Here is a 144179-nt window from a genome sequence, read left to right on the forward strand (position 1 = left end):
TAGTAGTACATGTTATTGTTTCTTTGAATCGCCTTCATTACCACCAGTGCACCGGAGCATATTCTCATTATCCCATTATCTGCAATGATTTTTAACTTCTTTGACTCTAGGGCTCCTACAAAAATGAGATTTTTCTTCAAATCCAATACGTATCGAACATCTATTAATGTTGTGCTCAATCCATCATGATTCCTTAATCGGATTGAACCAATACCATATGCGGTAAGAGGATTATTGTTTGCAGTGTGAGCAACTCCAAATTCTCCTTCTTGTAGATCAATAAACAAGTCCCGATTTGGACACATATGATAGCTACAAGCTGAGTCCATCAACCATACATCAGATGATTTGGATGGCTCCATTGTAATCAGCGAGAAATCAGAGTCATCACAATCAACTATATTTAAATCAATGAAAACCTTCCTATTTTTTGGTTTGGTCTTGCTTTTCACATTTGGACAGTCTTTCTTTCAGTGACCTTTTTCACGACAAAAGACACATTCATTTTTGCTGGATCTAGATCTTGACTTGGATCTTGGTTTCTTCGTTCTCGTCTGATTTTGAGAACGACCTCTCACGAACAGTACTTCAGCTTCTCTAACTTTTTGTTTTTCTCTCTTCCTTTGTTCATAACTATACAAGGTAGAACAAACTTCTTTGAGAGATACTTCATCATTCTCATAACGTAAAGTAATTTGAAGGTGCTCGAACTCATCGAAAAGTGAACTTAACAACATTAAGGCCATATTTTCAGTCAATAAAAGCTACATCCATATTCTGCAAATCTGTCACCAACTTATTAAAATTGGTAATATGATCATTCATTATGCTACTGGGGATATATGTGAAGTGTAACAGTTTCTTTTTCATGTAAAGTTTATTTTGACTGTTTTTCTTCAATAATTTCTCCTCTAGTGCATTCCACAATTTACTTGCAGAAATTTCCTTTGTGTATGGATACTTTTGTTCTCTTGCAAGGTAAGTGGATACTTTTGTTCTCTTGCAAGTTAAGATTGAATGGTACCGCAAACAACACGGTTGATAATCTTCCAATCTTCTTCTCCTACACCATCTGATAATCGCCTTGCCACATTCTAAAATGTCCTAATCCGTCAAAAATTTCAATTGCAAATTTCGCATTTGATACAATTCTTGTCATAAGTGGAATTTGTAGTTTGATACAATTCTTGTCATAAGTGAAGATGCCAACGATGACATATTATTGACATTCGATGTGGACTCATTATTTTTTTATCTTCCATTTTTGCTACAAATACTATTTATTAGCTAACCAATGTAAAAGACCAAAGTAAATCTTTTTCTAATATGGAAGTTCAGACTGTGTTACAACCACAGAGCATACTCATATAAAGCCTTGGCTCTAATACTAATTATTGCGGAAGTCGAATATATAGAGAGTGATAAAATCACAACTGCTATAGCTAAATGCAGCTAATAAATAGTAAATGAGACAATAATAAAAAGAATATCAGGAATTTACGAGGTTCGTTAAAAGTTTGTTTTCTTTTGCTTAATCCTCGGACACAATCAACCAATATTTATTTCACTCCAAAAGAATACAAGTGAAATTCTACAAGAAATAAAGAAGATCAAATGCCTTAAAAAATGAGAAGGCAAGTAAGAAGTGTGTTACAAATGAACCAAGAGCTACCTATTTATAGGAATGAAATCTTCCTCTTGATGTCTTCTATGACATCACTATGGGTTAAAATGTCAAGGTTTATCTTGTGAAACCATTTAGTGGTTTACCAATATTTCAACTACAACCAGCCTATACATCCCCCACATTTGTTTGTTTCTTTACTAACTGCTTATGCAGGTTCTCAGAGTCTCAAACAAAGGGAGACAACAACCTGGTATGCTAGGAACTCATCAACACATCAATAATCCATCCATACCAATTTCCATACTTCAACACCTGCAGCAACACTCTTGCACCCCAGCTACAAATCTAAATTTGAGAAAACATTGCTTCTCAATTCATCAGCTGCCAACATCATCCATCATCTTCCCCACCAATATGCAGCACACAAGGAGCAACTACAAATCAATAATACTAGTTACAGCAGCTTGCAGAATTGTTTGTTTGTGTGTTGCTCTGGGTTTGTTTGTCTGTGCAGGTATCCCAAGGAGATGATCCTCATCACAATGAAGGATCTATTTCTGAGTATAACATGCAACAACAAGCAGCCTACCACTTCAGCAAGAGAGGCCATAAGGAATGGGTTACAGATTTGCAGCAGCCTTTACATATCCTACATTTGTCTGTTTCTTTGGCCTCTTGTAGGTGCAGGTTTACAGAGCTTCAAACGAAGGGAGACTAAAGACTGGCATGCTAAGGCCTCCCCAACACTCTCCAACAATCCATACATGCCAGCTACTATGCTTCATTGTGTGCAGCAGTCCTATGGCAGCCAAGCTACTTGGAATCCTTGGTGGGTTACTTGTTTGAGTGCAGGCTACACTAATGGCTGGAACACTCCAATATGCAAGGCACCATCAGATGAGCTTCCAAGAAGCTGCACACATCAGAGCTGTAACACCTTCAAAATACAGCATGCAACAAGTCAGTGCCAATATTTTATCAACAACAACTCCAAGGCTGCTGGTTGCTACAGCTCAATATATTTCCTCTCCTATCATCCTCCCTAACTGATATATACATGATCTTGATGTGGATGCACCCTTCCATTTGGACTTACTTGGTATGACAAGACTAAAAAGGGCAAAGATGAACAGAACTTCCTCACCCCATGCGAGATAGAAGGTTCATATACTTGTTCTTCTTCAATTTAGCTATGTATGATACGTAGCGTAGTTGAATATGACTAGTGTAGGTTACTTTCTTGTTTTCTCATGGAAGGGAAGAGTCTCCCTCATTTATGCTTTCTTAGTCGACTTATACCGGGAGGAGTCCTCCCATAGGTTTATCGTTTTCCATCTAGTAATGGGGATGAGTAGGCCGACCTGAGTAGGTCGGCTGACTCATGAACCATCCTAAGTTCGGAGGTAAGATTTATGTCCCCCTCCGTGTATTTTTCTTTAATTTTATTTATGATAAGGCTTGGGGGTGCTTCTCAACCCCTGACTGTGCACGAGAGGTGGGAGCCTCGTGTAGGGTCTGTTCCCATAAAAAAAAAATATTTCAACTACAAATTTTCTACCTTGACTTTTTATACCAAAGAAGAATTATCTTTCTACCAAATCTTCACATTAATTCATCTAGAATATTATCAAACTTAACACATAATACGTAAATGTGCCTTTTAATTTGACCTCAACGAACATATGTACTTTCTAACTTTGAATATGCATAAGTAGATACTAAAACTCGCATAAAATTGAACAAGTAGACACAAAGCGTCCTATGTGACATAACACACATAGTATACCATGCTGGATGCATTTGTTCAACTTTATATAAATTTAAGTGTCTATTTGTACAAATCAAAAATTAGATGACAAAAATGTCAGATGAAACCAAATTAAAAGAGATGTTTATATATTATGCCAATTCAAAATATATTCTTGTCCATTTAAGAGTGATATTATAATTATTATAGTAGTGAAAAATACAATTTGGTAATTGAAATTGTAAAAAAAAAAAAAAGTGGTGCCATAAACATCATCCTAGCTACTTCAATTGTCAAGCTCCAATTAATCACCTTATCTTAGTGCCTATCACTTTCTTTTATTAGTTTCATTGTTTATGTTAATTATTTATTGAATATTAATCTGCCTCTTTATTATTAACTCATTACTACAATTCAAGTTGAAAAGTTGTACCGTTAAATTTTATGTTTATTTTGCTTAATTCTAACAACCGTATTATTTGAAAAGAAAAGAAAATAGTAAAATTTCAATAAATACAATAATTGTAACGAAATGTCAGGGCAGTGCTGTCAGTTCAAATAACTATTCTTTATTTTCTCCCATGAAACTATTTGGGTCAATTTATGAGCCAAAAGTGATGAGGAAAAGAAAGAAAACCATTGTCTATTTTAGCAGTCAAGTTTTTTTTTTGTCTTCTTGCACAGACAGATCTTAGTTTCATGATGCCGTATGAATTATAATATAAATCATATAATATATTGACTGAGCAGAGCAAACATCCAGAAAAGAAAACAAAACAAAACAAGAACAGCAGCAAATATTGATCCCCCCATATTTGTCCAAATACAATTTTTTTAAGTGGGGAAAAAGACATAAATGAGAGAATACTTCCGATAGATATCTTTTTTTTTTTACCTGATGTCCGAAACTCGTATTCGTATTGAAGCTCTGATTAATTTTAAATTGTGTTTTACAAGGCCCATTTAAAAATGACGCTTACAACAATTTTTTTTTCATAACTTTCATACCCAAAACCTCTGATTAAAAATAAAACCGTTTCACCACTACAATAGAATCCACTTGTTCCAATAGATTTCTTTGACTTGGTATTAATTAAGGCTATCGAAAGGGACAAGACAGAAGTGGGACGGAACGCTAGTCCCATCTCATTCCACTAAGCTTATGGGACGAAAAGTCTTTAGTGAGATTTTCACAGATTAAAAATCCCTTAAGGTCGGTGAACGAAGAAATAACTTCAAATTTATTATTTTACTTTTAATAACATAAATTATATTTACATAAATATTTATATCTTATTTTAAATGATAAATTTCAATATGTTTTTAATTTTTTAAAAAGTTATATATATAGTTAAATAACCTTATATAAATTAAAACGGAGAGCATAATATATTTGAAAGATTTTGCTATTCTTTGGAGTAGTTTGTGTAATTTGAAGCTTCGATATATACAACATACAAGAACACAATGAATCCATATAAAGGTAAATGTGGAAGTCAAATACAAATGCGGTCAAAGTTATTATTTTTTACACAAATCATATATTTATATTGAAAATAATTGTAGAGTTCTCCTTCCAATTCTCTACGACTCTATAAATATTTTAAATACTTTATGAAATATCTTAAATATTAATTAAGTTGATTATAAATTCTTAACATATGGTATCAGAGTCTGGTGGGATAAGAGCGAAATAACGTACACTTGTTGAATATTTTTGAAGGACACAACTGGTTGCTCACCACTTAAATTTTATTATTATAAAATAAAGACCCAGTTCGATCCTACAATTCTTGTACTCAGTTTTTTTGCACTTACATTCTAGTAACTCTCTCTTATTTCTCACTCACTTGTTGCTTAAGCAACACTCTTTACTTGAGAACTCACTCTAATTTTTTTTTTTTTTTGATAAATAAAGGATATTATATTAACTTAATAATATGCATCATTACAGTGTATCATGGCAGCAGTGCTGCTAGAAGAGTTTGGAGGAGCATTAGTTACAAAAGTAGAAATAGTGGTGGTAGTAGTATGCATACGATGGGGGGTAGGGGATGGCCTTTTGAGCCTTACAAAAGTAGTTTCTATTTTGTCTATAACCACTGCGTGGGTTACAAAGGGGGGTGGGGGGTGGGTGGGGGGACTATCCATTCCGTTCTAGCACCAAAACACCTAGATTGAGCTATTTCCTTAGCTAAAACATCTGCTACCTGATTCCCTTCGCGATAACTATGCTGAATTTAGGGGTTCCCCAGCTGGTACATTAGCTCCCTGCACTCAAGGATTATGTTAGCATAAACAAGATGATCTTTAGAGATTATGTCTATAACTGATTTTGAATCTAGATCGATGATTAAAGGTGTCAGATGTGTTAGGATATACTATTAATCATGCGTTTAGATATAATATTATTTATTGAACAATTGTTTATTTATTTATTCAATTATTCAATTCAATAAAGTGTTACATTAAATAGATCATTTTGTCATATATGTGTCCTCCACTTATATAGTAGATGATTTGGTGTATAGAGTTTGAGCTTATACATAGAAGATTAAATCATCGATTCTTATAAGTTAAAAGTTATAGTTCATAACTCGCAGATGGAAATTTGGACAAACCATCAGAAAGATTGTAGCACGAGATTAAATATAATTTATCTTGATTATGAGAATGATATAGTTCTATCTTCTCGTGCTAGTGCATTTTGTATCTATTGAACGGGACCGAGTAGAGATAGATGTTTTAGACTGACTGATAAAAATATATTCTCTAAACTATTAAATGTACTTATATTCTTAATCTTGATATAACGATTATAATATGTATATATTAATTATCGTTTTGAATTATTAAAATGTGAGATTTTGAGATGAATCAATATGCCTGGTAGATTGGATGATAATAATATATATTGATGAAATAATTAGTTAGTTGATGGAATTCATGTCTCAATATAGAGATTGATGATACACCTTTTTATGAGAAGCTTATAAGTTTTCATGTGCAAACCCGACCGGTAGATTTATGAATCTGGCACATAAAATAAGTTAAGTATTGCTCTAAAGGAAATTAATCATTGAATTAAATTCGTCAGTAATTTAATTTATTGATTAGTATCTGTAATCTTAACATGGGGAATTACATAAGTGTTTAATAGGAAATTTTGAAATATAAATAGAGGAGTGCAATTGCGAATTTTTAATGGAATGATTTATAATTTATTATGGTAAGAATAATTCAAATTAATTTTTGGAATTATTTTCATAAGAAGCCTCAATAATTAATTTTATGGTCCCTACAATATCCATATTTAACTGGAACTCAAATTTATACCTATGTTCAATTGTATGTATAATTCGTGGTTGATTAATTTTTTTTAATCACGAATAGAACAAAACAGGTTAAACTTGAAGTGGTTTGTTTTGTTGGGTGCATACGGAAATAATAACTTATGTGAATTTATGTTTTTTCATGAAGTCATGCACTTTGTCTCTTCTTAATGATGGATTAGATTGAAGAATTTTAATGGCTGCACATGTTGTTATTTGTTCTTTTCCTGTTGCGGCAGCTTTGTGAGAAAAAAAAATAAAAAAAATCAAGTTTTATCTCATATTGTGACTGCTAGCTATTACTTATATTAATATATATAAACCCAAGTCAAAAGTTTCTCAAAAGAATAAAGTTGATGTTGGGTGGAGATACATATTAATATTGGATGGAATCTTTTGTTGATGGCGGTAATGGGCAATTTTCTTATGCACTAGTGATTGATTTTTTTTTAATTTGTTTTGGTTTATACGGTAATGAACCAAAGGTGCATATTTGTTTTGAAATTTTGTTCAAGGCTGTTTATTAATAATATACATGGGCACAAATTTTGTATATAGTGTTATGTTCAAAGATTTTATATGTAATCGTATATATATGTGTGAGATGACACTTTTGAGTAAATAAACGGTGGGTTTTTGTAAATTTTTTAAAAATTGGTACAAAAAAAATCTATATTATATGGTGATTAGGGTTCTTCCCGATAATTACCAAAATTAAATAGTAATGAAGTATTAAGTTATGTGTTGGCTTAGACCTTCCTCCCTATCGGATGAATTTAATACAAGTCATTATTTATTTAATTGCTAGATTGATAATTTGTATTAACCTCCTAAACTGAGTAATATATGATTGGATCAATGTAACTAGGGTCTTGATTTTCACTTGACTTAAACTAACAGTAGACTCTCCATCTGAGTTAGGTCTGTAAGAGTTCATGGAGTGAATAATCAGTCATTATATATGTATATTGTATGAGTAATTCTCCAATCCCATCGATTGGCTATTCAAGATCATGAATGTATATGTATGTGATGAGTTTGAATGTAAATATTCAATATTTATATGACTGTTTAATTGATCTATTGTAACTATTTTTTCAATCTGAGATTCAACATGTCTCCTTTTAATCCCCTTAGCACTATTTTGGGTCAAAATAAACTTGAGGGTCCTAATTATGTTGACTGGAGGAGAAATCTTGACATCGTGTTAACTCCTGAAGAGTACAAATTTGTACTCTATGAAGAATGTCCATCGAAACCAAGTGAACAGTCTAGTGATGAGGATAAGTTAGCTTATCAAAAATGGCAAAAAGCTGATGAGATGGAGCGATGTTACATTCTGGCTTCAATGTCAAATGTGTTGCAATATCAGCATCAAGCTATGTTTTCTACTTTTGAGATTCTGGAGAATCTCAAACAAATATTTGGGGACCAGAGTCGATCAGCTAAGCAGACTGCCATGAGAGATCTCATGAACACTAAGATGGCGGAAGGCACTCCTGTTAAAGACCATGTTTTGAAGATGATAAGCCTTCTGAATGAACTAAAGGTCTTGGGGGCTGAAATTGATAATGACTCCCAAGTTGAAATGATATTGCAGTCCCTGCCAAATAGTTTTCAATAGTTTTGCCTGAACTATAATATGAATAAGATGAGTCTATTTTTGGCACAACTATTGAATGAGCTGCAGGTGGAAGAGATAATTATCAAAAAATAGGCACCACCTATGGCACTATAGTTGAGAAAGGTTCTACTTCTAAATCGAAAGGTGGACAAAAGAAGAAAAAGGCTCACAAAGGCAAGGCAGTTGCACATCCAACTGGAGGCGTGAAAAAGCCTAAGGGCAAGTGTTTTCATTCCAAGATACCAGGTCATTGGAAGGCTCATTTTCTAGTTTTCTTAGCCAAGCAGAAAAAATAACCGAAGTAACTCACTTTCACTTGTTGTTGAAATATTTTTAGCGACTGTTTCTACCACATCATGGTGTGTAGACTCAGGAGCCACTGATTATATCTGCACTTCTTTGCAGGGGTTTCAAGAAACGTGCAAGCTGATTAGAGGTGAAGTTAGTATTTTTCAAATGGATGGTTCAGCAGCTCCAACTTTATCATTAGGAAATATTAGTATTTCGTTTGATAGTGGTAGAGTTTTAATTTTAAAAGACGTTTTATATGCACCTACTGTTAGAAGAAATTTGATTTCAGTTTCTAAAGCTTTGAGAGATGGTTATGATGTTAATTTTTCTGATAACTCGTGCGTTATTAGCTATTATAAATATTTTATCTCTGCTAGTACATTAATTGATGGTCTTTTTATTATTAATGTCTCTCTAGAACTGCAACAACCTATAGAACTAAATAATGTTAACTTTTCAAGTAAAAGAAAGCGTTCTTCTGAATTTAATGAGACTTATTTGTGGCACTTGCGTCTATGTCATATAAATCTAGATAGGATTTCAAGGTTGGTTCGAGATGGACCTTTAGGTTCATTGAAAGTGGAGGCACTACCAACATGTGAATCTTGTTTAGAAGGAAAAATGACTAAGAGACCTTTCCCCTCAAAAGAAAATAGAGCCAATGATAAATTAGAGCTAATTCATTCTGATTTGTGTGGTCCGATGAGCATTCAAACGAGAGGTTGATATGAGTATTTCGTGACTTTCATTGATGACTACTCAAAGTATGTATATATTTATTTGTTGCCTCGTAAGTCTGAATGCTTTAAAAAATTCAAAGAGTTTAAGACAGAAACGGAGAAACGACATGGGAAATTTATCAAGTCACTGCGATCTGATCGTGGTGGAGAATACCTCTCAAATGAGTTCATTAGTTACTTATTAGAACAAGGAATTACATCTCAAATGTCTGCACCTAGAACGCCACAATAAAATGGTGTAGAAAAAAGAATAAACATGACTCTTTTAGAAATAGTTAGGTCTATGATGAGTTACTCTGATTTGCCTTATTCGTTTTGGGGATATGCATTAGAAACTGCAAATTATATTCTGAACTTAGTTCCTTCTAAGTCTGTACCTATGACACCCATTGAATTGTGGACTAGGCACAAACCTAGTTTGAAACACGTTCGAATTTGGGGATGTCCAGCACATGTGCTGAAATTGGGAAGGCAAAAAAATTAGAATCTAGAACAGAAGTATGTGTTTTTATTGGATACCACAAAGGAGCGAAAGGTGGTATGTTTTATAATCCTAAAGAAAAGAAAGTCATTATGAGTACCAATGCCAAATTTCTAAAATATAATTTTTTGACAAACCACATTCTCAGAAGTAAACTAGTTTTACGAGAATTAAGCAAAGAGATAATAAATCAATCTACTGAAAATAATGAAAACCAAATTCAAAATCCAGATGTTAGAATTAACATACCATTACATTATAATAGTGGGAGAGATGTTAATAGACATATAATTTCACATGTACAAGTGCTTGAAAATCTATTGCATCAAAGTAGTGGGAGTAGTAATGAGCAAATTGCATTAGAGGAAGAAGTAGTTATTATCTACTCACCACAAGGTGCTGAGGATAACATGAAGACTCAAGATCCTACAAATGATATGGTTCCACCACAAGATTATAATATTGCAATTCTCTCTGAACCTACCCCTGTGCCTGTAGTGACTCATCGTAGTGGGAGAGTGATAAGAAAACCACTTTGGTATGCACTCTTGGGAGAGTCTTTTGACAGAATTTCTGAAGAGTTGAATACCGAACCTATGAATTACGATGAAGCACTACAAGATAAAGATGTAGAAAAATGGATCATTGCTATAAAATCAGAAATGAAGTCCATGTACTTCAATAAAGTCTGGGATCTTGTAGAACCACCTGTAGACACAGTCAAACCCATTGAATACAAGTGGATCTATAAGAAAAAGAGAGGAGTAGACGGAAAAGTGCAAACTTATAAAGCTAGACTTGTTGCAAAAAGGTTTACTTAGAAAGGAGGGATCGATTATGAGGAAACCTTTTCACCAGTAGTCATGCTTAAGTCTATTAGAATTCTCTTATCTATTGCTGCTCATTATGATTATGAGATTTGGCAAATGGACGTCAAGACAACTTTCCTTAATGGAAGTCTTGATGAGAGCATTTTTATGCGACAATCGGACGGTTTCATAGAAAAGGGCAAAGAACACATATTGTGCAAGCTTAAAAGGTCTATTTATGGATTACAGCAAGCTTTTAGGGCATGAAATACTTGTTTTGACAATGCAGTCAAGCCTTTTGATTTTGAGCAATGTCTTGACAAGTCTTGTGTGTACAAAAAGTGGAATGGGGATAAATTGATGTTTTGGGTATTATATGTAGATAATATTTTGCTCATAGGAAATACTGTGGGCCTAATGAATTCAGTTAAGGAATGGTTGTCCACTAATTTTGATATGAAGGATTTGGAAAAAACTGCCCATATCCTTGGGATCAAGGTTTTGCGTGATCGCAAGAAAAGGATGTTAGGCTTATCTCAAGCTCTTTATATTGATACAATTCTTACCAGGTTCAGCATGCATGATTCGAAGAAAGGATTTCTTTCTTTTAGACATGGAATTTCCCTATCTAAGGATCAATGTCCTAAGACAAATGAGGAGATAGAAAGCATGAAAGCAATTCCTTATGTGATAGCTGTGGGAAGCCTCATGTATGCGATGTTGTGCACTAGACCTGACATCTGCTTTGTCGTGGGCATGATTAGTAGATTTCAATCTAATCCCAGACGAAAAAACTGGACAGCAGTTAAACATATAATCAAGTACCTGAAAAGGACTAGGGATTACATGCTAGTCTATCATTTGAATGAGTTGGTGCCCATAGGGTACACAGACTCAGATTTTCAATTTGACATGGACTCTAAAAAGTCGACCTTAGGAACTGTCTTTACTTTGGGAGGTGGAGACATTATTTTGAGGAGCCTTAAGCAAATATGTGTTGTTGATTCCACCATGAAAGCCGAATATGTAGCAGCCTCTAAGGCGGCTAAGGAGGCAGTATGGCTCAGAAACTTTCTGAAAGACTTGGCAGTTATCCTTGCGATAGAAGCGCCACTCATAATGTATTGTAATAATAGTGGTGCGGTTGCAAAATCAAAAAAACCACAGAGCTATAAAAAGGAAAAATACATTGAACGTAAGTACCATTTAATTCAAGAAATAGTGCAGAGAGGAGTTGTGATGGTTGCAAAGATTGCATCAGAAAACAACCTGGTAGACCCTTTCACAAAAGCTATACCGCAAAAGTCTTGTGATAGGCATGTTGAAGGAATGGTGTTAGAGTTGTAGGTGCATGGTTTTAGTCTAAGTGGGAGATTGTTAGGATATACTATTAATCATGTATTTAGATATAGTATTATTTATTGAACACTTGTTTATTTATTTATTCAATTCAATAAAGTGTTACATTAAATAGATCATTTTGTCATATATGTGTCCTCCACTTATATAATAGATGATTTGGTGTATAGAGTTTGAGCTTATACACAAAAGATTAAATCTTCGGTTCTTATAAGTTAAAAGTTATAGTTCACAACTCGTAGATGGAAATTTGGACAAACCATCAGAAAGATTGTAGCACGAGATTAAATGTAATTTATTTTGATTATGAGAATGATATAGTTCTATCTTCTCGTGCTAGTGCATTTTGTATGTATTGAACGGGACCGAGTAGAGATAGATGTTTTAGACTGACTGATAAAAATATATTCTCTGAACTATTAAATGTACTTATATTCTCAATTTTGATATAACGATTATGATTTGTATATATTAGTTATTGTTTTGATTTATTAAAAGGTGAGATTCTAAGATGGGTCAATATGCCCGGTAGATTGGATGATAATAATATATATTGATGAAATAAGTAGTTAGTTGATGGAATCCATGTCTCAATATAGAGATTGATGATACACCTTTTTATGAGAAGCTTATAAGTTTTCATGTGCAAATTCGACCGGTAGATTTATGAATTTGGCACATGAAATAAGTTAAGTATTGCTCTAAAGGAAATTAATCATTGAATTAAATTCGTCAGTAGTTTAATTTATTGATTAGTATCTATAATCTTAACATGGGAAATTACATAAGTGTTTAATGGGGAATTTTGAAATATAAATAGAGGAATGCAATTACGATTTTTTAGTGGAATGATTTGTAATTTATTATGGTAAGAATAATTCAAATTAATTTTTAAAATTATTTTCATAATAAAAAGGCTGAGTAATTAATTTTGTGGTCCCTACAGTGTCTATATTTAACTAGAACTCAGAATCCTATTTCTAAAGGAAAATGGTTTTCTTCTCCTTTTTGGACTAGGAAGAAATCTCTACAAATAGGGGTTTCTCCTAACCTAGAAAGACAATCAGTTTTCTATACGATACGTGCCCACCTAAGTATTGAGAGAGTTCGATTGTTAATTAATTTGGGATTCCTTGAGTTAATTTTCAGCATACTTTGTATGTGATATGTATTTATAATTATTGTCTATAATTCATGTAAGCAGTATTCTGAAATGCTTCTGCTGTGTGATATCTTCTAACAAGATGTTCTCGCATTGCTATTCTTAACACATGCAGTAAAGCTAGTAGCTCAGCTCTTGTATTTGAAATGAGATAATAGCTACCCATGTAACCCCTTATCCAATTGCCATTTGGATCCCTAAACACCCCTCCTATTCCCCCATATCCCGAGTTTCCCAGTGATGAGCCATTCGTATTTAATTTATAGCTATCTTTCGAGGGGTTCCATTTAATGTAGATGGGAAGGGGGGGGGGGGGTTTCCTTTATCCTAGTTTTCCCACAACGTTAAAAAATCAATTGCTTTGGAGAGTGATAAGGAATGAGAAATAGTGATGTGTAATCTTACAGACAATTATAACGATAATATATTCAGTGTAATCTTTATAAGTGAGGCTTGAAAAAAGTGATGTGTACACAGTCTTATCCCTATCTTATGAGGATATAGATTTAGATTGTTTTTAACTCAATAAAAGTTAAGCATAATAAAATTAGTATAAAAATCAATTTGAAAAAGAAATATAATAATAGAGAAATCATATTGAAAATAATGAAGAAAAGTACCGTACGTACGTAGCAACAACATCTTTGTTATAATTGCAAGAAATTTTTCTTGAAAATAATACGTGATCCTATATACATAAGTTCTTTTTTATTTTTTTGTTAAAATATGAAAAATGAAGAAAGGCACTTACTTGTGAATAGGGAAGAGAGTTAGCTGCAGCCTGCAAATGCTTGGCACGTCGATCGTAAAGAGAATAAGGTTGAGTGGTCATGATGGAGAAGATGGGCACATGAAGAACTAACTCATTTAACACACATGGAACATGTACTAGCTAACATTACTCTCTTTGTCTCAATTTATGTGACACGTTTTAATTCTTTTTTAAATGTCAATCCAGAAAAATGACATATTTTCTTATTTGACAACTATTTAATGACATGATTGTCAACATTTTATCCATGTTGGATCCCACTTATTTGACAAAAAGTCTACGAATGTCTGCTCTTCTTTTTTAAAAAGTAGTTTTGAAACATTGCAAAGTTTTCTCATATTTCTTAAACTTCATATCTAGACTACATCAGATTTTAGGGCGGTACTATGAGTTTAATTTAATTTATTGCTTAATTTTGACTCAAATCATGTATACAAAGAGATGGATGCACCGTACGATTTGATGAGTTCGATATACATGTACAATATTACTTACCAAAATGTCGAAAAACATATATTAAATTTCCAAGTTTATAATGCAACGGATTGGATGGTTATAATTTTTTTTAAAGGTTAAACTCATCAATTTTAATCTTGGATATACTCCTACATATAAATATGTGAAAATTTTAAAATATATAGATTAAACTTCTTCTTAACGTAAATCTGACTAATCTTAGAGACTATAATGCATGAGTTAGTAAAGCACGTACCCTGCTTCTCCATCTTGCTCAAAACTCACCTTCTCATGATGCCACAATTTGAGAGGCTAGCTCTATTATATATTCAAGTCAAGAAAAGGAAATAGTTAATTTGTTTTGATAATATTTTAGAGATGTTATTGTGCTATCACTTAACATCATATTTATAACAAAAGAAGAAAGTTATTGTGAACTTATGTTTGAAACTATTTGTTTGGTATTAGGTGTAAAGGAAGATTAGTTGTAAGTGGGATCCTCGACCTAAAAATTCAAATGCAAGAAATTAAGATGTCGGTATAAATATATATTATATATATGACCACTCACAGGTAGGACTTAACATTTACTCTTCCATAATGACATTGGGTAGTCAGCTATGTTACTATAAATATAAATGCGAATTTAAAATTTAAATTTTTAGGAGTTCGATTATAAAATTATATGACAATTTGTTGACTTTGAGATATGTTATTTAAATGATTTAATGTATTTTTAATACATATAAAAGATCGATCCACATTCACTATTTGAACAGAAGAAAGTGAAATAAAAATTTCTTATGTGTTATTTTGAGAGACCTCTTATGTGCAAAAATGAGATTTATTATAAAAATAAAAAATAAAGAAAAAATAATAGTTTTAGTCCTTATTGTATAATTCCAATTTTAATCTATGTGCTATTTAATTATGCATATTTAACTTTCATTTATTTGAAGTGTGCGATTTTAGTCCTAAAAGTTAACAAAAGTTAACTATTTAACAAAATAATTATTTGATAATATATAAAATAAAATAAAATAAAGAATTGGTGATTTAAATGCTTGAAGAATTATGTATATAAAATTAAAATTATATTTTATTCATTAGCTCCATTTTATTCAAATGTCCTATGTTCTATTTTTTATTCTTTAGCGACTTGTTCTTCCTCTCTTTTTTAATGGTTACTAATCAAGGCCAAATACAATTACATTTGAGGGTTTAATAGGTGGAGAGACTCCTTAAGGCTATCAATGGAGTCCTAACAACTTTCACTCTTTAAAAAAATTAACATTTAATTTTTATTAAATTTAATTTGTTTACCAATATAACTCTTCAAGCATTTAGAATTACCAACCCTTCAATTTATTTTATTTTATATATTTCAAAATAATTATTTTGTTAAATAATTAACTTCTGTTACTCTAAGGACCAAAATCACATTCTTCAAATAATTGAAAGTTAAATGTACATAATTAAATAACACAGAAACTAACACTGAAATTATGTCATAATACAGAGACTAAAACCGTTATTTTCTCAAAAATAAATTTATAAAGTGCTCGCTCTGATGCCAATTAATTAGATAGAAAATGATTTTTCCTTTGTAAGGCGATGTAAATTTCACAACTAATTTTGGTAAAAACACGAGTTTAAGAGAGTAATGAAATTAATTTCGAAGTACATGTAGGCCTACACATGAGTAACATGATAATTGGAATACTTGTTTATGATTATTTGTCGAAAAATTATGAATAAAATACATGGGCACACACCTTTAGGACAATCATATTTTGTTTTTCATCATTAAAAACATGCTCAACAGAAAGTATTATTTATCACAATTTTAATAAATCTTTATACTTAAATTTATTTCTTTTTATTGGAAGAATTAAATTCAGGTGGACCCAATAACGTAACATTGCATCCATCTCTGTCGATCCAACTTTCTTTCATATGAAAGTAATTAATTAATTAATTACTTTTTGGTTCATCGCCTATGTATATATCATCATTCATCTGTTTTAAACGTAACTTCACAATAATATTTCAATAATTAATTTTCGCTAACCACATTAGTATTATGAATAGCGGTTACTATTAAAATATTTAGATAATCGAAATTCGAAAGTTGAAATTTCACATAGCTAGCAAGTTACTTATTGCTCAATATAGTTTTTACTAGTGATTGAGACCTGAATATTCTTTCCAGAATATTGTTCTATTATAAAGAAGAATTCTTATGACAAAATGGATTAAGACAGAATTTAATTACGGAGTAGTTCAATTATTCGGCGGATGTGTTGTAAATTCTTTATCTTATTCTGTATTTTTTTAATGTATTTTTTCGGCTACAAATTAAACAAGTAGAATATAATTGTTTCATATATATATATAGTGGAAGACACCTTTCTTGTTTTCTGCCATTATGTAAATTCTTTATCTTTATTTCAGTTATGTATATTAATTCTTAGCGTACAATTGAGAATATATTATTGTGACCCACGAGGCCGTGAAAAGTACTTTTTTATTTTTAATCAGAAGTTGCGGATTTGAGAATATATCGCCTTTGTTAGGAATCACTTCCCCAATACAAATTCAAATTTAATCAGACTTATATGAATACTGAAAATTAAAAGAAAATAATATAACATTATTGTGCACAGTGGAAGATACCTTTCTTGATCTCTCCATATATCGTCATGGTGGCACTGAGTTTTAGTCACCAAATCTACTGCTTCTTTTTAAGTCTTATAATGTACTGCTATCATCTTTCATCTAAAACACTAAAAAATCATGCAAATCTGGAACTTAGACAAATTACTGATCAAATTCTTTTTTACTTCTTTTCAATTTAGTCATAGGTAAGAATGATACACAATGAACAAGAGAAATTTCTGGTTATTCATGAAACCTAGATATATAGCGATGACGTTCAAATCCGAAACCTTTAGTATATGTTGTGATATCATATAACATAGTGGAAATTACCTAATTCTAAGAATCTTAGAAGAAAAGAATCAAATTCACATGTGAGATAATATATAATTATGTTCCCTTTTTAGGGAATTAACTTCTTCGATAAAACAATGCATATATTTTTTTCTACACAAGAATCATGTACGTCTACCTCAGATGGGTTTTCCCCCATATAATATCACTCCACTTCTTGGTAAATGATTCATTAGCAATTGGCCAAATACATAGACAACCTCTTAAAGTTGGTTTCAATTTTTATTTTAATACTTCAACTAGGGTTAATTCGTATATTGAACACTTCAAAATCATTTGAAATGTGTCTATGAAACACCTCATTCTAACGTGACACAAAAAGTGATTTTTTTGTAGTTATTGAGCACGTGAATCACTTATCTGAGAGAATCATTTGGTTCAAGATAGTAAAAATAGAAGTCGATTATCAATGGAGTGAGAATTAATATGCTACATTTGATTTATTGAAAAATTGATGGGCATATATTATTGGCATAATGCATAAATATGACATTTAAGTTGGTTTCAGTCGGCAATTATGACTTGTAACTTTATTAGTGTAGAAGTAGTACTTTAACAATTCAAAACTTGAACAAATAGACACATTCGTTCTACATGACAATGTTGTGTCCTACATGACATCCTACGTGTAATATGCCATGTATGACAAATATGTCTGCTTATTTAATTTTATACAAATTTAAGTGTCTATTAATGCACACCCAAACACTACTAAAAACTGTCCAAAAAACGATGAAAAAAACAGCGACAGACTGCGTCGCTAAAAAAAACAACGAAATTTGAGACGTTGTCCGTCGCTTTTTTATTTTATTTTTATTTTTTTAATAAAAAGCGACGGACAGAGACTATTTGTCCGTCGCTTTTTTTAGTGGATTTTTGCGCCATATATAAATATATTTAAAAAGTAATTATAAAATAAAATTATCCATTGCTTTTAATTTAAAATAATTAAATAATATTTAATAATTGTGTTTCCGTCCGTCGTTTTTTAATACATTTTATTTTTCAATTTTTTTTTAAATAAGCGACGGACAACGTCTCCAAGTCCGTCGTTTTTTTGGTCAAAATGGCAGTCAACTACTTAAAAAAGCGACGGACAGGGAGATGCTGTCCGTCGCTATTTCTGAAATATTTGAAACCTGCAGCCCACTTTTTCTTATTTTTGTGTTTTCTCTCTCTCTCTCTAAACCCTCACCCTTCTCTCTAAAAATTTCAACCCCCACCCCTTCGCCGTCGTTCGTCGTTGTTGTCGCCGCCACGCCCTCCCTCATCGCCGTTGTTGCTGCCGCCACTCCCCACCATCAGCCTCTCTCTCCCTATTGTTGTTAAGGTTAGTTAGTTTTAGGGTTTTAATTTTGAAAAAAATAATTAATTTGTTGATTTGTTAGTTATTTATTTCATTTCATTTGATTAATGTATGTTATTAACATAGTTAATTTGTATATGTGATTTAGAATTGGTGAATGTTAGAAATTAGATTTTAGGTCTTTTAATTATTTGAGTTGGAGATTTTTTTTTAAAATTAAATTGTGAATTGAATATGTTTTGAAGTTGGAATTAAAGTGTTGTTGATGTTCAAATGTTATGTTAAGTTGGTTAGTTCTTGAAGTTAGATTGTGAATGAAAATTTTAGGGCTTTAGTTTGAATTGTTATTTTTTTAATTAGATTATGAATTGGGTATTGTGTTAGTTGAACTTGAAGTGTTTTTGAAGATAAAATTACGGTTAGAACATGAAGTAATTAGAAATTAGAATTTAGGATTTTTTAAGTTTGGAAGATATTCAAGTTAGAAAAACATTGGGTTGAATGATTTTTGATGTTTGGAAGATATTCAAGTTATGAACTTGGACTTTAGGATTTTTGAACTTAGAATATTTTTTTTGGTTTGAATAAATTGTGAACTTTAGACTTTGAAATTAATTAGAACTTATATACTTGAATTTTGAACTTGAACTTAGAACTTTGAACTTGAAATTTTGTTGATTTTAGAAATCTTGTTGAATGTAGTACTTATGAACTAATTAAGCTAATTAGAGTTGACGATATTTAAAGTCATGAACTTAAACTTTAGGAATTTTGGAAGTGGAACTTTGAAATTTTTAGGTTTGTATATGTTTGAACTCTTTAAACTTTAGAAGTAACTAGAACTTAGAAGTTCATGTGGTTATTAACTTGAACTTTAGATACTTGAATTTTAGGAATTCAGAACTTTATAAATTATTTTAGTTTGGATAAATTTTGAACTTTTAGACTTTAAAACTAATTAATTAGAACTTTATGTTGTCATGAACTTGAACTTTAATTAGATATTTGAATACTCCTATTTTAGAACTTTAATTTGTATATACTTGAAACTTGTAACTTTGTTCTTATTTAACTTAGAACATCTGACTTGAATTAATTAGAACTTGAAAAATTTATAATTTGAACTTAATTATTATATGAATCAATTAATTATAACTTGAATTAATCATAACTTGAAATTTAATTATTATATGAATTAATTAATTATAACTTGAATTAATTAGAATTTCAACTTAATTATAACTTGAACTTAATTATTATATGAATTAAGTAATTATAAATTGAATTAATCATAACTTGAACTTAATTATTATATGAATTAATTAATTATAAATTAAATTAATTAAAATTTATAGTCTCGATGAATTGTAGTCATTATGAACTAATTAATTAAGCTTGAATATATGTAATTTTGTAGATGGATCATCGTTTGTGGATGTATAACATGCATTATGAAGTTGGTGGTGGTTTGAAACCTGAATTTATTGACGGTGTAAGAAGTTTTATCGATCATGCCATGACACTTGATGTTTTTAAGCGAAATGGATTGGTTAGGTGTCCTTGTCGTGAATGTAGGTGCTTGAATTTTTTTTAATCCAGATATAGTTATGGTTCATTTGTATGGTAATGGATTTAAGCCTAGATATTTTGTATGGGTTAATCATGGAGAAATAGATGGATTGAATAATATATTTTATAATCTGCTGCCCGTAGATGAATATAATATGCTTGCACCACATGGTCAAATTAGGTTTGAACATGATAGGGTTCTACATGATAGAGTTCAACATTATGCATTTCAACATGATAGAGTTTATAAAATAGTTAATGATGCGTTCGGGGTTCAAGGTGAGATGGAACCCGAATAATATTTTGATGAAACTCCTAATGAAGAAGCAAGACGCTTCTATCAACATTTAGAAGAGGCTAGTCGTCCACTATGTGAAGGGAGTCCACATTCTGCTTTGTCAGTTGTAGTTAGGTTAATGAATATTAAATCAGATTGGAGTGTTCCTCATGCGGCTATGGACTCAATGGTTGATCTTTTGGGCGAACTGGTTAATCATGAGTTTAACATACCTAAGAACTTCTATCAGGCAAAGAGATTGGTTTCCAAGTTAGGATTGTCGTATGATAGAATTCATTGTTATGTTAATGGTTGCATGTTGTTCTACAAGACTGATAGTGAATTAGAAAATTGTAAGTTTTGTGGACAAACTCGTTATAAGAGGACTCCTGCTGGAAAGATGGTCCAAATTAAGACGATGCATTATTTACTTCTTATTTCCAGATTAAAGAGGTTGTATGCATCGATGAGGTCTGCCCCACGTATGAGATGGCACCGTGAATATAGAAAGTCGTCGGGTGTCTTGTCACATCCATCTGACGGAGAAGCATGGAAACATTTTGATAACATGTATCCTGATTTTGCTAGTGAACCAAGAAATGTACGTTGGGGTTGTGTGCAAATGACTTCACACCATTCTCTAATGTTGCCTCACCTTATTCTTGCTGGCCTGTATTTCTTACCCCGTACAACCTTCCTCTTGAAATGTGCATGACAAGTCCGTACATCTTTTTAAGCTGTGTTATTCCATGTCCTCGCAATCCTAAAAGTTTGATTGATATCTATCTACAACCATTGAAGGTTGATTGGTGGGTTGTTATTAAGACAAAGGTTGTGGGAAGAATTGAAATTGAAAATGTATTATATGTGGCGTACCAAAATGATGTTGCACTTGTTCAACGACAAGTTGATGTTGAGTTGGAAACCACACTAGAACATCCTCAACACATAGTAGAAGAGGTTTCCAATGATGAACTTATAATGTCAAATATTGAGGAAGAAGTAAACGAGGAATATGAATCATTTGAGGAGGAGAAATGGATTGACAATGAATATGAAACAACTGAGGATGAGGAATGAAAAGATGACGAAAATAAAACAAGTGAGGAGGAATAGAGTGGTAGATTATCACTAGTATGTAAGTTATTTATTTCCCTAACCCTAAATTTATTTAATTTATGTTTTTTATATTCTTGATGTTAGCCATTCTGGTAGAAGTAAAAAGAAGTCTAGGAGACCTGTTGATCCTGAGGATATCCCAGGACATATTTTTTCAACGCCGTAGATGCAGCACCGCCGAGCTAGTCCCACACCATGTTGTGCCTTTTGGGACTATGGATCCTTTAGTTTACCATAGTCAATTCCGCCGACCACGCGACACTTCTTCTTCTTCACAGGTCAGATATACTTCATATGATCAGACCTACCAGCTACCCACAGAGGTTATTGCTCGACCCCCGAGAGTATCATCTTCTACTACTCCATCTCACACAATTCCATCTCCCGGATCTCAGTCTCCTCACATATCTACTCTGAGACTTAGAGATTATAGTGTTGAGACTGACACTCCTACAGCATCACCTACACCTTCTTCTACTGCTAGACCAGAGGCAGTACATGATGTGTCTGGGTTAGCTCCTAGGCAGAGGGACAGACTTGGGAGAATCATGATTGAGCTTGATGGATCCTCGTAAGTTTAATATTTTATTTATTTATTTTTGCTACATTAATAACTTATTGATGATATAATTACATATTTATTATGTGTCTTGCAGGTGGCATCCTTCGAAGGAGGCTGCTAGGGCTCTTTAAGAGAGTGTTAGGAGACTATATACTGAGCCCTATCACTCTTGGCGGGAGATTCCAAACAGTATCCGTCAGGCAATGTTTAATGAATTCAAGGTATATATATGTTTAAATTTATTTTTTTAAGTTACGTTTAATATTTTTACTATACTTTACTTAACTAATTATTTAACGTTATTCATTTTTTTCAGACTTTATATACCTGGGAGCTAAGGTACAATATGGTCATTGCGACCACTTTTGAAAGAAAAGCGAGCGCTGGACTGTCTAGCTGGCTAAAGAAAGCTAGGGATGATCGAACACCTTCGAGTTGGATGTTGCCTCATATATTTGAAGAATTATGCCGGTATTGGAATACCGAAGAATTCAAGGCTTTGTCCGATCAAGGAAAAAGAGCAAGAGTCAGCCTAAAGGGTGACTCATTGCACATCGGATGTGCAAAGAGTTTTGGTACGATTCAGAGGGAGATGGTAAGGTTTCTAAATTTTATGTTTAAATTCATTTTCTGAAATAAATTATTTGACAAAATATTATTTCATTAATTGTATTTTTATTTATAGAAAAAAGAATTGGGACGCACTCCCTATCATCATGAAGTTTTTAAAAAGACTCATGTGAAGAAAAAAATTAATGAGTCGGATCTGGATGAGTGGGTGGAGGAAAGGACCGAACGAGCCTATGTAAGTTATTTAAGATATAATATATAATATATTTTGGTTCTAAATTTTATTTTTATTATATATATATATTGATTATAACTTTTATTTTCTAATATGCATTAAGATTATGAGCGGCACATACGTGAGATGGGAGATTCGGTTCAGCTAACGCCTGAACAATCCACTCAAATTTGGACAGAAAAAGTGGTTGGAGGCAGCCACAAGGGTCGAATATATGGAATGAGCTCTAGAAATAGTGTACGACGACTCCAATCAGGTTTAGAAGGTATTGGATCATCGCGTCAAGCCGAGGCCATTGACGGGGTTCAGATAGCTGCAATGTCTCAGCAAATTGCAGAACTTATACGCACATTGGCAGAATCAGAGAAAAGACGGGTCGCGGATCAAAAAAGTATGAATGAACAAGTTGAGCAAATTAAAGAACAAGTGCTCAACCTCGCGCGTCAGCCTCCGCCTCGTTATTCAAGAGGGTCCACTTCGGATGATTCCGACGATAGTGATGAATATATAGCAAATAGTCTTTAGGGTTCCATATGTTAGTTTATGAACATTTTGAAAGTTTTTGTTAACTTTGAAAGACTTTAAATCGTTCTAAATTATGATTTTATTCATTTTAAGTGTTTAATTATGTTTGTTATTATGTATTTTGCGTATTTTGTTTGTTGTTATTTGTGTTTGAATGGGCTGAATTGCATACAAGTGATTTGAATTTTGATTGTAGGTGGACAGCAAAAACTGCATGTTTTTGCTGTCAAAAATGTTGCAGAAAAGAGACGGACTTTTCTGGATTTTATTTTTACATTTTTTCAAAAAAGCGACGGACAAGGTCCTTTAGTCCGTCGCTTTTTAAAAAAAATTTAAGAAGCCAATATAATAAAAGCGACGGACGGAGACTAATAGTCCGTCGCTTTTTATTAAATAATTATTTTAAAAAAAAATAAAAAGACGGAGTCCGTCATATTTTACATATATATTTTTTAATTAAAATAACTCAGGGGAGACGCAGTCCATCGCTTTTTACGACCCTGTCCGTCGCTCCTTTAAAAGCATCGAGCAAAAAAGCGACGGAAGTGACTGCATCGCTTTTCCGTCGAGTTTGAACAAAATAGCAACGCAGTCCGTCGCTTTTTCACGTCGTTTTTTCACCCTTTTTTAGTAGTGAAAGTTAGAGCACATAGATCTAGCTGAAACCCAAGTTAAAGAACATATTTATGTATTATGCTTATATTTTTCTTTTCCCATAAAACTGATGGAGGAGACAATTTCTACATCAACTAAGAAGAAACCTGTTTAACTAATGAGAATGTCTGATCATTTTTTTTTTTTTTTTTTTTTTTTTTTATTAGATGACTATTAAGAAGGTTCACGCTAGTAGTAACATTTCCATAAATGCATAAGCTTTAAAGACAAACTGTTGTACACTGAACCAATTATCTACATAGATATGAACATTAATGACGCTGTCCATCAGCGTGATAGCGACTTATGGTATAATCAACGGAATTAAAACCGTTAGCCTGACAACGGAGGAGAAGGAACGTCTTCACACGCCATGAAAATTCTCCCTAATCATCAAACTAATTGGGCAACAAATTGTTCATCACTACCTAAAAGCTAAGGTTCAACATCAATGGAAGCCAACAGAAAATTTCCCTCTTATTGACCTTGGTTTCGTCTACTATATTGTTAATTTTTCCAAAGGGGAGAACATGATAAATGTACTAAATAAAGGTCCGTGGTTTGTAAACGGCAACTTCTTATCAGTCAAGCGATGGGGACCAAATTTCCTGCTTAATGAAGCAAAACAAACACACTCAGCTCTCTGGGTTAGGCTCCCGCAACTACCAACAGAATTTTATGAGCGGTGTATTACTGAAAAAATTTGGCAGAGCTATTAGCAAACTGCTAAAAATTGATGCATGTACTAGCTCTACACTGAGAGGAAGATATGCTCATTTGTGTATCAAAGTCCCATTGGATGAACCTGTTATAACTCGTATCCGAATTGGTTCCCATACTCAAAAGATTGTCTTTCTATGTAAAAACTGCGGCTGACTAGGTCATATTCAACTAAGATGTCCACATTCAGCCTTTGCTGGAAATGCACAATAGGATAATTCCTTTAGTCAAGAAAATATGCAACAAAAGCATGGCGAGCTTCAATAATGGCTCCCGAAAACGCGAACAAAGCACATCGGCAGAAAGGTGACATGGAGTAAACAACCCAGGTACTATCTTCTCAAAAACTATCCTTTAAGTTGATCAATCCTAATCCCATTAATAAATCTAATAATTCTATATCAACTTTTAGTTCTAATAAACATCAATCCATCCGGATTGCTAATAAGTTGTACGTCTAATAGCTTCTCTACTCTACCCCTTGTCATGGAAGATCTATCGGAACAATCCTTGTGTACTGACAAAACCCAGCAAAATGCTGTGTCCCAAAAACTTTCTTCACAACCTTCTATCCCCTCGTTACAGACGAGGGAGTTCCCTTACAAAAAAAAAAGGGGTCACTATGGTAAATAACCTTCCTCTCTCTGCCAATAACCTTATTAATCCTAAACAATTACCCAATCCCACATGTTACTTGGACATTACCCAACTCTTCTCTTCTAGAAATCAAAAACAAGTGGCATCTGATTTTAGCCAAGTGGCCATGCAGACAGAGGAAGACAATCCACCACAAAATCTTTCAGCCAATTTACCTATCATAAATCCAGCCAATGCCACGCATTATATATCCCACCCCAAAGATTTTCAATCATCACCTTTGCCTTCACACTCCTCTTCTTCTAATACCTCTAACAGTTCCAACAATGTTAAGGTGCCGTTTGGTCCCAAATAGTTTTTGGAAAAAAGTTGGAAAAAATTTAGGAACTAGTGTTTGGCCATATAATTGTCAAGTATTGTCAAACATTCCAAGTTCCCAAGTTCTAATATTTGGAAAGTTTTAAAAATTTAAAAATTACCCAAACTTTTATATTTTGTAAAAATATCCATCATTTATTAATTTCAACTAATTATCTACCAACTTATTCAATTAATGTGGTTAACTAACACCATTAAATAATAATTCTATCTATTAATAAATAACAAGACTATTCCTTTCTATAATTTGTTTTAGTGCGATTAATGTATTGCTCTTGCCCATATTGCTATTAAGGTTTATTTTAATAAAACATGTTCATTATAAAATAATAATACAAACTTATGAATATTTTTAATAATTTTTAGAACTTACGGGTGCAAAATAATATTTTTTGAAACAATGAAATATTCTTAAAAAAATTTGTGGCCAAACGCGTGATAAAACTTCATCAAAACTTCACCAGAAAATAACTTGCCAAAACTATTTGGGAATTTGGAGCCAAACTCTAGCTAAGACCCCTAATCCCTCTTGTTTAGAGGAGTTAGCCTTAACATCACACACATCCTATCAATCCCAGTCGTACAAATATGAACAATTAGTCTCAGATTCCTCAACAAGTTGCTCAACATCCTATGGTGTTTGCAACATAACCAGTTCAACCTCCCCACCAAACGCAATCATGGATAGAGTTTGGACCGAGAGACCAAGTAGTTCTCTTTACAATGGACATCAATGGAGTATACACCATGATCATCATCTAGAATCCCAACTTCCTGGCTCAACTCATTACGAAGGGAATGAAATTAGCCATGAACAACTATATGAATCATCAATGGATGGAAAATGTACCGAACCCATTAGCTCCAGTCGTAGCCCAGTTCTCTTCCACAACGTCCAACCTCACTAGAATCTACCACACCACTTCAATCCACATGTGAACCCATACCCTCCCCACCATCTCCTATACGACACCCCGCAGGAAGCTATAGATGCCAACCCTCTCTTCTTTCCATGAGTCCCAATCCCTTTTCAAAATCATGCTCCTCAGACATCAGACACCAGTGGACATCCCCCTCCACCCACAGGGTTAGGATGTGAATGAGACACTGGATATGATGCCCACAGGCTCGTTCATCGAGATCTCAAGCCTTAGTCATGCGGCCCTAATGATATTCCCAGAGGGGGAGGACAAGAAATATGTTCACATCTGCCCTGTGGCCTTAATGAAATGCTCATTCAATCTACGCCCAGTGGTGAACTCTGCTCTAGTCTAGCCAAATATGCAGTGGTGATGACTCCCACTCTGCAAAAGAGTCAATTCCCTGTCAAAGACACTCCTCTAGAAGTGAACCCCTCAATCCCTCACACCCCATGATCAATCCTACTAGCTTTATTGTGTGGAACATTAGAGGTGAAAACAATCCTACCTTTAAAAGGAATTTTAGAGAGCTTATTTGTAACCACAAGCCATGCATGGTAGCTCTTTTAGAAACCAGAATGACCAATCATATGGGACTAATGAATTTGGATTTGACGATTTCCTTGAAGTTGCTGCGGTGGGAAGATTTGGAGGTATCGTTTTGCTTGGGAATACTGCCCTGGTCATTGTCTCTCGTCTTAGGCAATCTGAACAAGAATTGCATGCACTGATCTAGGTATACCCCAATCAAAAACTTTGGTTCTTAAGTGTTATTTATGCAAGTACTAAAAGCTCTAGGAGACACGTGCTTTGGGAAATTTTGGAATCTCTCTCCCATACTATATCCTCTCGCTCTCTTTCTACAGACTTATGGTTTGTAGCAGGTGATTTTAATGACATTCTTAGTCAACAAGATAAATGGGGAGGTAACACTACTAATTGCTCTCGTAGTTTTAGATTTTCTTCCTGTATTAATCATTGTAATTTGATAGACTTAGGTTTCAAAGGAAGCCGTTATACGTGGTCAAATCATAGGAAACACCATAAAGGTTTGCTCCTTAAGAGATTAAATAGATGTTTCTCTAACGGTAATTGGCTGGATCAGTACCTGAATGTATCCGTTACCCATATACCTAAAACTCATTTGGATCGTAATCCCCTCATCGTGAAGCTCTCTTCCCATAACTCTTCTCCTAGGAATAGATCCTTTTCGATTAGAGAAATACTGACTGGATCACCCTGATTTTAATAACATTGTACAATCCAGTTGGCAGAATAGGAACCTCGCCGAGGCTAATAGCTATTTTAAGGATAAGGCTACTTCGTGGAGCAGCTCCACTTTTGGTGATTTACCCCGTACAAAAAAGAGACTCTTATCTAGACTCGACAGCATACAACAATCCAATTTGTACCCCCACAACCTCTTCCTCCAAAATCTCGAGCAAGATCTTATTTGCGAGTATAATAATATTCTTAAAATTGAGGAAGATCACTTGAAAATTCGCTCTAGAATAAACTGCTTAACGATGGTGATGCTAATACTAAATTTTTCCATCTCTCTATTATTAATCAGAGACAGCGGAACAAAATCTCCATATTTAAGGTGAGAATGGTAACTGGATAGATGATCACAATCAAATTATTAACCACACATTCAGCTATTTCCACATCCAGTGTCTTCTAACTGGAAAGACACTACTCCCCAAAGAGTTTCGACAAACTGGATTTAACCACCCTGGATAGACCTCTCCATAATCTAGAAGTCACCCAAGTTATTTTTCCTACAAGCCCTTCAAATCTCCATGCCCCGATGGTATACACCCTTTTCTATACCAAAAATATTGGAATATTTGTTGGTAATTCAATCCTTAAATACTGTCATAATATCTATGAAACCCAGACCATCCCCACTCCTCTAAATGATACTTTGTTCTAATTAATTTCTAAATTTAAAAATGCTAATTCAGACCGATAGGCTTATACAATACTCCCTCCGTCCTATATTAGATGGACACTTCCAACTTTACACGGTGATTAAAAAATCATTAATACATTGGAAGATTTTACCATTTTGCCCTTTGTTTATATCAATGCAATATACATAGAGTATAGAAATAGCTAGTATTGAGAATTGTTTACATTCAAAAGGTCATATTAATTGTAGGGGTAAATAGAAAAATTTAATTAATTCTATCTTGATTTAGTAAGTGATCAAGTAATATGGGACAAATATTTTTAGTAATATGTTCATCTAATATTGGCGAAATTATCGCAAACCGCATTAAACCTTTCTTAGACAAGCTCATTGCCCCCCAACAAAACTAGTTTCCTCAAAGAAGGAATGAAGCTAGTGATAATGCTATTCTTGTTTAAGAAATTATCTGATATATGTCTAAGAGCAAATGTTCTACAGAGAGTCTCGTTCTTAAAATAGACCTCGAAAAAGCTTTTGACCGTATTGAATGGTCATTCGGATACCGCACTCTCCTATTCTTTAAATTCCCTCCAAAATCACTAAACTTTTTTATGAGTTGTATAAGCACTAGCAGGATTGCTATCCTTGTTAATGGCACCAAAATGGAATTCTTCTACCCTTCCAGACGTATCCGTCAAGGTGATCCAATGTCTCCATATATCTTCATTCTATGTATGGAGACACTCTCGAACTACATTAGCAACCAAGTAGATCTTCTCCAGACCCAATTGCTTTCTCCAAAAGAGGCCCGCCACTCTCCCATCTATTCTTCGCAGATGATCTAACCCTTATGGCCAAAGCCAACTCTAAATTTATCCATACTATTCATTGAGTTCTCTCAACCTAGGTCAAAAAATAAACTCTCTTAAGTGTTTGTTTGACTTAACTTATTTAAAACAATTTATAAGCTGCTAAGCCAAATAGACCCGCTTATTTTTTGGGCTTATTTTAAGCACAAAATGGTTTTAAGTTGGCCAATCAAACACTCAAAAAAACTGAAAACAGCTTATCGGCAACTTATAAGCTAATCCAAATGGGAACTTATCTAAGGCTCTCTTCTCTAAAACCTGCTCGGCTTCTACCCTCAATCATGTCCAGCGGCTCTTTCAAATCAATCATACTGATAATTTTGGTAGGTATTTAGGTTTTCCAATTCTTAATAATAATCCCAAGCACATGATTTCCAATATATTTTAGATAATATGAGGAGTAAACTCTCTAATTGGAAGCTTAACTTTCTTCGCCAGGCAGGGCGTCTAACTCTCGCTAAATTGACTCTTGATGCCATCCCAGCACATACCATGCAATACTTTATTCTCCCTAAGAGAACTTGCAAGGACATAGATAAGATCCAAAGGGAATTTCTTTGGGGTTCTACACCTCAAAACAGGAAAATACATTACGTCAATTGGGACCTAGTCACGAAACCTAAGTGTAGAGGAGGTCTTGGCCTCTAGAAATCCAAAGACAAAAATCTCTCCATTATGGCCAGCCTCGCCTGGAGACTGTTCACCAATTATAAATCCCTATGGGTGTGTACCCTGATAAATAAATATGGTACTAGGACATCCCAAAGCAGTTCCTCCTTCATTTGGCGCAATATTCTAAATGGAGGTAAGCTTTGGTCTAAAGGTATGGCTTGGTCCCGGGGCTCAAGGAAAACCATTGATTTCTGGAACTTCAGCTGGATTCTGAACAATCCGTCTCATAGGACCTTGATTCAAGAGCCTTTAAATTATAATGAAAACTCTATCAAACTTTCCAACATCTGGAACAATGATAATTGGAACTGGGGAGGCCAATCAATGGTGATTCCAGATGAAATTATGACTAAAGCCAACAACATCACGCTTAGAGATAACACTTGTGACAGTATTTTTACTATAAAATAAGTTCGAGATCTTCTCAACTCTAGCAATGATACTTATTACCATATTCACTGGATTTGGTCGCTGAATACTCTCAATAAAATCAAACTCTTCTTATGGTTATGTTCCCACAATAGGCTCCTTACAAATTCACATCTCCACCACTTAGGGATTATTACCGATCCCTCCTGCCCAATTTTTCATAATGCAGTAGATACCATCAGTCACGTATTCTTGGAATGTCATCTGGTTAAAAAATTCTGGCTAGACATGGTTCTTAGGCCTCATTTGTTTTCATTAAGATTAAACGTCTGAATTTGAATGCACATCTGAATATTAAGATGTGCATTAAGATTACGATGTCTAAATCTGAATGCGCATCTGAATATTAAGATGTGCATTAAGATTTAGAGGTCTGAATCTGAATACACAACTAAATATTAAGATGTTACATTAAGATCTGAATATTAAATAGTTAAGACTGTTTGTTTTCTAAACATCTGAATATATAACTATTGATGTTATTTAAAAATAATAAATATAAAATTCAAATAAAATATTGAATTGATCTAATATTATATCAACAAAATATTTCAAAAATTTTATATGGCAATTAGTGGTGGTGATGACTAATGATGGTGATTGTATGTGCCAGTTTGGGAAGGTTTTCATTGATGATGATGGTTATAGGTAGTATTACAGTATAATGGTTGGTACTAGTGATTAACGTGGTTATTGTTGGTAGCAATTGATAATTAATAGTGGAGTGATACTGATAACTAATGACAGTGATGAATGATGATGGGGGTTAGAGATATATAATAATAACTAATATTGGTAATTATTGATAGTAATTAGTAAATGTAATAATGATTGGTGGTGAAGATTGTTGTTGGTGGCTAATAGTGATGATAGTTGATTTTTGTGATTGACGGTAGTTGTGGTTGAGTTGGGAATGGTGGTTATGGATGATAAGTGGTGGTGATTGGTGATAGTTGTGGTTGGGTTGATGATGGTGGTTGTGGATAGTAGGTGGTGGTGATTGATAGTGGTTATGTGTAGTGGGTGAAAATAGATGGAGTGACGGTGAACTGTCATATTTGTAGAAATTTTTAAATAGACATCTTAATGATATTAAGATTTCTTATAGATCTTATTCATTCAGACCTATTCAGACCCATTAAGTGGTTGTAAAATAAGAAAAACAAATGCATTTAATGATTAAAATCTGAATGATTAAAACTCAGACCTTGAAAACAAACAGATTCAATGACTGACATCTAAATGATTAAAATCTAAATGATTAAAATTCAGACCTTGAAAACAAACAAACTTAATGACTAAGATCTGAATGATTAAAATTAAGACCTTCATTAAGTGCAAACAAACGAGACCTTAATATGCATCACATCTTAAATACCCAACAACACCGGCTCCAAAAACCTTCATAATCTAGACATCCCCCTCCACTGGAAGGATTTTTACCCTTTGCTTTATGGAATATTTGGTTGCAAAGAAATCAAAAAGTATTTCAGAATGACCTCACTAGTACTGCTACCACTCTGCTTCAGCGGATCATGATGCGCGCATTTAAGCACATGACTGCTTCACCAACTCACGATTCCTTCAAAAAGGAAATACAAATCTCTTGGTCTCCCCCTCCTGTTAGCTACTATAAGCTTAACACTGATGGAGCCTTTATAAAAGAGGACCAAATAGGAGGAGTTGGCAGAGTTGTTAGAGACCCAAAAAGTAATAGGATTATTGGTTTTTATAAGAAAATATTTATTTTTAGCCATACTTTGGTGGAACTACAGGACCTAGAACTTGGTTTACAGCTGGCCCTTGGCAGAGGCACGGTGCTAATCGAAGTGGAAACTGACTCCACGGAGGTAATTGAACTTCATCATTCTCATCCTACTTATCACACTGTCTTGGACTCATGCAGGTCACTTTTGAAGAGTTTGGGGAATCCAGTGTCTGACATAGCTTCTATCAAGCCAACAAACTAGCTGACTTTTTGGCCAAAGAAGGTTGCAGTTATAAATCAACTCTGTTTTGACAGATCCTCCGGTAAAGGCCAACTCCATTTTGTGTGCAGACGAGGACGGAGTGGCATCTACTAAGTCTATATCACTATCTACTTGTACTAAACTAGCAACCCTTTGGCAACCTCAGTGTGATAGCTAACAGTGATACTAATAGAGAAGCTAACAATATAGTTACTACTACTGTTGCTACCAACAGCGTTACTACTAGAGATGCTAATAGTACCTTTTCTACTTCTGATGTAATATCCCAAAGTTATCTAATGAAAATTATCCTTCGTTACCAAAAAAAAAAAGAAGATAAATTACATCTTTTTATCAATAACCCTTTTTTTTTAAAAGTACGAAGATAATATAAGAAGAAAGGATAAATAGAGAATCAAATTCTTGTGATTTTCATTTGTTTCTGCACTTGATAAATCTGAACCTTTGATATTTAAATCTAGTTTCACAATAACAAAAAAGAATTCCAGGGAATGGAGATAATGAAAAATGAACCAGAGCCAGCTCCAATAATGGACATCACTCTTAGAAAGTTATGTTTTAGGTAGCCATGGCAATAGAGGTATTTAATCTTTGTGCCATGTCCCCAAACCTATTCAAACACATTGTATTATCTATCACACTTTGGTATGAAAGTCGATTGCTGTAGAAAACTGCTGTTGACATGAAAGTGACCAGAAATAGTTTCTTTTTAATGATAGTGGTGTCTGGACCACTTGGCGCACCTCGATTAGTCCTGCCAGAAATAGTTGATCAAAATGTCATGACCCGCCACTTCACCATGAAGATGGGGGAAAGATCTAGAGTCTTAGAGAGGTTAATAGAAGGCTCTAGAATGTCTAAGAGAATCCTTGAAAAGATTTAGAGAAACCTAGAATCTTGTAGATTAGTCTTGGAAGACCTAGATTTCTCTAGAGTGTGTAGAGATTTTTAGAGAGGACTTCTTTGTAAATATGGAAGGACTTGTATAGAAATTTTTATTTACACTTGAGCCCCTTAGGAGTAGTATAAATAGAGGGGGCATTCATTTGTAGCAAACTATCAAGAAATCAAGCATTCTTCTAAGTAATACAAAGCCTTCTTCATAAAAGCTCTCTTGTCTTTCTTACAATCTAGCGTTCCTGTTGGAATTTCATCCCAAAATGTCAATCCTATCAACATTACCTCTGGTTTGCTCACAGAAAAAGAGAAGCTCTCAGATGAAGAAACTAAAAGAAACTAAAGCAAAGCAAAAAGGATCAGCTGAAGCATTTTTTATTTAGCTTCTAGAATGTATAGTAGATGGAATTCCAGCTGGTAGAATTCTTTTTAGGAAAAGCTTTGCTTCTCTCATGTATAAATAGGTGTACAAAATAATGAAAAGAACACAGAAAATTTCTCATCTCTGTCTTCAGCTTTTTCATGGTATCAGAGCAGGTTAGATAAAAATTGCTCATCTGCTTTTCATTCTCTTTCTGCTTTCTTCATGGCTATAGAGGAAGAAACCTCTGCAGTTAAAGGTGCTGGATCTTTTTCTATAGATCCCAGCCACCTTTATTTTCTGCATTCCTCAGATCATCCTGGGATGAACTTGGTCAATACCAGTTTTGATGGCACAGGGTATGGAGGTTGGCGTAGGTCAGTCCTCATTGCCCTTTCGGCCAAAAATAAAATAGCCTTCATCGACGGGACTTGCGTTGCACCTGCTTCAGATTCTCCAGATTTCAAATTTTGGAGTAGGTGTAATGACATGGTTTTGTCATGGCTTCTTAATTCTCTCTCAAAAGAGATTTCTTCTAGTGTCATATACTCCATTACTGCAAGGAACCTCTGGACAGACCTAGAAGATAGGTTTGGACAACCAAATGGAGCAAAACTTTACCACCTACAAAAAGAACTGAATGATTTAGTTCAGGGTACAAGTGATATAGCTGGTTATTTTACAAAAATAAAGAGAATATGGGATGAACTAGACACTTTAAATGAAAATATGAGGTGTGGTTGTAATTGCAACTGTGGTGGAAAAGATAAACTCACTAAGTCTTTGCAAGATGAGAGACTTATTCACTTTCTTATGGGTTTAAATGAAGCTTATGCCTCTGCTAGGGGAAACATCCTCATGATCACTCCTTTGCCTAGTGTCAATGTGGCTTATTCTATGCTAATTCAGGATGAGAAACAAAGGGAAGTTTATGTGACCCATCAGTACCCTGGAGAATCTTCCTTTTCTGTTGTAAATCAAACTATTCAGAGAGCTGGAAACTATGATTACAAAGGAAAAGGAAAAACTGATGGAAGAAAGAACACTGATCTGCTCACACTGCAGGAAACCTGGACATACTTTAGACAAGTGTTATAGAATCGTGGGATTTCCTGCAGATTTCAAATTCACTAGATCAAAGAAGATATATGGAACAAGCCAAGGAGAAGCATACAGTAATGCAGTCCTAGCAGAGGAAAATCACTATAGCGACAGTAAGGGAAACAATCAACAATTCTCAAAGGAACAGTTCAGTCAGATTATTCATCTTCTTCAACAGGTCAAAGTTGGACAATCAGGACCTTCAATCTCAGAAGCAGAAGTTGCTGTCAACAATGTAGTGTGTTCTGGTATAACTAATTCTATTCATAACCTCCTCTCTTGTTTTACTCATATAAAGTTCAATTCCTGGATAATAGACTCAGGAGCTACTCAACATATGGCTTTTGATGTTTCTATTTTTTCTGATCTCACTCCTTTCCCTAAACCTCTAACTGTTAATCTACCAAATTCTCACAAGGTAACAGTAACACACAAAGGGACTGTAAGAGTTTTGCCTAATCTAGTGCTAAAAAATGTTCTCTTTGTTCCAGATTTCAATTATAATCTCCTTTCTGTCACAAGAGTTTGTACTCAGTATAATTGTCATCTAATTTTTTCTTCCGCTGCTTGTTTCTTACAGGCCCCTTCAATGAAGAGGCCTCAGGTTCTTGGTAATTGTCATGATGGGCTCTATCTCCTCAAATCTCCTTCATGTAAGTCTAAGAGGGATCAAGGCTGGTGCCTTAGTACTCCAGTTTCAGTTTTTAGTCAGAATGTTGCTTCCTCTATTTCTTCAAATTCTGTAATAGATAGGAATGATGTAACTTTGTGGCACAAGAGATTGGGTCACTTACCTTATTCATCAATGAAAAGAATTCAGTTTATTTCCTCTAATTTACAATCTCATTCTACTCTTCCTTGTAATATTTGTCCCTTGGCAAGACAAAGTAAATTACCTTTTGCTTCAAGTTCAACTAAGTCAAAGTCCATATTTGATTTAGTTCACATTGACATTTGGGGACCTTACAAAACTCCTACCTATGATGGTTTTAAGTATTTTTTAACCATTGTAGATGATTTTAGTAGAGGTACTTGGACTTATTTGCTATCTAACAAGAGTAATGCCTTCTTTGCTCTTAAATCTTTTCTTCATATGGTAGAAAGACAATTTAATACCAAAGTTAAAGTCGTTAGATCTGATAATGCTTTAGAATTGGGAACTAGTCTTCTAACCTCTGATTTTTTCAAAACTCAAGGAATTCTACACCAAACGTCTTGTGTAGAAACACCCCAACAGAATGGGATTGTAGAAAGAAAACATAGGCATCTTCTTGAAACATGTAGAGCCCTTATGCATCAATCCAAAGTTCCTGTTATCTTTTGGGGAGATTGCGTCCTTACTGCTACAAGCTTGATCAACAGATTCCCTTCCAGTGCCTTGCATTTTAAAACCCCCTATGAAGTTCTTCATAAAATGAAACCTTCTTATACTTTTTTAAGGACTTTTGGGTGTTTATGTTTTGTTTCCACATTATCAGCTCACAGGAATAAATTGGAACCTAGAGCTATTAAAGCTGTCTTTCTTGGATATCCTATGGGGAAAAAGGGATACAAAGTCATGGATCTTCACACTAGAAAAATCATTTTTTCTAGAAATGTCATCTTCCATGAATCTATCTTCCCTTTCTCTACTCCTATTCCCCCTCTTCCTATTTATCCTCAAGATCAAGATTACATCAATTCTGATTTTTTACATTCTGATTATTTTTTTGATCATAATGTTTGGACAGATGAATGTCCATCTCCTCAAACATCAGAACAATTTTCTACTCCATCTTCAAACACAATGGATCCTCACTCTCCTATCACTTCTTCTGCTCCTATTCATCATACTCCTTTACTCGCACCTACTATTACTACCACTATAGTTCCTGCTACCAGATCTGGAAGAGTAATTAAAAAGCCTTCTTATCTCAGTGATTATGTGTGTAATGCAATATGCTTCACACAACTCACTTCTTCTTGTTTTATTCCACCTGTTCAGCCATCTATTCTACCTTTTTCAGCCCTTTCTATTTCTAATCAGAACTTGTTAAACTCCATCTCCTCTGTCACAGAACCAACCAGTTATGCCCAGGCCACACTACATGCTGGCTGGCAGCAGGCGATGTTGACTGAATTTGAAGCTTTGATATCTAATCAGACTTGGGAAGTTATGGAACTCCCAACAGGTCACAAGGCATTACCATGCAAATGGGTATACAAAGTTAAACATAAATCTGATGGGAGTATTGAGAGACTCAAAGCTAGACTTGTGATTCGAGGGGATACTCAAAGGGAGGGAATTGACTATAATGAAACTTTTTCTCCCGTTGTTAAAATGACTACTATCAGATCCCTTTTTGCTGTTGCAGTAAAGAGAAATTGGGAAATTCTTCAGTTAGATGTAAACAATGCTTTTCTCCATGGAGAATTGTTAGAAGAAGTCTACATGAAGTTTCCTCCAGGGATGCAACCCTCTTCTCCTAATCAAGTTTGCAAACTGAAAAAATCTATTTACGGTTTGAAACAGGCATCCAGACAATGGTATTCCAGACTAACAGCTGCGCTCAATTTTAAAGGGTATGTTTCTTCTTTAAATGATTACTCTTTATTTTATAAAAAAGAGAGGGATCTCATATCAATTGTGGCTGTGTATGTTGATGATATTCTAATAACGGGTAACAATCCTAGTGAGTTGAATGATCTCAGACAGTTTTTAGATAATGAATTCAAGGTTAAAGATTTGGGGGAAGTTCACTATTTTCTAGGGATGGAAGTCATCAGAGAAAAACAGGGGATCATCCTGAGTCAAAAGAAATTTACTTTGGAACTATTGAGTGAATTTGACTCACAAACTTCAGCTACTGCAAATTCCCCTTTGGATCCTACCATCAAGCTGAATTCAGATGAGGGTGATTTGCTTCTCGAACCAACTGTTTATCGACGATTGTTAGGAAAATTGAATTTCCTAACTCACACTCGTCCTGATCTCTCGTTCACGGTGCAGCATCTTAGTCAATTTATGCAGCAGCCACGATTGCCTCATTTTTTGGCTGCTTTGCGAGTTATTAGGTATCTTAGACTAGCTCCAGCACAGGGTCTATTCTTTTCCACCAATCCTTCTCTTGAACTATTGGCTTATTGTGACTCCGATTGGGGGTCTTGCCCGGATACTCGTCGTTCTATTAGTGGATACTATATTACCCTTGGTGGGTCTCCGATTAGCTGGAAATCAAAGAAACAATCATCAATATCATTATCATCCGCTGAGGCAGAATATCGTTCTATGCGTATCCGGCCCTTCTCATCACTCTGCTATGGGCAAGCTGGGTGTCGTCGGACTCCCCTCCACCTTGAGGGGGGGTGTTGGAATTTCATCCCAAAATGTCAATCCTATCAACATTACCTCTGGTTTGCTCACAGAAAAAGAGAAGCTCTCAGATGAAGAAACTAAGGGAAACTAAAGCAAAGCAAAAAGGATCAGCTGAAGCATTTTTTATTTAGCTTCTAGAATGTATAGTAGATGGAATTCCAGCTGGTAGAATTCTTTTTAGGAAAAGCTTTGCTTCTCTCATGTATAAATAGGTGTACAAAATAATGAAAAGAACACAGAAAATTTCTCATCTCTGTCTTCAGCTTTTTCAGTTCCCTTAGCGATCTAGTCTTAAAGGCTTACTTGAGCTTGCAAGATCGTGAAAGATTCGTGAGTAAGTTGTCAAGTGCCGCACGAAAGTCTTAGTCGAAGTCTAAGTCCGTGACAAAAAGCTTAAAAGATTGGCCAACTACCATCCCCATTAAGGACTGTTTACAACATTAAAATTATTAACAAGTGAAGACACCACAGAAAGTAAAGAAAGCGTTCAAGCACACCACAGGGATTCTCTATTTGCTAAAATCACTTTATAAATTATGTAGGAGGCTACTAATTGATATGTACAAATTGACATAAATGGGTGAGAAAGGAAAAAAGAAGGTAAGTTAAGCAGAGAAAAGATTGAATAAATGGTATTTACAAAATAGAAAAAACAAAGAATGAAGATATTTACATCTTCTTTTTACCTTTGTATGGAATTATTCTCCAAAGCTTTCATCCAATATGTTGATTCTTCTCAACTTTCCACCACTCTATGCTGCTTCAGCTCAATAAGTAGCATGCAACCTCAGTGAGCTCGATCAGCTCTTCAGAGAGGTTGACAGTGACTGACCAGAAGATGTCTACAGCAACCTCAGTGAGCCAATCACTATATTAAGAGATGTAGACTGGGACCATAAGAGATGTCAACAATCCATCTGCCACTGACCACCTCAAAGGAACACACCCAAGTCCGAAAATCTTGTTTCTCAATCTGAGAATTTGTGACGAAGCTATGCAGTTGTTATCTTGGTGGGGAGACCTCATCAGCATAGATAGAAACACAAGCATCTGCTGCACCAGCAGCAAGCAGCACTTGATAGGGATGGAAGGTAAGATATCTTACAGATCCTATCTTCTGAGCCATGAAGGTGGACAAATATCTAATGATGCCTAACTGCTCACCCTCCAGGTTGAACACTTTGATAAGTTTCTTTGATGAACCACTTGCTACAAGGGGTGCATGACGATGTACCGCTAGAGATGTAAGTGATCCCATGTGAGCATCAATGGTCAAGTAAGCCTCCTTGAGATTTCTCATATCAAGGAACTGAATATCACCAGCCTGAGATGCACTGACAACCTGAGAAAAAACAAGTGAAACAGTTGATGAATTCTCATTTTGCTTTGACAATATTGGAGACTTTTTATCTGCAAAAAATTTGTAAGTAGAAATAATTATGGGCAAATTACACCCAGTGGCCATTCGGCAAAGTAATCACCAAAATAATAGTCATTCGCTGTATAGATATGTAGTCAGTGTATATTTCATGAATAGTCAAGCTATATTCAGTTTTTGAGTGTATCATAATGTATCTTCAATGTATAGCTCATGTATAAGTAATCTATATTGTATAGTCAGTGTATAGTCACCATATATTTTCTATGATTTTGGCTATTTTTTATGTAAATAAAATATGGCTATATTTGTTATAAACTAATTAGTTTATTGTATATATTTGAAATTGTTATTGGAGCCACTAATATAAAAGAGAGACAGTGTGTACACACTCTTTTTTTTTTCTTTTTCAAAAGATGGTCTTCTGAGAAACCAGTAACCAACAAGTTGAAAGGACAGATATGAATAGGGCAATAGTAGTCACCTTTGCTGGTTGAAGTCCAGGTTGAAAGCCAACCCCAACAACTCTTTCCACTTTGGGATGAGGTCGTGTTGAACAAACAAGCCTAAGCAAACACATATTAAACAGTCAAAAAACACTGAATGTGGATGTATTTTATGCACCAAAAAATGTATGCATGTGTACTCAGAGGTCTGAAGTTACCCTCACACTTCATAATACGAAGGAAAACATCATCATCCTGAAATCTATAAATCAGAGACTCCAGGAGACATGATTCCTACATCCCAACCCCACTCAAAAAGAAAACCAAGGACTTGTGGTCTAAGTTAGATAATGCAATTTCACGCTACCAATTGCCTAATTGTACTTGAGATGCACATACAATCGTGTATGCACACACATATATGCTCGTGAATTACAAGCATTACATCTTACATTTCTGGCATTCGAATATCAAATAGTTTGACAGATCCATCCACGAAGCCAGCACCAAATTGACCCACGTGAACTTCAGAAGCAGACTGGACAAGGCACAAAATTTTTTAGATGTCATTACAAAGACAAGTGTCATGGTCAGAGCATTCAGCAAAAAGCACAACATATACAACAATATACCCAGTGTATTCTCACAAGTGGGGTGTGGGGAGGATTGAGTATACGCAAACCTTACCCCTTACCTCGTGGAGATAGAGAGGTTGTTTCAAAACATATATGTGTAGTTAAATTGTTTAAAATGTCAACAAAACTCTAATGTTATGGCATAGAAGTTAGAACCCGAGGATAGCAGAAAACAGGGATAAAATAAAGAAGAACAAGAGGATCCCAGAATAAGTACAGCCAAAAAGACAGTCCAACCTAGTTTAGTCAAAAAAGAAATATTTATCTCCTCCTTCTCCACCCAATGCAAGCCTTACAAATATATCTTGACAATGTAAGCTGGTGGTGGAAAATAGGTTCCGGTAGGTGAACATGCACTCCTTAGATGAGTGATTTTCTTTCTGAGGAAGGTAACAAATTTTATATCATCAACACTAGGGGTGGGCGTTTGGTTCTTCAAAACTTTAGTTCAATTCTTTGGTTTTCGGTTCTTCATTGGTGCATGCCGAATACCAAACCGAAATTAGTTCTTTTTTTCTAATTTGGTTTGGTTCTTCGGTATGAGCCTGATAAAATGGGTTATTTTTCTGCTGGTAAAATGGGTTATTTCTGATTCAAAATGAACTTTTTTTTCTGTTTTTCCTTTAAAAATAAACCATAATCCGTAATGAGAGCTTTTTTAATTGTGATTAACTGAAGGATGAGAAAAAACTGCAAAGACATAAAACCAGTATCAACTGAGAAGTGCTTTTTTGGCTTTTCCCTCCATGAGATGAGCGCATTGGACCGATGGATAATTCACCAAATCTAAACGAATATGGACCCTTGGAGTTTGTCGCATTCAAATATCTGGTTCAAAGTTTGATAGGAATAAAAAGTTCTCGTTGCACTTTTATGCATGAAGCAATTAACCATATGCCTCTATTGGAAAGTACAGTTTAGAAAATTTCAGTCCTACACTTACTTCGTGGACTGCAGCTATCTATATGTAAGGTTTTTGATCTTTAAAATGTGGAGTTGCAGCAAACATGACCGGACCAAAGAATTTATGTAATAAAAATTTTGGTGACCCTAAAAGCGAATACCGAAGTATTGGAAAAAATAAAATCGAGAGTGGCCCAAAGAACCGAAACCGAAGTAATTCGGTTTGATCTGATTTTTAAGTTTTTATGCCCACCCCTAATCATCACAGAGGCTGTGCTGGAGCCATAATTACAGTATAAAAAAGCAAAACAACATGTCCTTGTTCTTCTTACAAGGATGACGTAACATCCAACAAAAAATCTGAATCATCTAAGAATTCCTCTTTACACCAAAAATGAAATAAAAGCAAACTAATATTAAACATCCAGATTGAGCTATACTTGTCTTCAAAACATCTTCAATTTTATATAAATTGGCAGCAGAGAAGGCTGTACTGGTAGCTATATTTACAGATACAAAAAGACAAAAAACTGCTCTTGCTCATCTTACAAGCAGCCTATGAGAATGATTCAGCCATTTACATAGATTTCTTAACAACAGAAAGTGAAATAACTATATTTAGTTCAACCTTTAACCTCTGAATTGAGTTGCATCCATCTTCAAAACACCTTTTTTGATAAAGATCTTCAAAACACCTTGCATTACTTTCCTTCCAAGAAATCCACCACACGCAAATTGGGATCATGTTCCACCATTTCTTGTCAAACACTGCCTCCCTCATTATTCCAGTACTTGAAAGGATCACTTATGGACTTATGTATAATCCATCTGAATCCAGTCATACTAAGAAATAGTTGCCACAGCTGAACAGTAACAGTGCAAGAACAGGTGACCGTTCTCTAAATCTGTATAGCATAAGTAACATCTGGAACTCATCTGGATTCCTCTTATCTTCAAGTTTTCTTGAGTTGGGCAAACCTGCCTTGCCACCAATCATACAAAATAAGTCACTTAAAAAGGAATCTTACTTTCCAAATTTGATTTTAAGACCCATTATTCCCCTGATGCCCATTACCTGAGAGTAAAGAATAAATGAAAATCTTGCTACTATTTCCTTTCCATATTAATGAATCTTATGTAGATGTTGTACCTTGAATCAGTCGCAGCTCTTCAAAAAACTCAGTAACTCTATCTATTTTACATTCATTTAGTAGTCTTCAGAAATTAAAATTCCATCCTTGTTGTCCCCTTTTGTTCAGTATTAGCTTCAGGAGTAGACACCAAATTATATTAAGTCAGGAAACAGATCTATTAGAGGACCATGCCCAAGTCCAATATCACTCCAAAATGACACTATTCTGCCATTGCCAATGATGAAACCAATGTTGTCAAAGAAGTTAGGACCTGTGACCCGATAGTTCTCAAAATTCACTCCAAAAGGTGATTTCACTATTTTGGTACACCACTGATTCTCTTGTCCATATTTAAGGTTAATCACTTGCCTCAACAAAGCTTTTTCTTTCGCAACTATATCTTCATAGCCACTTCCATAATAAACTTTTGTTGTGCAATCTAATATTTTTGATGCCAAGACAACTCACTCTAGTTTGATGTGAGAGCCTTCCGTTTCCTTCAAGTCTCTTTTCCACTTTACCAGGTAAAGGGAATAAATATATTATTTAAACTGGGATCGAATCCAGTACACTGTTCTCCAGGATCACTTTTCCATCAAGAGAACAATATTGGCTTTTACTATTATATAAAAAAAATTGAGAAAGATACTAGCTTTTACATCTTGTCAATTTCTTTTCACTTCTTTCCATAACTCCTGCCATATATTCATCATAACTTTTGACTCTTGCATTTCTTTCAAGCTTATTCTGAAAAATAATTTTCTTGAACCGAGAGTCTATCGAAAACAATCTCTCTACCCCACAAATGTAAGGGTAAGGTCTGCGTAGACCCCACGTATGGGACTATATTGGGTATGTTGTTGTATGTGCTTTGCTCCCAAAGCTAATCTCAGATAGGTTGTTGGAAAAGATCCTAATTTTAATATTCTCCATATTTGCTCGACACATGAATTCACACGTAATCACTGCCATAGCCTGATATTCTATTTTTGCACTCAATCTTGCAATTAAATTTTGTTTCTTACTTTTCCAAGACCAAATTTCCCCCACCTAGTACACAATATCCCAAGGTAGATTGTTTGTCATGGGATGACCTTGCACAATCCACATGTGCATATCGAACACTCAAGAGCAAATTTGATGTATTGAAGGCTATGAATAATTACATTCCAATGACTGTCACAGTAAGAATTCAAAAGTTGCCTTACAACACCAACAGGAATGCAATGTCAGATTGAACCATAGTGAGACAATTCAACCTGCCTAACAATCTCCTATATTATCAAGTATCACTAAGTGGCACCTGACCTGGTAGAAGCTTAACATTTGGATTCATCGTATATCAATAGAGCTAGTCTGTCATCTCTGTCTTCTCAAGAATATCAAGATTATACTCTCTGTGAAATGGAAATTCCTGATTAGAATAAAGCAACTTCATTGCCTAGTCCGAAAGTGCTAAAAAGGTGATGCTTCAATTTAATAATTCTCTCTTCATCATTACCCATGATGACTATATCATTAACATAAGCCACCAAATACATGCATACACTTGGAGTGGAACAACTATAAAACTCAAACGATCAACTTCATTGTGCATCATGCCACATTCGTGAATAATCGCATTGAATTTTCCAAACCATGCTCGAGGATACTGCTTCAGTCATAAAATGATCGTCTTAGCTTGCACACATGTTACTAGGGGGAAGCAACAAAACCCGATGGTTGCTCCATTTATACGTTATTTGGGATATCCCAATAAAGAAAGACATCTCTAATATCCAACTCGTAAATCCAATGACGAACAACCACAATGAAAAAGAGATGGACTGAAGAAATCTTAGCATAGAAGAAAAGTAACCACCATAGTCGAGTCTGAAAATCTATGTAAAACCCTTGGAAACTTTTTGTGCCTTTACCCGATACTATCTACAAGGACTAACCTTTATTGTATATACCAAAGACTACCAACACCAAACTTATCCAGATTTTCGGAGGTAGATGAACAAGCTCTCAAGTACCAATAGAGTGTAATGTAGACATCTTCTCAATTATAGTTTGTCGTCAGTCTGGATGAGAAATATCTCCCCACGTAATCTTAGGAATAAAAACAAATGATAATTAACTATACAAAGGCATAATGAGGTGGTGACAAGCAATGATATCACAAACAATTATAGGTGGGATTAGGGTTAGGAGTAGAACGAATACCTTTCCAAGTGGCAATTGGAAAACTGTGGAGACAAGTCTGCAGCAAGAAAAGAATTGTGTCAGGCGTGAACTTTTAGACGGGATGAAAAGCGCAAACGATGATGATAGGTGAGCAATGAAGGTGGAGTTGAAGGTAATGGTGTCAAAGAAGGTGGAGCGGAAGGATAGAAAATGGTGGATTACCCAAAAGATGAAAATGGAAACCTAATGAATGGAGAGATGCTCAAAAGAAGAGGGTGCAAAGTAGAGTTGACTTTCAAAACATGTCACATCGACATTATCAAGTATCACTGGAGATTGGATGAGTAGCACCCGAGATCCCTTTTGTACCCTCAAATAACCAAGAAATACACATTTATAGCATGAGGAACTCGTTTGTCTTTTCCTAGAGCGAAGTTAAGGAACAAACACGTGCTACCAAAGACACAGGTAAAGGAGAGAACAAAGGTGATTGAGGAACATAACAGAGTGTAGACTCGATTTTGGATGACTGAGGAAGGCATACAATTAACCATAAAACAAGATGCAAGTAATGCATCCCCAAAAAAGCAATGTTCTTTTAATCAAGTAAAGTATTTTCTTTCATAAACATGACTGATTTGGCTGTATACAAGGTATATACCAAAAGGTAGAAAATTTACAAAAAGATATGATTCTCTACAAACTCCATCCAACCATTTGAGTACTACAAGGTTTGGCCGCCAACTTTAATAATATACTTTCTTTGAGACAAAATAATCTCTTTCTTACTTCTATTTACTTCTACTCTCAAAAAGTAAATCAACTTGCCTAAGTCCTTTGTATGAAACCTAGCGTGCAAGAAAGACTTAAGGGAAGAGATCCCCTCAGAATCACCTCCTGTGATGACAATGTCATCGACATATACAACAAGAAGGATAGTGCCAATTGCAGATAGTCAGCAGACGACAAAGTGATCACATTTGCTCATTTTCAGCCCAAACTCCTGAACTATCTCATTGAACTTGTCAAACCAAGCTCGAGGACTCTACTTCAAGCCATACAAGGACCTCTTCAAATGAGACACTTTCCTATTCTCCCCCTGAGCAATAAAACCAGGTGGTTGCTCCATATACACTTCTTCTTTGAAGATCACCATGAAGGAACACATTCTTGATATCCAACTGATGTTTTGGCCAATTCTTAGAAGCATCTAGAGAAATGAACAAGCCTGGCAACCGGATAGAAAGTGTCTGAATAATCCACTGCATAGTCTGAGCATATCCTTTAACCACAAGCTTGGCCTTAAGTCTTGCCACAAAACCATCTGCATTAACTTTGACCGTGCACATATTTGCCAAGTTCAGTAGAATAACATTGATACCCCTTCTGAAGACGAGAATACCCAAGAAAACACACTTTAACGCCTTAGGGTCCAAATTGGTAACAGATGGTCGAACATCTCAAACATAACACGTGCTTCCAAATACCTTTGGTTCCACCAGAAATAATGACTTGTTTGGAAACAGGACATGGTAAGGCATACTACCACCAAGCACAGTCTGATCTCACAGTTTCCTCGACCTTGTAGTAGAGTAGGTTTGATCATAATAGACTTAGAAACAAGAATAACCTCAGACACTCATGAAAGTCGCCCAAAATATGCACAACAAACAAATTTCTCTTCCTATGTGTTGATGGTAAATGCACAACTTCTTTTCTCAACCTCGCTTTGATACCATGCGAGAAAGAAGAGAGAAAATAGAACAACAACAACAATAACAACCCAGTGAAATCCCACAACATGGGGTCTGGGGAGGGTAGAATGTACGCAGACCTTACTCCTACCAAGGTAGGACGGCTGTTTCCTGGAGACCCTCGGCTCAGTAAAAGCATAAATGCATAAAAAATGTTAGATAAGAATAGAAAATTAAAAGCTTTATGAGAAAAACAACAAACAAATAACGAATAGATAAAAAATAAATACAAATAACAAATAACGATTAAATAAATAATGAAAGCGTCACAGGTAAAATTGAGTAATCAAAGCATAGAAAGCAATAAATAATAACAGAAATAACAGAAATCAGAAGTCAAAGCACAAGACATCGTAATGCACTACTACGCCTATGAATAGAGAAGAATAACGAGACTATGAACTAGCCTTCTACCCTAATGTGGGGATTTAAACTATTGGGATTTAAATAACTAGGTTACATGCCCTAATAAAGGCAAGAAAATCAATATATAATTACATGGAGCAAATCAAGTTATAAATTGTATTTACATTATTCTAGACTATTGACAAGATTCTAATATTGTGCATGATTTTTACATGGCATAAACCTCAGAAGTCTTTCATTATTCCCATGAAAAAGGAGGACATTAAAAGAGAGAAATTTTCACCAAAATATGAAATGAACAGCCTAATTTTTCTGCTTCCCTGGATCCTAGTGATTTCTAGGTCTTTGACTTCACTTTTAGAACGAGCCCCTCTAATTTTTGCTGTGCTTTTGCCTTTTGGACCCATCAACACTTTAATGCATGTTCCTGTTCCCAAACATAACGAACCATCAAGCTCCACCTATCTTGTACTCTATAAAACCTAACAATTTCTATTCTTGTTGTAATGTGCAAAATCCACTGCTTCCAGCATCCTTTTCTTCTTCTTTTTTTCTTTTTGGAAAGGTCCACTAAGACTTCCAACATCTTAAACTGCTTAACGAGATAGAGAATCTAAGCCAAAATTACTAATTATACTACTAAATATTTTGCCAGTCTAAACCATGGCACAGTAAGTGGTGCTGACAACTTTTGAAAGACATAGCAGGATACATATACATCCATTCACACGCACACAAATACAATGTGCGTGTGTGTGTCGGGGTGGGTGGGTGAGTGAGTCTTTAGAGACCATTTCATTCATCAATAATTCGTGGTTCTTTTGCAATTTAGTCGAAGTTTAAACTCGTCTTTATTCATTTATCAAAATTCAGAGCATATGATAGAAACAGATACTTAAACAATGATGAACAGTTTTCTAGTAAATGAAATACTGAAATTTCCTATTAACTCTCAGAGCAATGTCAAAAAACTCACTAATGCTGAGATGCTGCAATCCGAGTATGTCGGAGTAGTATTTACAAGCTGCTCTTTGTCAAGATCCCAAGCCATGATAAAAGAAATCTCACCTGATACAAACTGATGAAGAATTTCAAAAAGTCAAATTGACATAAAAGCAAAAATGAGTGAAATCTCTACTTACAGTAAACTCATGCAACGAGATCACTTGTAATGGACGTCATTGCTTGAACCACTCTCACCTTTTGTAAATAGTTTTTGACACCTTTTGCAAATAGTTTTTGACACCACCTAGGTGGGATATTAGTAAAATGACATTTGAATTAACACAAATAACGATGATTACTTGTGGTGCATGCACTTAGGAAAACAGTAAGTTATATAAAACTAAAATGGAAATATCACACCGCTTTACATTCATGGACTAACTTTTTAGTATTAAATGTGTTACACAATATGTACCATGCATCCAGAATGCTGCTGCCAATCCACAACAGCATTCACACTGCGCGAACCAGGTCTGAGACCTTGAATTGAAGAGAATGCAGAAACTAGTTTCTGTTGACCTCTTGCAGTATATTCTTTCCAAATCCGTATGTTGCCATCGCCTTTTATAAATGAACTTTGTTAAAAATTAAGGCATCAATGATTAAACATGTGCACCGCCAGTACTCATAAAAAAACATATGTAGCAGCAAATGTTTACTTGAAGCAACAAGGAGCAAGCTCTCATCAAGCTCATTCACGAGGCAAATCTTTGAAATTCCTTTATCAGGGTAACCATGATTGTCGAAGCTGTTAAGAAGGGTAGCCTCCTTGTAATTCCAAACCCTGTAATACACAAAGGTACAAGTAGCATGAATTTCGGCAACTGCACAAAGAAATTGTGAAGCGGAAGAGAAAATGAGAGGAACTCGGCTTGATTATTCCCTCAAACTATTGGGGTATAAATAACTATGGTTACATGTCCTGAAAAGGGAATCAATATCCAATTAAAATATGAGTAAATTAAGTGAACTACTATATTTACATATATTCTAGAACTAGGTAAGGTAAAGCCCGTGCTGAGCACATGCCCAACACGGTGACTACTAAAAAGTTTTAAGGAATTTTTTCATGATTATCCACCGTCATAAAATATTAACCCGTTTACAATCATTTATAGAATCTGTTTCTCAAAAAAGTTGCATTGCAATAGTTATGTACATTGTACATCTTAGAGATATATAATTCATAAATTGTATACTATAATGATATGTAGTTAAAAACAAGAAAAGTTGCATCACACTATTGTATACCTTATACAGCATGTGGATGTATACTTCGAAGTATTAAATAATATAATTGGAAGGTAAACTATTAATTAGTTGCTAAATCTCTTATTAAGTAGTTTGTACTAATTTCTTCTTAAGAGTTTCGAAAGTTCCATACCTAAAAAAATATTTTGGTAGTAGAAAATAAAACAGGTATCTAAATTTCACAATTTAAAATATTTTCTCATATTTAAAATAGGTATTTTACTTCACCAAGCTATTGGGGTATGAATACTTGTGTTTACATGTCCTGAAAAGAAAAGAACATCAGTACAAATCAATACCTAATTACAATAGGAATAAATCAAGCTACCTACTATATTCATATGTTCTAGAGTATTCACAAGGATTCTAACAAACATAAATTTAATAGAATATCATCCGTTCCTTTACTGGTCTACAATCCAAGGGAATGGGTAGAACGACGAGGATGTTGCACATCGTATTGGAGCAGGGTGAATGAAATAAAGACTCGTATCTTGTGTCCTATGTGAATATGTCACCGAGACTTTAAGGTAAGTTCTATAAAGTGATTGTTAGACCGACTATGTTGTACGCGATGGAGTGTCGGCCAATCAAGAACTCCCATGTCCAAAATACGAAGGTAGTGGAAATGAGGATGCTTAGATAGATGTTCAGGCATACTAGACGAGATAGGATTAGGAATGAAGATATACGAGGCAAGGTTGGAGTAGTGGTCGAGGTGAGCAAGATGCAGAGGTTGGTAGTGTTAGGTTTGAAGAGAGATAGAGGTACACCGAGAAAGAATTAGGGACAGGTGATTAGACAAGATATGACTATATTTAGCTTACCGAGAAAATGATCCTAGATAGAGATCATGGAGATCGAAGATTAGGGCAAGCGCCAAGTAGGTAGTAGAGCATTTTCTCTCTTCATAGTGGTCGTGCAAGGTTCTAGTCATGGAGCATCTATTTGTTCCCTTGCTGTACTATTACTACTATTATGCTAGCATTATCTTATACTTAAGTTTTATCACTACTAACATTTCCTTGACTTTGGTTATCTTCAATATTTATACTATTACTTCTTTCGTTCCTTCAATATTTTCATCATAACTTTTTACTCTTACATTTATTTCAAATCTTTTTCTGAAAACGATTTCCTTAAGCCGAGGGTCTATTGGAAACAACCTCTCTACCGGGTAAAGGTAGGGGAGGTCTGCGTACACCCACCCTCTCCAAGCCTCACTTTTGGGAATATACTATGTATGTAGTTGTTGTTGCTGTATCCTTCGTTCCTTTACCACGCAAAAGAAGCTCAACATATCATACCTAATGGTCAAAAAGTTTACCATGTAAAAGAAACACAATAACTCCAACCTAATGGCCAGAAAGTCAAGAAGTTGTTCTGAGGTGATGCGACATAAGGGGTGAGAAGACTAAGAAAGAACAGCAAAAATAAGCAAAAACACCTGAACCAAACACCATACAAGAGTGAGGTCAAAAAAAGACTTCAATATAAATAGCATCTATTTCTTGAAGCTCCAAGAAGATGACGCGACTATTTAGAAAGCAGGCATAGTTCCAGGACATGTTTCCTAACATTGACCTGCATTTAGTCTTTCCACTTGAGAAGATTGCTTACCAGCAAAGCATCATTTATTGGTTGAAACGACAGATTATACATAGCTCCAATGACTGACTTAGTACTTGAACTAACCGATCCTTCCCGCAATTCTACGAGAGAAGATCGTGAAAAAGGAACGATGGAAACAATGTCTTCATTCAGGCCAATATTCCTCTACCTGATCCGTTCACTCTCATCTGAAGCAATCACAACTGTTGAGAAGGGCTGCAGCAAAGCAGTTCTGGTACCACTCTCAAACTTTGTATCCCAACTGGCAATTTGATTATGCAGTCTGTTCACCACTGAGACAAAGAAGTAAGCATTGACCAAATTAGACGCATTTTAGATAAATGATCACACACACATGAAAGATGGCAGAGGGAGAAGCAAAGAACTAAAAGCCCAGTAGACTCACAACAGTGCTGGCATTTGGTGATGAGGTCAAGAGCTAACTTCTCCTTCTCTTCTCTCCTAGCAATGATCTCTTCATTATCATCAGCTACAGTAAGAAGTGGCTTTGAGAAGTGACCACAACTCCAATTGTAAATGGTTGACTGTGGAAGAAAACTGTGTTCTGAAGCTCTAGAAGATCCACCAGAATCCAAGAGGGGATCAGTTAACCCTGAGTCTTGAGAGTTCCTTAGGTGATGCCTGAAGTCTAAAGAATAAACTCTTCGCATTCCCGTTAGGAAACTGGACCGGGGGAGACTAACAGGAGGAGTCCTAAAAGACACAGGTAAACGCCCACCTGCAACAGTTCAAGTAAAAGATGGTATCAAAGGGAAACATAATTACTTCACAAAAATAATGAGTATCGAGGGAAATACTTGTACATCAAGGTTGATACTTATTTAGTGGATTATGGGTGTAGATAAACTACAGTAATATTGACTACTAGTCTCCTTTGAGTACTAAATATACCTCCACTCATGTCAAACCAAGAAGATGATCGATTCAATCCAGCAGAACTAGGACCAGGAGATACTGTGGATTCAATAGTTGACTTGACTGACTTGGCAAACACTTGGTCAATCCCAATAATCGAAAGCACTCTACAGCCAAGACCTGCAATGCGAGGTGATGGATCCTTTGCCAGGGCACACATCGCCTGCACACACTTAGTATAGAGTGAATTGTCAAGTGGCCTGGGTCTTGTATGATTAACAACACCATTGCTAACAGCATCACCCAGTCTTCCAGAATCAGAATAATGAGAAGAACTATCAGACAAAGGAGAGCCATGCATGAAGCCAGGTGTTGCAACAGGGCTGCTAGTCGAGACTCCACCATCGTGGGAGATAGACTGACTGTCACCTCCCACTCTCAATAAAGGAGCATTAGGAGATGGAACTACACTTCCATGTGGAACATAACAAGTTGGAGTCGTATAGCCACTACCTGAACTCTTGACCGCAGAAGAAGGCAAGGAACTGGGCATGGAATTAGACTGACTCTTCAAATATGCAGCTGCAACCGACTTCAGGTGCCCCTTATGCCCAAAGGCAAAACGTGCCAAGGCTACAAGAATGGAGCAACATGAACTAGCTAGGTCATATATTGTGTCCACGAGGAGATCAGGCACAAAATGAAGAGGAGAGGAATGAGAATAAATCAGAGAATTAGACGTGCTATTAAGGGAGTAGATATCAATTGGCATGCATTATATCTCATGCAAACATGTACGAAACAATTGCAGCTAACTTATATTTATTCTTTTTGACAATAACAGAGCAAGCACGGAGAAAAGTTTCACCATTCTACACCCATTTATGCACCAGCTTGTGTGCACCTCGGCTATTCCACTGGATACCGGGTACGTCTCACCAGCACAAGTACTGGGTAATTCTGCCCACCATGCTTAGGCAGATGAAAAGAAATCATCACCTAGTATTTTGTTTTACCTCCGCAGGAGTATGAACCTGAGGCCTCATGGTTCTCCTTCCATTTCATTGACTAGGTAACACCCTTGGGTGCTACTTATTTTATTATTTTGCTTTTCCTTTCTCCTGCCTTAAAGCAACTCCGAAGTTCTCAAACAAGTGGTATGCTATTAAATAATGGTATCATTCAGCATAAGGCTGCCTCTTCAAAGTGAAAGATAATCAAAATTCATAGTCCGGCCAGATTTAGTTCAGGAGGTGTCCTCATCATACAAGAAATGTAGTGGCAAGCTGTTTTAGAGTTATCATCAAATTTCTACAATAATGAACCTGCAATATTCTCCTCTTACCCCAAGAAAGATTAAATATGGGACAAATCAGAAAGCAAGTTAGGAAACAGCAGTAAGTGCATCACAAAGAAATGCTTCCTTGGGGTGGGATTAATTCAGTAAAAACATACCAACAGCAACCTCAGCTCGTACCAAAGGGCTTGCATCAGAAGCAACACTTAAAAGGCTCTTCATTATGACTTCTTCCCTAACTTTTTCCTCATCATCGTAGTCTTCATCCTCTCCAACCTCATCCTTGGATGTATCAAACCCAACATCAAGTAAAGTACCTAGTGCAAATATAGATGCAGCTCGTACCTGAAATAAATTGCTCTTTTAGTCGAAGTCTGAACAAATAATGGAGAACCATAGTAATAATACACCAACTTGATATATAATTAAACAACAAACCTCAGGCTGTGCTTGAGAAAGTAGAGGCACAAATATTGCTGGTGCATCTGCCTGCATACCTAGTACTTGTGCCTCTGTGAAATCCTCCCAGAGTTTTCCCAGACAAAGGCACAGCCATTGAAGAAACAGTGGTTCAGTTTGGATATCATTATAAGATGATCCCTGAAGATGCTTCAAGCAGACATTAATAAGCCCCATTTCAATACACGCCTCCTGACCCCGTCTGTGACCATCAGTAATTACTGCCAAGACAAATGCAGCCATTGCCCTTTGCTCTGGATAAGCCTCAATGCTGTCAAGAAATCTAATGAAATATGCATGTCCACCATCCTTTACAAGGTCAACCTGGCAAGACTGTCATCTCACAGGAAAAGGGTAATCTAATGAATATTAAACTAGAGGATCATAACACTTAAAGTGAATCGAGAAACACAAACCAAAGGAGATAGTTATCTAAGACAGATGTCAACACGAAGACTCTGAAAGAAAAGAAAGAAATGTTAACATTTTAACACTAAATAGTTTCCACAGTATAATCGATCAAACGAAAGAAAACGCTCAGTGACAAGCATTGAATGAAGGAGAAAAGAACATACTCTATCAACAATACAGATTCCACAACTAGATAAGTAGATTCAGGTAACATCAGAATAAAGAATAAGAAAGCATTCAAGATAGTTCAAAATCCTAACAAAACATAAAACACAAACTACATGTGTAAATCTAGTGGTGATCTCTTCCTTTCCAACTTAGTGCTTGGTTGATGGAGCTGGCGTGGAGGTTCTGTTTTTCGTAATTTTTTCTTAGAACAGCACAATATGCATTAATTAATTTGTGTATAGCCGAAAGAAAATAACTTTAAAATAATGCAATAAGTCAGGAACTAACTTCCTATTGGTTCTTAACATAGTGAAACAAGCATCCAATGGGTTGAATCCAAGATCACAAAAGGGGGGGGGGGGGGAAAGTAAGAAGATAAGAGGAAAAAGTGCAGAATTTAGTTGGAAACCCACCACATATCCATGAGCTGTTTGGATGTGTTGGTTTTACATAGCTAAAACATCTTATATTTGCTTAGAGAGTTGTTTTTGTTTTAGAAAGTAGTATTATTGATAGAAATAGCAGTAAGAAAATGATCTAAATTGGATAGTATGAAGATAATAGCTCCTTCAACTATAAGATGTAGCAAATATAACCCAAATAGGATCGTTGAAATGGAAGATCACTACAGGATTGCTTTGCTATTGGAAGACACGTACCAAAGCAATAAGTAAATTTTATCCAACAATTGTGAAACCAGTAATGTAACAAAGGAGTGATTGTTGAGCATCTATGGCCCAACATATCCACAAGATGAGTATTCTAGAAATGTGAACATTAAGATGTTCATCCGAAGATTAAATAAGATCACAGTAACCACGTTCAACAGAACAAGTAACATACGTAAAGGATAAAATGGCAGGTCGTCTAAGATGTACAATGTCTTAGGTAGACCTTCAAATGCACCCATAAGTGATACTATGAAAATTCAAAGTGTTACTTATGCTTTTGAAAAAGCTTCCAGACACAACAATCGAGGAAATGTCCAAACCCTACCAGGTCCCATTCCCTACTATTTTCCGGTGATCCTTCCAATCACCGGAATCCATCCCCAATCTTCTTTTCTTCTCCCTTTCCTTGCAATAGACTTCAAATGGACGACAGTATTTATTTTGCAGTTGGCTTCAAGGCCTACAACATCACAAGAACATATGGTACGGTGGGATCCTGGTACGACTGGACGGAAAGAAATAGAAACTTTATTGTGAGAACGACTTTCAATGAAAAGACAAAGGAATGGATCGTGCAGACTTTACGGGAAAAATCACTGACAAAGGGGAACATGGTGAAGATATGGAAGAAGAAAGACGTTTTTCACAAGTTTTTCTAGGAACTACAATAAATATGGACACTACATTAGTCTAAAAAAAGTGAGAGGCAGGAGGAAGGGAGTTATTATCATTCCTGAACTAACTTTCAACTCAGGGTGGTTGAACATCGCAGAATAGGTTGGGAGATTCATTAATAGCCACAAAAAGGTAGTAAATTTGGGCAACTAGGCTGGTGAACAAAGACATTCCATATGCTGCAGTACTAAGGAGCATTAAATGGGCTAATAAGGAACCAAAAGATGCTGAGAAAGAGAAGGCAATTATGAAAGTGGATAGAGTCTACATTAATGATGACCCAAAAGAGTATAATGAAGTGCTAAAGAGGAGTTTAGTGGGTATGTGTGAATCAAGAGTCGGAGAAACAATGACTCTATCAAAATTTAGGAGATGGGCCAACCGAATGTGGAAACAAACAGATGGCCCGGACATCTATGAAATGGGCAATGAACTTTTTCTATTTGAGTTTGCACTCAGGTTCATGGCAGAGCAAGTGATTAAAGGAGATTGGGAGTGAAGGAATACTCCAGTTATCCTCCAATGGCGGAACCCAATAAAAGTCACGAGATGCGGGAGTAGTAAAGAAAGCTCAAATTGGGTAAACACTGTAGGGTTACCTGCAATTTTGAGATTAGAAAATTTTCAAACCTATTGGGATCTTATGTTCGAAAGGGCTCCAAATGACTGGGAGGTTGGAAGAGTAGCAGGCCTACTACATGCTCTAAACTAGTTTCCAGGCATCACCACAGAGCCTGACAAGCCAGTTTGGAAATTACATAGCCGAGGAGTTTTCACAGTGAAGTAGACTTCACTGGGAGAGGAATAGAAATCATTCGTTGACAACAGTTTGGCCTTGGAAATTAATCTGGAAGATAAAGATTCCTTTAAAAGTTGCATGATTCACTTGGTTGGTAATTAGAAGAGCATGCCTAACCCATGAAGTGCAACAAAGAAGAGGTATACAGATATGTTCAAGGTGTTATATGTGTGGACAAGAGGCTGAAGTAAATGGCCACCTATTTCTACATTGAAAGACATCTACAGATCTGTGGGACATGTTCTTTTGTATACTTGGGGTAAACTGGACAATGCCCAGAACCACTTTTGAGGTACTAACACACTGCAAGAAATTGGAAAGAGAGGATCAAATGAAAATTGGTGGAAGAATGTCCCTGCTTGCATCTGGTGGACACTATGGAAAGAAAGGAATGAGAGATGTTATGAAGGGAAGGTTAGCAACACAGAGAAGATCAAGATGAGATGTCTTAGTTTTTGTATTTTTGGTGTAAGCAGAATTTAGTGGGGGAAGTAGATAGTTCTTTTTTTTTTTTTTGAGAATTACTACTGCTACTTTATGTACTTCGACTACTCTATTTTATCTGTAAAGCTTTCATTATTTGCTTTCCAAATTGCTTTGAATTTCTTAGCCTTATCTTACCTCTTTTTATGCTTTTTATGCTTTTTTGAGCCGAGGTCTTTCGGAGACAGCCGTCCTACCTTGCACCTAAGAAATCTATGAGCTCATCTACTTCCTCTATACAGTTTCCTTTACACCAAGAAAAAAAAGACACTAACAGTTCCATTTCACATCATGGAACTGTAAATTTTTAGTGGAGTTTATAGGCCAACTGTAAATTTTTGAAAGTTTATTTTGGATTTTGATTTTGATGGCACCCCCTAGGGATTTGTAAATTGCTCCCCATCAAGTTTCCTGATGAGTTTTTTGTGTGACTACAAAGTTACCTATTTCAAAAAAAAAGAATGATAGACCTAATCACATAATAGAAAGGTGTCCCAAAAGACCTACAATCTCTCGAAATCCTAATGAATTTGGCAAAGAATAGAATGCAATAGTAAAAAAAAATCCAAATATATAATACTAACTAGTTGGGATTAAGGCTAGTTAAGTATCCCGCATTGGTGGAGGGATAAGTTGTTTGTCTCCTTATATGGTCTTTGCACTATCCTCACTTCATGAGCTAGCTTCTACAATTGAGTTAGGTCCAAATTCCATTTCTTAACAGGTATCAAAGCTGAGTCCATCCTAGTTATTGTATGTCTCATTATTGGCCCTCAATATTAGGTTGTCTACGCTCTAGTTGATGGGTTTGGCGTGAGGAGGGTTGGGGTTTGAAGTGTCCAAAATTGGTTGAACGATAGGTTGTTTGTCTCCTTATATGGTCTTTTGGGCAATGCTCAACTCATTAGCAAGCCTTTTGAGGTTGAGTTAGGCCCAAAATTCACTTCTTAACCGGCTGTTTTGGCATGCTTACATGGCCTGGTCCCCAAGAGTTAAATCATTGAGTATCTTAATGAAATGGATCTAACGGAGTGGAATAAAATACTGAGAATCCATATGACCAGACCCAACTAATTTACAACAGAGACGTAGTTCTTATACTCGCGGAAAGATCGAATGCTTTCCATCACAACATCTAGTGTTTATTTATTTCCAAATATTCCCATACTAAACACACAGTACTAGCATTTCAAATAGCCTTATGCTTCTTTATCCTCGACTTTCAGCTGCAGATCACATCGAGAAATTTCACCCAGTTAATACCAAATGGGATAGTGAAGAATCCCAGATCTGCCAAGACATGGGCATTGCAGGAACAGTTGTTCTGTTGTTGCACAAAAAAGCATAGACTCCACATGCAGAGCCCCCAAAGTTTACTAAAGTTAAACATGCTTTGTGCAACGCAATCCAGGTGAAGCACACCACTTTTCTCACACAAATATTTTTTCTGTATCTATTATTTTTCACTGATGGTGCATAGGTACAGAAAGAGATTGCAAGACATTTATATGAGAAACAAATATAGATAAAACTGAAACATGAGAAATTTAATATGAGACAACACAGGTGATAGACAAACCAATTCATGTACCTTATCAAGGGCAAGGATCTTCGTCCAAATGAAGACAAGAATTTGCCTAAGCTCCGGAGTGGTGGATTGCAAAAGCTTTAGAACATAAGGAAATATTCCAACAGACAAGGCCTGGAAATAAATTTGTTGACTTAAGAATTACTTGAAAATTGGACACAGAAAATTAGAGGCAGCCAGCCTAATTAACAAGAAGCTTGAAATGCACCACCACCAATAAGTACCAGATCTACAGCCCAAAGTCCCATATCAAGAAATCTTCCGAGAAGAACCAGTGCTCGAAACCGGTGGGATTGACTAAGTAACACCTAATAACAAAGAATAACCCGGTTATCATCCCATACAAAGAGAAAAATGCACCAAAATAACAAAGCCCTCGATAGTGTGAAGACAATCTAATAAATAGGAAAAATATTAGAAAGACAATTAGCAATCAGCTGTATCTTAGGAAAACTATGGTTTTCCAATTTATGTATCCTTCTGTCGAGTCAAGCAGATAAACATAAAGTAAATCTGTTTTTTCTTTTGGTTAGGTAAAACACTAATTAAATCTAGACATCCTTCACAATTCAATTAAAGAAATGTGCTCACACTACGAACAGTACCAACTACTCTTCAAGCAACCCCTATAGAAAAGCTAAGATGATTGTTTTGACTGAGCACTAACATTACTAAAACCAGTTCTGCTGATTTTCCCTCAGAAACTTCAATCACTTGCCTTGTGGTAATTTGCTTCTGCAACGGTAAGGATATGCACACTAGAATTGACAAAAACGTACACTAATCTGCCATAGATTGCAAGATTACTTGAGGAAAAAAAAAGGTATGTAAAACACGAAACAGATGAAGACCCAATTGTGCTGAGAGTACCCAATATTTGATGGCTTTTAAGTTATATATAAGAGGAGAGATTAACCATTCCTCACATAATGACATGACTTTCTGGTTATTTATTCTCTTTAATTTTTTAAGAACATTCTAGTATTCTAAATTTTAGCATGTTATACAACAACATACCCAGTGAAATCCCAAGATGGGGTCTGTGGAGGATAGAGTATATGGCCTTTTATTTGATTTGAACCATAATATTTCTTACCTGCAGCACAATGGGCAACTGCACCGGTGGTTTTTTATTCTCTGATCCATGGTCAAGCCAAAGCTCAAAAGCTGTCAACTGGTCAGTGAAGAATGAGCTAGGCTGAAGAAATCAAAAGATGGGAAAATATTAATCTTGAGAAGATATATGGACCAATTTTTCAGAAAACAGACCAACTTTTAGGAACTAAATATATACAATCAAAGGGACAATAACACATTATCCCACCTGAAATTCCACACTCGGATCATCAAGCAAAGTTGGAAGCTGCAAAAGGCAGATTTCTGCTGCCATGTCCCAAGCATCCCTGTGGAACAAGTACAGGCCCCAAATGAGGAGAAGGTAAAGCATGAATTTGCGTAGCTTGAGTGTTTCTGTAGTTACCACAAGTAGTGCTGATGAGTAGGTGGTAGCATTGGGTATGAAATTGGTGAACAATTTGCAGATCGCATGATTCTTTCAGCAAGTAAAAAATTTCTGAACAAACTAGCAACTAATAGGTCTTGCCTGAACAATCTCTGAAATAGATCTGCGGCTTGGAAGCTTACAGATTAGGAAGAGTTTAAAACACCAAAAAAGGAATTAGGAAAACTGCATCAATCTAACTAGTCTATCACATTACCACGTGGTAGAACATTCCAGGCAATTGTATCAGTTACTGCAGTGAAAATCCAATTCAATTCACCAAGAGGTGTCTTCCGATCTGTTTGGCGGCCCGGAATTCTATCTATCAGAGCATAATCAAATGACTCACAAAATAACGATCGCGTGCAAAACCTAACAGCCGAAAAAAAGATACGAAGAAAGAAAAACTAGTTATAACAAATTTGACTGAAAAGTTAAAAAGAAAAAGAATAAAGAATAGAAAAGATTCTTATGAATAAAGATAGGTCATAATGATTGAAAGAAAGTGACAGGTTATCTAAGAATTCTGACAACATCACACTTGAGGTAAGCACAAATAACTAAGAGTACACTCTGACATACTAAGTGGAAATTCCCTAAGACAGTATATTAATCCTATAGAAACGGTTGGCATAATAGACAACACCCATGTGGTTCCTGGAATACGAGGTGCCATACAACTTTGGGGTATCAAAGGGACTTGTCCTGTTTCAAATATTCTTTTGGTGAGAAAGTTATTCTCACTTTCCATGTATATGGTTAGTAGATGCAAAACAGACATGACACTTAAGATAAACTATAGAATACCATAGAGAGAGAAAATCATAATATCCATCAGTCAGGGACCAAACCCACTGAAATGGTATTCCAAGTTTCCAAAATTAAGTATTGCTGCTAGTTCACCCCATTGCAGAATTGGACAGGTTTAGCAAAAAGCAGGAAGAAAAGCAGAAAGGATAAACAACTTTCTCTGAGAGCAAGTCACCATCTCAATGCCATTTTGATTGGCGTAGTGAGGCAGGAAGTGAAAACATCAGCAGGAAATTCAGCACTCTGAGGAAGTGTCTCATGTGCTTCACAGGCAGCAAGCAGAATACAATCTCTTGTAGAAGGTCCGGAGGTAGAGGCAGTTAAGTCTTGGAGCTGCATTAAGCAATTGGCTTTGATTAGATAATGAGCATAGCAGATAGGTAGATCACCTCATCTTAAGCATGTACTGCGTTATTAAAATACGCACCTGCATAAAGGCATTAACGATCATCCCAGCGGCTGAGCAGTCAAACACATAGATTGAGGGTGTCTTTAACCAAGAGTCCAGGTCACTGATAGGCAATGGGATATACTGCGTATAACTCTAGACCAGATGTCCAATAAGAAAAAATAGATATCGCAAATGCTCTGTGAAAGCAATTTGAGTAAGAAAGAAAACCTTATTAAATAGCCAAATTTCATCCTTGGGTGATGGTTTTGGTACACCATGTCCATTGTAATGGAAAAGAACTCGTTCGGACTTGGCATACTTTCGACAAGTTGTGCAAAGTTTCTTAATTTCATCGACAGTAGGATCCAAGGAGATCTTGCAGCGTGCCTACATATAGTAAGATATTTGGGTCATTTTAATTAAATTACTGAATACCTTACTACACCTTGTCCATGCATAATATCTATTATCACAAAAACATTTTTTTACCTTAGGTTGCCACCTCTCATATTGTTGGTGCAATGTTCTCCCAATTGTTTCAAGGGCTCTTTGAGGTGGCATAGAAAGCGGATCTGTCATACGGAATAATAGTAAGTACCAAAGTGATTGCTGGTGGACAGAAATTTTCACGCACCAAAATTTGAAAATTGCTGATTGCAACTAAGAGGTAGCTTCTTAACCAAATTCATCCAATATCCCCAAGAGAATATGAACTGCTTGCTATGAAAGCTGGCATGGCTGATACCGAAATATATTCAAGTAAAACAACAGAGTAAGCCAAGATGTACTATCATCAACTATTCTCCTACATTCTGCTGTCATTGCTGGAGTGATAACAAAAGCAAAAAGTATACAAAACTCCATAATACTTAAAAGGTTCCCAAAGATATGCTACTGCACAAGTATGACACAGAACCTTCAACAAATGCTATCCGGAGAACTGAGAGCTCTGAAAAACCTGTTAAGGTTATTATTCCAAAAGGAAGGGCAAAAACTAGGGGGTGAGGGACTCTTAGGGAGCAGGAGACAATTCACATACGAAGGTCAAGGACACCACAAAATTGGATGATAAAATCATGAAAGAACAAATAAGGGGGTGAATTGGCAGAGAGGAATTGAGAATAGGACTTTGTCACTGGAAAACCATATATTAAAAGAAATCCAAAGGCAAGTAAAAGTGCAAACACTCAAAAAGAGGACAGAATCTACAGAAATAAAAGGAAAGAAATGGGAGAATTGCCATATTTCTCATGGAGAATGGATATGATAGACCAAAAATCAAGAGAAGTTGATAGCATCCACGTTGGCATACCTCCATAAAATTGACGGGTTTCAATGAAAAATCAAGAAAATGTTTATCACAGAAGAAGTGTCCAGATTCAAGCCCAAAAGGAAAAAGATTGGGGCCACATGAAGCTCCAAAAGGAAGCTCAAAAAACACTGAATGTTCAAAGCCAAAAGATGCTGACATTTCATGCTAAAACTGTTGAAGTCACGTAGAAGTTTTGGTGGAAATTTGTCAGTTCTTTCCTTTTTCTTGACAACTAATTGTAGGAAAAAGTTTGACATTATTTTTATATGCTTTCCTAGTATAAAGTTTCCTGGTTTAAAAGTTTTCTAGTTTAAAAGTTTCGTAGTTATTATTTCCATAAAAGTAGGATTTGAATCTCATGCTATTTGGGATAGGTTTCCACCATATATATAGGGGTGGATTTTGTTATTTTTAATGACATTATTAATATTATTTGAGAGGTTTCTCTTCTTTAAACCTTTGTGTATGGTGACTATGAATTTATCTTACAACCTCATAAGAATGTTATTTAAGAGGTAAGATTAATACTTAACTTGATATCTTTGGTTTCTATTAAAGTAAATCAAAGAAAGTAATTAGTCTTATACTAATTGTGGTCTCTAATTTCTTCGAAGTAGGAGTCTAGATCACTTTTGATCTAAGTTCTTGAATTGACTCTATTTGTATCATAATTAGTTTTCACTGGGTATGTTATTGTTGTTGTTGTATCATAATTAGTTTTAATCAGCTAATTTTGAATACTAAGATCAATTAGGGTTCTTAGTACTTTATCTTGAAATTTAGGGATTTTATTCTCAAATTTCACATATCTTTCAATTCTTGTCTTGGCTGCCCTTCCCATCACCCCCTACTTATACAACCTGTTAACATAGAACTTTCCATCCTCTTGGTGTACCAAAATCAATCTATCTGGATCTAAAGTGGTACCCGGGAACCCTCCAACCAGCTTCAAGAGCTCCACCACCTCACCAATTTCCCAATCATTAAGAATTCTTTTGAAGACTAGGTTCCAACCTTGTGTGGTCCACATCTCCTCTATTCTGTACTCAGGATTAGAGCATATGGAAAGAAGTCCAGGAAATAAGCTTTTTAGGATCCCCTGGTCACACCATTTGTCTGTCCAGCACTTTGCCTTATTACCCCCTCCGCACAGAAATCATAGTGTGGCATTTTAGGTCTCTCCAGTAATTTCTGATAGTTCTCCACATCCCAACTCCATAAGTGGAGGTCACTTCATTTGTGCACCAGTGATCTTATTTCCCATATTTATGTTGAATTATCTCTCTACATAGATCCTGATTCTCATGAACATATCTCCATAGCCATTTGGATAGCAAACACTTGTTCTGTAGCTTAAGGTTTCTGATTCCCAATCCCCTATTCTTTTTGCTCTGCTGAACTGTCACCCATTTCACCAAATTAAATCCCTTCACAATCTTGTTTCCTTGCCACAGAAAGTTCATTCTCAATCCATCCAATGACTTTATCACCCTCCCTGGAGGGGGAATAATGACATCACATATATTGGCATAGACTCAAACACTGAGTTAATCAAGGTTACTCTCCCTCCCAGACATAAGTATTGGGACTTCCATATTGCTATTTGTTTCTCAGACTTCTCAATTATGTCATCCCATATCTCAATTGCTTTATGTTTGGACCCCAAGGGTATGCCAAGGTAGACTGTTGGCAGCCCTTACACCTTACACTTGAGAAATGTTTGCTAGGCACTCAATCTGCAACTTCCTTCATTGGGAAAATGCCACTCTTTCTCCCGTTTACTTTAAGACCTGAGCATGCTTCAAAGATAACCAAGATCACCCTCAAGTGACAGATCTGTTCCTGTTCTGCTTCACAAAAAACTACTGTATCATCAGCATACAGTAGACGAGTCAGCTTCATAATCTCCTCTACCTTGTTTTTAATACAAAACCCCCTTATCCAATTATTTCTAGAGGCAACTCTCATAAGACTATCCAAACCCCTCATAGCAATAATGAACAAGAAAGGGGACAGTGGATCCTCTTGTCTTAAACCTTTTTCTGCTGGTAAAAAACCAGTTGGTTTCTCTCTTAACAAGAATGGAGAACCTAGTGGTTTTAATATAGAAAGTTATCCATCTAAGCCATCTCCATCCAAAGCCCATCTGTCTAAGGATGTTGATCAGAAAATCTCAATTCAAGTGATCACAAGCTATTTCAATATCTAACTTACACACCACCCCTGGCACTCCACTTCTGATTCTGGTATCGATGCATTCACTTGCTATAAGAGCAGCATCCCTGATCTGCCTTCCTTTGATGAAGGCCATTTGGTGCTTATAAACTAACTTGTTGATCACTTTCTTCAGCCTCTCTGCCAGCACCTTGGCAATAATTTTGTAGACTCCAGTAATCAGACTTATAGATATGAAGTCCCTCAACTCATTTGCCTGTGTTCTTTTGAAGAAAGGCTACAAAGGTGGCATTGAAACTTTTCTCAAACATTTGGTGGGAATGAAAACTATGAAAGGTCTGCATCAAATCTTCTTTAACCAATTCCCAGAAAGCATGAAAAATAATCACAGTATAGCCATCTGGGCCAAGTGCTTTGTTAATAGCACATAATTTAATCCCTGCCCAAACCTCCTCTTCAAAGCCCCTTGATAACCATTCCGATTCATTCCTTGTGATTGTCTGAACATCCATTATGTTCAAAGATGGCCTCCATCCTTTAGGTTCTTTATACAAATCTTGATAGGAATGAACAATTGAGCTTTTGATTGCCAAAGGATCAGTAATCATAACTTCATTAATCTTCATGGGATCAACGGGATTAATCCTTTTGTGAGTTGTAGCCATTCTATGAAAGAACTTGGTGTTCTTATCACCAATCTTGATCCATTGAATTCTGGATTTCTGTCTCCAATGTATTTCTTCATTCTTTGCCACTTCCTCATAATTCATTGCTACACTGGCCCTCATCAACTGCTCATAATCGGTTAAAGGACTGAGTTCCTGAGTGGCTTCCAAACTGCTTATTTTCTCCATAATCTGATTTTTTCTAGCCCTCCAATTCCCCCTGTTATCCATGCTTCTGATTTTTTCTAGCCTTCCAATTATCCCTGTTATCCATGCTCCAGTCATGCACTTTGTCTCTAAAGCCATCCACATTTAGCCACCATTTCTCATATTTGAAGTAAGACTTTCGAATGTCCCATCTCCACAAGTCAGGATTATTGGGTTATGATCAGACCCTAGTTTTGGTAATGTGCTTTGTTTGATTTGATTGAACAGTTCATCCCAGGGGAATGAATACAAGAACCTGTCTATTCTAGAAGCAATTCTCTGGTTTTCTCCTCCTCTCCTTGTATAAGACCCCCCGAATAAAGGGGGGTCAATCAGCTCTAATTTATTTATGCAGCTAGAGAAATCTGACATATCTCCACATAATCTAATGCAATTAGTTTTTTTCGAGGGAAATCTAGTAGTATTGAAATCACCACATACTACCCATGGTCCTTCACAGAACCTCCTCATGGCTCCCATCTCCTCCCAAGTTCCGTTCTAACATTTCTATCACAAGAAGCATAGACAGCCATGAGAAACCATGTCAAATTCTCATTTATGCCCTTGAACTTGCTAGTAATGCATTGATTGCCATGTTCCACAAATTCTCCCTCCAGGATCTCATATCCCACATCACTATTATCCCCATTTACTCCCTATAGATTCAAGCCAAATGCCCCACATCCACCTATTCCCCCCAATTGTTGTATGTAATCCCCCACTTCCCCTTTTAACTTGTTTCACACTAACACAACAATGCCAGACCCTTCTTGTTGAATTCTACTCCTTACTGGTTCCCTTTTGTTCTCCTTGTTTAGCCCCCTCACGTTTCACGAGAATATTTTCTTCTTCATGCTAATGGGATGGACATTCCTCCCTCGACTTCTTGATTCACTTCGTGGTTCTGTATATTTAAATTTAACAACAATGATAAGGTTCCTCAACTGCTTGGGGATCTTGCTTGCCAAGACTTTCAGCAGTAGCCACTATTTCGTTTTCTTCCCTTACCCTTTTATGATCAATTTTTAATAGTAGTGCTAATGCTTCCTCTGTACACCCTTCAAATGCAACTTCAAACTCTTTGCGTAGTTTCAGAATATTTTGTTGCATCCACAAATCAGCTTTCCTTTCTGCTTCTTTGTTGCATTCCGACGCATCAAATTGAGTAGGAGTTGGGTCTCCCACCAGTGTGATTTGTCTTGAATTCAGTTGTCCCTCTGCTTCAGCCTCCTCTACAGGCATATCAGCTAAGTTCATGGTCGCACTCCCTCCATGCACCATATTCACGGTCCCCTCGAAAATCAATTGTAGATTAGTCTTCCCTCTCACAAGTTCCTCCACTAGTAAATGGTCTGTGGGAGAAAAAATTGATTGTCAAGCCTCTTCCCATTTATTTACCTCAATTATAAAAGGTCTTGGGCCTCTTCCCGGGTTGGAGTCATGATCGAACATGGCGCTTGCGTGGTGGACTTAGTTAAGAAATAAAGTTGCGCTTTTGCTATTAGCTATAGCTTTTGGCATAATGGCAAGCGCTAGATCCTAACAAGTGGTATCAGAGCCAAGGTCATGGGTTTGATTCCTAAGAGCAACATGTTGCATGAGGCAAGTGTGGGGAGAGGGATTGTTGGGTAATGCCAACATCCTGCCTATGGCAAGGCCCACGAGGGGCTAGGGTGGCCCGGGTCGGAGTCATGATCGAACATGGCACTTGTGTGGTGGACTTAGTTAAGAAATAAAGTTGTGCCTTTGCTATTAGCTATAGCTTTTGGCATAATAGTAAGTGTTTGATCCTAACGACAGACCAAATGCTTAAATATGAAATCAACGAAAGGAGTGCTTCTTTGACTTGGTTAGCAGTAAAACCCATCTACCAAAGGTGTCAAGTAGAAAGGTCACAAGATGTGCTTTTCACTTGGTTAGCAGTAAGGGAGACCATGCTCACAACGAAAAACTAGAGGAAGTAGGGACTATATAGGTCAATTGGTGCTACATTTGCAAACGCTCGAGATACTGATCACTTACTGTAACACGCAGGTTGAAAGCCAATTAGCAAACTGTATTAATTTTGTTCAGCATCCAGTGGACGACACAAACCAGAACTAAGGATAAGTTATACAATTGGGCCTCTAAATGAAGGAGAATGAGGTGTAGAGCTTGGGAAGTAACCCCTTTGTCCCTTGAAAGGTGGATAACACTTTAGTACAAATAGTTTTGTTGTCTTTTGGGTCTAGTCAATTTTTGGAGCACCAATGAGGTCCCAGCTAGGATAGATGCTGCGGTGTTCTTTGTAGAGAATCTTATCTGTGTAAACCTATTTACTTTTTGTATGCCCCTTGTATACTGAAGATTATCCCATCACATCAAATAAGATATTTACCTTGTCTAAAATGTTAGCAAAAAGAAGAAACACTTGTTCTTTTAGTAGAAGGAAAGTTTAGCATACCAATCCAACACTGCATTCGAGCACAAGGAGATATCCTTATTGCATCAGGTGGATCAACGCTGATATTCAAACACAAAACAAGGGCAACACATCCCGTCTTCATCTGCAAGAAGTTTTGCAAGCTTAGATGGTAAAAAGATATCAAACATTTGTTTATTATATGAGAACTAAGCCCAAACTCTGTAAGATATTAGCAAGCTCAAAAATAAGATTGAAACAAAAGGTCATCAAGCACTACATATATATATGATTTTCTCTTTTTACATCAAGTAACAAGGAACAAGTGCAGAAAATGGAGGGGCGAGCCCATTATCCACCGAGTTCTGAACCATGTGCCACGGCCCACGGGCTCTCAGGCCTTTCTTGGTAATAAAAGAGGCATAAAGTAAAAAGCAACAGGTATAAAACAAATCCAATCAAGCATTTAAAAAATCCAAATCATATCTTGAGACTTTGGCAAGACTGTTGTGCAGCAAGAACAGCTCTAGATAACCTTTTTTGTTGCCTGAATAAAGAAGCTCTAAACAACTTTTTTTTGCAAAGAAGAAAATGATTACATCTTAAAATCACTTTTAGGCTTATCCCAAAGAAGAAAGGTGCCAAAGAGCTTAGAGATTTTAGGCCTATCAGCTTAATTGGTAGTGTCTATAAACTGTTTTCCAAAGTACTCACTAAAAGGCTGAAGGGGGTGATCTCTAAATTGGTAGATGATCATCAGATGGCCTTCATCAAAGGCAGACAGATTATGGATGCCGTGCTAGTGGCCAATGAAGCGGTGGCCTTCATCAGAAGCCAGGCATCCTGTGTAAACTGGATATAGAAAAAGCCTATGACCATGTGAATTGCAACTTCTTACTCAGCTTGATGGAGAAGATGGGATTTGGACACAAATGGCTTCACTGGATCAATTTTTGTATTTCCACTGTCAGCTTTTCCATTCTTATAAATGGTGGTCCAGCTGGATTCTTTAAATCTCAAAGAGGTCTTAGGCAAGGGGATCCTCTGTCTCCCTTCCTCTTTGTGATTGCCATGGAAGGACTTAACAACATGTTTAAGGCAGCCAAGGTGAATGGATGGATAAGAGGATTTGAAGTAGCTAAAAATGCTTCTGAGAGTATGGAGGTGTCTCATCTACAATATGCTGATGACACACTTATTTTTTGTGATGCTGATAAGGATCAATTAAGACATCTCAGGGTTATTATTGTCCTCTTTGAAGGTATTTCAGGAGTACGCATCAACTGGAGGAAGAGTATGTTATATCCAATTAATGAAGTGGCTAATATGGAGATCCTTGCTACTATTTTGGGTGGAAAGGCTGGGGAGCTTCCTTCTGTGTACTTGGGTATGCCCCTTGGAGCTAAATCACAATCAACTGAAATATGGAACAATGTCATTGAAAGATGTGAGAAGAAGCTGGCCAGATGGAAGTCACAATATTGTCTTGGGGGGGGGGGGGGGGATTGACTCTCATCAAATCCACTCTTGATGTCCTTTCCAACATATATAATGTCTTTGTTCCCTAGAATCAGGAGGGAGTTCTTATGGAATGGGAACTCAGAAAGGAAAAGGTTCCATTTGGTAAAGTGGAAAGCAGTTATATGTGACAAGAAGTCTGGTGGTTTAGGAATCAAGAATCTGAAAGATCACAGCAAAGTCCTAAGGATGAAGTGGTTGTGGAGGTATACATCAGAACAACATCAGCTTTGGGGGAGAGTTATCAAAGCCAAATATGAGCAGGAGGATAATTGGATGACCAAGGAGGTCATCACACCTTATGGGGTTAGTCTCTGGACGTCCATCAGAGCATTATGGAGTGAATTGCAAGGACACTCCAAGATTAGAGTTGTAGATGGAGTGAAATGGCAGGTGGTAGACTTCACTAATGGAACAACATTTGGAAAGGATTGATACCCTCTAAGGTGAAATGCTTCACATGGCTAGTTATCAGAAGAGCATGTCTTACTCAAGAAGTGTTGCCAAAAAAAGGAAAGACACTAGTTCCCAGGTGTTTTTTGTGTAACTTGACAGGAGAAACAAACAAACATCTGTTCTTACATTGTAAGTACACTAGGAGCTTTTCCTAAACATCTCTGGCCAAAGCTGGACCATGCCAGAACATACTTCCGACCTCCTTAGCTGCTGGATTAGAAGAGGAGGCAGTAAGACTCAAAAGAGATGGTGGAAATTGATTCCTTCATGTATTTGGTGGGCTGTCTGGAGGGAAAGGAATGGTAGATGTTTTGAAGATAGACTCAATTCCATCCACAATGTCAAATGGAATTGTTTAGTATCTTTACTTTTTTGGTGTAAACAATTATGTATAGAAAATGTAGATCAAATCATAGATATGATAGGAAGCTTGTAATTTTTGTTTGAACATGGCTGTAACCTTTTTTTGATGGTGGCCAGCATTCCCTGATGCTGAAGAACACTACTTACCAATTGTCAAAAAAAATGGCATGAGATTTTATTCTGAAAATGGTCTTCCCAGATATTTACAACATAACTCTCCATCACTCCAAAACAGTTGCAGAGATGTGGTCAATGCAGGGTTGGAATATCAGATTTAGAAGGCATATAAATGATTGGGAAGTCCAGAGAGTGGCTGATTGTTTTAGTGCTCTCAATCAGTTCACAGGACTACAAACTGGTGAAGATACATTTTGGTGGCAAGGGAACAGTAAGGGCTCCTACAGGGTCAATGCAGCATATCATCTCATGAACCAGTCCAACCTCCAGATTCATAACTGGCCATGGAAGCAAATTTGGAAAGCCAAAATTCCATGTTTTGTGTGGTTACTAGCTAGAGAAGTTGTCCTCACACTGGACAATATGATGAAGAGGGGAAAGCCCCTGTGCTCTAGATGCTTCATGTGCAAGGAGAATGCAGAGACAGTAAACTACCTATTCCTACACTGCAAGTTCACAGGCATGATTTGGAGTATCATTTTGAACCTTAAAGGCATAGCATGGACCATGCCACGAAAGGTTTCCGAAGCTCTGAGAAGTTGGGAAGAAGCAGGCTCAGTAGCAAAGGACAGAAATATATGGAGACTTATCCCAGCATGTATTTGGTGGACATTGTGGAAGGAGAGAAATTCCAGGTGCTTTGAGGGCATGAAGAATGATGTGCAGCAGAAGGTTAAGCTAAATTTTATCGTACTGCTTTGTTTTTGGTGTAATCAGTTCTATTCAAATGACACTATTTCTATCATTGATGTCCTTGATTCATTATAGATAGAAAAAGGAACATTCTAGAATTCCAATTGTAAATATGGTTTCAGTACTACCCAAGTACTATTTTGGATATAATACACGGTTACTATTCTCAAAAAAAAAAACACTTTCACTTCAATGTTAAGTTTAGTTGTTGAAGAGAGTAACAACAAAAGCATCACAAGGTTAAAGTATGCACAATAGATAATTGAGAAAGCACAATTTAGCAAAAGTCAGAAAGGGCAGAAAAGATATAAAGCCATAACACAAACAGTCATTAATAAATTAAGAAAAAATAAGAGAAACTGAGACATCAGTTGATACTTCATAATAGCCTCCTCTTCTGGTTTCACCAAGCTCTATTTAGATTAGAGGTCCAGGTAAAACCTTTAACTTTTTTCACAGAGTTCTTTTCTAGATGTAAATCACAACAAGTGGAAAACAAATTCCCTGACAATCTACAATGTGTCACAATGGAAAAATTGCATATTTATGCACATCGCAAGGCTGGAATTTGAATCTTAGAAGGACTTTAATGATTGGGAAATGGAGACAATATATCTCTTGCTACAAATGCTAAGCGACATTGTGTTGCAGTTGAACCACAACAAAATAGACTCTATCAGTTGGAAGGGTCACTCCAAGGGTATTTTCTCAGTTAGAAGTTGTTATATATGCTGGATTGTAGCAACAACGTGAGTTTTGGCCTTGGAAAAAAATATGGCACAACAAGGCATCAATAAAGGTCTTGCTTTTTCTGGATTGTGGCTAGGAGGAGATGCCTCACACAAAACAATCTCCCAGGGGTTTTCAGTTTTCAGTAGATGTCCATTATGTGAAGAACAATCTGAAGAAGTTACCCACCTTTTTTTGCATTGCAGGGTTACAAATCAGTTATGGAACATGTTCTTGTGAATTTTTGGTATATCTTGGACCATTCCTAACTCCATTACAGAAATTCTAAAGTGCTGGACCAGGGAGGATCTGTGCAGGAAAGCTCAAAAGACCTGGGACACTGTTCCTCAAGTTATCTGGTGGTCTGTTTAGCTTGGAAAAAATAGCAGAATCTTTTAAGGCAAAAGAAGAAACATACAGCACCTTAAACTTAGATACATTTTGTCGATCGTTTTTTGGTGCAAACTAGTTTTTGTACAAGATGTAGATGATTTTTTAGACACAATAGCTGATTTGCACAAATTGTAATTGCACTGACTTATAGTGCAAATTTTTTATACAATATATTATTTACCCATCAAAAATGGAATCTCAAGTGTTTATCCGATTTATTACCCTGCTTCAACATACAATATAGCTCCAGGATGTAAGAGCTTCCCCTTTTCTTCAATACTCCTAGAAGAACAAAGAGAAAGATCTTAGTGTTTCTCCGATCAAAGACTCAGAGATTCCCATTTTCTTCAATACTCCTACAGCATAATGTAAAATTAGGTGGTTGTTCGTTTCTGCACTGTTTTGGCAAATGTAGCATATATTTACAATCTGGTTTCTACTGGTAACCATGTTTAAGATAACATTTACATCATTTATAAATAACTAGCTGTGCCAAGATGATAGAAAGGCCTATGTTTCAGGCTAAATACATTTTCCTTTTTGCCTCCTCACAAAATTCTATATTTTTTTCCAAACAAAAAAATCCACCGTATTGCAAAAGGAATAGTGTTCCATGTGTAGTCATTATTTTGCAAACCCTTTCTGTTCCATTCTTGTGAAAATACAAGTATGGTTAGTCGCATTGTCCGGTGAATATCCAAACCAAAACAACAAAGAACATGGACCATAACTGATAGCTGACTATCTTTGGTGTACTAAAAGTGTATCTACCTTCTACATTATGTGTAGTAGCAGTAAGAAAAGCATTAGAACACTTTGGCCTTTTTTAATTGAGAATATCACTTTTAAAGTGAGTAATGACTGAAAACTAGCTTTTTGGAGTCATAATTGGATTGGTCACTTCCCTCTAAAAGACAAATTTGCTGACTTGTCCAAATCAACCAGTCATCCCAATTCCACAATAAGTAGCTACAAAGAAGAACGTAGTTGGAACTTTACATTTAGAAGGAATCTTAATGACAGGGAAATTGAAAGAGTTGTTGCCTTATTGAGAATATCTATTCTAAAGTGAGTAGTGATTGGAAGCTAGCTATTTGGACTCACAATTGAATTGGTAACTTCCCTCTAAAAGACCAATTTCCTGACTTGTACAAATTGACCAGCCATCCTAATTCCACAATCGCTAGCTACAAAGAAGAAGGTAGTTGGAACTCTACATTAAGAAGGAATCTTAATAACAGGGAAATTGGAAAAGGTGTCTTGTCTGGAACTCTTGCGACAAAATTTTCACCCGAACAAGCTCCCAGCAACATCTTTGGGCCTGGATTCTATGGAATACTAAAGCACCATTCAAAGTGGAATGTTTCTCATGGCTGGTGGCAAAAAATGCATGTTTGACACATGAAATCCTCCAGAGAAGGGGAATCTAATTGCGCAACTGGTGCCAGCTATGTGGAGAGAATTTTGAAACAATAAATAACCTTTTCATTCATTGCAAGGTGAGAGTAGAACTTTGGCACAGATCTTTGAATATAGCAGGAAATAACTCAATTCAAGAGATTTAAGTTTAACTGCATAATTTTGCTTTCTTTTTGGAATAAAGAGGAATTTGTAAATCAATACTGCGAAAGATCTTTCTTTAGATTTTTTTGTTCACTTATAATTACAACTACACTTCATGCACATTCAAATAACCTTTTCATAGACTGTACGCATCTGAATATTGTGTTTTGACTTCTGAATGTCAAAAAAATGATGTGGCAAAAATGTAAGAAGTAATATGTGACCACCAGGTCAAGTATATCGATTGAATTCTTTTATTTTCATAATGATGGTGCAAGGGCTGGCTTTCTTGCACCTCGATTATCCCACTGAGTACCTGCTACATCCCACCAAAGGTAACGATAAATCCATCCACAACGACTTCCACAAATGAGAAGAAATTAGCAAGAATTTTTCCACTGTTGCAATTTGAACCATTGTCTCCATGGTAGTGCAACAATTGAACATTGAGCTATGACCTTGCCTTTTTTGAACTTTAAAACAATAAAACTACATTATTTTTAAGCTATGACCTTGCTTACACATGTGCATATCTAAAATTTGAAAGGATAACAAAATAAAGTTGACATGTAACTATTAGGGATATGCATTGTGTCAAATCCGATATTCCAATAAATGAGCAAACATGTTGATATCGGAAGTCACTTTATATTTGTTTTTATAAGGGATTAGTTGTCACCTTATTAGTCAAAAAAATAAAAACCATTCCGGAGTCATCTCCACTGGTTTCGTAGGTTGAGATTATCAATTGGTCGATAAGTTCACTAGGTGCTCCAAGTTCCATGAATCAAAGAAATATATGGCAAGCATGAAGCTAAAAGTATTAACCAGGGACCTCTTTGCATCCATAATACTGGGAGAGAAATATAGCAGTTAATGCTCATAGGGAGAAAAAATGTATTCATGGAAATACTTAGAAGGTGGGAAAGGATCCGGATTCACTTCTTTTATTTGATTCATACCCGCGTAAAGGCTTTTCCTGATTAAGGAAAACATTAATCTAACGCCAACAATCATGTTGTACATCACAACTTTTAAATTATGTTTCACGTCTGCGCCACCATGCCGCTGGTTTAGATGTTCATGGCTTCATGCAACTTAGAGATTGAATCATTCACAGCCATATCCAACAAAGACACTAGACAGTAGACACATGTTCAAAGTATTCACATAGGAAAAAAATTATATCACCTTACATAGAACTTTAAGGCTGACTCATATTAATAAAATATTGTCAAATACAAATCAAAGGAACTAATGGTTTGATGGAAATTGTAATGGCTTGCTACCAAAGTTAACATTGTGGAGTTTTTATGTTTATTTTGACAGACAAGGAAAAAATTTAACCTTCTGCTCAGATGAGCATTCATCCTTCCATGTATTAATCTTCAACTTGAACCAATGAACGTTACACTAAACTAAAATCCAAGAAACTCTTGAGCAGAAACTAATAACCTTCCGTAAAGATAACAGAATTTGAAACTATTTCAATCAAAAAGGGGAAAAGGAAATGACAGCACAAATGAGAACAGTATTATTATTGGATTTGAGCAAAATGAGAATTGAATATTTATAGTTGATAGATTTAGGTGAAAGTTGAAACTAAAGTTCATCAAAATCATTCAAAGATGCTTCCAAATTCACACAATCATACTCCAGGAAATTTACAACACTTAAGAATCGTAATGAAAACAAATGTGTAAGGAGGCACATCTTACCCGGTCCTTAACCCGCCACTTAGAGACCAAACCAGTATTAGCCGGTCCAGAAGGAACATACGCCTCAAACTCATCATGCCGGAGCTCACGAAACAATATAAATTGCGGCACATAAGCCATACTTGTCTCTTTTGTCTTCATCATCGTCACATTGTCAGCCACAACAACAGCACCATAGGTACTATTGTTAATCCTACCATCATCTTCATGATCCGCAGCGTCCTCCACAACAGCTAATGACTGAGAAGTTGTCAAATCACCCAATGCCATTGAATTGTCTAACCTTGATCACTAATCAAATTAATTTTGAACAGCAACTCAAAAACGAGTTAGAACACAATGGGAGATGTTTGTGGTGAAGTGAGATACGATTGTTGAGATCAATCAACAAAAGCGGAGAACCAGAGACGATGGGAGATTGAGATTCACTGTAAAGCTCAAAGTCGTTCTGCTAAAAATCCTAGAAGGAAAGTGCACTGGAAGGGGACGCCATGTACAGGTAGGATGGCGGAGTAAGAGAGGAAGAACAAACATACACTGTGGCTCCAGGAGGCGATATAAAGGGAAGTAAAAGGAAAAGAAAGTTTTGAAATGATCAAAATGGTCCTTCATATAAGCGGATTACACTATTTTTGGCCTTCATATATATATAACGTACCTAAAATAGTCCTCTATATATAAAAAGTTATCATTTTAGTCTTTAATATATACTAATTAATCGAATTAGTTCTTAATTTATGAAAAAAGATTATTTTAGTCCATCAAAATGATCATTTTAGTTTTAAATCTTAAAAATAATGATACAAGTAAAAAAATTACTAAAGTTTAAAAATGAGAGTGAAACCTTTCAGCTATAACTAACCAGGGTCGTCTCGACCATAAAGTCACCAAAGCAATTGCTTGGGATCTCAATTTTTGGGGGGTCTCATATTATATATATATATATATTAATAAAAAAATATCATATATTGATAAATTTGAAAAAAAAATGATAGAAAATATAATAATTATTTACCTCATTTAATATAGAGATCGTTGAAATAATTGAGAAATGAAATAGTGTTTAGCCAATTATAGCCTTTCTTATGAGGCTATCTATTTTGTTGTCTCATTTATATTCTAACGATTATCATGAGCTAACATTAGTATTCTTATATTTACCTTTCTTTTATTCTCCTTTCACTATTTTTATTCTCTCATTACTGAATATTCTAAAGTTTCTCAAACGGTCAAACTTTCTACATGATGCAAAATCTATTGTTGTGTGTTTATAAAAATATCAAATTTATTTTTTGGTGTCTTCTTCAAATTTTAAGCACTATTTTAATATCATTATATCAACTTATCAAATCAGAGCAACATTATTTCAATATTATTATATAAACTTTTAAAAATTCTGAGCTAGGTTTTATTATGAGAAAATTATGGAAATAGATAAAATTATCAAGTTATTTATGTATAGTAGCTATAGTTTAAAATTATTGTAAAAAAAGACTACATATTATTTTTATAGCAAAATATTTGATTTTAATTAAAATCCTAAAATATATTCTTTTTTTACTCCCAATCAATTACACTCTCTCTCCTCAAACCCACTCTTTATCTTTTGTTTTAATCGTGCCTCTCCATATTTCTACATACTCTCACCCCAACCTCAACCTCAACCTCAACCTCACTCTCTCTCTATTCTAATTCTTCAATGTCTATCCATATTCCACCTCAAAACGAAAAATCCTCCAAAATATTTTCCAGCAGAATTCCGTTGAAACAGGTAACTATGTATTTTTTAGATTTTTTTGCCAGTTTTAGTGCTATTTTGTATTTTTTCAGTTTCTTAAATATCACCATTTTCCATATTATTCATCAATTTGAGTCAAAGTATCTTTTTTTTTTAGATAACTTCTCCATTTATTAGGGTTGGAGTTGTATTTTATTCCAATCCATATGCATTTTGAATTAAAAAAATAATCTGTATCCTCAACTTACTTGTATTCTAAGTTTATTTGTATTATAAATAGCTTTTTCGTATCCAAGATTTATTTGTATCACAAATTTTCTTGTATTCTAAAATTATTTGTATCCACTATTTATTTGTATTATAATTATATTTTTTTAGTTCAGTCTCAATTTGTAGTTTTATTGTTACTTTGTATTACATATCTTGGTTAAACTACATAAGTGTATATCAATAGCATCAAAGTTATATTTAAATTTAAATATATAAAAATACTTTTCTTTTTGTATTCCGAACTTAATTCACCAACAAAGCATCAAAATTATATCCAAATTTAAATTTATATAATGTACACATTTGTATTCAAATTTTTGAACATTCTTTATACAATTCAAATGATATATCAAAACTGTATTCACAAATTATTCAACTTACAAATCTCACAATTATATGTATTCCAAATTATTACAAATAGCACAAAAATATGATGTATAAAAAATAGATTTAACCACGATTTTGAATTTAAATTAGACTATAGTTGGATCGAAATAGGGAGTCATTTAACTGCGATGTCTCCAGACAAGCCTTCTTTTGTGAACGAACGATTATGAAGTGCGATGTTGGAAGAACGATTATGAACTGCTCCAAATCTCCTTGCAAGAAGTATCAACGTTTTGATTTTTTTAGAAAAATAAAAAGAAGGAAATTGATGAGTTTTTGAATTTCATAAATATGAGTGATAATGAAGAATAAATAGTCATGTACGTAACATGATTAATCATGGAGTAAATTAAGGGAGGTTACCAAAAATAATTCAAAATTTAATACATTCAGTTAGGTTGTATATATTTTTTGTATGCATCACCAAAAAAATACAAAATTTGGAGGCATAGCAAATAAAAGTACAGCTGTGTTTTGCAAATATTGAAAGTATAGCTATGGAGTCCTATTTAAGGCTTAAAATTTGCTATTTGTAAAAAAAATTCTTTTATTATTCTAACTTTATATTATATATTTTTCATTGAAAATTTATTTACATCCTTACTTCATAATGTCCTGTATATCTTACCTCTTCAGACTTCATTGTAGAATTACACTGAGTATATTATAATTATTTAATTTATATATGTAAACTAAAAAAAATAAGGCTTCTCTATAAAGTTTGGCTTTAGGCCTCCAAACGTGTTGAGATGGCCCTGTAACTAACTCTTATATGATGAGAATGGCAGTCAATATTTGCTATATTTAGTAAAACAGAATAATTAGCATATATTTTTGAGACAATTTCAAATATATGCAATAAACTAACAAATATAGTCATATTTTATTTACATAAAAAATAGCCCAAATCACAAGAAATATACATTGACTATACAATATAGATTACATATATATGAGTTATACACTGAATATACATTAGATACACTCAAAACTGAATATAGCTTGACTATATATGAAATATACATTGACTATACATTCTTATATAATAAATGACTATTTTTTTGGTAATTAATTTAATTGAATAGCCACTGAGTGTAATTTGCCCTATATTTTTATCTTTGAAATCATAATCCAATTGTATCTCTTATTGCAAGAACAAAATTATGTTATAAGGAAAGCAAGAAAAATGTATACTCCATTACTACAAGGCACACAATGATGGGAGGAGGAAAAGTATAGTTTTTGCTTCTCTCACGTGAGTGTCCAGTTAAACTTAACAGATTGTTTAGCTTACATCGTTACTTTTAAGGTTTTGATTATTTTGATCACATGATATATATGAAAGAATAAAAGGGTCATTTTGTTTATGCATTAAGGACTATTTTGATTTATATGTGGTATATATATATGGACTAAAATGTACATTTTGTTTATACGTTAAGTACTTTTTTAATTATGTGCTATATAGAGAGAGATATGATATGAAGGACTGGATTAGTCCAACCCACATACATTAAAGAGCATTTTGATCATGCATTTTTTTTGCATTGGGCTCCTTCATTAACTGATATAAATAGGGAAACTTACATAAATATACAATATTAAGAAAATATTTATCATTTATAGCAAAAAAATAATAATTTCACTGAACACTTATAATACATTTATAATACAGTTTTAATACATATTGCAGAGAACTATTTATAAAACATATATAATACAAGTTTTATAGATGGATAATATATTTATCGCATATTTTAATAGACTTATAATACATTATGTTAGTTTCTTACTACACAAATATAATATATATTTTAAAACACTTATAATACATTTATATTGTATGCATAATTCACTTTTAATACAAGTGTAAATTTATCATAATATTGCTATATATTGCTATAAATGATAATAAATAAAAAAATATCGCTAAAATCAATAATTAATTTTTAAAAAGCACTCAATCAAGTAATTTTTCCATATATCAGTTAGTCTGCCATTCTTCTCTGCTTATTCCATTCACCTCTAAAAAATATAGTGACATGCATACTCTTAATAGGTGGATCCAATTATCACACTTAAATTTTATAAAGGAGGAATAGGTCAAAATTGTTCCTCAATTATGAAATATAAAATTACTTTGCTCTCAACTTAAATTTAGTCTTAATATAAATTTATCTTTAGTAAATGGTTTCAAATCTATCCTTCAATTATTATTTTTTTTAAAAATAAATAAACAAAAAAAACCATTTAAATTTGACCCAAATATGTCCTTGTAGTTGAAAATTTTGCTCAAATTGTCACCTTTAATATCTCATTTACTTATTGAATAGAATGTCACTTTGAAAGAAAATAATCTTAAACTTAAATTTTCCTCGTAAAAGAATTTAATTAAAGAATTTATTCAGTAGCTGAGGAATAGATCCTGCCTAATGATTTTAAAATAGATCAATCCCTTGTCTTGACTATTTTCTTTCATTCTTATCTTACATATGTAGGTAGTAATTTCTTATTCAATTACATAAGTTCTAATTTCGACTGACGCAAATCAAAAATAGTTTAAAAGATTGGTTCTATTTAAATTCTGGTCATATTTTTGTCTTTTTCTATTAAGAAAATTCTCACTCTCTTGAAGTTTAACAACCATAAACTAGAATATAAATTTTAAAATATAATTATATTTTTTATAGAAGAATAAATAATTTTCAAGAACCCAATGCTAAATTGAAATTCTTAAATTTGTGAGAAAAAATTAAAATTAAATGAAGTAATAGGAAGGAGTTATATATCTTGCTGAAGAAATTGCAATTATTCCCGTGCCAAAAATTGATTTTATTTCTTTTAAACTAAATTTATGTACATGATCATAAGTACTAGATAAAAAATGTTGATAAATAAGAAATTGAAAGATAAAAGACTTCTTAGTCATTCGATAAGCAAAATATATATATTTTATTTTGCTAAGAAAAGAAAACTCTGCATATTCTTTCTTATTGTCCCTTATTTTCTTCTTTAGTTCTATCTTTCGTCGTTTGGAGAATACAAATTAAATAAATTTTTGACGACTCTATATAAAATGGTTGATTGAAAAAAATGAATTTGTTAGTTTTGAGTGGCAAATTTAAGCAAATTCTTCAATATAAAGACATATTTGGAAAACAAATCCAAACGAAAAGCAAAGTTGTTTTATTTTCCATAATTGAGGGGTAAATTTGAGTCATTCAATAACGATAAGGGCATATCTAGGATTAAATTCAAACGGTGGCAAATTCTATCTATTTTTTTGGTTGTAATTGATGAGCATTTTTGGCCTTTTCTCCTAACTATAATAAATAGAATTACTTTGTACTCTATTTGAATTTGGTCCTAAATATTTTCGACTCAGATTAACCTCTTCTTCGAATATTAACTCCAAGTCAAAATGATTTTGTTTACCCCAAAATGACCTAGATCAATAGAGAAATTCTAATTCATTGGGTCTTTCGATAGAATCAAATAAAAAGCTCCAAGGGTATTTGTCACGATCCGAGCCCAGGGCCTAGACGTGACACGACGATCGGGAACCCGAAGAATCCCAACCAAGCCATCTTAGCATACATTGTATACATAAGGTAAATAAACATGATAAAGTAAGCGAAAGAAACATCTCACAAGTGTAAGTCTAAGAGATAGAAATACTCAATCAATGTCCAAAATGGATTTACATTAATTCTAACGTCTAAACATGCCTAGTCTATACTTGATGGGGACTTAGGACAAGCTTCTAGCTCACCCGAATCATAAGAAGAAGTCATACTAATAATATGAAAGAAAAGTCACGTCCTCAATGGTATAAGGACTCACCAACTCTTTTGAGAGCTAAAGCAACTCTAGCCACAAATAGGATGATAGACGTCCTCCCCTACATTATGAGACAATGTAGGCAAAATATGTGTTAGTACATAGAAGGTACTAAGTATGTGAGTTATGCATGAACAAGTAATAGGACATGAACAGTATGACATAAGATACATGACCAACATGATGAACATGAATAAGGTTTAAAAGCATTTGAAAACATATGAAAACTTATGGCCAATGCATCATAAAATTTCATATCTTTACATTCAACTTGTGTGGGATAAGACATTTAACTAACATCTTAAGACCATGCAAGCTATAACATGGAATCCGATGTAACTCCCACATCGAGAAGAGAGAGGCTACTTGCCAAGGTAGACTCCATAAGAAACAACTTTAACTCAATAGCTAAGCCATGAAGGCAACCTACGGGGGAAACATAGTTTGGGACTTTAGGTTGCTGTTAGGATTTCCTTGGGTAACTAACTGCGTTACCGTACCGATCCTGTTATACCCCAGAAAATTTTGTGTTACTAAGGGTACAGATGACTTAATGTAAGCTCGAGGAGGAGAAAATATTACAAGTATAAAGAATAAAATTCTACTGTAGTAGGATAAGGATAGCATGAGTATAATATTTGGAGCTCGTACAATATAATTGGAATGATATGTTAAAAGATATATAGCCCTCATAACCGTTAGCTGAGGTGGAGCCCACATGATGGGATTTTTATAAAAAGGACATATGATAAGTTATATGGATAATATATGTGAAGTTAAACACAACTCAAGGAGGACCCTTGAGCCAAATTCAAGTGTAAGCCCTCCAAAAAGAAGTTTTTAAGTTACGTTTTCGGGCGATCTAACTTGGGGAGACCATAACCCCATCATTGTTTGGGAATTTGGAAAAATTCCTAAAATGAAAGTTTTAGATAATTGGATTATATTTCCAACCATAGATCGTGGGAATTTATTCGATATAGAGATCAAGAGATATGACTGTTTTACTGAACAAAGGCGCTGGCCACAAATAGAGAGCCTAACACGTGGCGGGACCACTCCACCGCCCTTTATCACTATAAGTAGGCTCAAAACAGGTCCTAAATAGCATGGTAATTGTTATATTCCATATTTTTATACATTGAGATATTCGCAAGAGAATTGACTAAAGTTAAAGACGGAATCATTTTCGGACACGAAGTAGAAATCTTTAATTTCCAATCCTAATTAGAATATATATCTTTGAGACTAGGAATTCATTTAATTGGAATTAGATGACTAAGTAAAATTATTAATTGATTAAATTAATTAGCCTAAGTGCTTGTGTGATCCCCACCCGAATTAGTTAATTAATATAAGTTGGATAGATGACTTAGGGGAGGGGGCACGTGGGACCTATTGGAAAGCATCTAGGAAACATATTGGGCAGCAATTAAGGGCTCAATGCTGAAAATACATTCATCTTTTCTTCATCTTCACCAAGCACACTTAGAAAAAAGAATTGAGAGGTGTAGAGAGAGAGGGGTACGGCCAAGCTTGAGAGTGAGGGAGAAATTAAGAGGTTGAGAGTGGTGATTCCTCAAGGTTATGGAAGCAAGTAGGGAGGCTTTAGGTCAATAAAAACATGGTTGAATCAAGTCCTCAAGTTCAAGCAAATTGTGTCTTTCTAGCCTAAGGTAAGATTTCATCTCTTTTTCCTCATTTTCCTCATCTTGAAGGTGATTTAAACTTGTGTGAGTTGATAAATGAGTGGTGAATGTATGAAATCATGGGTGTTGATGTTGAGGCATGGTGGGATACGTTGGGGGATGCTTTGTTGTAGAAAATGATGAATTAATTTTACTTAGTATTTGATTGTTATTGTTACGGATTTTATGATGAGAATGAAGGTAGTTAGTGGAAGGGGAGCCTTGGAGTAACTGGTAAAGTTGTTGTCATGTGACCAGAAGGTCACGGGTTCAAGCCTTGGAAACAGCCTCTGGTAGAAATGCAAGGTAAGGCTGCGTATAATAGACCCTTGTGGTCGGACCCTTCTCCGGACCTTGTGCATAGTAGGAGCTTTAGTATACCGGGCTGCCCTCTAATGAAGGTAGTTAGTGGTTAAAGTTGAAGCTAAGCTTGTTGTGGGCTGTTGTAAGGATTTTAGTGGTAATAATATTATTTATTTGCATATGAATAAGGTGATATAATGGTCTTGTGGCTGCTGCTATGTCTCACGAAAATTGAAAGAAAAGTTAGTACGAAATAAGGTGTAAAAATCGTATGTGGGTTCCTTGGTGTGTCCACAAGTATTCGCAAGGTTTTGAGCCTCCTTATGTTGTTAATTAGAGGCTGTTTTGACATGTTATTGTTGTTCTTGTTGAACTTGAAAGATTAATGATAATTAAGGTTATATGTTGCATTAAATGTCGGTTGGGCTGTTTTAGGATTGTTTCGATAAAATGTTAAGACTATGGATCATTAAAGATAACATGAAGATGTAGTAGTTGCATGTGGATATGGAATTGTTGTTGAATGTTATAAATGTGGGTTGCCTTAACTTCCCAATAATGCTATAATGAAGAGATTAACTTGTATTAAATGGAATTGAAAGCAAGAAAACCCCATGATTAGTGTTGGTATTAAAATGGACAGATTTGGAGTTGCTTGAATTAGATTGGGTTGATGGTTGTTGTTGCTATTATTGTCATGAATTATGTGTTAAAAGTTAAGGAATTGTATATGTTAATGTTAAATCTCCATTTGGGCCGTGTGGGGATGTTCTAATCAAAAAAATGGTGGATTATTTTCGATTAATATTGCGGTTATTATTGTGGCTGATTACATAATGAAAATGAAAGCATTCAACATGTCAAGTTGGAGTTGTAATTGATTTAAGGGTTGGTTGTAAGGTGTGGTTGTTTGTGTTGGATTGAAAGATTAAGTGTAGTTATGATTATGCATTGTATGGTTGATTGTGGGCTGTTATAGATCATTTTGATACGATGTGATAGCTGCAACTTATTAAGAGTAATTCAATAGCACCGTAGTCGTCATATTGTAACCAACGGAAGTCAAATGTTATGTGGTTGTTTGGAGCATTTTTGAATATCATCTTGGCTTGTCTTGACATGATATTTTGATGTGTGATTGTTGATGTTGCTTGGTTGTTGTATAGATGATTTGGAGATGAGGAGAGTGAGCATTATAGGGGATGTGTTGTCCAATTTTTTCTAGAAATAACCTACTAACGACGAAGTACATTTTATGCCTTTCTATAGCCTAACCATAGTGCTTAACGTATTAATATAGATTGAGATCCTATGGGGCAGCATATACATGTTGTGTGCGGATAAATGCTAAAGGTATGTAAAGCCTATCCCTTTTTTTATTTTGGATGACCCATATGAAATCAACGGACGACGAATACATAAATTCCAAAGAAGCTCTTATTCTTAGATACACTAGGATGGCTAATGTTCTTGATTTTCTAGACCTTATATCATTATATCTTGATACATGTGTATGATTCTAACTATTCTAATTTGGTATAATTCATATTTCGGTATAATTCATGATTCTTATTCATCTCTTACTGTTGAAACTCTTGGAATAATTGAGCTACCGCCCTCAAGTCTTCTATATGATTGGATAGTGATTGATATAGAAAAGCTCCATTTTTTTAAAAAAAGAGGCTCTATAATGACTAATGTCTCTAACTTCATATGTTATTTCACATTATATCGATACATGTCTATGATTCCTGAGGCTCCTTTTTTTTATATAGTTCATAAAGATATTTAAAGAGTACTTAACATGACTATCGCTTGACACTCAAATGTTAGCTAGTCTACTTGTTCATCGAGTCTCAGATGATGATTTAATTGCATGTGGTTACTTACTAACCTACTCATGCATACTGTTGTTATATCTTTCACCGAGTTCCGGGCCGGATATGTATTCGTGCATAGTTTCACTGCATTATTCACCGAGTTCCTCACTAGAGGGTCGGGCACGGTATATATATATATATATATATATATATATATATATATATATATATATATATGATGACATGATGATGTGATGATGGCGCCGATCCCCATGATGGGCCGAATATGATACATGTATATGACAGATTCACCGAGTCCATAATGTGCCGGATATGATATATGATATAATCATGTATGATTTTATTTCATAAGGCACAGGTACAATGATTTCTTGAAGATCATACTTGTCTCCTGATTCTCTACTTCAGATGTGATCTCATTTATGATATGTTATGCTTTATATACTCAGTACATATATCATACTGACCCCCTTTCTTCGGGGGGTTGCATTTCATGCCCGCAGGTATAAATACTCATTTTGGGGGATCTGCCAGGTTAGGATTTCCACTTAGCTATTTTGGAGTGCTCCATTGTCCCGGAGCCTAGGCTTTTGGTATCGACCCTTTTGATATATATATTTGCTTATCCATGGGTACAACGAGGACCTGTCCCGTCATATGTTACTGTTAATACTCTTAGAGGTCTGTAGACATATATGTGGGTTGTATATAGATGTGGTCCAGTTGTGAAAGTATGACTTATGTTTTGGGGACATTCCTACAGGTAATGACAACCTTGTCGGCTTACGTACTACATTATCTTTGATGTTATAACTCCTCAGAAGACAGGTTACACTAATATATACACATGGGGCACGGTCGAGATGACATTCTATTTCATTAAGTCTCATATCATGTTTTATTACAAAATGATTATAAATAATAAGGATATATACGAATGTCCAGTTCGGGCACTAGTCATGGCCCACGGGGTTGAGTCGTGACAGAACCTTACCTATAAGTCCTCAGGGCTTAGTCAATATCCCAACGGAATTCATTAAAACATGATCATAAACATTATAGGGAGAGATAGTAACTACCTATCAATCCATCTTTGTAAAACATAATAAGAGTAGCTCATTAACTTTAGTGGTTCGTAGGAATTCATAACATCGGTGAGAATTGTCTTTATCACCATCTTTAAACATGATTGTGTGATAATTGTACTTATCACACCACAATAACTATCTTGGATCATAATCGATCATCATCATAACTTTCATCATTACATAATTTTAACTTCATTCATGAAAACTTTCCTTTGAAAATCATTGAACTCATAATCAAACTCATGTAAATCATCACTGAACTTCATAATCATAATTAAAAGTAACTGTATGCATGGGCATTCATAACTCAACTTGAAATCATGCAATTCATGTAAAAACATGCTTAGAATAATCATTGATAATAATTTAAAACGAAATTGAAACAGCCCAATGCAATTCATCAGAACTAGGGTTAATGACAATTGGAAATTTAAGAATAACTTTGAAAAAACCTTGGGACTCCATGGGTTAAAGGAACCCATGGATCAATCCCCACATACCTTGATTGAAATCACTTAGAATTGGAGAGGAAACCTTGATGAAATTTGAAACCCTAGCTTGAAGTTTGGAGAAGAATCTTGAGAGAATTTGTGCTCTTGCCTTTGGAGAATTTATATGAATGATTTAGAATGGGGGAAATTTCAAAGGGTTGGATAGTTAAAGGCTTGAACTTAGCCAAAATAGTGTCTAGGTTCATTGAACCAAAATTGGGAAAAGATGAAACTACCCCTCATTAATTCTCATCGATAGTCTTCACGAGAGGGTTCTACGAGTCGTCCTCAAGTCTACGACTCGTAGCATTGAGTCGTAGTGCAGGCCTGAGAAAAACCCTGAAAATCAAGCCTCAGAAGCTTTCTTACGAGTAGAGTTTATGACTCGTCGTCATGTTCACGAGTCATCAAACTGACTCGTCTTGCAGGTCTGAGAATACCCTACTTTGGGGGTCTCTGATCTTTGGTTACGAGTCGTTGTTACGACTCGTAAACTTTTTTACAAGTCGTCAAAACCATTCGTCTTACAATTTTGAAATCGTGCAAGTTTGAAGGCCTCTGAAGTTTGGTTACGAGTCATCCCTACGACTCGCCAACTGAGTCATAGAATCTCCTTCAGAGAGTTGTCCTGAACAAGTTCAAGGGATCAGGACAAGTTCAAGGGATGTCGTAGGAATATCTACGACTCATTTCTACGAATCGTAGGAATCTCTACGAATAGTAGAGTGGGACATAAACTTGGATCCAGTCATTATTTTAGAAATTTCTCTTTGGTTCTAACTTTTCGACTTCGGTGTCTTACAATACCATAATCTAGAAGGAAATAAGTTTTTCTCCACTATCTAGAGAAAAGTTTGTGAGTGCATTAACAAAACTAACCTCCATAATAAATATTGAGGAAAATTCCGCCTAATCGTGATAGGAAAAAAAAGCAACCTGATTTATTACAACCTAATAGAAAATTTTGAGTTGCTCTAAACAAATAGGAGGCGTGGGCTATAAGTCGCACATAAATCATCGGATCATACGACAAGAGAACATTCAATATAAAGATGCATACTCCTTTATTTGAAATATTCATCTTCACATGAGCTTTTTAATAATAGTTGACCAACAACTATAAGCTATCGGCTTATTGATAAGGTGAGAGACCAAGGAAATAAGGAAAAGATTGAAAGGGTTATATATTCCATTTAGTTAGCACTACTAGATCGAATCAACCAATCTCTTCTATTCCACCTGCGACCCTTTTAGAATTCAAATTTAGCTGGAATTGGTATGCTTGAATGTAGATTGGAAAGTGCGAGAGAGCAGCCTCCGTTCTAACCAAATTCTCAAGAAAGCGCTACCAACAAATGAAAGAAAAGGGTCTATGTAGTTGATGTATCTGCCACCTTCTTAGTTAATGAGGCACAACAGGTTCGACATCTATTACAAAAGAGAGAATCAGATAACCACGTATCTGCTAGGAGGCGTGTGGAATGGCTGAGAGTGGATCTTTTTAGATATATAATTCATGTTGAGAGTAGAATTATAAGAAAAGCCATATGATGGAAAACTACTTTCATGTTTGGTTCAAAGAGAACTTTTTTCGTTGAAAATTTCTCATTCTCTATTGTGTGCATTTTCAATTGATCTTCACCCTAGGACTGACTTTGTTTGACCTGCCTTGATTACCTACCTAATGCTACCCTTGCAATCAACTTTTTAAAGATTAGGAAGTGAACCGACCCTTCTACACTTTAAGAAAATATTCTCAAACTAATGTCACATCTTAATGTTACTTTTTCCTACATATTAAGTCAACCAATCATGAGAAAATTAAAAAATATTTCCTTCATACCAAGCACACCCTTAGTATCGCATCTATCTTGTAACAACGAATCTCAAAGACCTATGTTCTACCATAAATCATGAAAATGAACATTAACCAAAAAACTGTGTTTTTGAATCAATTATGGTATGCTCTCATCCGATCATTAATCTTTCATTTCTCTCCTTTTTTCATTTGGTATTTAATCGTGAGAGGTATGATTGCAGGTGATAATAAGATGTGCTAGCTCATAAAGAAAAACAAGACAGGATATCCAGAGACAACGAGTTGTTGACTCATATTATATGATGATAGTTAGATACTGTACGTACTGAAGTAGGCCATACAGATACATTTAGCTGCTGATTTACAACTGGCACATATGAAGATAAAAGCTATATAAAAGAGTTCCATTAACTATGACACCATCATATGGATATAGGAGAAAATGTAATTGCCAAGCTATTAAACTGTAGTATCTTGGACGCACAGGTGTGTAGTGAAGAGGAGTCATTACATCTTTGACATTGCACAATCCATCACATCCGCCACAAAATCTGCAATCAAAGTTTTCGATATATATGAGCCAAACTCCTCAAGTTGAAAGGACAGAGTAAAGCTTGAATTGGTTAAAAACATATAACTAATTTCCTTTGAGAAAAGGAGAAAAGAGAATTGGAAGCAAGTACTTGCAAGAGCTTAAATGTACCTGCATCTTCTTTAGTGAAACAAAGTGGAGGTGTAATTCTGAAGACATTTCCACGGAATCCGCCCTTGCCAACTAGTACTCCCATATCTTTAAGCCGAATAGATAAACTAAGTTAATATGTAAGGTTTAATTTAACGACTGGACAAAAGGATGATGATTTAAGAGAAACTTACCTTTCATCTTGTCCATGATATGCAGAGTTTCAGCTTTTGCAGGCGTTTTCAGTTTGCGGTCAGTCACTAGTTCAACGCCTAAGAGCAGTCCTCTACCCCTCACATCACCAACAACTGCATAAGTGTTATTGCAGAAGCTAGAATCAATCGAAAGTGACAACGGAAGAAATGCAGTGTTTCCTCCAAAAAAAATGATTTGATCATCCTCCTGTAGAGGTAATAATGATAAGGGTGAAAGGAGAAAAATATCTTACTTTCATGCTTATTTTTGATATCCATAAGGCGGTCTTTCAAGTAGGAACCAACAACATGAGCATTTTCTTGAAGCTTTTCCTTTTCAATCACTCTAAGGACAGCAAGTCCTGCAGAAGTACACACAGGATTTCCACCAAATGTGTTGAAATAATTACTATGGCACAAGACCTCTGCAATCTCAGGAGTTGTTACCACAGCTCCAAGGGGTATTCCATTTCCAATGCCCTGGAAAAAAAACAAGGAAAAAATAAAAAAGCTTAATTTTTGGCCAAGTTATAATCAGGAGATGGGTGTCTTTTTGTCATTGAGTATGTAAAATAACAGATTGTCATTGTTGAAGAGACTGACTTTTGCCATTGTCACTATGTCAGGAACCACTCCTTGGTTCTCAAATCCCCAGAAGTGGCTTCCAGTACGAGCAAATCCAGATTGAACCTCATCTGCAATACAAAGACCTCCAGCTTTTCGTACAGCGCTGTATGCAGCAGGCAAGTAACCTGGAGCCAATTCAACTATCCCACCAACACCCTACACTTGAAAGGAACATTATAGAGGATGATACACATGATGTTTTATGGAATTTAGATGGACAAGGTAACATCAGGGATGAGTACCTGTATAGCTTCAGACATAAAAGCAGCAACCCTTCCAGATGTTCCAAATTGGATAAGATCTTCAACGTCCTTCGCATACTTCTCACCATCAGAACCGAAAACACCTCTGTATGGATCAGGGTTTATGGCATGATGCACTCCACTCTGATCATCGAAGTAAATAGTAAGTGAACAAGAGACAGAGTAATAAACATAACAAGGTTTTGTACATTATGACACCCACATTATGCTGCCTAGCAAACACTACTGCAGATTTGTTAATACTCCAGTTGTTATAGATAATCAAATATGACTTTTAGAATAGATAGAAACATTAAACTTGTTATTTAGTGGCTCGCTCTACAATTCCACTGAATATCAGGTCTAACAAGGAGAAAATCCAACATAATAAGACTGATATTAATTTCTTAATGATGATAAGATACCAAGTAAAATAACAGAGTAATCCATTAACCCCTTTCCGGTAAATTCATAATAGTCATCTGATAAAAACATGGATGGTTGCATAAAGCAAACACAGAGGAATAGCAATTTGCAAAATACGAAGTTGTACCTGAACTACATTGAATTTCCATACGCTTTGCCCAGTGGTGCTCATAGTAGCAGCTGCGTTTCCATGGTAAGCATTCCTTAGAGAAATGACATCATGACAACTGGTGTATAGTCTTGCCATCATAATTGCTAACTCATTTGCCTCAGTCCCAGAATTGGTGAAGAACACGACCTGGAAAAGCAATAACATATCTCGATTAGATTGTAGACATGGATTTAACATATAAGCAACGACATTGCAAAGTACTTTTACAATATCAGTGTATCTGTTATAGAAGACAACCTGCCTAATTTTCTACGCTACTGATTTTCCAAGATACTGACCACATTTCTTATGGATGGACAGTTACATGTGTTGTGCATAGAAGTTAATCTTTGTAGGCATAACTTGATATGGTGCTCAAGATAATAAGCCAAAGAGTAAAGAAATACCTTGAGATCACCAGGTAACTTAGAAGCAAGCGCCTCAGCAAAATCAGTAATTGCGTGATTAAGGTATAAGATAGTTGAGTGCTGCAAGCGTTTGGTTTGGTTTACAATGGCATCTACCACATCAGGGTGGCAGTGCCCACAAGATACAGTTGCAATTCCTCCAAAGGCATCAAGATATCGACGTCCATTGCTGTCAAATAGGTATTGCATCTTTCCATGTACCAAATGCAGCTGTACATAATAATCACAATCACCACAACACACCGTCTCGATCTTAATACACCGTGAATAGTACCAAAAAGAAATTACATAATACTGAATCAGGTAATTCTCAGACTACAACTAACCATTAGTGAATCTGAAGATGAAACTTTATACTACTAAAACTGAACATAAAACAGACCTCAAGGTAGTTTGCTGGATTCAACTCTAAGCCTAACAAGATTTACTAAGACTTTCTTGCATCGAAACTTCAACGTCGGATAACTTGTAGTATCTTTTATTTTCAATTTGTATGTTATTCTTGACTACATGTTTGGGATTAAGACATAGTTGTTGCAGATTTCAGATTCGGAATAGTACTTAAACTTGTACTCCATCCGTCTCAGATTATCTATCATGTTTCTCTCTTACATGCCCCTTAGGAAAATATTAATCCCTTAGGAGGAGTTTTGACTATTTCATCGTTATTTATATCTTAATATATAATCTCTCTTCATTTATATTTACTTTCTCTTTGTGTCACTTCTCCATAATTGAGGTGTTTGTACCATTCAAGAAAAACTACTACTAAGGGGTAAACAACAACATACCTAGCGTAATCCCACAAGTGAGTACCAGAAAACAGTTACTTCTAAGGGAAAAGAATAATGAATTTTGTCCGAAACTCTAAAATGACAAATAATTTGAGATCAACTATTTTTTTAGAGAGCAGCAACAACAACATACCCAATGCAATCCCACAACCATGTTTAGAGAGACAAGTGGTAATAAGATACATATCAAATGGCTATAAAGAAGTAAAAAGAAATACGAAAAATAATAACTAAAGGAATCTAGTCACGTTAAATGCGCAGGAACACAGAAGATTAGATAACATTAAATAACCATCCCCAACACAGCCAAAATTATTCAAAACAACAGTACTAATTCCGTCTCAATCTCAATTTTAACTTTTTTTTGTTTTCCACCTGGTGTCCAGTGCCGAGACTGACTAAATCCAGATGGCATAATACCGGCTCGTGGCACTCACAACAATAACCTCAAGCTGAGATTTTGATCACGCATGAAGCAATCTCATCACTACACTACAGTTCTCAATTTTAACCTAAAACCCACTTAATTATTGTACAAAGTCTCTATCTTTTTTTCCATTTTCACTAAACAATCAGGTAATTAGAGAAGGGACTCACCGGATTTTTCTCATAGAAGTAAAACATGGAAGGGCTAAGAAACTCTTTCCGTTTGCTCAAAATTTCATCGGCGGAGGGTCCATTGTACGGTGGCGGAGTGTAGTCGAAGTGAGGTATCCGAGGATTGATGATCATATCATTGACCTTTTGGGATGCTAGGCCTAATTGAGAATAACAACGTTGTGATAAACATCGTAACTCTCCGACCCATTTTGCCCTTGTTGTTACAAACCTCTGCATGTTGCCGGTGATGACCAGACGCCGGGAAGAATTTTAGGCTGCTGCCGGCGATGGTCTAAATAAGATGTTTTATTAGAAACTGGAAACAGAATGAGATGCAAAATAAAATTGGACGTGTTCATATATATATATATATATATATATATATATATATATATATAGGGGCGGAGGGCGGGGGGGTTGATATGAAAGATTTTAGAGCCTCTGGTATCAAAATGAGTTTATTTTTTATTTTTTAAAAAAGTGATATTTTTAAAATGAGGTGTTTGATTAAATTTTTAAAAAAATTTAAACTAAATCACAAGCAATAGATTAAAGTAAATCTTAAAAATGAGTTAATATTGGACTAAAAAAATTACATTAAAAATGAGTTATGTTGGATAGGCTTAAACTTAATCCAATAAAAAAATATTTTACGTCCAATCATAAAATTTTGAAGAGGCAATTAATCTTTGAAAAAATTACGTTGTGAGATAATTCTTAAAACTTAATTATATAGATAATAACATTTTTTTAATATTACAAAATAAAGTTTTTTTACATATATAACAGTTTTAAGAATAAGAAGAGATAATTATTATTTCTAATTTAATGCTACAACAAATTTCGATTTACTTTAAATTAAGGCAAAAAGAATATTCTAACCAATATTTTCTCTCTACTACAATCAGTATATATAATATTTATTCTAATACTACTCCTTATTTTCATGTATAATCAGTATTAATGGTATTATTACATTTAAATTTTTATTTGTAATATATGCATGGTATAAACTTCTTAATCTAAAAATCACGTATTTGGAAGATATAATTATAATTTATGGTAAATTATTATTATTATTATTATTATTATTATTATTATTATTATTATTATTATTATTATTATTATTATTATTATTATTATTTGTAATAAATGCATGGTATAAACTTCTTAATCTAAAAATCACGTATTTGGACACACATATATATATTACGCATGGTATAAGCTTTTATATCTAAAATGTACCATGTATTATTTTGGTATAAATATAATTTATGGTCAAGGCAAATTATTGTTATATTTATGGTATAAATATATGGGATAAATGTTCATGATATTTTTGTTAAAGAAATCATTTATTAAATATGAATATATATTTCGGATATATACACGGTATAAACTCTTTATATCTAAAATATATCATGTATTTTTATGGTATAAATATACTTTATGATAAAGTCAGATTACTATTATATCTTTTTGTATAAATTTATAGGATAAATATTTATGGTATAAATTTATTATATTGAAATTATTTTTTTGTAAAAAAGAACGTTTATTAAGTATATATTTATAGTATATATATGGTAAAAAATAATTGTACTTAAAGCATACATATATATTTATGGCTAGGGGCGGAGCCAACATGATGTTATGGGGTTCATCTGAGCCCCTTTTGGTGAAAAATTACACTATTTATATATGGTTAAAATTATATTTTATGTGTATATAATATATGTCGAACCCTTTTCGGCTTACGTGCGTTTACTTCTTCATATTTTGAACCCCCTAATTGAAAATATTGGCTCCACCACCATTTATGGTATATACATTTATGATTGGTTCTGATGTATATAATCTGCTATTTAAGTTAATATATATTTATAGTATATATATGGTAAAAAAAATGTATTTAAAGCATACATATATATTTATGGTATATACATTTATGATTCTCATGTATATAATCTGCTATTTAAGCTATTATTTTATATGTCATAGTTGATACTCCCTCCGTTTCTATTTATATGTCATCTTTATTAAAAATAGATAGTCTTTAATATTTGTCATTTCACAAAATCAATGCATAATTGATATTATTCTTTCTATTTTACCCTTGTGAATTATTAGCCTTGAAAATATACATTTGACCAATATAGAAAAACTAAGTAAATAATTCATGTCCATTGGTCAAATTAATTAATCAAAATAAATTAATTTATGTTCATTGATCGAAAATATGACTTCAAAAAATATTAAATAAGAATAAAATAGTAAACTTACTTAGTTTTTTACTGCATGTGAAATTTAAAATGATGACATATAAATAAAAACGGAGGGAGTAATAATTTTATGATGCCATGTATTGTAATTATTATTAAGAAAAATTATTTAGTTTTGTTTTTTTTCGCTTAATTTTGGGCCATATTTGACTCGTGTATCCACAAGAAAAAATTACTTGATTGAGTGTTTTTTAAAAATTAATTACTGATTTTAATGATATTTTTTATTTATTACTATTTATAGCAATACATAGTAATACTATGATAAATGTACACTTGTATTAAACGTGAATTATGCATACAATATAAATATATTATAAGTGTTTTAAAATATATATTATGTTTGTATAGTAAGAAACTGACATAATGTATTATAAGTCTATTAAAGTATGTGATAAATGTATTATTCATCTATAAAACTTGTATTATATATGTTTTATAAATAGTTCTCTGCAATATGTATTAAAACTGTATTATAAATATATTATAAGTATTCAGTAAAACTTTTTTTATTGCTATAAATGGTAAATATTTTCTTAATATCTTTACGTAAGTTTCCCCCTCCACAACATGTAATTGAAAATTAAAATAATTGAATTCGGTGGCTAGTTTGGAACTCTAATTACCTTGTGAAACAAATCAATCTTTCGATGATTATTATTATTATTGTTATTATAATATCACTTGCTTAAAAATGCATGAACTTTGTTTGGGTTGATTGCTTGCATTTTTTGGAATTATATCCGAAGTACATTCATAGTCTAGTCAGATTTAATTTTGGTTACGTTCCGTGTACGTAATTCCAACTAATGGTTACTAGTACTGCTGGAAATAAATATGTACCATATTAGATTTGAATTTAGTGAGGTTATTCTTTTTACTACTACTTCCTCCATTCATCTTTAGTTGTTATGAAAGGATTTTAAATAACTTTTAAGAAAATATTAGTTAGGAGTATTATATTAATTCTTTAATTTTTATTTATTTATCTGCCTCTTACTTCTAAAAGAATTAATGCTAAAGGCAAAGTTGAAAAAAAGATAATTAATTTTTTCTTGATTGTTTAAATTGATAGTTCTTTTGGGACAAATATTTTTAGTATACATAACAACTAATATTGGACGGATGGAGTATCTTTTACAGCTTGTATGGGTGGTAATTTTTCTTGATATGGTATGGTATGATTAGTAAGAGAATCATGTTTGTTTTTATTATTTCTTTAATTACATGGTATGGTATGATTTTGTAATCATGAAAGCCCTCACTTTTTAAAACCACTAATTTGGTGGTATCCCTTTTTTTTTTTTGTTTTTTTTCCAATTATAACCTTACTTAATTTTAAATAATTCTAATTTATCCTTTATTATTTATTAAAAGTTATCCTACTATATCTACTGCTTTCATCGTCGTATTACTCATTCTCCTCCGCAATAATTTTTGAAGCTTCTAGGGATTTCAAATTGAAATTCTCTCTTCAATTGTGCTCATTATCTCTTCAATTGAAGCTTCTAGGGATTTCAAATTGAAATTTTCTTTCAATTATTATTAATATTTATAATAATTAATGACATTTTCATAAATTTATCAGTTACGATATACTGTCATACAGTCAAACCAAACAACAAAATTATCATCAAACAATAGCAAATCATACAATTTATCCAAACATAGTATTGTACTGTACAGTATAGTACCATACCATACTGTACATTATGAAACCATGGAAAACCACCATCCAAACAGAGAGTTACTATCTATGTATAACAGTAGCTGTTTATTATTGATTTGTCACATGAATTAAGAAGCAGTAAATGATAAGAGTAATTTTACCAAATGACCCCTATTAAATACAAGTTATCCAAACATTGAAAAGTAAATAATATTTAATAGTAAGAATAAAATAGGCATATCATGATAAATTATTCATTGATTTTATAAATTGAATAAATATTGTTGGATATCCCAAAATATTATAGTGTGGATAAGTAAAGATAGACGAAGAGAGTAAAAGGTACTCTATATACATTACCATTTTTAGAAATTAAACACTCGATTAGTATGAAATTAAGGAAACAAATTGACTGTGTTTAGTGGTATGTATTATAATTTGGAAACTTTATTAGTATTGTTTGTGTTCGAGACAGTAATTTAGTAAATCAGTTTATGTTTTTAAGGAATTTTATTTGGAACTCACAATTTCTTTACGTGTCTTTAAGAAATTTCACCTTTTTATCGTTATCGAGATATATGAGTTACTTTTTCTTAGGATTGAACAATAAAATATTTCTATAACAGGAACAATGCAAATCAAATAACGGAACAAATCACACAACACTTATGCTTTCTTTTGAACAAATCAACTCATTGGAAGTTGGATTTCTCGGTGTACGTGACTTTTGTATTAATAAGGGCAAAATTATGTAATTTTGATGCTAGAAAATATAATTAAGTGATGTTTATTAAAAAATAATAATTTATAACCATCGATGAAATTTACCGGTAATACATTGTCACTGAAAAAGCTTATATATTACTCCAAACTCCACCTAATTTGTGAAGATTTAACAAAATGTGTCTTTTATGTCTTATTTTTAATATTGATGATTTTGACTTGGTTAAATAGGATTAAGAGTCTCTTTGGATAAGGTTTTTTTAAGCTGCTTATAAGCTGAAAACTGCTTATTATAAGCTAAAAAAAAAACTGGGGTAACCCAACTTATTTTTTTTTTTGCTTATAAACTGCTTATAAGTTATTTTGGATAAGCTAAGTCAAACAAACCCAATTATTTTTTGGGAGTTATTTTAAACACAAAATAACTTTAAGTTAGGAAATCAAACATTCAAAAAATACTGAAAACAACGTATAAGCAGCTTATAAACTAATCCAAACGGGCTCTAAATGAAAAGTAAACTTGATTATAGTAATTAAAAACTTTGGGAATATATTAATATTTCAAAAAATTTGAAAAAATCATCCCTCCCCTTCTCCCTCCCCTTCAACTTTAGCAGTTGTGAGGTGGAGGAAAGGATTGTTATGGAGGCAACAAAAGTATTGACGTAGTTGTTATGGCGGCGACGATGGAGGAGGAAGCGATGGTGGTGAAAGACAAGGAGATGGTGATGATGGAGGAAAAGGATGAAGATTGGTGGTGGTGAGGTGGGGACGACAACGAAGGTGGAGGTGATGGTTGTTGTGGCGGCGACAGTGGAGGAGAAAGAGGTGGCACCGGTGGTGGTGGAGGAGAAAGTGGTAGTGGTGGAAGACGAGGAGGAGGTGGTGATGGAAGAAGAAGATGAATAATTGGAGGTGATGACGACGACGGTGACAACGGCAGAAGGGGAGGAGATGGCGTCGGCAGAAGGGTAGAATGGGATGTGAAAGATAGAACTTTTATGTAAATAATAAAATTTGAGGATTTTAAAATTAGTGTCATTAGGACTAATTTTAAAACTGTCACATCTACTCAATAATTAAGACTTGAATCACTTTTTGTTAACTTTGAAACTCTTTTGTCATCCTTAATTAAAATCCCACCTAACTTTACCTATTCTATTTTGAAAGCAACGCCAAAAGATGGGAAATTAATGGTGTCCTTATTTTTGAAAAAAAGTTTGACACCTTTATGGAAAAATGACAAAATATTTTTAAAGAAAAAAATACAAAGAATTTCAGTTGAAAAAATAATTAATCAACTAAATAAATTCAGAACTCTCTAAGCAAGTCTAAAAGTATTTTTTATTTATATTCAGTTATGAACTATATAAAACAATAAGAAAAAAATAGTAGGGAGAAGAGAGAAGACTTCTTATACCTTTTGGGGGATATTTAAGAGTGAATTACAATATATTTTTTTTTATTTATAGAAAAAAATTGACTTGGTCCCTAAGTAGGATTTCTAACTTTCTCCCAAGGAATCCACATAATATACATTCACTATGATACAAATATATTTATAACACTCCCCCTTGAATGTCTATTTAATAGATTATGTACCTCGTTAAAATTTTACTAGATAAAATTCAGTGAATTTTTTTTTTAGTGAAGAAAATAAAGTATACATATCTAACAATACGCATTTATGATGCCTCATTAAATTTCTTACAAGAAAAACCCAATGGGATAAAACTTTGTGAGGAAAAAATAGTACATCACGTATTAACTCCCCCTAATGAAAACATCAATCCAAAGATTTGAATCTTCACATTCCAAGCTTGTGCACCATCTTTTCGAAAGTTGTAGTTGGTAGAGACTTGGTGAATAAATCAGTCATATTATTACTTGAACAAATTTGTTGCATGTTGATATCACCGCTCTTGAGAGCTCATCAGTGTAGAAAAACTTTGACAAAATGTTCTTCGTTCTATCTTCTTTTATGAATTATCCGTTCATGATGAAAGAATTCGCAAGTTCCTTACTTCAACTTCTTTAAGCAAATAATCAATTGTCTTTTGAAAATTCTATAATAGTTTCAATTCAAAACATCAACTTGCATAACAATACGAAAGATTCTTGATTGATTTAATTCATATGAGGATTATAAATAACTTTTTCAAGAATTTGTATATGCTTCATGCATTTTGAATTCTTCTGATAATTTGTATATGCTTCATGCATTTTCAATAGTAGAGTAGAAGCTGTTGGAGACTCATCTCTGTCTTCACCTGTGAAACATCATTGATCCTGCAACTAGACTATGCTAAGTGGCATAGCAAGAGTAGTATCAGTACAAACAACACGTGTTGATAGGCATTATCTGTCAACCCAATACCCACAACATAATATAAAGAAATCAGCAAGAAGAAATCTTGATCTTAAGGAGATACACCATTAAACCTTTATTCACAAACTCTTACCATTCTAACTGGTCCGCTGCCAACTTTAATACAGATCAAGGACTAACCCTTCTAACAAATATAGGAGTTTCTGAACTACGGACCACCTCTAACTCGGTCCAACCAGTTAACTACCTTTAGCTTTCAAACTAACACTTGACCATAAACTAATTAACATCTCACTTTAAAGAGGAAAATATTTAGGTGGACTAAGGCTCCTCTCATAATTATATTGGCCTGCCATGGTTGGGACCTATCTGGGCTTAGCGGCCTCACCACACCAGGATTTCTCCTGCTAGGGTGGCCTGTCCGGAGACAGAATCTCCGAATTCTTTTAATTCCCCCATTTAAAATATGTACCAACAGAAAATCATTAATATCTAACTCTAAGTCACAAATCCCACTAAAAACACATCAACAACTCTCTACTTGTTTACCCATGACCTTATACCTATGATGCAAACACATCTAGCACCTACAACATAATTTGAACAAGCATATATAGGAACACATTATCAATTTATCATTTCAGGGGCAATATACAGTTTCACAGGGTAAATCTCAAATACAATAATCAACATGGTAACACTTGGACCTTCAGTCCTTTCATATCAATTATTACACAAGATGATTATGCTCAATTACATCCGTGTTAGTTTTTTTATTATCATCTATATAGTCAAGATTAATTCACAGATGATAGCCACATAATAGTTTTCTCATGGAACTATACCCAAATTATATATGTGCTGGAATGTGACATCTAATCGAATATATATGTCAATACGTGACATTCTATCATATATATATATCACAATATGACACCTGATCCAATATATATTGGAACGTGACGCCCGGTCTAATATATGTGTCAAAATGTGACATCCGATCTAATATATGTGTCAAAATGTGACATCCGATCTAATATATGTGTCAAAATATGACACCTGATCTAATAGCACAATCACAACCACAACATTGTCCACAACGAATAGTTCACATACTTGCACAAGCAAGCAACAGGTTCATTGCATGCAATTGTTCACAAATAGTCATTTCATTGATTTCATTCTATCTTTATCTTCATTAAAAATATTTTATCAAGCCTTCTTTATCTAAGACATCACTTTTAGTAGAGCAAGTTCAAGGTTATAGATTTCACGATCTTGAAATTATAGACTAATCACAACAATGTATCAATCACTCAACCACAATAATTAAATGCATGGTAAACATCACAACTTTTCTCAGTCACTATTAAGAGCCTCTCTATGATGTAGAGTAAAACATAACCTACAGCTACATGTAATCAAATAGGTTCATGGCAAGAGATCTATCAACACTAAGTCATTCACATTCACCTTTTATTTCATGATTCACATTACTCAAGTAATTCACAGGGAATAATCAACATAACATATATAATTATTTGTATAAACACATCCCTATATATACATCAATAACCCACAGTCCCTAAATCTCAAGATTCCGTTATAACCCAGTTATTGTCTACACGTAATCTCACAAGAATCATCGGTCTTCTAAATAGTTTCACGAAGATTCACTTTCAACGATTGGACCTTTATTGCTAGTCACATAATAGTGATGACCTACAACATACATTTCCACTCTAAATAATAATTGATAATCTTTTAACCATCTAGACTCCGTGCCTGAAGGCCTAGGCATGAAATATTCCGTCAATCTACATTTATATTAAGCAATGAGGATAAATTTATAACTACTCAATTGATAAAACCTAGCTACCTGGGTGCCAAGTAGTTGTAAAAGGATTATAACATGATTCCTGACTTCTAGAGGGAGAAACTATGGAGACGGGCCTGAAATCTGTGGGTTGTAGCCTTCTTTACGCTATGAATCTCTTCTTCCTTCTCTCCAAGCCTAGAAAAACTTCATGGGGGTTTCTAGTATAACCCTTATCTATTTTGGAACTTAGAAGAAGAATGAAATAATAAAAATACGCCCTTTTTAGCTTCTGGACCGTTGGATCCTGCTCTGACGGCCAAATCCCGTTCTGGCGGCTCAACATGGACAATGCTCAGTAAAATAAGAATAATTTTTTACTCCGAACTTCAAATGAAGAAAACTTGTTGGCATTGGAAAATGAATTTATAGACCTTTAATTTGATAGGTCATAGGCCACCTAATCCATTATAGGCTGAGAGCTATTGTCATTTGAAGTTGACGCTAGTTTAAACTCAAGTTGGAAACTAAATCAAAAAGACAATTTTAACTTAACTTTGAGATAAGGGCCTTATATGACCTTAATTCACAACTAATGTATTCGCATACCAAGGAATTGATCATAATTTTTTGACGAATGAGATTTGTATACCTTTACTGCAGATACTTTTAGTTATGACGGGTTAGGTCGTTACATATATACTTTTGTATGTACTTTATCATATTTCACATCATAAAGCTTTGTTCTCATCTGCAATAATGGAATATTTATCTGAGACAATTAATATCATATCAGTTTGAATATTTATCAATATTATCAAGATGAATTGTCTTGATTGCATATTTGGAAAGTTGTGATTTTAACTCAATTATTTTACCCAAATAATTTTGTAAATGTCAAACTGCAGGTTGATAATAAATGCACATATGATCATCTTATTGTTGCATCTTTTTAACATATCACATGATAAGTGAATGAGCCTATATTCACCTTTTATGCTTTCATAGTTTAGGAATTTAATCCTAACATTAATTGATCCAATTAACTTACCATGAGACCAAGCAACAAACAAAATTTTTAAGAATTTTCTAGTATATGCTGAACACTTAATATGCACATTTTTCGGAGGGCCAAATCATTCATGCCAATTGATAAAATTATTTGTACTAATAAACTGCAAGTTTATCAGGACATATGCCTTTTGTTTTAGAAAATGTTTAATTTAATATTGCCTGATTAAATTTCAGATTTACTACTTCAGAAGTAATTTTCAGATTTATTTTTTGTCAATTACTCCACCTCTTCTGGAGGTGAGTCATTATCCCTTCACGATAAAATGCACATCGGTATTGAAAAGCTTTATTAAATGCTATCACATTCACTTTAGGGAATTGATCTGGATTTGTATCATTTATCAAAAGTTCTCATTCTCCATGAATGGAACATAATCATCTAAGCATATCAAATGATAGCTTTATATCTCATTCCATGTTCATGTGTATTATTTAATCACTTGTATTCTTTTAGACATATTATGCACTGCTATCACATTCAGATCAAGAAATGAAGCAAATTCATTAGAATAGATTTTATGATATTTCACCAAAATCACATTATTTTGCTTTAATCATCATTATATAATCAATATGGTACATTTAGGCTCAAACCCAATGTCTTACCCATATAAGGATGCATTAAATCGTGGGACTTAAACCCAACTTCTTTCATCATGGTGCACCAAGACTCAAACCTGATGTCTTACCCTTTTGATGCGATTGGACATGAATCCGTAGTCTTACCCTCTTGAGGAGATTGGACATAAATTCATCGTCTTACCCTTTTGATGCGATGAAATTTGTATCCATCATCTTGATATCAATGAGACAGAGGCTCACAACACTTTACCTGAGATAGTCACCATTGTCATTTTTCAAAATTATCTAAAATCAAAACCTGCTAATTTCAAAGCAATTGTTGCTTTTAAGGGCTTGCCACTGATGAGATTCTGCCCAAAAGTTCATTATAGAAAACATAATTACTTTATTTTAGGTTACCAACCATTTTCCTATTACTCAAAGACAGCTTCTTAAAGATGAGAAAAATAATTAGTATATATATTATATATATATAAATGTGAGGATTAAAAAGAAATACCCAAAAGAGATATGTATTAAAATCGAAAAAGAAAATCAACATAACCTGTAGGTGTGTTTGCCACGTAATATAGCTTATTAAAGCTACAAATCCCATGAAGATGTGTGAACATACTACTGCAATAACATAGTAATAGGTTTGTTTGATTGAAGATGTCCATAAACATAACATTACCATAATTTCTCATCACCCAAAGAGGCCAACAACGAGAATTGATCATCCATACTTACAATGACCCTGAAGGCATTTTTGAAATTTTTCAAAAAAGGACTGTTTTACCCCTTCCCCTAGTTACCTCGAGTCTTATCTGATTTGTATCGAAAGTCGGTTTTGAGAAAATTCTATGAAAAGGCTGGGTTTGGAATTTTAGAGTTTTCATAATCTTTTAGTATTTAAAAGTGATATTTTAGGTCAATCAGAGCTACGGGTTTCAGAATGAAATTTCGTCAATTCCAACAGCTCCAAAATAGAGAAATTATTCTACGAGAGTTTACAAAATTAGAATTGGGGCTGTAACGAAGAATTGAGGTCTTGAGTTGATAATTTGATGAACTTAAGGCCAAAGTTTGACTTTGGTCAACTTTCAGAGATTCGACACTCGATTTGAAATTCTGACGATTTCATTGGATTCAGGAGATGATTTTTGATCTAGAGGAAACGTTAGTTGAATTTTTAGAGGTACCGAGTCTGTTTTGATATTTTGAAGGCCTAAGTTAGTTTAATTGTGACTTTTCGAGTTTCGGGTCAAGGAGACCTCAAATTTGAATTCTGATGGATCCATCGAGCCAATAACATCGAAATGAGTATAGTACCATATAAGGCTTGTGTGCTCGAGATTTTGAACAAATTCCGAAGGTTGATTCCGAGAATATAGATTTGGAGATTTTGCTGTTGTTTGTTGTAATCTGGTGCCTGAAGCATTGTTCTTCGCGATTACGTAGGCTTAGTTGCGATCGCAAAGTCTAAGCTCGATTAGTCATCGCGATCACATGGGCACTATTGCGATCGCGAGGGTCGATTAATTGAGTTGACCCGTTGACCTCTGCGATCGCGAGGTACTGTTCATCGCAATCGAAAAGGGTTAAATGTTACTTAACAGTGTTTAATCCCTAAATCGCGAATTAGACCTGATTTCCTTCATTATTGGACCTTGGAGAGTTCGAGAGGGATGATTCTTGAGAGATTTTCGAGGGATATCGAGTGTGTAAGTAATTTCTAATCAATTTGGTCATTACCCATCTATTATATGTTCTTTTTAGCCTTTAAATCAAGGATTATTGAACTCAAACCTTGGGATTTTTTTAAGAAACCAAGGTTTAATGTTTTGATGACTTTAGATCGGTTTTGCGTTTAAATTCAATTCTGTTTTCACCAATACTTTCTAAATACCTCAAGGATCATTTTCACGTAAAAATTTCCAAATTTCAATTCATTTTTTGAAATTGGGTGTTTCAGGCTATTTGGGTCAGTTTTGGGTCCGGTGTTAAAAATATTGAATTGGGTATTATTAGACTCATATTCTTATTGAATAAATTATCTTGATTCAGAATGTCGATGTAAGGGTAAAGCTTAAATTGTAGCGTAGTTCGAGGCTGAAATCGAGGCACGTGAATTTCTAAACCTATGTCTAAGCTTGTAGGATAATGTATTCGTGTTTGTACATGTTTGTAAGTGATGGAAAGTGGTTTTGAAATTAGATGAGGATAATTGATGTTTAAGCAAATTTATATTAAATTAAAGGGGTAATAGATGTCGAAATGAGAGGATTTATACATGTTGTGTTCAATAGGAGTTGATACTTGAGCTATTGTGAATATTTTAATATATACTGTTGTGATATGAGTTGATATTTGACTTATTGTGGATATTCGAATTTGTTGTTGAGATATGACTTGTGAATTGTTAATATTATCATTCTATCATTGTATTTTACATGGACATTGCCTATTTGTATTTGTTCTAATACTTTGAGATGGAATTTGATTCAATGATTATGCCCAAGAAAAATGGTTTCGACGAGAAATAATTTATACCAAAGAAAAATGGTTCTAGCAATATCGAAGGGAAATGATTCCGATAATATCGAAGAGAAATGATTCCGGCGAGAGATGAGTTATACCGAGGGAAAATGGTTCTGGCGAGATACATGGTCATGTGTGGCCCCCATGGGTTTCGACCTATTTTTCAGCGGATGTGTATCATTTAGGACAGACATGCATCGCTATATGTGACATTGCATTGCATATCATGACATCATTCATCTTTGTCATTTTGGACCGTTTTACCCCTTCTATCCCCTTGATTTGTAATATTGATTATTGAGATCGTATTTGATAATTGAGTTGTACTGTTATGGAGACTTATATGTATACTTGTACTGTGCTGCTAGAACTGTTAGATTGAGCTGATTTTCATGCAGGTTGTAGTCTGGGGTTGGATGGTATGACAGGAGTACGTGTGCCTTATTAGCTTAGTTTAGTCTTAGTTGTTCGCTTGCTTGGTACCATGTCGGTGGTACTCACCCTTGCTATCTACACTTGTGTAGGTTTTGAGCCCGGACAGTGATTCTGTTCTCTCCATTTCCTTTTGCGGCTTACTGAGGAGATTCGAGAGGTAGCTGTTGTTGCCGACCATCTTTTCTATTTCTCTTTATCTTTTACTTTGATCTATTTGAGATACAAAGGTTGAGACTTATATTTATTTCAGTTCTTATAGTAGAAGGCTTGTACATGTGACCACCAGTTCGTGGGGGAATTTTTTAATGATTAAGCCTTTCACTTTTGGACTTTTAAATTACTTATTTTAAATTGTTTCTGCTTTTATTTTTTTATTTAGTGGGTTAGGCTAACTTGTCCGATGAAAAAGGATAAGTGTCATCACACTTGAATTTCGAGTTGTGATAATACTGGCCAACGGCATCTGAAAGTTCTCATACTCGAATATGAGAGTGATTAAAACAAATATCACAAATATAATTTTAATATAGCGAAAGATTATCAAGTACGTACTTTTTTGGCACTCAATTGACTTCAAGAAGTTCACCTTCGATACTTTTTTAAGTATTTGCTCAAGGTGGCAGAGACTAGTGTTGATAACGTGTTATGAAATTATATAAAACAATAAGAAGAAAGTAGTAGGGAGAAGAGAAAAAACTTCTTCTTCCTCTTGGGGGATATTTAAGAGTGAATTACAATAAATGAAAACCTCTTTATTTATAGAAAAAAACTGACTTGGTCCCTAAGTAGGATTCCTAATTTTTCTCCCAAGGAATCACATAATTGACATTCACTATAAGACAAATATATTTATAACATACCCAATAAATTCTTCTCCATTTTCAAATGTGAGACTACATACGGCATACCTCATTTCTCATTTATATCTAAAGTCCCCAACACTTTTTTCTTCAATGGATCTAGATTTGAATTGCTTCTATTCACATTTATTTGTTTATTATTTTAATAATAAATTTTTATTTTTATTTATTATTTTTAATTTATTAAGAAAAGATAATTTTTTTTATGTTTTACCCTTAGCGTTAATTATTTGTTTTCCAAATTATTGTTCAAAATCCAATACTAAACATCAATTAATAGGAATAGTGTAGTAAAATAACCACACCAATCATTATTTTTTTTATGGGCGTGTCAAATTCAAATATAACAAATAAAAGTGAATGAAGGGAATAGTCTAAGGTCCAAAGTGAGTCTGATTAAGAAAAAAATAATTTCTTTATTTATTTTTACTTGTCCACTTTGAATTTTGCATATATCTTAAGAAATACTAATGATTAATATGAGTTTTATCACAACATCCATATTAATTAATTATTGTATAGGTTTAGGTATGTATTCGAAAGTAATTTAGGAAATAAGTAATTAATGTTGATGGTAAGATATAATAAAATAATTATTTTTTTATATGTTAAAAGTAAAAAGTAAAAGTAAAAATTATTTTTCAAAATAAGAACAGGTATAAGTGAATTTAAAGGAGTATACTTAGGCCCGTTTGGACATGCGATACGGAATCATGGTTTAGAATTAGATTGATTCAAAATTGAAGTTTTGTTTGGACATGCAATTATTTGAATTTGCTAAGTTGTATTTTTTCTCATACATGAAAATTCTAAAAGTTGTTAAAACTATCAAAATTTCCTTAATTATTATATAATCTTACCAATTGATTAAATCATACTTTATAAACAAAATATCGAAATATCCTAAGGCATCAAGGTTTGATTGCTCTATCATCCTCTGACCGCTCCCCTTCCACCTCTAATTAAGTAGTGGTATTGGTGTGTCTCATTGCAATCATTCTAGTCAATCCTTTTCTCAAACCAGAAGTAAGGGATGATAGGAGATGACTCCTATAACAAAATAAACCAATCCCTTATTTGAGAGAATTTATTGAAGAAGCTATAAAGGCGATTACTAATAGTACTAGTTTAAAGGTTCATTGGAATTGATCCGTTACGGAATTAACATGGTAGGTAACGTAAGCACCTAAAGTACTAAACAAAATAGGTATTAGTTTGATAATGGTTGGAGCAACAAACTTAAATTTTGTAAGAATCTCATTTTTTGATAATATGAAGGGGGAATTGGCCCAAAAATTGGATGGGGGTCAACATGCTATCGGGCGCCAATGGACGACTCAAGTGCCCTTCGAAAGACTTGCTACGAATTGAATAAATAAGCTAAGGGGCATGCCCCAAATCCGTTGCAAGAGAATCCTCTCTTTGACACATATATTAAACTGTAGTACGAGAGAAAATTTGCCCTAGTTTCGTAACCAAGTGAAGGAGGTTCATGGACAAATCGATTTGCCCTCAACTATATACGTTGACAGGGAATAACTTCTTTGCTATCTACCATCTAAAGGTGATACTCACCGCATTGACAAATCACATATTTTCATTTTTCTTTTATAAATAAATAATTGTGAATACAAATTTTTAAATACACATAATTTTATAAAGACCGATTAGTCAACAATAATAGTAACTAATTATTCTTTAATATAATCATTTCATATTGTACAAATAATCTCTTCATGTCGAACATGTGTCTTTTTTTTCAAAATTTAAAATAATGAAACTTTTTTTTTACAAAATATAAACTTATAGGTCAAATATTATATTTTAAAAAAAATGACATCATAATCTAAAATCTCTAAGCGTTAGATTTAAAATCATAACTTTAATGTTACGTATCCAAACACAAAGCTTAAATAGTTAGTGAGTGTACATCTAGCACTTGCATAAACTTGCACTTAATTTTGTTACTTTTGATTACTGCTTATCAGTGTCTGAGAAAACTGATGCTCTTCCATAGTGCATGTCCATTTGAAGTAATTAAATGAGTTGGAATCCCATATTCCTCAATTTGGATCTTGGGATGAGTAAATTATTGAAACATATAGGGGGAAAACGAAGGAGGGATAGTGGGTGGGGAGAAAAAGATCAAATGGAAGGTATCTCCTATAAGGAATATATATCCAATTAGGTAGTGATGACAATGATAGAATATCACATGCATTTATTTCGTTTTGTACTTGTCTTTATTTGATTATTGCACATTCCCCAACACCAATTCACTCCTTCATTTGTCAATTGACATGTTGTCTCCTTGCTAAAAGTTCTATATCAAAATAAGTTACTTTTATATACTCCGTAAATCTAAATTGGAATGCGTGAAGCATATAAAAAATGTTGACATATGCCAACGACAGGGCATGGAGTTAGAATTTTATGTTTTAGAATTTTATGTTTTTGAAAATATACCTTATTGAGTTCTTGATAGATACATATTAAGTGATTTTAAAAAAACAATATAAATATACAAATTGAGTCAAAATTATTAAATTCTATCAAAATTATAAGTGATTTAAAAAATAATATAAATACACAAATTAAGTTAAAGTTATTAAATTCTATCAAAATTATAGGCGAAACTCTGACTCCGCCTAGCCCATGGATATGATCCAGTAGCTATCCATGAGAAATACTTACCTACACTCAATGGTTTACATAATTTATCACGAATAAACAAAAAACTAAGAAGTAAATATACTTAATTCAACCATGATTAAGTATTTAAGTTGATGAAATTTATATAAAATTACGTATTAGCATATACTTATTAAATTGGTGCACACATCACACTCTTGATATTTTTACCTTTCTCGTTAAAATCTAATAAATTTTTCTTGTTTAACTCTTCTCCCATAAAAGACAAATAGAACGGACTAAACAATGAGATAAAAAAAAGGCACGAGCATATGCCTAAGTTAAATGATACAAATTAATTATTACCTTCATCATTTCAATTTGTTCATTTTATTTACATCTTTAGTCCGCATATTAAAAAGTTAATTTTTTTGATAATATTTTAATTTCAATTTTTTACCCGATATATTTGTTGGGATATGGCCTATGTTCCCGCCAAAGGCCCATGGCTTAATCTTATTTGTAAAAGGATTGAAATAATTCTCCTAATTTGGTTCCCAATTCTATTTGGAAAAGGATTGGAATTATAATCATATTTGGAGTTGGTTTTGACTTTAGGAAAAAGTACCATTCTATAAATAGGATGATTTGAGATAATTATGTAATTGCTCATTGGTAGTGTCTTTGAGAGACATTAGTCACATAAGAGAGGTTTTTGAGAGAGCTTTCAACAAGTGAGAAGAGAGAAGAGAGAAGAGAGAAGAAAAGGGTGTTTTCGCAACAGTTTTGCCTCTCCGACCACAAACGTTCAAATTACATTTTTCGATTAATTAACCGTTGGATCGGCCTGAAATATTTACTGAGTGTTCCTAACATCTTATTGTTTGATTTGAACGGTGGAGATTGGATTTGGTGGTCAGCAAAATCTCAGTTTAGATTCCGAACAGTAACTCTGTTTTGTGTGATTTTCTTCCTATTACTTTTGTTGGTATAACTATTGCTTTTCCTTGCTTGTCAATTGTTGTGTAGCCATTTAGGAGGATATTTGTAATCCTCTTATTGTTATAGTGGAACAATTCAGATTTCGAAGACCCTGTGGTTGTTACCTTCGATTTGAAGGGTTTTTTCCATGTTAAATTTGGTGTTATTTATTTTTTCTGTTTTCGGATTTGCGTCCTTCCGTCATAACAATATTTAACACCACAAACTTAAAAGATATTTTATTACTATTTATATATGTTTAATTCAAAATCACAAAATTTAAAAGTCTTCTTAATTTTTAAAATTTCATGTCAGATTAAAATCAGATAAATAAATTAAAACGGTGCGAACATTAATTGTTAACATTCTTTCCAATGTATCTGCCCATTTTTCTTAACCACCTTCGAAAATAAAACATCATCTAGTCATTTTTCTGCAAAGCATGCAGGTTATAATTAACCTCGTTATCACTATCAAATATACACTCACTATTCGCTAATCTGATATTTTATTTTATATTAGTGTTCGATTATAATGGCAATAATGCTAAAGATAGACACATTAATCATTTAATTTGATTGGGTTCTGACGTATAATTATTATAATTATAGCTAAGAGACCAATCAATCACATCACAAAGTTCAATAATATATACTAGAAAATAACGTTACCAACACCACTAATGAGATGACGTTCTTATCATCTTATGTGTTCATATCTACTTCCACCCAAACTTGCTAGTTGGCTATTGCTTTAACACGTTGTACATTATAAATTATAATCATTGATGGTTGTTGTTAAGATAAATAATTTTTTACATGTTTAATTATAAATTTTGAATTTGAGTTTTTAAACAAAAAAAATTCTCCTAGCTAGAGAGTAATTATTTCCTTTTTAATAAGTGTTATGCATGAATGAATCTAGAATTTAAAGTTTATATGAGTTTCTACAATTATTTCAAGTGCTATACGATAATAATTAAACCAACAATCACATATCTATAGATATTTAAATAATTTTTTTTGATTAAAAAATAAGATTTACGCAAAAATTACTGAATTTCTGTGAACTCATAAGCTTATGAGCTTTATACACTACTAAAAATATTACTATTTTTCATGAAAAATGTACTTCAATGATTATTTTTATAGATATTTATTGAATCGGTAAGAAAACAAATAACGTTTAATAAGCTTATGAGCTTGATAAGTTAGTTTTAAACTTTGGATATAACAATTTCTACCGATTGGTGTTTTATTTAATTAAGAAAATTCCAATTAAAAAATTAAGCTGAACTGATTTCCACCAACTTTAAGTCATAACACACCTTAAATATTCTTCTTTATTCTGATAAGGATGAGTTAATCATAAACTTTCTTAATCATATCTTCCCCAACAAGTTTTGTTTAATTTAATGTACAACAAAATGTGAACTGTCGCAAATAAAGAAAAAAGAAGATGAAAGTTTAAAGTATGTGGATGAAATCGTCCAATTTTAAATGAGTACTAAAATACATCCTTAAATTTGGTTCGAATTTTTAGCTCTTTCTTCAAATTATTGTTGGAAAATTATTGCATTAATATTTCAAAAAGAATAAAAAATCATATCTGTAGTAGAATAACAATGCAATTCAGTTCTCTCGGTGCCTGCTATCGTAACCTGCTAATTTGTACCTACTGATCAGAATGGCATGAGGAAGGAAGAAGAAGGAAATAGGCAAGCTGGTTGTGACACCTATGGGGAAGGACAACGTAGATCTGGAAATTCCACTAGAATCTAAAGACACAAAGCAAACAAGCAATGGAACAGTGGCCACCTCTTCCATCAAAGGAGGTGACCCCTAAAACAAATGGAACAACAACAGGGAGCGTAAATATGGAGAGTAGTAGAGCAACGAAACAGGACTAAGAGATGAAGAAAATTGATGATACTGAACAAATGGTTAAAACTACACAGAGGAAGCTTGAACTCAATGAAGAACCTAAGCACAAATGGGCAAATTTCTTTGATACCAATAAATTATCAGCGAAGGGAATTGATTTTAATAATGTGGCTCCGGTAATGAAAAATGGGGAAAAGGTAGTTGAATTGAACAAAGATGAGGTAGATAAAGCTATGGAGGAATGGAAGCAGGCTCTAATAATGTATGTAGTTGGAGATTTTCCAACTATAGCTGTTGTGGAAAGATATATATCTCACCAAGTGAACAATGTAAGAAAGCCAAAAGTGTATTATCAGAATGATGAAAATTTTCTTATTAGATTTGCCAATCTAGATGATAGAAATGAAGTACTATATTCAGGCCCTCACATGCTGAATAATAGACCAATAATTGTAAAGGTTTGGAGCTCTTATTTTGATTTTAACAAGGAGGTGCTGCAATTAGTGCCTATATGGGTGAAATACCCAAATTTGCCTCTGAACTATAGGAGTATGGATTCACTAAGTCGAATTAGTAGTGTTTTGGGTATTCCTTTATATGCTGATGAATGTACTAGTAAAATAGATAGAATATCATTTGCTGGAGTCCTAATTAAAATGGATGTTGCCAGAAAATTACCTAGGAAGCTGAAAGTGGAGGATCCTAATGATAGAGTATATGATCAAGTAGTGCACCATTAATGGGTGCCTGAGTATTGTGACAAGTATATGCAGGTGGAACATAAATGCCATAGCAAGGAAGGGGCTCGATCTTCAGGCCCACCTAGAAGAGTAACCAAGTGGGTGCATAAATGAGATATAAACAAGAAAGGGGTGGATGAGACACAAGGAACAAAGGACTCAGTTGAACCAACCCAAGAGGAAGCATGGAAAATAGGTACCACAAAAGTCAGCAGCTAAAGCAATTCCTAAACAACAAACTATTGTGCAAGTACTAAATGAGTTTGATACTTTAAATGCATATGAACATAGTAGTACAAGTGTGGGGAAGGTCAACTTATATGCAAGGAGATTGTGGGAATGGGTGTAGCTAATAACATAATATGCAGTTAGTTACTTGGAATATTAGAGGATTGAATAAACTTCACAAACAGAAGAAACTAAAAATGTTTATGAAGGAGAATAATGTTAGTGTTATAGCTATATTAGAGCATAAAATAAAAGAAGATCTACTAAGTAGAGTATTGCAGAAAATTGCTCCTGGATAAAACTATGAGGAAAACTATGCTTTCACTGTCAAGGGGAGAGTTTAGGTACTATGGGAATCTCAATATGTGGAATGTGATGTGGAGAATAAATCATATCAGTTTATAAAAATTACATTGAAAATCAAAAGAAGTGGAATGCAATTTATGTTTGTTGAAGTATATGGCCTCCATACTATGTATGATAAAATGAAGCTTTGACAAGACCTAAGGGATTTGGCTACTATAATCAAGAACCTATGTTGTGTATGGGAGACTATAATTCAGTTCTACAAGTAGAAGATAGAGTGCAACATAGTCCAGTTCTGAATATGGTGATCAAAGACTTTAATAAATTCATGCTAGACAGTATGAGTTGAAAATAGTTGGGGGATCCTACACTTGGACTAATGAACATACTAGTAGTAGGATAGTTAGGACCATAATTAATGCTGATTGGATGACGCACATGCCATCTATGGAAGTGCAAATACAAAGATCATGGATATCTCATCATACTCCTCTAAGACTAACATTGGATAAGATGTGTAAGAATAACTATAGGAGTTTCAGATTTTTAACTATATTGCAAACTACCCAAAATTTCTTCAGATAATTGAACATGCTTGGCAAGGGAACAACAAAAGGGACATGAAAACAGTGTGGTGGAAACTCAAGAAGGTGAAAAAAGAACTTAAAGAGCTGAACAAAACTAAATTTAGAGGAGTGAAGGACAGGATTCAGCAGATTAGAGAGCAAATTCAGCAAGTACAAACTGACTTGATTGATCATAACTTGGCACATGTTAATAGAGACCAGATAAGGAAATTAAGACAACAACTAGAGAAATAGAATCTGATTAAGAAAAGTGCTATGGGGCAAAAATTCAGGGTACAATAGATGAATTTGAGAGAGACAAATATAGGATATTTCTTTTCTCACATGAAAAATAGATTGATTCAGAATACTATCACAAGTCTTACAACAAATACAGGAACCATAGTCCATTCCTAGGAAGAAATTGAGAAAGAGGCAATAAAATTCTATCAGCGGCTACTTGGACAGGCTACAACAAACTTATCAGGTATGGACATAAATATAATAAAGAGGGGTGGTATGCTAGATAGAACTCAACAACTTCAATTAGCAGCTCCAATTACTAGAAGGGAAGTGGAACTTGCTTTACAGGGAATAGGTGATCTTAAAGCTATAGGAAATGATGGATTCAATTCCGTGTTCTTTAAAAAAACATGGATAGTAGTGAGAGAACAGATTATTAGTGCAGTATTGTAATTCTTTGATACAGGAGTGAGTACCAACCTATCAATTACACAGCTGTGACACTCATTCCTAAAGTGAGGAACCCAACTAAAATAAGTGAATACAGAACAATATCATGCTGCTCAACAATCTACAAAGTCATCTCCATAGTGATAACTATAAGGTTGAAATAGGTCATGGAGACCTTATTGGACATCAATCAGGCAACTTTTGTTCCATTGTTCCAGGTAGAAACTTGAATGATAATGCAATACTAATTCATGAGCTTGTAAAAGAATATGGGAGACAGGGTGTCACGCCTCGAGAGGGTACCCTAGGCGTGGCCGACACTTGAAGACCATTGCTGGTCCCCAAGCGAACCACTTGGTCCGATCACACATTTAATCACTCAGTGAAAGACTCAAAATGAATTTAAAAGATATTCAAATGGGCTAACCAAATCAACATTTTGAGGAGAATAATGTATTTAAAACAAATCTCAAATCAACTCCTTATCAGACGGATATTTTTGAAAACCAAAACTTCTACTTGACACTATCATCTATTTGTCTATGAAGCCTCTAATACTATCCAAAAGGTGCCAATGACAAGTCCATGTCTACCCAAAAGAAATACTCAAAGAAAAGATAACTAATCCAGAGTGCCTCCGGATGCGAGGAGGACTCACCAAATCTGAGAGCGGAAGTGATCTTCAATGATGCGCGTGTTAAGGATCTCTAACACACGTATCTGTATCATGAAATGATGTAGGCCAAATGACGTCAGTACATTAAATGTACGAGTATGTAAAATGACAAGAAGGACAAATAGTCAACAAACTCACCTCAATCTCATCAATCAACTCAAATGATATGCAAAAATTTAGAATTTAGCAAATGTTTCTCAAATCGACTCAATAATCTACAATCTCAATCAAACCATCCTATCATGCAAGATCATATCCTAATTTGGAGTTTCTCTAACTGAGAACCATCACCTATGAGCTAGTGATGTACAACGAAGTGGTGTCATTGCCACACCCGTCCAATACCTTGCCTAAGTAAACACTGAATCACTATCATTGGATCCATAATTAATCAAAGTCCATCATTTTGGGACTTGAGATATTTAATCCTCCATCCCACGCTGGCGACATAGTTCATGGGAATTGAGTTATAACTACACTCTTACCTAATTTGGTGCTCAATACTCCTCCCAAGACTTAATATGCTCATAAGACTCAAATCAATTAGTTTATACAAGTCACTCCATCTAGTCACATTGGACTCTAATCAACTCAATCATCATCTCAATCATCACTTCTTTCAATTAAACATTCTTTTCAAGACTCATTCGTGACTTCTCAAAACTCCAATCAACAATCATTTAGACTTCTACTATCCAACTCAAGTTCGACTCATGCTCATTCAACATTCACTAATCAAAATTTTAGACTCAATCATTGTGTAATACATTGAAGGTTAATACTCAAATAGGGTTTATGTAGGGAGAAACATAATCATTTATTTTAAGTGTTTAATTCGTGAAAACTATCAATCATCCAAAATTATGCAAAAATATATTAGGATTTAAAGAGATCTTTTAAAGATTCATTCGTAGGAGACTTATATCACTTACTACTCAACCAATCATATACTTAGGGTACATGAAATAACTTAAACCATGCTTTAGTTAGCCTTACATACCTGTAACTCGAAGAACAATTAAAAGTTTGGAAGATGGGAGAGAACGCTTAAACCCTAGCTTATTTCCCTTCTTCAATCCTTGTCCTCAAATAAACTAAGTGTTACTGAGGACTTAGGCACATAGGGTACTATTAAGAGACTCAAAATAGTCTCAAAATTATCGAGGTTTTGATTGAGAAAGGGTAGAAAAAGACAAACTATCCTTCATAAAAATCGGATTCTAGCTGTATACGGGTAGTTTCTATGACCCATCAAAACTTTGACGAGTCGTAGGATCCTCTCATCTTTTCAAATATAAGAATATGAGTCTCTAAATCTCTCCTACGAGTCATTTCTATGACTCGTAGACTTTTTGACGGATTGTCATCATCACTCGTAGGAATGAATTTACTTTTGAAATTTTTCTAAGTGTTTTGGAGGTTCTATGGGTCCTTTTTACGAGTCGTAAGAATTTCTACAAGTCGTAATCAAGACTCGTAGAAAAGACCCCAAAGACTAAAATTTTTCTAAGTGTTTCAAGGTTCTAGGACCCTTACAAATCTCTACGGGTCGTAATGTTGGTCCGTAACTTCTAATGGTGTGACTGCCTCTAGTAAAATCGTCATATTCTTTTACTCCAAATTCGAAATAAGATAAATTTGGTGGAGCTGAAAAAAAGAATCAAAAACCTTTAATTTGATAGGTAATGGTTAGCTTAATTCGTCATCTTCTAGAAAATATGGTCATTTGAAGTTGACCCAAGTAAAATCTTATGTGGAAACTCAATCGGTAAGAAATCTTCCAACTCAACTTTATGCTACAGGATTATTGTGACCCTACTTCACTTCAAATACATTTCCAACACTAAAGAATCAGTCATAACAGTTATATTACAACAGAATTTATTGGATTCGGGCCTATCCACACACAAAGAATGGTTCGAGTCCTAGCGTAGAAGTTTTCAAAGTGTTACACATGACATTTCCAGGAGGTGTATGATGAAGGTTGACATGAAAAAAGCTTATGATAGTCTGGAATGGGCTTTCTTGGAGCAGATCCTAGGTGAGCTTAAAATTCCAACTAAAGTAATACAATGGATAATGCAATGTGTTACAACTGTGACATACTCCGTACAAATCAATGGGTATAGTATAACATCATTCAAAAAAAAAATAGGGGTCAGACAAGGAGATCCAATGTATCCTTATCTCTTTGTGTTGGCCATGGACTATTTGATAAGAATTCTGAAAACTTTGCAGACAAATCCTTGTTCCACTACCATCCTGGATGCAAAATTTAGAGGATAGCACAGTTTGAGATTTGCTGATGATTTATTGATATTTTGCAGAGGTGATGTAAAATCAGTAAGATGCCTCAGTCAATGTTTTATGGTGTTTTCTAAAGCCTCAAGCCTAGTTGCAAATGTAGACAAGAGTAGTGTCTACTTTGGAGGAATCAAGCAAGAACTACATAAAGAGTGCATGCCTCTCAGTACTAAAAGACTATCTATTGTGCAGTGCATGCATCTACTAGACAAGATGCTGTGTAGGATAACAAGTTGGGAAACTAAGTTTTTATCTTATGCTTGAAGAGCTCAACTCATCAAGAGTATGTTATATGCAATGCAAATGTTTTGGTCCCAAATATTCACTCTACCTAAGAAGATCATACAAACAGTGGAGTCTATCTATTGGAGATTTCTATGGACTGGACACATTGAGACATCAAAGAAGGCACTAATTGCATGGGACAAGCTATGTTGCCCCAAAGCAAATGAAGGATTTAATTTTCCTGACATATATACATGGAACAAGGCTACTATATGAAAGCTACTATGAAATTTATGCCAGAAAAAGACAAGTTATGGGTGGCTTGGATTCATAGCTATTATGGAAAGAATGATATGTGGAACATCCAAGCTAAACAAGCCTCTTGGGTAGTGCAAAAGATCCTTAAAACTGTCAAATATCTATAAGAGATTGGTTACACTCAAGCAAGCTTAAGAGACCTGGAAAGGTACTCTATTGGTAGATTATACATACAGATGAAGGGTACAATGGAGAAGGTAGGATGGAGATCACTTGTGTGGAAGAACTTTGGGGCTCCTAAATGGTTATTCATTATGTATGTTGCAGTGAATAGGCAACTTGCTACCAAAGATAGACTGGTCAAATGGGGACTGATCTAATCCCCCATGTGTCCTCTATGCCAGCAGAAGAGTGAGATTATGGATCACTTGTTCTTTCAGTGTCCATATACTGAACAAGTGTGGAGCACTATACTCACTTGGCAAGGGCTCAATCGAAGCTCTATGAACTGGACTGTGGAGATACAATGGGCAGTCAAATATATGAAGGAAAGAAGTGGTACTGCACTGGTTTATAAAATGGCATTGGTTAGTACAATATATTATTTTTGGCTAGAACGTACGTAATAGCAGGATATTTACAGAGAAACAACAAGGAACAAGATCACTCATTAGGCGTATCATCCAGGAGACTCATGGGAGAGGTATTAGGCATAGTCGAGTTGCTACTAGATTAAATACTTTGAATGTCTATCCATAGTAAGAAGCTTGTCTAGTTTATGATTGTTAAGTGCAGCAAGGATGGAGCCTATGTCCATACCTGTTGAGTTTTTTTCCCTCTGTTTGTAAAGCTCTTTTGGTAAATAAAATGTTTACTTACCAAAAAATATAATCATATCTGCTACTTAATTTTGGTAAAAAAATAATTAACTATTTATTTATTAGTCTTACTAACAACATCCATTTGCTCTTATTTTTTATCAAAATATATCTGATTGTCAACATTTGAAAATTCAGGTTGATAGACTTAATAAATTGTCTTTATAGAGAATTGTTTTATATGACCTTTATTACTATTCTTAATTCTTTTTTCTAGACGTTGGTTGAAGATTTGACATGATTTTTTTTTTTGCTATAAAAATTTTCGGCCTGAAATACTCATGAAAGACCGTGTGAAAAAACAGTGAGTGACTTTCTTCCTCTTCTCACTTTTTATTTTTTTTAATTTTTTTATGAGTTTTATATTATTTAAATATTGTTATTTCTACTCTTAATTTATATTAAAAGAGCATGTTGGGTCATGAAGAATATACATTTACCGATGAAATATCCTTAACAACATTGCATTTGACATGTTTCAAGCTAAAATGGGATAAACACATCATTTTTAAAATATAGTATAGTATTTTATCTTCACGTTTGGTACATAATGCATTATAGAGTTAGGCCAGTTTGTTTTCTTCTTGGTATAATTGGAGTTGTTTTATTTGCAAAACCAATTGAACAAAAGAAACTCTGTTGGAAGTTCCAAACAAAATAGCAGAAGTATCACGTGGAAGTAAAGATAGAATTTCCTCACAAACAGGCAATAGTTATCCAATGTCTTCCTCATCAACTTCATAACATGTGAACAAGAGAGAAATATATAACAATTGATTATTGGTGCTATTGTTATTTTAACGGATGTATAAGATTTCTTCATTCTTAATCTGTAATTATCAAAAGTTTTGAATTTAAATTTTGAATAAGGAAAAAAATTTGTTAAGGACTCCTTGGGTTTTAACTTTTATGTGTCATAAATCTGAATTAATCAATTTTTATTGTGAATACTTCACACCAAGTTAAAAATAAAAAATAATAACCAAAAGACAAATAGACCACAAGATGCCGCTTCAACTATGGTTTGGGAAATGGAAAACAATGCAATTTAACGGGCTAAAGGTATAAATATCCGTCTTTAATTTGGATCGCCATTTAATTTATATTTAATTTTTTTTTTGCTACTTTACTTGTTTGTTCAACAACTTCAAATATACGCGATTGAAGTTAAAAATCTATATTTAAATTCAGACACTTTTGTTTGAACTGTAGTCTTCTGAAGATCAAGCATCGGAAATTTTTATTTGAAATTTAATATCATTTTTTTGTTGGGATATAAAGATGACTTTAAATTGAGGTATAGTGTGAATTAGAAAGTAAAAGATAAAATGGAGGAAAATGAAATTTAAATAATGTTTTTTTTGCAAAGGCGCCTTGTCCCTTATTTGTGAGGGAAAGCAGACTAGTGTACTTATGAATAAAAGTATTTCTTCTAATCTATATATATCACTTAAATGTCATTTATAACTGACATGTATTAATCCTTCAAATCCAATAAATCCTCTATTGGGAGTTGTGCCTTCTCTTCTTCCAGTAATTTTGGATATTCCCTTCCTCTTTTTTCTCAAAACATTCCAGTTTGCTTCTAAATGATTAATGTTATTCATTCTTTCTTTTCTTGCTTTCTTTATTTTGGGTAGATTTAGTATTTTTGATAAGCATTTGAGATCTTTACTAACATATTCTTTTATATGTATTTGAGGTCTTTTCAACTAGAAATGCTTAGAATATTTAAGGTTTCTTGTTGTTAGTCAGTTGGTTGGTGTGTTGGGTTTGTTGAATTTAAGTTATTATTTTTTCTAGTATTTGAAGATATTGTTAAATTGTATATCAATATTTTGTAATAATATTGAGCCAATCGTGTATGTAGAGGATTATTTATAAAAAAAAATGTAGTCGCTTTTTCAAGTTTTTCAGTTCTTCATCCCTATGAAAACAAAAGACGAAAGACAGCTTCATTTCTTGGCATTGCAAAGATTGCGTTTAAAAACAAAAATCTTCATGGGTTAAAGTGCTTTTTATTTTTATATCTTCATCGTTTTCCTTTCTCGAGAAAAATAATAATTAAATTTTCCATATGATCCGGAAAAATGAAAATTTGGAATTTTCATAATACTAAATAATTTTTCAGTCATCGAAAGTATGGACTTTATATGAAGACCATTATAATTCTTATTGATTTATTCAAGAGATTATACATTAGTGATTGTTTAACCATGAATATTCTTTTTTGGGAGTTGAATTCAAAAACTCATATTGGTAAAATTTCATTTTTTTTTGAAATTTGCAAATTTCAAAAAATTAATTTTAATCTTTTTCACTCCAAATCAAAACTCACGGAAAAACTAATTAATTATATTATTATTACCGATCAACTTACATCATCAAGAGACAAAAAACGTTACGGTCATCATATTATGTAATAGAATTTTTTAATAATTTTTTTATTTTTTTTAACCGCGTGAAGGGCGGACATTTTTACTAGTTTTTAAAGAATTAAGAAGAGATTCCCTCCTCACACTATCATTGCTGCTCGATTCAGCATCAATGATTTAATTTTTTTGGACCAACTTTGTATTTATTCATGTTATTTATTGTTCATTTTCGATATTTACACGTACAATTTGATGTAATGTTTCTTCTACATGACAAAATGCAAGCTGATATTGTGGACAAGTCAAAAGGATTACATAACTTTTGACTATGAAAAGTCAAAAACGGTGTGAAGGGAATAGAAGACAATTTTGATTTCTTATTTGAAAAATCAAAGCTCACCTATCTCGTTTCATTTGGCTATAAATAAGCCGTTCTCTCTTCATCTTTAATACAGTACAACACAACAACAAGAATAAGTGAAGCATTCTTTGCTTAGAGAGATCGAAGAAGTTCTTCAATAAAAAGAAAGTTATTTTGCATATCTTTTGAGAGGTTCTTAAAAGAGTGGGTTAGTAATCAAAGAAGTTCTTTGATTAGAGTGAGTTGTTGTGAGACTCTCTTTGTACGCCTATTGTTTGTAATAGTGAAAGATTGTTCGGAGTTGGTTTGTGGATGTAGCCCAAAAGTTTTTGGTGAACCACAACCACGTTAAATTTCAGGTGTCTACTTTGCTCTATTTATTCCTCCTAAATTTTTTTATTGCTTATTTCGCTACGTGCCCTAACAAGTGGTATCAGAACCTGATTTAGGTTTATGACAAAGGAGGTAAAGACGAGCAAAATGATCAATCTGAATGGTATAAACTATCGTATTTGGAAAAGCAAGATAAAGGATCTTCTCGTGGTTACAACGATGCACTTGCCTATGTTTTCAATCGTCAAATCGAAAGAGATGTCTGACGAAATGTGGGAGTTTGAGCATGAACGAGTTTGTGGCTATATTCGATAATTTGTGGATAACAATGCTTACAATCATATTTGTAATAAACTCATGCTAGAGCTTTGTGGAACATGATGGAGCAGTTGTATGCTTCAAAGACTGACAACAACAAACTATTTTACTTGATCAGTTGATGGAAGTAAAATATCAAAAAAACACTTCTGTAGTCGATCATCTAAACAACGTTGAAGGGATCGTGGATCAGTTGTCGACAATAGGCATAAAGTTTGATGATTAGATAATTTCTCTTATGGTTTTAACTTCTTTACCAAAGTCATAGAAGACTCTGAAGGTGTCTCTGACAAATACTGCACCAAATGGTCTAGTACGCATGGAAGTTGTTAAGAAAAGTATATTAAATGAAGCGATGACACATAGATTTCAAGGTTCAACCTTTTTTTCAAAGTCAGAAGTTTTGATTACTGAAAGAGGGGGAGAATCCAGTTTAAGAGTTCAAGCTCCAGTTACAAGAGTAGGGAAAAATCAAACAAATATGCAAATATCGAGTGCCATTACTGCAAGAAGAAAGGACATATCAAGTTTTCCAAGAACTCAAGAATGATCGGCAAAATAACAAAGACAAGAAGGAAGAGGTGAGCAGTGATGATGAATGAGAAAATCTTATCGAAGATTTCAACATCAATTGTGACAGTGAGATTGTCAGTCAATTAACCCAAGAGACAAGTTGGGTAATTGATAGCGGTGCAACCATCCACACCACGCTGCACAAACAACTCTTCGCATCTTGCACACACGGAGACTATGGTGTTGCAAAGATGGGAAATGGAAACTTGTCAAAATTATTGATAAAGGAGATGTCTATTTGAAAATGGAGAACGACATGATGTTTCTTTTGAAAGATGTTTGGCACATCCCTGACATGTGCCTAAATTTAATCTCTACGGGCAAGCTAGACGATGAAGGTTTTCAAAATAGTTTTGGAAATGGGAAATGGAAGCTCACCAAAGGATCCCTTGTCATTGCAAAAGGACACAAACTCTCAAGACTGTATGTGATGCAAGCAAAGGTCCTCAATGTATCTATAAACGTGAAGAAAAATAAAAATACTGAATGTTTATGGCCTAAGAGACTTTGCCATGCCGGTGAAAAAAGAATGTCTAAGTTAGTGAAAGATAAGGTTCTACCTGATTTAGATTAGGTACTCTTGAAGAAATGTGAAGATTGTCTACCTGGAAAATAAAACAGAGTTTTCTTTCATAGTTCTCCACCTTTCAGAATGGAGAATGTTTTTGATCTAATTCACTCTAACGTGTGTGGTCCACTTTCAAAGTCACTTGGTAGAGCCAGATACTTTGTGACCTTCATGGATGACCATTTTATAAATAGTGAGCTTATACCATTAAGTTTAAAGATCAAGTGTTAGAAATCTTCAAGCAATTTCATACCTCAGTTGAGAGAGGAATCTGAGAAGAAGATCAAATATATCCGCACAAACAACGACGGAGAGTATACTGTACCATTTCATGCTTATTGCAAAAAGCATGGTATTCGACATCAAAGGACGCCTCCAAAAAATGCCATAATTGAATGATTTGACAGAGAGGATGAACTGAACTTTGATAAAAAGAATAAGGTGTTTACTCTTTCATTCAAAGTTGGATAATATTTTTGGGGGTGAAGCTCTACTTACAATAGTGTATGTGCTAAATCGCTCATCGTATGTTCCTCTTCAGTATGATGTTCCAGAGAAGGTTTGGTCATGTAAGAATGTTTCTTATAAGTATTTGATTTCAAAGCTTTTGTTCATGTTTCGAAAGATGAAAGGCAAAAGCTTGATGTCAAAACACAACAGTGCGTGTTTATTGGCTATGGTCAAGATGAATTTGGCTATAGGTTCTATGATCCAGTGCACAAGAAGCTGATTAAGATTCGAGATTCTATCTTTGTTGAACATCAAACCATGAAAGATATCAACAAAGCAGACGAGGAAATTTTTATTCCTACAAATGATTCAACAAGCTTCAGGTTGAATTGTCACGCCCCGAGAGGGTACCCTAGGCGTGGCCGGCACTCAGAAACCATCTCTGGCCTCTGAGAGAACCACTTGGTCTCATCACTTATTTATTCATCAGCGGAAGACTTAATAAGAATATTTATATGGGCTCTCCATTAACAACATCTAATGAAAGAAGAAATATTTTTTTAGAAGAAGTAGTTTCAAAGGAGAACTACTTCAATTACATCATTAAACTCTGTCTATGAAGCCTCTAATACTCTTAGATGGTGCCAATGACATATCCATGGCTACCTTAAAAGAAACATAATACTCAACAATACTTAAAGGATAAAGAGTTCCTCCAAATATAAGAAGGACTCACCAAATAGCTGAAAAATAATGATCTTCAACGAAGCGCCTGTTGAGGATCTCTAACACCTATATCTGCATCATAAAACGATGCAGGTCGAATGACGTCAGTACGTGGAATGTACGAGTATGTAAAATGGCAGGAAGGTAAGGACAAATATCAAGAAAACTCCTCTCAAGAAAACTCAGCTCAGAACTCAACATCATCTCAACATCAATATGTAATGCAAGTTTAAAATATAATAATAAAAATAATAGTAATAAGCAATGCTTACTCAGTTGGGAGTTTCTCTAACCGACAACTATCACTTATGAGCTAGCGATGATACAACGAAGCGATGTCGTTGCCACATCCATCCAATACCTTGCCAGGGTAAAGGACATCACCATCTTGGATCCACTTATCAAAGTCCTCTTTTTGGGACTTAAGAGGCATAGCCTCCATCCTACGTTGGCTACGTAGTTCTGGGGTTTGAGTCAATTAAACTCTTACCCAACTCGGTGCTCAATACTACTCCCAAAATATGTGCTCATATTAAACTCATCATCTAGTCTCATTGGACTTTAATTTAAATCATCAAACTCATCTCATTTTATGTTCATCAATCATTATACTTCCAAAAACATCATTTACATCTCATCAAAACATCTTGCTCAAAATATCATTTGCTCAAATTCATTCAAACTCAACTCTTTTACTCTTTCAAAACTCAATAAAATACATATATAGTATTAATTTATATAACTTTCTTTTTATCAATGAAAATAATAAAAAGACAACATCTTTACTCAGAACATGTATAAAAATATTCATGAACATCAAATCAATTAGGATTCATGGGAACGTAGCCATGAATAATAATTCCAATAATATGAGAGATAACAATAATAATATTAATGCATAAATATCAAACTCAATAGAAGAAGAATTAATTTATTTAGAATTCAAGATTTGGATAAAACTCAACTATAACTCAATTATAATGAATTTAAATATTGGGCGCATGGACGAACTCAATCCAATGCTATGAAAGCCTTACATACCTTAAATCGGAAGCTTTACTTCGAATTGGAACACTCTTGGACCCCTAGCCTTTTCTTCTCGCCGATTTATTTTGTGTACTACCCGTAGTATAAGAATCACTAGAGTAGTATTTTTATACTACTAAAACTAAAACTATATTTGAGAAGGAGTAAAGAAGTATATAGAGAGAAGAGTTGCTTAAGAAAGTTTGGTGAATAAAATGAGGAAATAAGGTGGGTATTTATAGGTGTGGAGGAGGGACCTAATAATAAATAAACATAATCATAAAGGATGATCTTGAAAATTCAATGGAGAATTTTGATGTCATGGATGATGTCAAATGGTTCTAGATCTTTCTATGGTAGGTGAGATGAAATCTCTTTTAACGGAATATCTGTTTTCGAAGCTGCGTTTGAATAAGATAAATTCCTTATTAGGATTTGGTGTCTTCATAAGAATTGTAGATATAGAGGTCTAGTTTTCGTTAGTTCAAGAATCATCCAATTTGGAGCATTGTACATCGAGATATGAATTTTATTCTACAAATACTCCATTCCGTCACAGCACTATGTCTTGCAAAGATCAATTTATTTGATCTACTTAAAATCCGAATCCTAAGATATGTTCTTCATGAAAGTTGTAGGTAATGATGTTGTGGTTACTCAGAAATTTGAATCACCTAATTTGGACCATCCTATGAAAAGTTATGTCCAAATTACTTTAGGCATGAGAGAACATAATCAAAATACTTTTAGAACATGATCAAAATATTTTAGAACATGATCAAATTTCTTTAGAACATGATCAAAATACTTTTAGAAAATGATCAAAATACTTTATAATATGATCAAAATCTTTTAGAATATGATAAAAATACTTTAGTCATGAGAGAACATGATCAAAATACTTTTAGAATATGATCAAAATACTTTAGAACATGATCAAAATACTTTAGTCATGAGAGAACATAATATAATCAAAATACTTTAGTCATGAGAGAAATAATTATGATCAAAATACTTTTAAAATATGATCAAAATACTTTAGAACATGATCAAAATACTTTAGTCATGAGAGAACATAATATAATCAAAATACTTTAGTCATGAGAGAAATAATTATGATCAAAATACTTTAGAAATGAGAGATCATAATATAATCAAAATACTTTAGTCATTAGAGAATATAATTATGATCAAAATACTTTAGTAATGAGAGATCATAATATGATAAAAATATTTTTAGGCATGAGAGATCATAATATAATCAAAATACTTTAGTAATGAGAGAAATAATTATGATCAAAATACTTTAGTCATGAGAGAAATAATTATGATCAAAATACTTTTAGAATATGATCGAAATACTTTAGAACATGATCAAAATACTTTAGTCATGAGAGAACATAATATAATCAAAATACTTTAGTCATGAGAGAAATAATTATGATCAAAATACTTTAGACATGAGAGATCATAATATAATCAAAATACTTTAAAATATTTTTATGTCTTCATATAAGGACCTTTCATTAATCAAATTTTTTTTAATGCATTTAAGAGCCAACATAAACTAACATAAGATAGGTGATTAAACTTCAAATATTTAATAATCTATGCAATTAGAATCATGATATGAAAATTCATAAAGTTTCATGCTTGAATTAAATAGTTTTTTTGATAATTTATTTGGACTTCATGAATGAAAGGATCCATGAATCAATAACATTTTAAGGGGTGTTACATGAATCTTCCGATAGAAGTACCAACTCAAGTTGAAGATGAGGTTCATGATGAGCATCTGCGAGATACAGATGATGTAGGTATTCCCCAGGAAAATAAATCAGAAGAAGGGGATGTTGATGGTGGTCACACTCATCTATCAACGCTGGAAGAGTCTCAAGTGTGCAACCTTTTACTAGATATCCAGCTGATCAGTGGGTTATATTGACTGAAGGAGGAGAACCAAAAGGCTTCAATGAAACCATGGATGATGAAAATAGAGAAAAATGGATGGAAGCCATGAAATGAAATTCTTGTATGAGAATAAAATGTTTGATGTCGTGAGGTTGCCTAAAGGGAAGAAACATTAAAGAATAAATGGGTGTTCAAAGTCAAGCATAAAGAACATAGAGTCTCCATATTTTAAAGTGAGACTGGTTGTCAAAGGTTTCAGCCAAAAGAATAACATCAACTTTGACGAGATATTTTCACCTGTTGTAAAATTGATATACATTCATAATGTGCTAAGGCTAGCAGCAAGGCTCAACCTAGAGATTGAGCAAAGAGATGTGAAGACTGCCTTCCTACATGGAGATCTAGAAGAAGAAATTTAAATGAAACAACCAGAGGGTTTCAAAGTAAAGGGAAAGAGGATTATGTCTGAAGATTGAAGAAAAACTTATGTGGCTTAAAACAGGCACCGAGACAATGGTATAAGAAGTTTGAGTCTGTTATATGAGAGCAAGGCTTCAACAAAACTATTGCAGATCAATGTGTGTTTATCAAAAAATTCTCTGAAGATGATTTTGTTATTTTTCTACTCTATGTAGATGATATGTTGATCATTAGGAAAAATATTTCAAGAATCAATAGCCTTAAAGAGCAATTGAGTAAGTCTTTTACGATGAAAAACTTGGAATCAGCAAAGCAGATTCTTGACATGAGAATTATAAGAGATAGAGTTACCAAGAAGTTGTGGGTATCTCAAGAGAAGTATATTGAAAAAATACTTTCAGAAATTCAATATAGACAAGGCTAAAGAGGTTAGTTGTCCTCTTACTAATCACTTTAGATTAAGTCTCAGTATGTTCCCTTCTACTGGCAAGGAGAAGGAAAAAATGGTTAGAATACCATATATCTCAGATATTGGGTGTTTGATGTATGCTATGGTATGTACACGACCATTTATTGCTCACTCGATCGGAGTAGTGAGTCATTTCCTTTCAAATCCTGGGAAAGGAACATTGGGCAACTATCAATTGGATTCTCAGGTATCTTTGAGGTACATCAAAAATATATTTAGGTTTTGAAGGGGTAGAACCTGTGTTAGTTGGATACACGGATGCGGATTTAGTTGGCAGTGTTGACTCGAGGAAGTCTACATCGGGATACTTGATTACTTTTACAGAGGGAGTTGTGTCATGGCAGTCAAGATTTCAAAAATGCTTGGCACTTTCTACAATAGAGGCAAAATTTATCGAGGCAACAGAAGCTTGCAAAGAGTTTCTATGGATGAAGAAGTTCTTGAATGAAATTGGCTTCCAACAGTCAAAGTATGTGTTGTACTGTGACAATCAAAGTGGAATTCACCTCGGAAAGAATTCCTCCTCTCACTAGAGATCGAAACACATTGATGTGCACTATCACTGGATTCAATATGTATTGGATATGAAGCAGATACAGCTGGAGAAGTATAAGGTCCATACTGATGAGAATGGATCACATATGCTGACAAAGTCTCTTACAGCGGAGAATTTTGAATATTATGGACAAGCAGTAGGAATGATCGAGCTTTCATATAGTCGAAAGGGGGAGAATTTATGTAATGTTTCTTCTACATTAAAAAATGCAAGCTGGCATTGTGGACAAGTCAAAAGAATTGCATAACTTTTGACTATGTAAAGTCAAAAATGGCGTGAAGGGAAGAGAAGACAATTTTAATTTTTCATTTGAAAAATCAAAGCTCACCTAACTCTTTTCATTTGGCTATAAATAAGCCATTCTCTCTTATATTTAATACATCACAACACAACAACAAGAGTGAGTGAAGAATTCTTCGCTTAGAGAGATCAAAGACGTTCTTCGATAAAAATAGAGTTATTTTGTATATCTTTTAAGAGGTTATTAAAATAATGGGTTAGTAATCAAAGGAGTTCTTTGATTAGAGTGAGTTGTTGTGAGACTCTCTTTGTACGCCTACTATTTATAATAGTGAAAGATTGTTTGGAGTTGGTTTGTGTACGTAGCCCAAAAATTTTGGATAAACCACAACCATGTTAAATTTCTGGTGTCTACTTTGCTCTATTTATTTCTCTCAATTTTTTTATCGTTTATTCCGCTGTGTGCCTAACATAATTTTAGATGAAAATTTGCAGACTCTTTCAACTTTTCAAATGGTCATTTCGAATTTGGAATTCGCGACCAAACAAGTCTTCCAAACAAAAATCACTCTACACGAACATACACTTTCACACTTTTTGATAATCCAACTTGTGGCTATAAATTTTGAGGTCTCGCCTCAATTTTTCACCTAGTGGAAATATGGTCCTAGTAAAGGTAATGCACTATTTTACCTCTTATTCCTAAGTTAAAGATGTTATATGCATCGATGAGTTCTGTCCACATATGAGATGGCCACCGGATCTCTTGTCTCATTCATCTGAGGAAGAAGCATGGAAGCATTTTGAGAGCATATATTCTAATTTTTCTAGTGAACCAAGAAATGCTAGATTGGACTTGTGTGCAGATGGTTTCACACTATTATCTAGTTTTGCTTAACCTTATTCTTGCTGACTTGTATTTCTTATTCTGTCTAATTTTTTTCCTCAAATGTGCATGACAAGTCTCTACATATTTTTAAGTTGTTTTATTTCGAGTTCCTGTAATTCAAAAAGTTTAATTGATGTCTATCTACAGCTGAGGTAAAATAATAGTTGTTTGAAGGTGTAATGACTTATGATATATCAAGTAAGCAGAATTTGTGTCTCAAACGCTCATTTCGCAACACAACCTCAAACTTTTACATTTTAAGAACCCTTTTACGCCAAATTTGATTTTGAGAGTTTTACTCATCTAAATTCACTTTCGTAAGACCTTATAGATTCCTTAACGTCTTAGTTACCAGTTCAAACAATCAAAACTCAGAAATCAACCCCAATTTATTACCGGATTGCCCTAGACGTTACCTGACTCAGATTCCGTCCACGTCTAGCCTAGTCTCAAAATTTCTAAGTTATAATTCAAATATTTTCTGGCCCAAATTTCTTCCCCATCTGCTTATCCCTAATGACATGAGCATTTCGTTACAATTATTTTATCTTATAATCTTCTTTAACTATTAAAATGAGTTATGAAACTGTGATCGAGGAGGCACAAGTGACTTGATTTGGCTGTTGATACATATAGTTGGTGATCATTTTGGAAAGAAACACATATGATATATTTTATTTAACTGCAAGAAAAATATGTAAACAAAAGTTTTATTTATGTAACTTCAAGAAAATTATGTAAGCAAACAATTTGATCACCGGCTTCAAACACTGTATCTCCCTATGATTTATTTTGGTTGTTCTATCTCTATATACTGGTAAGAAAACAATTTGTCTTTTCACTGATTGTTTCTAAAAATGCTTTAAATTGGAGGCAAATACATACTTATTAAATCTATTTTACAGTTTGTTTCTATTCACATGTTCTCTGTGTTATACCCTCCTTAAACTTATTCAACATATGGAAATGATTCTTGTTAACTTTTTTTGGGGTGAGAATAATGAGAAGAATAAATTACCACTGAAAATCTCGGGCCAATACGTGTTTTGGTGCTAATGAGGGAGGTGCAGGGTTTAGATCCATGCATGATAATTGTAAAACGTTCTCTTCTAAATTATGGTGAAATTTTAGATCGCTTTCTTAAGTTTCAGGTACCGTAGAAAAATCCATCTTGACTCAATCCTATCTTTCGTAGCATGCATTACCGATACTGAAAGATCAAAAACTCCATTGGGAATCATATAATTTTGGTAAGTGGATATGGTTAACTTGTAAGAACAAATGTTGAGCATTTTCATTATGTTTCATACTCACCGTCCATCTACTTGTTGTTGTTGTTGTACCGTTAAACATAATGAAAATGCTCAATATTTGTTCTTACAAGTTAACCTGGCTACTAAGTTTGAAAATTTTGTTCTAACTCATGTGGCATCAAGGTTAACAATGAGAATTTTGAGATTCAATATTGTGAAATTGTGGCCTATGGATCCTAAAAATGTTATACCCTCTGTTCTTCTACAATGTTTACCAACAATCATTTATTTGGCCAAACTAGCCTCGACCACTAACTAAAATAAAGTTGTATATTCCTATTTTGATTTGCACAGAAATTCTAAAGGTCTCCTTTCAACTTGATAAGTGAAAAATACCTTCTATTCGATCCAAATTTAACAAGGCCAACTTTTATATTAGTTAGGTGGTAGATTTGCCAGAAGATTGCTCTATACAACCTCTTCTGACATTTTCTTATGGTGATGAAATCACCAAATTTGAGGTCAGGCCTAGTCCTTCTCTGACTTAGTATAGGCAGACTGGGTAATTTTTTTTATAAAAAAATATCGGTTATGGTCCGCAAATTTTGAGTTGGGATAGTTATATAGGAAAAACTTTTGCAATTAACTCTAAAGTCTATCTACCAGAAATCTTTAAAGATAATCAGTAGTACATCAAAGGAAAAATGAACTCATTCATTCATTCAACAGCGAACTCTACAATTTGATGGAAGAGTCAAGAGAGGCTCTTGATAAAGATCACAATTACACTTAACCAACAATCAAATTCTTGAAACACTTTATTCATCATCAGCATTATCAATTACCATCTCTTAATTAGTTCACCTTCCTGTAGTTTACGCAAATTTGACCTTGATTCCCTATCAATGGTTTAATATTTCCCATCTTAATCATAGACTCGACAAAATCTTTAGAGAAACTCCTGAGGTTGGTATGATTTTTCTTAACAAGATTATCAGTCTGACCGCCATTAAACAGTGCTTGATCAGAGTGCAGAAGTCCTTTATTGGACACCTGGATACTAAAATACTTTGAGCTGGAGTTGGATTGAGTGGAGCAAGGTTGGAATTACCTCCACTGTGTGGACAATTGGCTTGGCGTTGTCTTGCAAAAGTGGAGGCAATTCCTAAAGGTTAAACCTTGAGCAAACCCTAGTGTGTGTCCTCCAGAGAGAGCGACGAGATCTTTCTCATCCAAACCTTGCTTCTTGAAGTTGTTGATAAGTGCAAGTAAGTCTATGAATGGAGTTGGGATATCATTGTTGGTTGTGGTTCTACTTGCTGTAGTGGAGTCCCTTCTGTTAGGGGGAGGAAGCACCACAACTAAAGTTTGATATGATGAAAATAATGAAAATAAATTAGACACGAGAATTTTACGTGGAAACCCCTCTAACTGATAGAAGGGAAAAACCACGGGGTAGAAGGATCTCACTATAAAAATATGGAGTACACAGCTCTCAAATACAAGGAGAAAACAACAATTAACACTTCTCTCTTGTAAAAGGAACAACTACTAAAGAGGACACTCAAGACTACAATATTTATCTTGGTGTATAACTGTCTTTGTATTCTTACTCTCTCTTTCTGGGATGGGATAAATGAGGGCAAGAAGTCTTCTATTTATAGGAAACTAGAAACGCGTAAAATCCGCGTATTGAACCTCCCTTTTTGACTACGCGTTCAAAACGCGTTTTGTTCTTTTTTGACTACGCGTTCAAAACACATTTTGTTGACTACGCGTTCAAAACGCGTTTTGACTATTTGACTATCTTGCATTCTCCCACTTGAAGATTTAATTGAGAATCAATTAAGTCTTCACACCATCCTTTCTACCCAACTATTGTAATGTTACGTTTCTGCTAGGCCAATAGAAGATCGACACCATATAAACTTGTTACTGTTGATCGGCTTTGTAAACATATCTGCCAGGTTGTCATTGGTGTGAATTTTCTGAATATCCACACTGCTTCTTCCACCTTCTCACGAACAAAGTGATATTGAACTCGTATGTGCTTTGTCCTTGAATGAAATGCTGGATTCTTTGCAAGATGCAAAGCGCTCTGACTGTCACAAAATAGAGCAATCTTCTCTTGTTTGTGCCCGAGCTCCTCCAGTAACATCTGCATCCATATTGCTTCTTTGCTAGCTTGTGTAGCTACTACATATTCTGCTTCCATCGTAGATGTTGCCACGATAGATTGCAGTTTTGAAACCCAACTTATAGCTCCTCCAACAAGAGTAAACACATAACCTGTGGTGGACTTGCTTTTATCAAGATCACCTGCATAATCTGAATCAACATAACCTTTAACAGTAAAGTCTGATCCTCCATAACACATTGTAACATCTGAGGTACCCTTGATGTATCTCAGGATCCTCTTAACAGTATTCCAATGCTCTCTACCAGGATTAGCCATGTATCGACTAACCACTCCCACTGCTTGTGCAATGTCAGGTCTTGTACATACCATAGAGAACATTAAACTTCCCACTGCTGATGCATACGGTACTCGAGACATCTCCATCCTCTCTACTTCATTGCTAGGACACATACTTGAGGATAACTTGAAATTAATAGGAAGTGGGGTAGAAATTGACTTACAATCTTGCATCTTGAAGCGTCTCAAGATTTTCTTCAAGTAGTTCTTTTGAGAAAGCCAAATCTTCCTATTATTTCTGTCTCGGTGAATTTGCATCCCTAGAATCTTGTTTGCTGGTCCCAAGTCCTTCATTTCAAACTCTCTAGCCAATTGTGCCTTTAAATTTGTGAGACAATCTTTGTTGGGGCCTGCTACCAACATATCGTCAACATACAACAGCAAAATAACAAAATCTTCATCACCAAATCTCTTGTAATAAACACAAGGATCTGAACTATGTCTGTTGTATCTAAGGCTCATAATGAAGGAATCAAATCTCTTATACCAACATCTCGGCGCCTGTTTGAGACCGTATAGAGATTTGTTCAACCTGCAAACCAAGTTCTCTTTTCCCTGTTCTTCAAAACCTTCTGGTTGGAGCATATAAATTTCTTCTTCAAGTTCTCCATGAAGAAATGCAGTTTTGACATCTAACTGCTCCAAGTACAAGTCAAATGTAGCACACATCGCCAGGACCACTCGAATTGTTGTGAGTCGAACCACTGGAGAAAATATCTCATTGAAGTCTATACCTTCTTTCTGAGCGAATACTTTTACCACCAATCTTGCACGATACTTCTCCACTTGATCATTACCATTGTGTTTGATCTTGTAGATCTATTTATTTCCAATGGCCTTCCTTCCTTGTGGTAATTGAACAAGATCCCATGTTTTATTTTTATGAAGAGCTTCAATTTCTTCTTGCATTGCTGCCACCCATAGAGATGATTCTTGGCCTTTCATAGCCTCGTGAAAAGTTGAAGGCTCTCCATCTTCTGTTAGTAGACAGTATGCAATATTACTCTCCATAGAATAATCTGAGTGCCAAACTGGTTCTCTTCTCTCCCTAGTTGACCGTCGAACTACTGGAGTTTCGATCTCAACTTGCTCTTGTTCTTCGTGCTCTGGTGCTGCTTCAGAAAAAATTGGAACTTCTTCTATTTCTTCAACTTCAACTGTAGTAGTCTCTGATTTTTCTTTTGAAGTGCTACCTTCTTTTGCTTGTATCTTATTTTCAACAAATACAACATCCCTACTGATTACCACCTTGCGGGCTGTGGGATCCCACAAGCGATACCCCTTGACTCCATCAGCATACCCTAAGAAAATGCATTCCCTAGATTTTGGATCCAATTTTGATTTTTCTTGGGTGTTGTACATAACATAAGCAGGACTTCCGAATATATGTAAGCGAGAATAATCAGCTGGTTTTCCTGTCCACATCTCCATTGGCGTTTTCAGATCAATTGCGGTTGATGGTGACCGATTGATCACATAACAGGCGGTTTTGACTGCTTCTGCCCAGAATGGTTTTTCCAACCCTGCAGTTGCCAACATAGCTCTTGTCCGTTCCAATAAGGTTCTGTTCATCCGCTCTGCTACTCCATTTTGTTGTGGAGTATATGCCACCGTGAATTGCCTTTTAATACCTTCTTATTTACATAAGTTATTAAATTCATCACCAGTGTATTCTCCTCCATTATCTGTCCTCAAACACTTGATCTTTTTCTCAGATTCAAGTTCCACCCGCGCTTTGAACTTTTTGAAAACTGGAAAAACATCTGCCTTCCTCTTGATTGGATACACCCAACTTCTCTTGGAGTAATTATCGATGAATGACACGAAATATTTTGCTCCTCCTAGAGACTCCACCGGTGCTTGCCAGACATCAGAGTGAACCAGATCTAGTATTTCCTTGCTTTTAGCAGAGGAACTGCTAAACTTCAGTTTATTTTGCTTGTTGGTAGCACAATGCTCACAAAAGGGTAGTGAAACCTTTTTGAGCCCTGGAAGAAGTTTTTGCTCAGCAAGAATCTTCAAACCTCGTTCCGACATATGGCCAAGTTTACGATGCCATATCATCGTTGATTCTTCAAATGAACTTGCTGACGCGGTTGATGCTTCTCCTTCTTGGTGTGTTTCACCTTTAAGCACATATAGATTTTCCGCAAGCTTTTCCGCTTTCATTACTACAAGCGCTCCTTTGGATATTCTCATGACTCCACTATGAGTCTTATATGAACATCCATTTTCATCTAGTTGTCCTAAAGACAATAGATTCTTCTTCAAGTCTTTTACATGTCGTACCTCCTGGATGGTGCGAACCGTGCCATCATACATCTTTATTTTGATGGACCCAATACCAATAACATCCAAAGCATGATCGTTTCCCATAAACACAGACCCTCCTGAGATAGGATTATATTGATGGAACCATTCTCTCTTGGAAGTCATGTGCCATGTTGCTCTTGTGTCCATGATCCAGACATCAGCGAAACGTTTTCTGCCTTCATTATTTGATATTGCCTCACTACATAAAATATCGCCATCATCCGAGGTACATGCAACATTCCCTTGAGCATTTGATGGCTCATGGTTTTCACTCTTTTTCTTGAACCGACAATCTTTTTTGAAGTGCCCTTTCTTGCCATAGTTGTAGCACTTGATATTCTTCTTACTTCTTGATTGAGATCTGCCATGATTGTGACTCCCACTGGGGCCACGTTCCGTTGGTCTTCCTCTCACCATCATCAAAGCTTCAGCTTGTTGCGAACTTGCTTGTCTGTCTTCCTTATTTTTGCGCCTATTTTCTTCTTCCAAGACAGCGGCTGCAATTTCATCGAAAACTAGACTGTCTGTATTGTTCGTCAGGTTGATGATGAGTTGATCATACGAGTCAGGCAGACTTTGAAGTAGAAGCTCCGCACGTTCAGTCCCCTCTATTTTGCAACCCATTGTTGTAAGTTGCGAAAACAGAGTATTCAAAGTATTGATGTGTTCAGTAACTGACATGGATTCTGCCATTCGAAGAGTATACAATCTTCTTTTTAAGAAGATTTTATTATGCAAAGACTTGGCCTCATACAACCCCATAAGAGTATCCCATATTTCCTTCGCCGTTCGCTTTTCTGCTACACTAGACAATACTTGATCAGCTAGTGCCAAGTGTAGATCAGCAACTGCGTTGCTGTCTATGTCGTTCCACTTGCTGTCATCAACAAAGTCTGTGGGCCTGCCTTCAATTGCAGCTAAGCAATTGTTTTTTCTCAGTATCGCTTTTATTTTCATTTTCCACAATGAGAAATTAGTCCCATTGAATTTTACAACATCAAACTTTGTTGTACTCGACATTGTTATTTGCTTCACACCCTTGTAGATCGTTTCTGAATATTTTTACGAACAATCGTGACAAACTGTACCGTCATCGAAATTTACTATTCACGTGAATAGTACTGTTCACCAAATTTACTATTCACAAATAGTACTTTCGCATAAAACAGACAGAATAACCAAGGGCTCTGATACCACTGTTGGGGGGAGGAAGCACCACAACTAAAGTTTGATATGATAAAAATAATGAAAATAAATTAGACACGAGAATTTTACGTTGAAACCCCTCTAACTGATAGAAGGGAAAAACCACGGGGTAGAAGGATCTCACTATAAAAATATGGAGTACACAGCTCTCAAATACAAGGAGAAAACAACAATTAACACTTCTCTCTTGTAAAAGGAACAACTACTAAAGAGGACACTCAAGACTACAATATTTATCTTGGTGTATAACTCTCTTTGTATTCTTACTCTCTCTTTCTGGGATGGGATAAATGAGGGCAAGAAGTCTTCTATTTATAGGAAACTAGAAACGCGTAAAATCCGCGTATTGAACCTCCCTTTTTGACTACGCGTTCAAAACGCGTTTTGTTCTTTTTTGACTACGCGTTCAAAACGCATTTTGTTGACTACGCGTTCAAAACGCGTTTTGTTGACTACGCGTTCAAAACGCGTTTTGACTATTTGACTATGTTGCACCTTCTTCCCAGTGGCACTTCCCATGTTGATCCACCTGACTGTTCATGAAAAAAACATCCATTATTTTAGAACTAATATATAAGTAATTGTTAAGGGTTCATTGATTATTGTAGCTATTGTAGCATACAAGATTTTTTTTGCATAATTATTGTTTTATGCCTTGTTCACAGTTATTATAAATTGACAAGAATAAAATGAAGTTAATTCTAGAGTTGATAAATAACGCACAGAAACTACGGAGTCACAAGCTACAACATCGATAATGTCTACACAAGACACAATAGAACGTCTGAAATATTTGTCAACCTCCAACTTGATTTTGTCAATCACGTCAAATCCTCTAATAGAATTGTTATTAGGAACTACAGTCTTTTCACCGGCAATAGTAGACGTTTTGTCCCCTGCATTTACAAGAAATACATTATCTCATGCATTAACCAAAAATCACAACTAAATCAATTTTATGTCAGAAAAAACCAAAACGCCCTCGGAGCTTTCGAAAAATACATAGGAACTCTCCCTAGGCGTAAAATCACCCTTCGAATCCAACAGAGTCGTCAGAATTCAGTTCCGAGTATCTGATCCCCAAATATTGACCAAAGTCAAATCTATGGCCAAAAATTTAAATATTTCTAACTCAACACCTCAAATCCACAATATGACCCCAAATATGATTCCGTCAACACTCCTAGACCAATTTCAACGTTCCAGAACTGATGGAATCAACGAAATTTTATTTAGAGACTTGAAAATCTAAATGACCTCAAATACCACTTTTGAGTCATTTTAAACCTCTAAAACTCAAAGTTTACCAAAATCTTAAATATTCAAGAAAATCACGAAACCGACATCAGATATCAGTCAAATATGACTCGAGGAAACTATCGGGAGGGATAAAATGATCTTTTTATGAAAATTCAAAAAAATGACCTTCAAGGTCATTCCAGAAATAATGGTGGGGTTGGAAGAAGTTATGGCTAAGGAAGAAGAAAGAGATTTAAAAAAATTAAAAATACCCTTCTGACGCCGTCAATGTATGTGTATTGCACCTTTTTTTTGATGTCAGCGAAAAGTGTTAATAAGTACTTATTTTGAACAATGAAAGTATTCAATCAAAACAAGTCCTAAATAAGGTATCAAAATGAAATATGCGAACAACTTTAAGGAACGATAGCCTTTTATAAATTATTACTATTTTTTGTTTGGTTGTCAATTTGTTGTTGGTTCCACAAAATATAACATTATCCACGATCAATCGAATGAAACATACAATATCAACAATTAAAAAGTATCTTAGAATTAAAGTGAAGGGTTATTTCAAATGCTTTTCTTTCCAATCATACAAAAATAAACAAATTCAAAAAATACCCTGCTATATACAAAGTATTAGGATAAGTTACTACCTATGCTGGTACCAAAGCCTCAAATAATTAGTTGATCAGTATGCAATTTGATATAGTTGATTTGAAGCAATTACACTTTTAAATTCACCGAAGGTAAAAATATTACTAATAATTACATCGATTTTTCAGATTCTCTTTTAGTTTTTATTTTTGAATATATATTCTTTTTACACTCTATCTCTTCATTAAAATACGTGAGGAACACTAAAAGCCCGTTTGAATTGACTTATAAAGTGCTTATAAGTTGTTTTCATCTTTTTTGAGTCTTTGACTGACCAATTTAAAGTCATTTTGTTCTTAAAATAAGCCCCAATAAATAATTGAGTTTGTTTGGATGAACTTATTCTAAATAGTTATTAGTTGAAAACAACTTATAAGTCAAAAAATAAATAAGTTGGGCTGTACCTACTTATTTTTTTTAACTTATAAACAGTTTTCAACTTATAAGTTGCTTAAATTATGTCCTTCCAAACAGGCTCTATTCGGGTCAAGGAGACCTCAAAATCAAATTCGGGTGGTTTCGTTGAGTCCGAAACGTTGAGTTTAGTATGATTGCATATATGATTTGTGTGTACGGGATTCTGAACGAATCCTAAGGGTCATTTCGAAACTTTGAAAATTGGTGAAATTGGAGACTTCAGCTATGTCTGGTGCAGGCCTCGCTTTAGCGAGCGGGTGTCGTTAAAGTGGCATCTGCTTCAGGGACAAGTCTGTCACTTTTAAGATAGGGGGTACTTAGGCGGAGTTCGCTTAAGCGGGCCCTTGATCACTTAAGCGAGCCCTTGGTCGCTTAAGCGAGGAGGTGGAGGTCGCTCAAATATCCGTGATAGCGAACATCGCTTAAGCAAACCCCCATCCTCTTAAGTGACATCTGAGAAGGGTTTTGGCTGGGATTTATGCTATTTTATCCATTTTTGAACTTTGAAGCTCGGTAGGGGAGATTTGGAGAGGGATTTCTCGTGGGATTTCATTGGGTAAGTTATTTTGACTCTACTTCATCATTCCTAATGATTAATTATTGATTTTAACATGAATTTGGGAATTTCAATGGGTGAAAATGGTAAATTTCCAAGAAATTTGACAATTTTTTTAAAATGGTGATTGTGGCTTGATTTGGACTGGTTTTTGAAACGGTTTTCACAATTGAGTTCCTAAGAATAGGAGGAAAAATTTCATCGAACAAATCTTGGATTTAAACCCCTATTTTCTAAGTCGAATTTTGAGCCTTTGACTCTTTTTTGGCCGAATTTTGCATTCTTAGTATCGTTGGATTTGGTTTCTGATTTTGAAATAATACTTGAATAGATTGTGGTGATTGGGAATATAATCAGAAGGGAAAGACTCACGTAAATTGATTAATCACGTCTTGGTTAAGGCAAGTGGACTCTTAAAATTCCGTTAATCTATTAGAATCCCGAATATCTCATTTTGTATGTGTTGGGGCGTAATTAGGATGAGGTTACAGGTTTAATTGTGGTATGAACTATCTAAATGAATCGACGGAGTTAATAAAAGACGATATGTGTTATTATTGAAAAATTAAATGTTACATGCCGTTGTTGACACCCAATTTTGACCCTCCACAAACATATATTAGTTGTCAAACTTCTTCAATTTTAAACAATTTCAAATAATTTGGTTGCGAAAATCCAAAATAGCCTAAAGTTATTTTAAAGTAATTTTGATATTTTTATAACTTTTGAACAACATATATATATATATATATATATATATATATATATATATATATAACTACTACTTTTACGATTAAAGATTTTTTTTAACTAAATATGATGTTAATTAATTTAGTGTAGCTAGCAGCTTATATCTTAAATTAATTAGTTTATAGTTAATTTAATTATTTATTGTAATGACCCGTTAGATCATTTTGAGAACGAGTCTTCCTCCTTTCATACGAGACCCTTCCCTTAAAAATTTTAATGGATTATTTGGACTATTCGGTAACTTTGGCTAATTAGTTGAGGGATAATTTTAGAGAATTAATTTAATTGATAGGCTAAAGTGTAAATTTATTTAATACCCTATACCACTTTTCTTATATTTAATAAAATAGGTTAGTAGGGTTTATCACTTTTAGTACATGATTAATTTAGAAAACAAAAAGAAGGAAATAAATAATAATAAAAGAATAATAATAATAATAATAATAATAATAATATAAATATATATATATATGGCATTAAGCCATCAGGTGACGGCGGCGTAAACAAACAAACAAAAAAAAATAACGCAGAAATTGAAAAAAAATATGGAGGAAGAAAGAAAAGAAAGGGGAAAAGAAAAATAAAGGAGAAGAGAAAAATAGGGATTTTCATTCCAAAGCGTCAAGGTAACTATTCTCATCCTTTCCATTATTTTTTTATGCGATTATGAACATATTTTTAGGATATATTGGTGGAGAAATAATACTAAAATAAGAAAATATGACCCTAGGGTTCTTCACATAAAATCTTGATTTGTGGGTCGAATAATGATCCGTTTTAGATGAAATTTGACATGTGAGTTTATTTTATCATGAGTGAACATAATCAAAAAGAAAATTTCATATTTGACTTCAATGACATAGAATGAGTTAGTTTCCGAATTTTGATATATTGAGATAGATAATTAAATATTAGGTATATTATATTTTATGAATTCCATTAAATTTATTATATTGGGCAAATTAGAACCTAACCCTAGGCTTGAAATTCAGAAAATATGGGAGTTGACATCTTAAGTGGCATCAAGATTAGGAACGTTATTATAGATTTGTGTGAGTTTTTGGGTCTAGGCTAGACATATGATAATAAGGGTGTTGTTAGTTTAGAAAATCTTATTGTGATTATTCATTTGACTAGATTACATTGATTTGGAGGCCCAACGAAAAGGGAAGGCTCAAGTCCCAGAGTGACTGCTTGATTAATTAAGGCAAGTAAATTTCTAAACCTCAGTTTAAGCTTATAGATGCTTGTATTTCCATGTTATGTGTATTGGGGAGTAATGAGAATTGGACTGGGTTATTGACTGTATGATTGGCCTTAAAAATAGAGATAAGGGATATAAAATGGTGATCTAATGACATGTATTGGTGGAATTGATATGTTGTGATTATGGGTTTATTTTGGACATGTGAAATGACTATGTTGATGTGAGATAGGAAAAATTATTATTGTTGTCATGTTATTATCGTGAATTATATGAACATAAATTGATTGCATTGGTTCTGACATATTATGTGAGACTGAAAATGATACGAAACAAAAGGGGTCGGGCCACACGCTCCGTGGCAGGTATTATGAAACAAAGGGGTCGGGCCACACGCTCCGTGGCAGGTATTATGAAACAAAGGGGTCGGGCCACACGCTCCGTGGCAAGTATTATAAAATAAAAGGGGTCGGGCCACACGCTCCGTGGTAGGATATATATATATTGAGGGGACGGGCCACACGCTCCGTGGCAGGTTATATGGACAGAAATGTCCCCCATGAGTTCCAGACTGTGATTCAGCGAATGTGTACCGATAGGACAGACATACATCATTTCATTGCACTGCATTGCACCTTTCTGATATTTGTGACTTTGTGTTTACCCCCATATTGCTTTGTGTGCTGAACTTGACTTGGTATGATTTATTGACGAGACTATTGATGAGTATTTGTGGACTGTATTACTGTTGTTATTGTACAAGTGTAGAGTTGGGCTAATTTTATGCAGGTTGTAGTTAAGGAGGTTCGGTTGGGAGGACAGGAGTACTTGTATCTATTAAACTTTGCTTAATTTTAGCTATCCACTTGCTGAGTACCGTGTTGTTTCGTACTCACCCCTTGCTTCCACACTTGTGTAGGTTGTGAGCCCGGACATTCTTGATCTTTTACTGTTTTCCACTACAATCGAGGTTATCAATTCTAAGTGTTGAGGTAGCTGTTACATCCATCTAGCGGACACCTCTTACTCTTTTATTAT

General features: G+C 34.4%; 2 protein-coding genes and 1 pseudogene across 12 annotated transcripts; 1 reads left to right on the plus strand and 2 right to left on the minus strand.

The window, feature by feature from the left end:
• Nucleotides 1-7820: 7820 nt before the first annotated feature.
• LOC129875598 (uncharacterized) lies at nucleotides 7821-8764 on the plus strand (annotated as a pseudogene).
• Nucleotides 8765-33128: 24364 nt separating this feature from the next.
• On the minus strand, nucleotides 33129-76106 carry LOC129875498 (regulatory-associated protein of TOR 1-like). 11 transcript variants are annotated; one of them, XR_008763201.1, is made up of 24 exons: nucleotides 75585-76106; nucleotides 68017-68119; nucleotides 61704-61786; nucleotides 61443-61601; nucleotides 61251-61367; nucleotides 60999-61156; nucleotides 60231-60385; nucleotides 59993-60137; nucleotides 59837-59915; nucleotides 59609-59710; nucleotides 58737-58820; nucleotides 58516-58626; nucleotides 53697-54050; nucleotides 53417-53603; nucleotides 51998-52594; nucleotides 51492-51824; nucleotides 51255-51378; nucleotides 48883-49007; nucleotides 48639-48784; nucleotides 48195-48296; nucleotides 40711-40796; nucleotides 40297-40378; nucleotides 39121-39776; nucleotides 33129-33474 (listed from the first exon to the last, which is right to left on the minus strand). XR_008763201.1 is itself a non-coding variant. In XM_055950771.1 (23 exons), the coding sequence occupies exons 1-23, from the start codon at nucleotides 75852-75854 to the stop codon at nucleotides 39438-39440; spliced, it is 4041 nt and encodes a 1346-aa protein (XP_055806746.1). In that variant the 5' UTR covers nucleotides 75855-76106; the 3' UTR covers nucleotides 38947-39437. The 11 variants fall into 11 exon arrangements, 9 of the variants coding, with proteins under 9 accessions (XP_055806746.1, XP_055806749.1, XP_055806748.1 ...); XM_055950771.1 differs by lacking the exon at nucleotides 33129-33474 and having other exon boundaries at nucleotides 38947-39776; XM_055950774.1 differs by lacking the exons at nucleotides 33129-33474; nucleotides 75585-76106 and adding an exon at nucleotides 72526-72562 and having other exon boundaries at nucleotides 38947-39776.
• Nucleotides 76107-89316: 13210 nt separating this feature from the next.
• LOC129876570 (alanine--glyoxylate aminotransferase 2 homolog 2, mitochondrial-like) lies at nucleotides 89317-93541 on the minus strand. Its single transcript, XM_055952034.1, has 9 exons — nucleotides 93191-93541; nucleotides 91779-92009; nucleotides 91348-91518; nucleotides 90795-90938; nucleotides 90529-90708; nucleotides 90180-90405; nucleotides 89926-90039; nucleotides 89753-89839; nucleotides 89317-89600 (listed from the first exon to the last, which is right to left on the minus strand). Exons 1-9 carry the CDS (start codon nucleotides 93428-93430, stop codon nucleotides 89557-89559), a joined length of 1437 nt encoding a protein of 478 aa, XP_055808009.1. The 5' UTR covers nucleotides 93431-93541; the 3' UTR covers nucleotides 89317-89556.
• Nucleotides 93542-144179: the final 50638 nt, after the last annotated feature.

This window comes from Solanum dulcamara, chromosome 12 (genome assembly GCF_947179165.1).
Source record: "Solanum dulcamara chromosome 12, daSolDulc1.2, whole genome shotgun sequence".
NCBI classification, from domain to species: domain Eukaryota; kingdom Viridiplantae; phylum Streptophyta; class Magnoliopsida; order Solanales; family Solanaceae; genus Solanum; species Solanum dulcamara.

Bases quoted from the DNA above. Each gene is read 5' to 3' on its own strand.
- LOC129875498 (XM_055950771.1), bottom strand. From the start codon at position 75,854: ATGGCATTGGGTGATTTGACAACTTCTCAGTCATTAGCTGTTGTGGAG. The intron at 54,051-58,515 runs GTACATGAATTG...GTGAGATGACAG, and splicing joins AGATCCTTGCCCTTGATAAG to TCTTGCCAGGTTGACCTTGT. The intron at 39,777-40,296 runs GTGACTACTATT...GTTTTTTCTCAG, and splicing joins CTGGACTTCAACCAGCAAAG to GTTGTCAGTGCATCTCAGGC.
- LOC129876570 (XM_055952034.1), bottom strand. From the start codon at position 93,430: ATGCAGAGGTTTGTAACAACAAGGGCAAAATGGGTCGGAGAGTTACGA. The intron at 92,010-93,190 runs GTGAGTCCCTTC...TATTATGTACAG, and splicing joins ACTTCTATGAGAAAAATCCG to CTGCATTTGGTACATGGAAA. The intron at 91,519-91,778 runs GTATTTCTTTAC...TTGCTTTTCCAG, and splicing joins AGTTACCTGGTGATCTCAAG to GTCGTGTTCTTCACCAATTC.